The sequence below is a fragment of the Indicator indicator genome, chromosome 17, assembly GCF_027791375.1.
Source record: "Indicator indicator isolate 239-I01 chromosome 17, UM_Iind_1.1, whole genome shotgun sequence".
Classification (NCBI taxonomy): Eukaryota; Metazoa; Chordata; class Aves; order Piciformes; family Indicatoridae; genus Indicator; species Indicator indicator.
Window position 1 is genome coordinate 16,776,154 of NC_072026.1, and position 134,246 is coordinate 16,910,399.

The 134,246-nt window shown below is 55.9% G+C and overlaps 6 protein-coding genes and 1 long non-coding RNA gene across 12 annotated transcripts; 1 reads left to right on the forward strand and 6 right to left on the reverse strand.

The window, feature by feature from the left end:
* Window positions 1-5,976: 5,976 nt before the first annotated feature.
* On the reverse strand, window positions 5,977-8,484 carry LOC128972708 (uncharacterized). The gene is made up of 3 exons (XR_008489273.1): window positions 8,354-8,484; window positions 7,752-7,811; window positions 5,977-6,012 (listed from the first exon to the last, which is right to left on the reverse strand). It is a non-coding gene; the product is annotated as an uncharacterized LOC128972708 (long non-coding RNA).
* Window positions 8,485-19,847: 11,363 nt separating this feature from the next.
* On the forward strand, window positions 19,848-26,382 carry LOC128972618 (tumor necrosis factor ligand superfamily member 10-like). The gene is made up of 5 exons (XM_054388692.1): window positions 19,848-20,078; window positions 24,014-24,160; window positions 24,593-24,629; window positions 25,036-25,143; window positions 25,725-26,382. The coding sequence occupies exons 1-5, from the start codon at window positions 19,848-19,850 to the stop codon at window positions 26,174-26,176; spliced, it is 975 nt and encodes a 324-aa protein (XP_054244667.1). The 3' UTR covers window positions 26,177-26,382.
* A 9,153-nt stretch (window positions 26,383-35,535) lies between these two features.
* Window positions 35,536-63,811, reverse strand: LOC128972662 (H(+)/Cl(-) exchange transporter 5). Of its 5 annotated transcripts, none has more exons than XM_054388746.1 (14): window positions 63,775-63,811; window positions 63,262-63,313; window positions 56,043-56,192; window positions 48,906-49,057; window positions 46,587-46,686; window positions 44,229-44,413; window positions 43,012-43,134; window positions 42,355-42,561; window positions 41,394-41,474; window positions 39,815-40,357; window positions 38,580-38,766; window positions 37,656-38,054; window positions 36,957-37,173; window positions 35,536-35,906 (listed from the first exon to the last, which is right to left on the reverse strand). In XM_054388746.1, exons 3-14 carry the CDS (start codon window positions 56,173-56,175, stop codon window positions 35,816-35,818), a joined length of 2,418 nt encoding a protein of 805 aa, XP_054244721.1. In that variant the 5' UTR covers window positions 56,176-56,192; window positions 63,262-63,313; window positions 63,775-63,811; the 3' UTR covers window positions 35,536-35,815. The 5 variants fall into 5 exon arrangements, with proteins under 5 accessions (XP_054244721.1, XP_054244719.1, XP_054244720.1 ...); XM_054388744.1 differs by having other exon boundaries at window positions 63,238-63,313; XM_054388745.1 differs by having other exon boundaries at window positions 63,238-63,316; window positions 63,775-63,809.
* A 7,310-nt stretch (window positions 63,812-71,121) lies between these two features.
* Window positions 71,122-74,988, reverse strand: LOC128972606 (regulator of cell cycle RGCC-like). Its single transcript, XM_054388679.1, has 5 exons — window positions 74,825-74,988; window positions 73,987-74,142; window positions 73,388-73,468; window positions 72,904-72,966; window positions 71,122-71,686 (listed from the first exon to the last, which is right to left on the reverse strand). Exons 2-5 carry the CDS (start codon window positions 74,138-74,140, stop codon window positions 71,679-71,681), a joined length of 306 nt encoding a protein of 101 aa, XP_054244654.1. The 5' UTR covers window positions 74,141-74,142; window positions 74,825-74,988; the 3' UTR covers window positions 71,122-71,678.
* Window positions 74,989-77,041: 2,053 nt separating this feature from the next.
* Window positions 77,042-87,207, reverse strand: ARHGAP36 (Rho GTPase activating protein 36). Its single transcript, XM_054388561.1, has 10 exons — window positions 87,093-87,207; window positions 85,053-85,115; window positions 83,379-83,635; window positions 82,186-82,378; window positions 81,550-81,605; window positions 80,956-81,106; window positions 79,863-80,011; window positions 78,161-78,331; window positions 77,607-77,704; window positions 77,042-77,180 (listed from the first exon to the last, which is right to left on the reverse strand). The coding sequence occupies exons 1-10, from the start codon at window positions 87,205-87,207 to the stop codon at window positions 77,042-77,044; spliced, it is 1,392 nt and encodes a 463-aa protein (XP_054244536.1).
* Window positions 87,208-93,320: 6,113 nt separating this feature from the next.
* Window positions 93,321-119,156, reverse strand: ENOX2 (ecto-NOX disulfide-thiol exchanger 2). Of its 2 annotated transcripts, XM_054388796.1 has the most exons (14): window positions 119,123-119,156; window positions 118,529-118,660; window positions 117,979-118,134; window positions 114,607-114,813; window positions 112,996-113,229; window positions 108,537-108,749; window positions 105,489-105,595; window positions 102,546-102,660; window positions 101,549-101,730; window positions 101,000-101,107; window positions 100,184-100,240; window positions 97,531-97,639; window positions 95,651-95,736; window positions 93,321-93,696 (listed from the first exon to the last, which is right to left on the reverse strand). In XM_054388796.1, exons 2-14 carry the CDS (start codon window positions 118,623-118,625, stop codon window positions 93,565-93,567), a joined length of 1,803 nt encoding a protein of 600 aa, XP_054244771.1. In that variant the 5' UTR covers window positions 118,626-118,660; window positions 119,123-119,156; the 3' UTR covers window positions 93,321-93,564. The 2 variants fall into 2 exon arrangements, with proteins under 2 accessions (XP_054244771.1, XP_054244770.1); XM_054388795.1 differs by lacking the exons at window positions 100,184-100,240; window positions 119,123-119,156 and having other exon boundaries at window positions 118,529-118,663.
* A 13,324-nt stretch (window positions 119,157-132,480) lies between these two features.
* Window positions 132,481-133,464, reverse strand: GPR119 (G protein-coupled receptor 119). Its single transcript, XM_054388562.1, has one exon. The coding sequence runs from the start codon at window positions 133,462-133,464 to the stop codon at window positions 132,481-132,483; it is 984 nt and encodes a 327-aa protein (XP_054244537.1).
* Window positions 133,465-134,246: the final 782 nt, after the last annotated feature.

The window sequence follows — 134,246 nt, forward strand, 5'->3', positions numbered from 1 at the left end:
AGAGCTACTCCCCATGGTCTAGGCCAGCTACCTGGCCTGCATCCAAAGAGAATCCATCTCCATCCAGATAATCCATCACCATCCAACCTGGCTCTGTACACAGTTCTGCACATAGTCCTTTCCCTAAGCCCTCTGTAAATTTCCCTTCCCTTAAATACTTTCTGGTTTTTGTTAGTGGCATTGAGTGCCCCCTCAGCAAGTTTGCTGCTGACACCAAGCTGTGTGGTGCAGCAGACACGCTGGAGGGAAGGGATGCCATCCAGAGGGACCTTGACAGGCTGCAGAGGTGGGCACAAGCCAACCTCAGGAGGTTCAACAAGACCAAGGGCAAGGTCCTGCAGCTGGGTTGACGCAATCCCAAGCCCAACTACAGGCTGGGCAGTGACTGGCTGGAAAGCAGCCCTGAGGAGAGGGACGTGGGGGTGCTGGTGGAGGAGAAGCTCAACAGGAGCTGTCAATGTGCACTTGCAGCCCAGAAAGCCAAGCAGATCCTGGGCTGCAGCAAGAGAAGTGTGGCCAGCAGGTCAAGGGAGGTGATTCTCTCCCTCTGCTCTGCTCTGGTGAGACCCCACCTGGAGTACTGCGTCCAGTTCTGGAGCCCCTATTACAAGAGGGATCTGGACATGCTGGAAGGTGTGCAGAGAAGGGCCACCAGGATGAGCAGAGGGCTGGAGCACCTCTCCTGTGAGGACAGACTGAGAGAGTTGGGGCTGTTCAGTCTGGAGAAGAGAAGGCTCCGAGGTGACCTTCTTGTGGCCTTCTTCCACTATCTGAAGGGGGTAAAAGAAAGCTGGGGAGGGACTTTTTAGGAAGTCAGGTAGTGACAGGACTAGGGGGAATGGAATGAAGCTGGAAGTGGGGAGATTCAGACTGGATGTGAGGAAGAAGTTCTTCCCCATGAGAGTGGTGAGAGCCTGGAATGGGTTGTCCAGGGAGGTGGTTGAGGCCCCATCCCTGGAGGTGTTTGCAGCCAGGCTGGATGAGGCTCTGGCCAGCCTGATCTAGTCCCTGCCCATGGCAGGGGGGTTGGAACTGGCTGAGCCTTGTGGTCCCTTCCAACCCTGACTGATTGTTTCTATGAAAATGACTTTTTTTTTATCCTTTCCAAGCCAGTGCCTGGTTTCCTTTTGTTGCCTACCCCTTGTTGCTTCTCCTGCTGTCATGGTTTAAGGAGGGGGCAGATTGCTCTGTTGCTGCAGAATAAAGCAGATTGGATTGGATTGGATTGGGATGGAAAGTCTAAAGGGAAAGGCTATCACAACCCTACAAAGCTCCAGGTACACAGTGGTGAGCAGAACACTATCGAATCCACACAGCCTGTGCTTCACACACAAGCAAAGCTTTTGTGGGGGTTTGAAATGTCAGAGGCTGGACTTGGATGATCTCAGAGTTCTTTTCCAACCTCAATAATTCTGGGATTCTGTGAAATTATGTCTCACTTCCCCCTCCCCAACTAATTTGGAGAAAGAAATCCCAAAATAAAAGTGCCAGACTAGCTCAGAAGGGGCTGGAAGCAAAGGAAGCTCTGTTTACAAGCAACCCACACTCACTGTCCTCCTCTCTCTGTTCCTCAACCATTTTTCAGCCCAAGTGTCCTCCCCTCAGCTTTGCAAGGCACATGGCCCCATGTCCCACCACCTTCCTCAGGACACCCAGGACCCAAGTCCTTGTCCATCTGTCCTCCACCCACTCCCCCCCTTCTTTGCTTGCTGCTGGCTCCTCTAGGCTCCTTTGACCCCATCCTTGGGAATGCTGACCTGGAAGGGCATCTCCATCAGTACCTGGATGTACCTCTGGGGTGGGATATTTTTGGATGCCTTCTAAAGCATCCCTGGACGAGGTTGCCCTGAGCTCATGTCCCTTCCACCAAGACCCTTCCCCAGCCTCACTTCCATCCCATGGCCTCCAGCAGTTTCCTTTGCAGGTGGTCACAGGGTAGGTGATGCTGGAGTAAGTTCTGCCAAGGGAGCAGCTTGGAGACATCTTCATCCATGAGGAACACCAGAGAAACCCCAACCTGATGTTGTTCTTCCAACCAGGCAAATAAAGATATTTCCCCATGGGTACCTCCATCTGCAGCCCCACCTTGCCTCCTCAAGGAGCAGATGACTCCATCCTCTTCCCAGCTGCACTCCTGGGATCTTTCCTGCTCCAGCAGGTGCTGGACAGGTTTTGCTGCCATGAGGGAAGTTCTCAGCTCCTCAGGTGGATGCTGTGTTCCAGCCATGAGCAGGGATTGCTGAGACAGCACTTGAGGGCTCCTCTGGAGCAACCAGGAGGGTGCTGGGGACTGCACTTTGGCTGAAGGGGACAACTTCCTCCCATCACCACCTCCCTTGAGCTCCATTCTTCAAGTCCTGCTGGAAGCCTGAGCTCCAGTCCTGGTGAATCCCCATCAGGAAGTGCTGGGATGCTGGGGGTGGGACTGGGATGCTGGGGGTGGGACTGGGATGCTGGGGGTGGGACTGGGATGCTGTAGGAGGGGCTAGGATGGTGTGAGTGGGGCTGGGAGGGACTGGGATGCTGTAGGAGGGGCTAGGATGGTGTGAGTGGGGCTGGGAGGGACTGGGATGCTGTAGGAGGGGCTAGGATGGTGTGAGTGGGGCTGGGAGGGACTGGGATGCTGTAGGAGGGGCTGGGATGCTGTGGGAGGGGCTGGGATGCTGTGGGAGGGGCTGGGATACCGGGTGTAGCAGAGGGATCTCTTCTCCCATTCCTTATCTTGTTGGCGGCCCTGGGAAATCCCTCATCCCACACCAGGCTGGGTTCAGGGTGTCTCTGGGGAGTATCCACAAGCCTAAGGACCAGGAGCATCCGTGAGGAAACACAACTGGGACCTGAGCCTCTGAAAGGGCCCCAGATAGCCTCACTAACCACAGGAATGAGAACTGGAAGCAACAAACTTCCCATCTGGAAAGGGGCAAATGAGTCCAAAAAGGTGGGAAACGGCCTGGGAAAGCAGGAATGGGCAAAAGGGCTCAGCTGCCTCAGCTGGAGGAGGAGGGAAACAGTCCAGGAATGGGCAAACTGGGGTGAGGAAAGGAGAATCCAGCAGCACCCATGGGCTGCTGAGGGGGAACAGCCCCAGCTGCTGCCAGCAGCAGAGTCCCACACCCCCTCTTGTCACTGTGGCACAAAATCAGCTCATCTTCTACCACAAGGGAGCCTCTCCCTGCAAGACTTTTCCTCTACAGGAGACAGGATGCCAGTCTGGGGATGCTGCCTGCCTCTGGATCCATCCTTGTGGACCATCCCTGCAGGGCAACTCTGCCCATCACTGACCAGCCTTGCCCCTGGGAGAGGTCTGAGGGGCACTAAAGGTTCCCAGCTCCATGGGCCTGGCCAGATCAGCTGAGGACCCAACTCCCTGGTCCATCCTTTCAGGAAAACCACAGCAGGCACTGGGCCCTGCCTTTGGTCCTCACCAGCACCTCCACTTTGCCAACAGATGCTCAAGGAAAGCACAAGAAGGAACTTCTAATATAAGGGTGGCAGAGCCCTGGGGCTGTTGGTTGCCAGGAGCTGAAGATGAGCCATGGTGTGCCCAGGTGGCCAAGAAGGCCACCAGCATCCTGCCCTGGATCAGCAAGAGTGTGGCCAGCAGCAGCAGGGCAGGGATTGTGCCCCTGGGCACTGCTGAGGCTGCACCTTGGCTGCTGGGTCCAGCTGTGAGCTCCTCACTCCAAGAAGGACATCGAGGGCTGGAGCAGGTCCTGAGAAGGGCAACACAGGTGGGGAAGGGTCTGGAGCACACTCCTGCACCACCCTGCAGCCAAAGGCCACCAGCTAGACCTGGAAGCTGAAACCTCTTGTGAAAAGCATCCCCAGGATGGAACCCCAGCAGCAGCCCTGACCTTGTCTCACTTGGGTGGCACCTCCTCACCAGTGCAGGCACCCCTGGGACTAGGGTCTGTGCCAAGGTGGCTGCCTGCCAGGTCCTGCTGACTCAGGGAACTGACAGAGGTTAAAAATACCTTCACCCAGCTCCTGGGCAGGGTTGGTGGGCTGGCTTTCAACCCCAGCTCAGTCCCTCAAGCTGTGAGTACCACAGGAGAAGCCAGGTGAGGGACAGGATGGGGATGCAGGAGCTCCACAGTGGTAGCTAATGACCTTTCCCCAGAACTGAAGGACATCAGGGGCAAAGCCACCATCTCCAACCCACCACCAAAGCCCAAAGCTGGGGCAGATTCCAGCAGCAGGGAGCACAGCCCTCTGCTATTGCAGGCTTTAGATTCGACCAAAGAGTGATTCCCACTCCTGAAGATCATCAGAACATCAACTGGGGCACCCAGGAGCTTTATTGGCAGCAACAGACAGTAAAACAAAAAGCCACAAATGACCTAAGACAACTCTCCAAACCACTTAGAGAGGTGGCTTTTGCCCCCACGTGGCTGCATTCCTCACACACCTTCACAGCCTGCACTGCAGCTCCAGCCTGAGGCTGAAATCCAGTTTATTCCACCCAAACTGCCAAACCAAGCAGAACATCCATGACCTCAGCCCCTGGGCCAGCCTGGCAAGTCCCAAGCACGCCACACTGAGGGGCTCCAAAGCTTGAGGAGGCAGGACCTAGCACCATGGCACTCCCCAGGACCATGTGTCTGGCTGGTGGGGATGGAGACTCTTCCCAGAGCCATCTCCAAGCACTTACCCCACACAGCCTCTGGAGGAAGCCCCAGGAGAGGTGAGGAGGTCTGGAGCACAGCAGCAGTTGGGTCACCAGGCAGGACCATGCCCACCTGTGCCCCAGGGATGCACAAGAGGTCCTGGGGAAAGGCAGCACAACACAGAAGTCATCCAAGGTGGTGGCTGACAGACAGGGTTGTGGGGTTCAGCAGCTTGAGCAATTCAGAGGTGAGCCCAGAAGAGGTTGGGACAGCAGCAGACACTCAGCACTCCCCAGGCAGCATCTTCCACCACCACCAGCACCACTGGAGAAGGCAGCTCAAGCTCTCTGCCTGCAAGGAGAAGAAAGGTCTCCATCTAAACCATCTCCTTGATACAGCTCCTCCACCTGCCACTCACCCAGAGACCTGCTGAGACCTCAGACAGCTGCAGGAGTGCTGAGAAGGTCTGGACTTGCCCTCTAGTCCAAATTTCAGGAGCTACCTGGGACAATTTATCCCTAGGAGGAGTATTCTGGGAGGTGGCTGCACAAGACAACCAAGAGGTCTCATTTTCAATGGCTGCAACATGGGATGGGTTTTTCCATCCCTAGGACATCACAGCCTTGTCCTCAGCCTCCAAGAAGCTTCAGAAAGTGGCCCAGATCTTTTGTGGTCACAGAGAGTGAGCAAGCTCCAAGGAGGTTTCAAGAATCACTCACTTCCCAGAAACCTCTGGAGCCCTTTGGAGAATTCAAACCCAACTCATCCATTAAGGTTTCAGAGAGAGGTCTGCACATCAAGCTGCCTCTGCTCAGCCCCAGAGGCTGCTGCAGCCTGGATTGTGCCAGTCTGGAAGAATTACTGGAAACCAGACTCTGGCCTCATCTGAGCCACAGATGTGCTCTGGAGAAGCTGAGTGTCTGGGGTGGTTCAGTCTGGAGAAGAGAAGGCTCCAGGGAGACCTTCTGGTGGCCTGGAAGGAATTCAAGGGGACCTACAGGCAAGCTGGGGACAGACTTTTGAGCAGGGCAAGTTGTGACCAGAGAAGGGCTGATGGCTTGAACAAAAAGAGGGAGATTCAGACTGGAGAGAAGGAAGAAATGTTTGACACTGAGGATGGGGAGAGCCTGGCCCAGACTGCCCAGAGAGGTGGGAGATGCCCCATCCCTGGTCAGGTTGGTTGTGGCTCTGAGCAACCTGCTCTTGTTGCAGCTGTCCCTGCTGACTGCAGGGGATTGGACTGGATGAGCTTCAAAGGTCCCTTCCCACCCAAAGCAGTCTGGGATTCAGTGAGATACTGGTTTGTAGCCATGGCAGGAGGAGCAGAACCACCCCCAGAAGAAGAGCTGAAGGCATCTCACCTACAGGCGCTGGCGACCTCTCCTCCTGCACCACACGAAGACTCCTGGGAACAAAGCAACATCTCCACTGAACACCCTGGAGATGGTGCCCAGGCACAGCATGGCAAGGCTTGGCTGGGACACCTCCAGCTGGGTGCACCCCTCAGTGCTCCCTGATTCAGGGGGGGTGCTGGGGGGCTGGAGGAAACTCCCATCCTGCCCAGCCCCATTGTGTCCTACAGGTACTGGTGGTCCCACCCCAGCTGATGGTCAGCTCTGGCCAGCTGTGAGCAATGCAAGGGGAGTGCCAAGGGGGGGTGAGGAGGGCAGGATCACACCCAGCAGCTTCTCCAGCACCTCCCTAGTGCCTGGAGGCTCTTCACTGGAAAAACCTGAACCCTTTTGTGCAATACCAAAACACCACCAGGAGAGCCTCCCACTGCTGTTCTCAACCACCACCTCCTCTTCTCAGGTCCAGAGTTGGGCTTTGCTGGTTTGGGGTTTTTTTTAACACCCTCCCAGTTTGCAGCTGGCAAACTGAGACTTAAAGTCCTCACTCTGCCAGGGGATGAGCTGGAGAAGATGCTGTGCAGCTCCACAAAAAGGAGAAGAATCATACAATCATTAAGGTTGGAAAAGACCTCTAAGATCATGGAGTCCAACCTTCAACCCAACATCCCCATGGCCACTGAGCCACGTCCCCAAGTGCCATGGCCACACATTTCTTGAACACCTCCAGGGATGGTGACTCCACCACCTCCCTGGACAACACAATCCAATGCCTGACCACTCTTGCAGGAAACTATGGAGGGAGGAAGCTCCTTTAACCTTCTGTGGGCCAGAAGACTGCAGCAGATTGGGGTAGGGGTGGTCAGAACTCTTCCTCTAGAAGGGTTGTGGGACATCCTCCAATGCCCATGGGATTTGGGGGTGGGGTTGACCCAGGTGGAAAGGATGGGGAAGAAGAGGAAAAAGGGGGGGAGGAAAGGGGGGGAGGAAAGGGGGGGAGGAAAGGGGGGGAGGAAAGGGGGGGAGGAAAGGGGGGGAGGAAAGGGGGGGAGGAAAGGGGGGGAAGACGGGAAATGAGGGAAGGGGGGGAAGAGGGGAAATGAGGGAAGGGGGGAAGAGGGGGGAAAAGGGGGAAAAAAAGGGGGGGAAAGGGGGAAAAAAGGGGGGAAAGGGGGGAAAAAAGGGGGGGAAAGGGGGAAAAAGGGGGGGAAAGGGGGGGAAAGGGGGGGAAAGGGGGGGAAAGGGGGGGAAAGGGGGGGAAAGAGGGGGGAAAGAGGGGGAAAGGGGAGAAGGGGGAAGAGGGGGAAGGGGAAAAAAGGGGGGGAAGGGGAAAAAAGGGGGGGAAGGGGAAAAAAAAGGGGGGGAAGGGGAAAAAAGGGGGGGAAAGGGGAAAAAAGGGGGGGGAAGGGGAAAAAAGGGGGGGGAAGGGGAAAAAAGGGGGGGGAAGGGGAAAAAAGGGGGGGGAAGGGGGAGAAAAGGGGGCAGTGAAGGGGAGAAAAAGGGGGAGAAAAGGAGGGGTGAAGGGGAGAAAAAGGGGGGGAAAAAGGGGGGGAAAAGGGGAAGGAGGGGGGAAATAAAGATACCAAGACACCATCACAACATCACTTTCTGGGCCTGCTTGTGCTGCCAGCAGTGACAAAGCCCCAAGCCCGGCCCATTGGGATGAGGGTTTGGAAATGCAGGTCCCATCAGTGCCACAGCAGCCCAGCCCAGGTCCTCTCAGCCCACCCTTGCTCACACCCAGTACCCAGCACAGCACCCAAGGATGGGCACTCAGCACTCACCCAGCACTCACCTGCCAGCGAGCCGACGACCACGCAGGCCAGGATTACAGGCAGCACCACGTTTGGGGAATCTGCAGAGGAGAAGACCCTGCAGCCAGCCCAAACTCAACCCCCTCCCCACAACCTCCCAGCAAAAACCTGCTGCCAGCAGGGACAGGGAGGCAGGAGGAGGAGGGGTTCGGGGACAACGGGCAAGGGGATGTTGGGGCTGGGGGCACCAGGCAAGAGGATGAGGGGGTTGGGGACACCAGGTAAGAGGATGAGGGGTTTGGGGGCACCAGGCAAGGGGATGTGGGAGTTGGGGGCACCAGGCAAGAGGATGTGGGAGTTGGGGGCACCAGGCAAGGGGATGTGGGAGTTAGGAGCACCAGGCAAGAGGAGAAGGGGGTTGGGGATACCAAGCAACAGGAGGAGGGGGTTGGGGACACCAGGCAACAGGAGGAGGGGGTTGGGGATACCAGGCAAGAGGATGAGGGGTTAGGGGACACCAGGCAAGAGGAGAAGGGGTTAGGGGACACCAGGCAAGAGGAGGAGGGGGTTGGGGGCACCAGGCAAGAGGATGAGGAGCTTTGTGGGCTGTTTCTGCTGGACATCAGGAAGCATCTGCACTTACTCTGGACATGGAGCAGGAAGGAGGCCTCGTTCTGGCTGACCTCGTTGCGGACCACACAGGTGTAGTAGCCACTGTCGTTCATGGAGGCTTTGAGGATGCACAAGGTGCCACCATCCACAAACTGGATGTGGTCACTGCCCAGCAGCAGCTCCCCATTTTTCTTCCACCAGTAGGAGTCCACCTTCCCATCCAGCACGTTGCAAACCAGTTTGGTGTTGCCTCCAGCCTTCACGGAGACGTTGCCCACAATCTCCGGCTCGGGCAGCGGCTCTGGGAGAGACGGAGCCAGCATCAGACCCACGGCTCTCCCACTGCCCAGACCTGGGTTTGTCACCTCACCACTCACCCAACACACGGAGCTGGAACCAGTCTGTGGCCTCCAAGCTGGACCTGAACCTGTAGAGCCCATCGTCACCCTTCTGCAGCACCATCTGCAGCGAGGAGTCCGTCTCGTTGAAGCTGGTGCGGTTCTCGTAGGGGCGAGAGGTGTTGGTGGGTCCATCCGGAGTGTAGCTGAGGATGACTCCTTCCCATGGGCCAGATTGGTATTCCCAGAAGACAACTTGGCTGCTGTTCAGTGGTGGCACTGTCAGGAGCACCGTGCAGCCCACGGCTGAGACCAGACTCTCCGACGCTGGCCTGAGGTCGGCAGAGTAGCAAGGGGAGAGTGTGCGAGCTGGAGAAGAAAGGAGCTGGTTCCACAGGGATGCTGAGCTTCAGCCTCATCTGCCTGGGAGGTGGCTGCAGAACCCTCTTTGAGCACATGGTAACCCTCCCTGTGCAATTGAAATCCTCCCTGGGCACAGAAAACTAGCCCTGGGCACAGGGAATGCTCCCTGGGTGCAGAAAACTAGCCCTGGGCACAAGGAATGCTCCCTGGGTGCAGAAAACTAGCCCTGGGCACAAGGAATGCTCCCTGGGTGCAGAAAACTAGCCCTGGGCACAAGGAATGCTCCCTGGGTGCAGAAAACTAGCCCTGGGCACGAGGAATGCTCCCTGGGTGCAGAAAACTAGCCCTGGGTAGAAGGAATGCTCCCTGGGTGCAGAAAACTAGCCCTGGGCACAAGGAATGCTCCCTGGGTGCAGAAAACCCACCCTGGCCTGTAGAAAACCCTCCGTGGCTGCAGGAAACCCTCCCTGGGCTGCAGAAAACACCTCCCTGGGTGTCATGAAAACTCTTCTTGGGCACATGAAGCCCTCCCTGGGAGCAGGAACTCCCCAGGAAACCCTGCTTGGGAGCAGGAATTCTCTCTGAAACCCTTTGGGTGTCATAAACCCCTATTTGGGCACATGAAGCAGGGAGCTCCCTGAGAGCAGGAACCTTCCATAAAACCCTCTCTGGCAGCAGGAACCCTCCATGAAACTCTCCCTGGGCACAAGAACCCTCTTAGAGACCCCCTTCCCTCCCTCCCACCCTACCAGGGAACAAACTGGGGGGTGATGGAGCCAGAGGAGCTCTTTCCCATGGGATCGCTGCCCGGAAACTGCTCTAAGAGTCGGGGAAACCCTCACCCCCGCCCCTTTCCTGATCCTCCCGGAAAAGGTTTTATCCTAGGAAAAGAAGGTGCCCAACTTTGGGAATCGCTTTTGCTCCTAACCCGAAGGAACCAGGACAAAAAGTGCCCCGAATCCCAGGTAAAGGCTCTGGCTGCGACCCCCAAAATCACCGAATCCCCCCCAACCCCCCACCCCCGCAGAAATGGACCCGTGCGGAGCGGGACCACCCGGGACACCCAGACACGAGGGGTCCCGAGTCTTCCCCCACGTCCGTCCGTCCGCCCCCGCCAGGTTCAGACTTGCCTGTGACCCCCAGGCCGGCTGCCGAGCTGCTGGGGCTGCCGAAGAAGAGGAGGAGGAGGAGGAAGAGCAACATCTGCAGGGCTCCGCCGCCAAGCACCGGGATGGGGCGGGATGGGGCGGGAGTGAGGAACGGGAGCCGCCCCCCGTACCCGAGGCTCTTGTCGCTGTCGCTCAAGGGGTGACCTTGATGTCCCCGGGCTGGGAACGGAACCGGGACACGGGCTGAGAACGGCCCCGAGTCGGACCGGGGAGGAACGGGAAGGAGTGGGCTTGGCGGGTTGGGCTGCTGAGCCCCAGGGCGGCACCGCTTCCTCCTGCTCCTCCTCACCTCTCCTCTCTTATCTTCTCCTCTCACTCTCTCTCCTTCTTTTCCTCCTCCTCTCCTCTACCTCCTCCTTTCCTCTTCCTCCTTCTCCTCCTCCTTTCCTCTTCCTCCTCCTCCTCCTCCTTTCCTCTTCCTCCTCCTCCTCCTTTCCTCTTCCTCCTCCTCCTCCTTTCCTCTTCCTCCTCTTCTTTCCCTCCTCCTCTTCCTTTCCTCTTCCTCCTCTCCTTTCCCTCCTCATCTTCCTTCTCCTCTTCCTCCCCTCCTTTTCCTCTTCCTCCCCTCCTTCTCCTCTTCCTCTTCCCCTCCTTCTCCTCTTCCTCTTCCCCTCCTTCTCCTCTTCCTCTTCCCCTTCTTCTTCCTCCTCTTCCTCCTCCTAGCCCTTTCCTCTTCCTCCTTCTCCTTCTTCTAGTCCTCTCCTCTCCTGTCATGGTTTAACCCCAGTTGGCAGCTCAGCCCCATGCAGCCACCCACTCACTCCCCTTCTCCCTGGTGGGATGGGGAGAACTGGGGGGGAAATAGTAAAACTCATGGGTTGCAATAAGAAGAGATCAATAGCTAAACAAAACAGATAACAAAACAGACAAAATAGTGACAACAATAAATAATTACTGTCAATAATAATGAAGCAAAGGATTTTACCAAAGAGAGAGAACTGTAGCCCAAGGGAGAAGCCCCAGGTGATCCCCAGTGCAGCTGCTCACCCCCCCTCTGACCAGTGCCCCACCAGTGATCAGCCTCTCTCAGCCACCTCTTCCCAGTTTACATACTGGGAAGGATATCCTATGGGATGGAACATCCCTTTGACCAGTTCAGGTCAGCTCTGCTGGCCATGCTCCCATCCAGCTCCTTATGCAGAAGTTGGGAATTCCTCAGTTCCTGAGCAACAGCCATCACTGCACGGTCACTGTTTGGCCCACCCTGGATCCAAACCACAGCATCAGACCAGCTGCATCCCAGCCAAAACCACCACATCTCCTCCTCTTCTTCTTCTCTCCACCCTAGGGTAGCCAAACTCCAGGAAGACCTCAAAGGCAAAGCCACCAGCTGCCCCTCAGGCACTTGTTCCACTTGTCATGGTGCAACCCCACCCCCCACCTCCCCCCAATTCCAGGTCAAAAAGGACCCCTGGGGTGGGGTGGTACCAGCATATTGCTGTCCCTCTGGGTCCCTTGTAGGACCATGTGTGCAGGGGAAGGAGCCCATGACAGCAGCAAAGAAGGGATGGGTATGAGGAAACCAACCCTGGAGATAGATGGATTCATAGAGAACTTAATCCATGTCAAACTGGTTTGAGAACCCCCAACTGCAGGAGAACTTCCTGCCAAAGGCAGGTTCAGACACCACCTCAACAACTAATCCCAGCCCCAAGCACCTTCAGGAACACAATGAGCTCCACACCCAAGCATGGCTGGGTCCCCTTGGTCCCCTCCCAGTGCCTTTGGGAGTGTGTGTGTGGAGGTGCTGGTGTTTGAGGGACCTTCCAAGGTGACCCCAGGTGCTACTGGGACTGGGTGTGTTGCTCCAAGTGCACACACAGCAGTTTGTGTGTCACTCACCACTGCAGGAACTGGGGACGTGCTGGTGGAGAATCAGCAGCCTGGGGGACACCTCAGTGGTGTAGATGACCAGAAAGGAAGATCTCCAGGAAGATGACAAGACAAGAGGAGAAACACCAGGAGGAACGTGGCCACTGGTGTGTGCACAGGCCACGGAATGGCTCCACTAGAGGGAGTGAGAAGATCGGATGTCAGAGATGACGAGGAAGGAAGACAAGCCCAGCTCAGAGAAGGAGCTGCAGGCAGAACCTGGCCCTGCACCCCACACTGCACCAAAGCAAAGGCTGCAGAGGAAAGCAGCTCTACCACTTCCCCACCCCTCACCCAGGTGCCACCAGCCCTGTCTTGCTGAGCCTCAGCTCTGCAGGAGGCTCCCAGGTGATGGAAGAGCTGTGGGGAACCATCAGGACAGAGGACTCGGAGGGTCAGAGGAGAAGCTGTCTGGGCAAGGCAGCATCAAGCTGGCTTGAAGGCTGAGATGGTAGCTGGAATTTCCTGGAGGGTCAAGCAGCTTCACCCAGGTGGTCCCAGCTCTAACTGGTCACCTGTCAGGGAGTCAGCTCACCTCATGAATGCAGGAGAAGAGAGGGAAGGAAGGTGTCCACCGCCGTGGGGATGTCCCTGTCATGGCATCAGGTATCTCCAGCCTGCCCACAGCTCCAGAAGGGGCAGAGAGGTCAAAGCTCCTCAGTCCACAACTTCTGGGAGGTCCACTTGTGAAGGTCTGGAAGCTTGGAAGATAAAATCGAGCCAGTCCCTGAGAAAAAGGCTTGGTGTAGGCTAGCCCAGCCCAGAGCACCAAGGCAACAAAAGAAGCAGCCAGGATCTCCATCTCCTTTTCCCACTCCATGGAATCCAGGCTGAACACCACAGGAACAGAAGAAAAGGGACTGAGGGTGGTTTGGTCACCACCCTTGGTGGCACACAGCTTGCTACCATCTGTGGCTAACACCATGGACACAGAGCCTCCACACTGGCACCTTTTTACCCTAACCTGTCATAGAATCATGGATTCATTTTGGTTGGAAAAGACTTCTAAGGTCATGGAATCCAACCCTTAACCCAGCACTGCCAGGTCACCACTGAACCAGGTCCCTCAGCACCATGAGAGACCATCCTGCCACGCAGAGACGTGCACAGATGTAACCCTGAGCCTTGGGCAGCACCAGAAGGAGGAGCTGCCCAACTGCCTTCTGCTGGGCTGTCCCCAGGGCTCTGTTCCTGCTGGGAAGAGCACAGACAGCTGGCCTGAAGGACAACCAGGAAAGTGGGGCTGGGACAGGAGAACCAGGAGGTCAGGGCCAGGAGGAAGCTGGCCCATGCAGGCAGCTGATGGACACACACTCCAGCTGGGCTCCAAGTGTCCTTTTTCCTCCTAATTTTCTCCTTGTTTTGGTGCTGTGCTTTGCCAGGAGGTTGCAAAACCCAAGTGATGAGTCAGAACGAGCTGGAGCTCCCTTCCACCCTCTGCAGCCCAGGAGAGCCAGGAGCTGTGTCCCAGTTTAACAGCTCAGAGGTAGCTGGAGCAGTCCTAGGACAGGGACATTGTCCTCCAGGGGGCAAGGATGGACCCTGGGGCTGAGCCATGCTGTGTGAGAGGAGAAGACTGAGCCAAACCAGCCCAGATTCTCCTGGGGACCACACACATCAGCTTCTGGGAGTGGGAGCTTCTGGGATTGAGAGCTTTTGGGAATAGGAACTTCTGGTCAGGGAGGACCACCTTGTGCCCATCCCAACCAACCTATCCTGTCCCATTTGAGGTGACTACCAACCCCTCCAGACTTAACCCTACACCTGGCAATGTGTGGGGCTGGACAAGCCCTGGAGATGGCCTGATGGAGCCAGGCAGGGAAGGTCTCTGTCCCCCCCCAGGATAAGAGGGACAAGCAAACCCTGTCCCCAGCCCCAGGCAGGGAGAGACCTGATAGGCAAACAAGGGAGAGTGTGGTGAGGAAGTGGTTAAGTCCTTATGGCTGATATCCAAAGGAAGCCTGAAACCTGGTGCCCCTCAGCAGCCAGAGCTTGGTGTACCCAAGGTGAGGAAGAGTCACCCAGAAGGAACATTTCCACCAAGCTGGAAGAAAGTGGTGAGCACAGCCTGGCACCATCAGCTGCCTCAGCCAGGGGAAGGAGCCTCCCATAGCTGTGAGGGGTGTGGATGGGCCTCAGCATCTTCACAAGGGGCTGGAGAGTCTTGGGGAGGAGGAGGTGGGAGGAAGGCACAAAAAAAGCCCTGAGACAGCAGGAAACCTGCGGTGGGAAGCTGTGAGTCAGCTCCAGCCACGGCGTTCCTGATGCTGGTCCAACCCCCCACAGCCCCCACAGGGCTTGCAGGGATCTCCATATTCCCAGGAACAAAGCAGAGGGCCTCTGGAGCCCATGGAGATGTCCATGGACAACAGTGTGTCTGTGTGGGGGGGAGGGCAGCATCTTAGGACCTCTTGGAGGTCAGGTCGAAGGTCTCTTCACAGGTCTGGCCAAGGGACTGGATCCAGCTGGGCAGTCTGAGTTCAGCTGATTCAAGTGGGTTTAGAGGAAAGAACAAATCTGAGAAGCAAGGAGAGCTGTGGGGTGAGAACCTCCAGAGCTGCAGGGTGCTCACATCTGCAGACCCTTCAGGGCCACCCCAAGCCAGCATCCATCACCCTGCTCACCCCATTACTGGGTCTCCCTTCCCAAAGGGATCTTTTGGATACAGGTGAGAAGGAAGAATTTCTCTGAGTGTCCCTCAAAGACACAGATCCCTCCTATCATGCAAACTTTTGGGGTTCTTGGAGGGGAACCCAGGGACAAACTGGGTGCCCAGTTATGGAGACAACAGTTAGTGCAGCATCAGCACTTGGGTGCTGCCAGACAGCACTTCTGGGGTGCTGAGTCATGCTGTCTGGGTGCTGAGTCATGTCTGCTTGGGTTGTCTAACATCCTGGTCCTGCTCCAGCAGTGCAGGAGCCCTCACCCTGCCCATGGATTGCATGCCCTCAGCCTGCCCATCACGAGGCAACAGCTACAACTCCAGAGGGCAAACCCAAACATCTCCTCCTCCTTCCCCTGTCCCTGCCTAGACCCAGCAGACCCTTCTGCCATCCTACCATCCTCCACAGCAGCTCAGCTTCTTGCTGGCTCTTTGAAGGACCAAGCTCCCAGCAGACCACCCCACAGCAGAGGGTTCTGTCCACATTTCACCACAGGTTGAACCTGCTGTGAAGTCACAAGAACTCTGGGTCAAGGAGAACATCAAAGACCTGGATTTAATCATCTCTTTTTGCTCCAGGCAGCAGCAGAGCTTCCAGGGCCACCTCCAGAGGGTTTCTGCCCATGCCTGGTGGTGACCTTCTGCTCAGAAATCTGTGGCAAAAGGTAGGTCTGACTCATGAAAAGCTTCAAACTGGCTGCAGGTGGGAGCAGTGTCCCAGCATGGAGCATTTTGCTGTGGACATCCCTCCCTTGCATTCCCAGACTGATCCCAGTGCCACTCTGTGGTTTCCACAGGTGGCACTGGTGACCTGGCATGGCCAGAGGTGGAGAACCCGCCCAGTAAGACCTGCCCCAAGCACTGCCAGAAGAGAATTCCACGTTGGAAGGGACATCAAGGACTCAGCCATGCTGCACCAAGCCACTCCAGCACCACATGTCCCCAGGGCAGCCCCTCTGGAGTAGCCTTGTAGAGGTGTCCCACCCAACAAGAAGCTTCTTACCCTGCTCCATCCCTTGTCTCCATCCTGGTCCTCACAGACCCAACTCCAGTTTTTCAGAGCCTCTTCTCCTCCCCAGGATGTTGGGCATCTCCTCAGGAGGTCTGGCTGATACTGGTGGGTGAGGAGAGGTCCCAGCACACATCCACTGGAAGGCTTGAGCCACTTCACAGCCAAACACACCCCACAGCCCTGAATCAGAGGCCAGATCCACCATGCACAGGCACCAGCTCCCTGACCTCCACCCGTGGGGCAGAGCATCACCCAGGGAACATGGAATCACCCTGAGAGGGATGAGCTGGCCCTCACCTCTCCCACCCTTCCACAGCTATCTCCTGCTGTTCAAGGGTCTTCTCACAGCATCTCCCACCTGCTCCCAAAGCAGCCTTTCCTCCTTCCAAACAACCAGTGTCCCAGGTTTCTCTCACAGCTCTCTCACTCTCTCCAACAGAGAAAGCTGTGCTGCCCCATGGATGGGATGAACCACCCTGACCACAGAGGAGGAGGAGGCCAAGGGAGGATGGTTGGTCTCAGCCACCCCAGGAGAGGTTGGTGGCTGTGGTGAGGGCAGAAGTGAGCCCAACACAGAGGTTGTGGTGGGTTCTCCACACGGAGGGGACAGACCTGGTCAAGAAGGTGAGGTGACCCAGCACCTTGGCTGGAAGCACTGACCTTCCCAGGGAGCCTTGGAAGGACACAGTGATGGGGAAGGAGGTTCCACACACACACACCCCCCCCCCAAAAAAAAAAAAAATCCAAACCAAACACCTCAGCAAAGTTCAAATTGAAAGACAAACATCTGAGGGAGCATTCCAGGGAGGTTAGAGAAGGCCTCCTGATGATGTCACCTCCCAGGTGGCTGCTGCTTCCTGCCCCAGCAGCATGCAGCCAACACATGTTAGGAATCATCCATGGCCCCAGCAGAGGACCAGGCTGGGGCTTGTCTTAAAGGAGCAGCCTCACAATGCTGAGACCTTGGGCTGGAGCTCAGCTCCAGGTGGTATGAACCAGGGAGGGACACCCCCCCTGACACCAGCCCAGCTCAGGAAGGGTCCAGCCCATGCTGACCCTGATGATCCCATACATTGAGCATGGAAAACAACCTCAGCTGCACCCTCACCCATGCTGAAGGGAATCCATGGGGTAGCCTGGAAGATCCCCAGCACACAGCTCACACCCACATCAAGCTCCTCTCTCTGCCTGGTTTCCCCCATCCTGGTGCTTTGTGGACAAATCCTGGTGAGACCCCAGCAGAACACCTTCCCCTGCTCTCCTGCACTTGCTCTGCACCATGGAGCACTGAGGAAGCAGCTTCCCAGGCTGGGCTGACCCAGTGCCCCAACCAGGAAACATTCAAAGTGAAAAACAAGTCCTCAGCCAGCAGCAACCTTGGCTCTCACCCAACCTGCTCTGCACAGCTCCACTTCTGGTCCTGCCCTCCCTCCCAGACTTGGCTGCTCTGCAAACCTCCTCCTCCTTCGTGGAGTCCAGCCTCAAGCTATGAAATTCTCCTAACTTCATGCTTCCCTCTGCTCCTCATGTGCCCACCAGTGCCCCTGCCCCATCTGCTGGCACATATGAAGTTACCCTAGCTTCAGGCTTCCCTCTGCTCCTCATGTGCCCACCAGTGCCCCTACCCCATCTGATGGGGCATGTGGAGGAGCAGGACCCAGGTTGCTTCTCCACCTACATCCACATCCTAAACTGCAAATGCATTTGGCTCTTCAAACTCAGCCTCACCAAAAGCAGGATCTTGGCCACCTCTGTCCCCTTTCCACCCCAGCTTCTCTGACTCTGCCCCTTGCACAGGGGGTCCCTCCATCAGCAGGAGCAGGTGGAACTGCTGCCTCAGAGCTGGGCAAGGTCTGGCAGCTCTTCTTTCCATCCGCCTGTCTCTGAAGCCCCAGAGTCAAACCTGAGAGCAGTAACCAGGAAGGCTCAGGGTCCATTGGGTTCTTTAGAACAGATTGGCAGATGCTCTGGCTAGAAGAGCACAGAGTTCTCTCACAGGTTGAGCTGGAAGAGACCTTAAAGATCATCTAGATGGCCTCCTCTCCCCCTTCCATTGGCAGGGACATCAGGTATGCAAAAAATGAGTAGATGTCATACTTTGGGATGTGGGCCATGGTGGTGTTGGGTAGAAGGTTGGACTTGATCTTGGAGGTCTTGTCCAATGATTCCATGATTCTATGATCTTTCTCTAGATTAGGCTGCTCATCCAACCTGAGCACCCCCATGGAGGGGGATCCCCAAGAGCATCCTGACCCAGCATGGAGGTAGAAGGGGCAGCACTTTCCCCTCACCAGCTCACCAGGAGCTCAGCAGCTCCTTCCACAGAGCAACTGGAGGACAGGTAAGAGCAGGCACTGAGGCCAGTGAGCAGCCCCAGCTGAAGGGCTTTGGCTGGGCCCACTGGGAATAAACCATTCCTCTGCCCTTCAGCATCCTCCTCCACATCTCTTGTCCACATTAAGTCCCCACCACCTCACCCTGCTGCTCCTCCAGCTTTGCTCTGAGCAGGCTGCAGTCAACAGGAGATGGAGAGCAGGAGCTGCAGCCCCACACTCCATCAGCACTGCCTTTCTGCCAGCAGGGCAGGAGGAGAAGCCTCTTTGCCACCCAGAAGATGTTAAGGAAACCACCACCCTCATCCCCACCCTCTCCATCTTGTGCTGTGATGAGATCAGTGAGCCAAAGACATTTGCATTATTCAGGGCTGGCAGAGGTCCTTCCCAAGAGCCATAAAAGCAGATAAGGTGACCACTTACCCCTTTCCCATGTTTGGGAGGTCACAGGAGCTGGTCAGGAGGCTGTGCTGCCTCCCGAGGAGCCCAGCGTGCTCAGCTGGTTCTGCAGGGACTAGGACACCTTTGTGCAGGGCTTTGGATCCCACCTCCCACCAAGGGACAGCAGCACCAGCTGAGGACCCCCACAGCATGCAGGGAGGTCAGACCAGTCAGCTCCAAACAGCTCTGGCTTTGTGATCATGGTTTGTCCCCAGCCTAGGGACAGCTGCAGGGACTGAAGTCCTGGGGTCAAGGTGGCCCCAGGGCAGCTCCTTCCATAGTGGTCTCACCTTGGTGCAGGTTTTCCTGCTCACAATCAGGTCCCAGTTTCACCATCAACCCAAAGCTGGTCCCAGCAGAAGGCCAAGGGTTCCCAGAGCTCTTCAGGTGTTTGGGCTGGAACCAGGCCACATTTTCCATGACCCATCCTTGGGGAGGAGGGAGCTGTTCTGGGAAGTCCAAGGTGCTCAGGTTCTTCACCAAGATCTCACTGTCAGCTCAGAGCTGAGACATCAAGAGCTGTGGACTCACCTGAGCTGGAGCAGCTCTCACCATGGCTGGGGAGCAGCCCTTTCTCCAGCCTTTGCTTGCTCTTCAAACAACACTTCTGCTCCAGGGCCACCAGGAACTTGGCCCACCTGCAGGACATGGCATTGGAGCTCAGTGGCTGAGGAACAGTGTCTGCAGTGCCTCCATCTCCATTCCCAGTAACACCATCTCCATTCCCATTGCCACAATCCTTATCCCCAGTATCATCACTCCCATTCCTGATGCCACCATCTCCATCCCCAGTGCCTCCATCTCATTCCCACCACCTCCATCCCCAGTGCCTCCATCCCATTCTCACCACCTCCATCCCCAGTGCCTCCATCTCATTCCCACCACCTCCATTCCCAGTGCCTCCATCCCATTCCCACCACCTCCATCCCCAGTGCCTCCATCTCATCCTCACCACCTCCATTCCCAGTGCCTTCATCCCATTCCCACCACCTCCATCCCCAGTGCCTCCATCCCATTCCCACCACCTCCATCCCCAGTGCCTCCATCCCATTCCCACCACCTCCATCCCCAGTGCCTCCATCTCATCCTCACCACCTCCATCCCCAGTGCCTCCATCCCATTCCCACCACCTCCATCCCCAGTGCCACCTCCCCCAACCCCAGTGCCACTCCCCGGTGCCCGGTCCCTCTCCCCGCGGTGGGCGGTGGCAAAGCGGAGCCCCCGCCCCTCGCCGTTGTCCCCTCCCCATTGTCCCCGCCCCGGGTCGGTCCCCGCCGCCGCCGCGATCGGGCTCCGGTGGTGGGGGGGCAGCGGCAGCCGGGCCGGGCTGGGGCCATGGCCCCGCAGGAGCCCAACGCGGTCGGGCAGCTCCTGCGTTCCGACAGCGGCGGCTCCGAGGCTCCGATGCTACCGGAGGGTCCCGGGGAGCCCGGGCCCGGCGGCGGGGGGCGACGGCGGCGGCGGCACGGGCGGTGCTGGGGCAGCGTGGCCCTGCTGGGGGTCCTGGCGCTGCAGGTGGCCTCCACCACCGGACTCTTCGTCTACTTCTCCATGGCCATCTCCAAGGTGAGACCCTGAGATCCCCATCCCTCCACCGGGGCACCGGCCCCGGCCCCGGGGTGGAGGCACTGCCGGGAGCCCCAGGGAGGACCCTGCCCGCTCCCACCCTGCTCGGTGGGTTTCAGACGTGGAGGTGTGGGAAAGGGGGGTTGGAAACCGTCCCCAGTTCCCCTGGGAGCCCAGATCCAGATGTGGAAGTGGGGGTCACTGCTGTGTGCGTTGCCCGGAGCCACCGATCCAGATATGGAAGCGGGGAGGGAGGTGGACCCTGTGCCCGGTTCCCCTGGGAGTTCGGATCCAGATGTGGACGCGATGGGGAAGGGGACACGCACAGACTGTCCCCAGGTACCCTGGGAGCCGAGATGCAGATGGGGGGTGGGGGGTGGACAGTGCCCCGAGCTCCCTCTGGAAACTGTGGATCCAGATGTGGGGGTGGAGGGTCAGGGGTGTGAACGCTGCTCCCAGTCCCCTCCAGGAAGCCACCAATCCAGATGTGGGATGGGGGTGGACACTGCTCCCAGCGCCGCCTATCCAGATGTGGAGAGAAGGATCCTTTGTCCTGGGCTCCGCGGGAGGGGGGGGCCCTGCTCAGGGGTCCCGGCAGAGTCCAAAGCTTTGGAATGGGCTCCAAGCTCCTTGTTCCTGCTTCATCTCTCCCCCATCCCACCATTCCCATTCTCATCCCATCCTCACTCCATGACCCCCCCCCCCCAAATCCTTCTCACCTCCTTTGTGAGGTCCTGGTTGCCCCCCCACAAACCAATTCCAGCAGCTCCTGAGCGCTTGCTCCCAGTTTATCACCCCAAATAACCACACTGGGTTCCAGCCATTCCCACAGTTTCAAACCAGACCCAAACTGGGATGAGCCTGATCCTGCTTACAGCTTCCCCACCCACACTCTCCTTTCCTGCCCCAGAAGCTGATTCAGGCCTCCGAAGAAAGGGCAGAACACCAAACTGGAGGGATCTTGGCCAAGGGAAGAGGGAATCTCAGGTTCTCCAGGCAGCTCCATGGTGTGCCACCAAGAAGAACGTCCTGTGGTGCTGAGCATCCCACAAACCCAACACAGAACGGGGGGAAGCTGGGGGAGAAAGTCCTGCCCTGGGATGTGAGACCATGGGGAGCATCCTCCAGCCCTCCCTGGCCTTTGTTTCTATCCCTGATCCCATGTGGATGGGATTGAGGAGGGGGCTGGGGGTTGGGAGAGCCACAGGAAGAAGCAGACCACTGAGAGTGATCCCTCAGGCCTGGCTTCAGAAGGTGGTCACTGGTTTTGGTTAGAAAAAACCTCTAAGATCATGGAGTCCAACCACGCACCCAGCACCACCAGGTCAATACCTCAGCACCACATCTTCACAGCTTTGAAGTCCCTCCAGGGATGGGGATTCCACCACTCCCCTGGACAGCCTGGGAAGCACCTTGACAACCCTCAAGGGCAAGAAATTGTTCTTCATGTCCAAACTAAACCTCCCTTGGGGCAACTTGAGGCCATTTCCTCTTGTCCTGTCACTTGTTGCTTGGGAGAAGAAACTGACCCCCACTTGGCTCCAGCCTCCTTTCGGGGAGCTGTAGAGAGCCTGAAGGATCTCCCCTCAGCCTCCTTTTCTCCAGGGTAAACAACCCCAGTTCCCTCAGCTGCTCCTCACCAGCCCTGTTCTCCAGACCCTTCACCAGCTTCCTTGCCCTTCTCTGGACCTGCTGCAGTCCCTCAATGTCCTTCTCAGAGTGAGGGACCCAAAACTGACCCCAGGATTTGAGATGTGTCCTGGGGCGATGATCCCTGTCCTGGTCCTGCTGGCCACGCTATTGCTGATGCAAGCCAGGATGGTGCCACAGGGAAGGTGCCAGGCAGAGGAGGGCTGACCCTGGTGACACTGGCACACACCATCATTTGTGCCCCCAGCAGCCTGGAGGAGCTGCCCAGGCTGGCACTTGCCCTGCCCCAGCACACACTGGTGTGATGGAGCTTCACACCGACAGCCCCAGTGCCAGGGGATTTACTGGCCCCAGGCATCCACCTACTCAGGCAAGCAGGTCCTAGCAAGGAGAACCCAGCCCAGAACAACACTGCTGGTCTGTGATCAACCATCTCCAGCCAGGAGGGCCACCACTCAAGCCCACTGTCCATCTGCCAGCCCATCTGCTAGTCACCATCCACCTGGCAGGTCCAGCTGGCCAGTGCTAGACCAAAGAGCACAAAGAAGCCACCAAACCCTCTTGGTCTGACCTCCTGGAGCCTTGCTGCTGATACTGACCCCAGCTGTGGGGACAGGCTGGTGCTGGGCACAGTGGGTGCCCAAAACTGGGAGCATGGCTGGTGGGTGAGTCTGGTGGGGGCTTGAAGCAAGCAGGGACAAGGGGGAAGTGCAGGGAGCTGGAGGTGGCCAAGCCCAGGGTGAAGATGTGGTTGAGCCCTTGGTGACAACAGTATGACCAAGCCCCAAGTGATGATGGGCCCAAGGCAAAGGACCCCTGCGACCTGTCCTGGGATCTGGGATCATCCCACGTGGTACAGGTGGGATGGTCAAGGTGGCCAACTTCACTCCCAGCTCCTGGCACACCAACGTCAGGGCAGCTGTCCCTTCTGTGCCTCAGTTTCCCCCAAGGAGTGGTGAGACCCTGTAGCCAGCCATGCCTGTCCCTCACAGTGACACCAGAGCTACAGCAGAGCTGGGTCACCCCAAAACAGCTCAGGAAGGGGCAGCTCCACATGGAGTGAGGCTTCCCAGCCCAACCCACCAGCCAGCAGAGGCTGGAAAGTGTCTGAGATGCCCCAGGCAGACACAGCACTGCTTGGGGACTCATCTGGCCAGCATAGCTCAGCAGCTGGAGGGGCAGAACTTGAGGAGAACTTGTGGTGCAACCTCAGGTTAGCTCAGCAGCACTAGGGAAGCACAAAGAGCATGGACCAGGCTGCCTGGCCACGTCTAGCCTGCAGCTGCAGCTCTGAACCAGGCCTGGGAGGGCTACCACTGCCCCAGGAGCCTCAGAGAATCACTTTGGGTGGAAGAGAGCTGTCAGAGCATCAAGTCCAACCCTGAACCTAGCACTGTCACTACCGAACCATGTCCCTCAACATCACACCTTCATGTCTTTGAAACCCCTCCAGGAATGGTGGCTCCACCACTGCAGCCTGGGCCAGGCATTGACAGCCCTCAAGGGCAAGAGGTTGTTCCTCATGTCCAACCTAAACCTCCCCTGGGCCAACTTGAGGCTCTTCCCTCTTGTCCTAACAACTTGCTGAAAGCCAAGGCTGGAGTTTGCTCCTTGAAGAACCTCATTTTCCCAGGGAATGAGGTGAAGGAGATGGAGAGTGTGAAACCTGAGCTCTTACCTGGTGCTCTGCAGCTTTTTGAGGGTCTCCTGCCTCCTCTTCCTGCTTGGCACTAGAACTCCATGAAGGGAGCTGTCATGCTTCCAGAGGAGCTGGGATGAGCCAGACTGGCTTCTGCCAGGGATGACAGGAAGACAGGACAAGATTTAACCTCTTCAATACCTAACACCAGATTCATGACAAACCTTGACATCCACCCAGTCTCCTGCCACCTGACTCCAGCCACCAGCTCAGGAGACACAGTCAGGGTTTGCATCCCAGCAGTACTACCTGGCCAGTCCTAGCATGGTGGGGGTAGGAAGGGACCTCTGGAGATCATCCAGAGGTCCATGAAGCAGGACCACCAACAGCAGCTTGCCCAGGATCACAATGGCCAGCTGGGTTTGGAAGCTGTCCAGACAAGGAGACTCCACAACCTCTCTGGGCAGCCTGCTACAGGGCTCCAGCACCCTCACACCAAAGAAGATTCTCCTTATTTTGTCCCACCACCAGCTCTGGGATCAGGGCAGCTCAGGGTTATTTATCCACCCCATGATGTGATCATCTCCCTCCAGTCCCCACTGCCTGCCCAGTTTGATGTGGAGACATCCAGATGTTTGTGTTCCAGCTCAAGGCTCAGGCTCCGGGGAGCGTGGAGGAGCTGCGGTGCCTGCAGGTCATCAACCAGCAGCAGGAGGGCTCCAGCCTGGAGGAGCTCATCACCAACCAGTCCTGCCTCAAGCTGGCCAACACCATCAAAGCCTATGTGGCCACGGTGAGCTTTGAGGGAGGTCGGAACAGCTGAGGGGAGAGCTGGGTGGGGAGACACTGGAACAGGTTGCCCAGGGAGGTCATGGATGCCCCCTCCCTGGAGGTGTTCAAGGCCAGCTTGGATGAGGCCTCGAGCAACCTGGGCTAGTGGGAGGAGTCCCTGCCCATGGCAGGGTGTTGGAACTACATGGTGGCTTCCAACCCAAATCATTCTATGAACCTGTTGACCTCCCTGGGGAGGTGTCAGAGGACAGCTGCAAGGATGGGTTAAGAGGGGGTGGAGGAGTGGGGCTGGACACCAGGCAGTGGGAAACTGACGGACCTCACAGCCCTGAGGATGAAGGTCATGGAGGCTGGGGAGAGCTCAGAGGAGCTGGGCTGTGGGGATCTCCCATTTGCCCTGTAACCATGGGCCTGTCTCTCTCTGGTGGCCCAGGTGACGGAGAACGCTGTCCGCAGGAGCGCGCTGAAGGGTGAGTCCCTCCTGGCCCAGGGGCCACGTGCCGCCGGCGCGGCGTGGGGCCGGCCATGCCAGCGCGCTGGGGAGGGGCTGCTCGCTCCCGGGGCAAACTCCACTGGCATGGGGCTGGGAGCTGGGGCAGGAGGACGGGGACTGTCCCACCAGGAGGGTGAAGGGCACACGCCCCATGGGAAGGGGTTGGAGGGACAGCCCTGTCCGTCTGTCTGGAGTGCACAGAGCCAGGGCCGTGGGGTTCAGCTCAGAGAGCTGGGTAATGATTGACCAGACACTTCCACCCCCCTGACGGGTCACTGGGACATGCCCTGCCCTGCTTGCCCAGTCAGGACCTGCTCTGCCAGCTTGGGCCAGGTGTCCCCATGCTCTCTGTCCTCTACAGCCCCATGTCTCTTTCCTTGCAGAAGCCCAGAGGAGCTACCTGAACATCTCAGAGGGGCAGGTTCCTCCTAAAGCAGCTGGCAAGCCCTCGGCACATCTCACCCTCCGCCCACAGAGCCTGGCTCTGGACGGTGAGTGGGCACTGGTGGGTTTCTGAGGCGGGAACATGGAAAGATCTCACCCAAAGGGCAGGGGACCGGGTCAGGACCACAGAATCACACACAGGGTCAGAAGACATCTAGTCCAACCCTTCTGCCATGGGCAGGCACACCTTCTACAAGACCAGGTTGCTCAACATACCCTTGAAGGTGGAGAGATGTTTCTCCTATCTATCCCAAGGCCACCTTCTTCACTCCTCCAAGCCAGGGAGATGTTTCTCCTACCTATCCCAAGACCAATTCCTTCACCCCTCCAAGCCAGGGAGGTGTTTCTCCTACCTATCCCAAGACCAATTCCTTCACCCCTCCAAGCCAGGGAGATGTTTCTCCTACCTATCCCAAGACCAATTCCTTCACTCCTCCAAGCCAGGGAGATGTTTCTCCTAGCCAGCACAAGGCCACTTCCTTCACCCCTCCAAGCTGGGGAGATGTTTCTCCTAGCCAGCACAAGGCTGAGTGGCTGGGGGAGCGAGGGGGGAGCCACCTGCTGCCCTTCTGCTGCCCTTCTGCTGCCCTTCCGCTGCCCTGCCCTGCCGAGCTTTGGTTGTGCGCAGGAGGCTCCGGGCGCTTCGGGAACCTGTCGCGGTCGTGCCGGCACGCCATCGCCCGCTGGGAGGACAGCTCCATCCACTGCCACCTGCAGAACCTCACCTACCGGGACGGGCGGCTGCGGGTCAACCAGCCGGGCAAGTACTACGTCTACTCCCAGATCTACTTCCGCTACCCCGGCGAGGGCGCCGCCGGCGCCGCCGCGCACCTCTCCGCCCCGCAGCTGGTCCAGTGCATCAACTGGAAGACGTCCTACAGCCAACCCATCCTCCTGCTCAAAGGGGTCGGCACCAAGTGCTGGGCTCCCGAGGCCAACTACGGCCTCCACGCTCTCTACCAAGGAGGACTCTTCGAGCTGAAGGCCGGCGATGAGCTCTTCGTCTCCGTCTCCTCCTTGTCCATCGACTACAACGATGCGGCCGCCAGCTACTTCGGGGCCTTCAGGCTCGACCTGTGAGGGCCACCTCCCACCTGCCTGCTGCTCCTGCCCCTCTGCCATGCTCCTGGGGAAGCAGCTTCTTGAACAGGACAATGGTGGGATGGTCGTGGAGGCCATGGAGGATGCTCATGGAGGAACCCGGCACAGGGCTGTTCCCTGTGAGCGCTGTCCCTCGAGGTGAGGGGCAAGCTGGAGGAGAGCACGAAGGGTGGTTGCCTGCAGATGCCACACAGGGTCCCACCAGCCAGCCAGGAGGAAGCTCATGAACCGGGAAGGGTCTCCAAGAACCTATGGAAGATATGGACAGGGGGCTACGTCACTCCCTTGGCTCACTTCTGGGCACCAAACAGCTCCCTGCCACAGGAGAAGCTCCAAGATCCCATCTGCAGCCACAACACCAAGTGTCACCACGGCAGGGTGACCTTCTGCAGGTCTGACCTGATGTCTGGCAGGCCTGGCCAGGCTATGGGTGCTGGAGATCTCCAAGCTGGAGGCGCTGGGTCAACAGCAGGGATGGCACAGCACTGGCATCCTTGGGGCAAAGTGCCAGGGGACGAGGCAAGTCCAGTTCTGGGAAGGAACGAAGAAGTTTTGGTTCAGCGGGAACCTGGAGGGATGCCAGCACCCAGGAGGTCAAAGAGCAGCACCATGATGGTGGAGCAGTCACCAACCTGAGCAGCCACACCCAGGCACGTGCCCAAGAGAAGCCTTCAGCCCCAGCTGAGCTGCACAGGACCAGCCAGCCAACAGCTGGCCCAGAAGGAGCTCACCAGCACCACCTCCCCTTTTCTTCTGACCAAGCACCTCCTCCCTTGGGGGTTTTCGGTCCTCCCAGCCCCACTGAACCACCCACTGACTCCCATCTCCAGCCCCACCAGTGGTCACCCTGCAGGGTTTCAGCCCAGAGCTAGGAGCAGGACAGGACCCAGAAAGAGAAAGCCCAACCCAGGGACGCTGAAGGCTACACTGGACACAGAAGGTGGGTTCAAGGTGGGCAGGCTGGCTTGGTGCATGGACACTGCCCCTTTGTAGTTACCTGTGCCCTTTCTGGATGTCCAGAGGCTGCTGGTGGGTTCAGACAGACAGCAGGACAGGCTCCCATGGAGGACGTGGGCACAGCTGGCACAGCTGCTGGGGGGGTCTCAGCCCTGGTTTCAATAAAGCCTCTACTCCAGCATGGGTCCTGCACATCTGCATCAGCATCTGAGGCTTGGAGAAGCCTTGGTGCTCTGCAAACTGGACATGTGGAGGTCCAGGCTGGTTCCCACAGAGGGGCCTGGGCACCCCTACTCTGTCCCTTTTTACCCTGCAAGGGGGGCAGAGTGAGGGGCAGCTTCCCTCCAGCTGTTTCCAGTGTCCCCACTGCTCCTGCCACCCCAGTGGTGCTGGGGTGCTGCTGGTGGCACTGGAGCAGCCTGGGTGTGATGCCAGAGCTCCTGGGTACAATGCCAGAGCTTCTGATTGTGATTCTAGATCTCCCTGGTGTGATGCCAGAGCTCCTGGGTACAATGCCAGAGCTTCTGATTGTGATTCTAGATCTCCCTGGTGTGATGCCAGAGCTCCTGGTGCCAAGGCAGCCTCCAGGAAGGAGCTGCTGTTGTTCCCAGGAGCTCTCCTGACCCTGAGAGCTGCAGATGGAGCCCAGTGAAGGCCACAGGCAGTAACTGGGTCCTGCCTCATCTTGCATCCCTCAGGTCCCACAGGGTTCCACCACCACCTCCCCTCACAGACACCCAGGGTATTTCCAGGAAAACATGCTCCTGACTCCTAGCCTGGTGCCTGGAGAGGAATCTCCCCTGGGACCAGGGGCAGCTCCATCACAAGCTCCACCACCAGGACCTGAGCTTGGCCCCACTCCTCCTCCCCTCTGCTCCTGGGGCTACATCCTGCCCAGCTGCCCCCAGAGGTCCCAGCACTGCTCCTGCTGGTTGCCAAGCCCAACTCAAGGCATGGCCAAATCCCAGGGTGCCAAGCTGGGCTTGTTCCTCACCCCACCATGGCCAGGCTGGGGTTGCTCCTTGGTCCCACCATCCATCCCACAACTCCCCAGGCCTGAGCCTGCTCTCTCTGCACCCTTGGCTAGGAGCTGGTGCTCCACATCTCCAGCCATTGGCCAATGCCCCTTCAGCAGCCTCCCCTCCTGCAGCCTCCAGCTCCAGAAGCCCTCTCAAAGCACAAGGTGTGGGCTCGTCACCTTGAACCAGCCCCAAACACATGGGGCAGCTTTCCCAGCTCATCCCAAGCCTCCCAGCTGGAGAGCACTGGGATCACCATCCTGCTGGGGTAACATGGCTGCTCCCCACTTCAGGCAGGGCTGCAGGGTCCTGCTCCCCTCCAGGCCACTCCAACCTTGGCTGAGGTTCCACAGCCCCATGGAGGGGGCCAAGAACACCACCAACACAACCTGAGAAGATGGACCCCCCCCCCATGATACCACTCAGCACAGCCCCCAACATGCTGGGCCCCACAAAGCCTTCCCTTCCCAGACCACCCTTTTTAATTCCACCTCTGGTTCCTCCTCCTCCTTTCTCCACCCCACCTGGCAACCAGCAACAAGAACCAGGCTCCCAAAATCCCAGCTCATCCCAGCTCTTTGGCAGCAGCTGTGGGAGCTCAGGGTGGAATTGGACAACCTGGAGCAGAGATGGTTTGAAGCTTGCCTTTGAAGCAGAGTTCACAGCAGCCCCGGGGCGGTGGAGCAAGGTGGAGGCTGCCGCTGGCCATGCAGAAGCAGGAGGAGGTGGGGTGCAGGTAGAGCAGCTCCTGGCGTGAGCTGGAGGAGCCAGGCTCAGTGCCAGCCAGGTTCTGCTTTCCTGGAAGGGAGAAGACTTGTGGGGGGATGTTTTTGGAGAAGACAAACCCCACCAGCTCCAGGCCCACAGCCAAGTCTGGTGAGAGCCAAGCGGCACCAGGCGATGAGAGACAGGATGGGGAGGGGGGAAGGGTTGGCAGGGGTGGTGTGGGCTGGCAGGGGGCTCTCAAGGTCCCAACTGCAACTTCTCCAGGTTGAAGTTGAAAAAGCAGCAAGCGTGGCTGGAGCCAAACCCACAGGTTGCCCATGGAGACAGGCCCAGGAGAAGCTCCTGCTCCAACACATCCCAGCCCAGCCCTGCAGGGACTTCCTCTGGTTTTGTTCCCACAGGCACATGGATGGATCCAGGGATGGATCCTCCACCACATCTCTGGGTATTGTAGGAACCTGCAGCAGCAAAGCCTACAGAAAAAGCTTTTGCCCACCAGGGTGGATTTCTGGTGGCACAGCCACCGCCAGGCAAAGAGCCTGAGCCACTCATTGCCACATCTTCTCTTGGAGACATGCCAGACCTCCCCTGGCCATTGTGATCCTGGGCAAGCTGCTGTGGGTGACCCTGCTTTAGCAGGGGGGTTGGACTGGATGATCTCCAGAGGTCCCTTCCAACCTGCCCATGCTGGGATGGTTACACCTCAGAGCCCTGGTGCCTCTGAACATGGCACCTTTGGCACGGGCAGCTCCCACACCCTCCCCATGGCCTCACTCATCGGCTGCCTGCGGAGGTTGCTTTGCTCTGCTGAGATTTCTTCTTGCAGCTGCTGGGTTCCTGCCCTGCCTGGAGGAACCTGTGGCTTCAGGGAAGAGGATCAGAGCTCAACCTGGCTGCCAGCAACCAAAGTGCTCAGCAAATGTTTGCTTTTCCCATGCCAAGGCAGCGTGGAGCAGCCTGAAGGCTTCAGGGCTGCCTGGTGGCTGCCAGCCCCACCTCCTTCAAACACAGACTCACCTGGTTGGAAGAGACCTTCAGATCACAGAGCTATGGAATTGTTTGGGTTGGAAAAGACCTCTAAGATCATGGAGTCCAACCATCAACCCAACACCACCATGGCCACTAAGCCATGTCCCCAGGTGCCACAGCCACACATTTCTTGAACACCCACAGGGATGGTGACTCCACCACCTCCCTGGGCAGCCTGTTCCAATCAGTAAGTCCAACCTAACATCTTCCTGTACACAACTCATAGGCCATGTCCCTAAGCTCCTCATCCAGACATCTTTTAAACATCTCTAGGGATGGGGACCCCACCACTGCCCTGGGCTGCCAGGGCCAGTGCCTGATGACCCTTTCAATCAAGAAATTGTTCCTCGTCCAACCTGAATCTCCCCTGGTGCAACTTGAGGCAGTTTCCTCTTGTCCTATCACTTGTTCCTTGGGAGAAGAGTCCAACCCCCACCCAGCTCCAACCTCCCTTCAGGGAGTTCACAGTCTCACAGTATATCAGAGGTTGGAAGGGACCTCAAAGGATCATCAGGTCCAACCCCCCTGCCAGAGCAGGATCACTTAGGGTAGTCTGCACAGGAATGCATCCAGGTGGGTTTGGAAAGTCTCCAGAGAAGGAGACTCCACAACCCCCCTGGGCAGCCTGTTCCAGTGCTCTGTCACTCTCACTGTAAAGAAGTTTCTCCTCATGTTGAGGTGAAATCCTCTATGTCTAGTTTGAACCAATTGTTCCTTGTCCTATTACTGTGAACCACTCAAAAGAGCCTGGCCCCCTCCTCCTGACACCCACCCCTCAGATATTGATAGACATTGATCAGATCCCCTCTCAGTCTCATCTTCTCCAGACTAAACAGCCCCAGGGCTCTCAGTCTCTCTTCACAGGGGAGATGCTCAAGTCCCCTAAGCATCCTTGTGGCTCTCCCTTGGATTCTCTCCAGCAGGTCTCTGCCTCTCTTGAACTGGGGAGCCCAAAATTGGACACAGTATTGCAGGTGTGGTCTCACCAGGGCAGAGCAGAGAGGTAGAAGGGCAGAGCAGAGAGGTAGAAGGGCAGAGCAGAGAGGTAGAAGGGCAGAGCAGAGAGGTAGAAGGGCAGAGCAGAGAGGTAGAAGAAGTTGTAGAAAGCCAGGAGGTCTCCCCCAAGCCTCCTTTTCTCCAGGCTGAACAATCCCAGTTCCCTCAGAACACATCAAAACAACTCCAAAGCACTCAAAACCGAAAGCTCCAGCTCCTGAGAGCCCCATCCCTGCCAGGTGCCACCTCCTGGCCTTTCCTCCTGCTGTGAAAGCAGCAGTGGTGGAGTGGAGAAGTGGGGGTGGGACACGACTGCCACTCTAATAAACATTTCCAGGTTGACCTCATCTCACTGGCTGGGTCAGGCACAGCTTCCTTGTGGTGGCTGCCAAGGGACCTTCTTATCTCCACTCTCTGCTCCCAGCCAGCCAAGGGCGTTCACAACTGGGCTGCCCTTTGTCTCCAAGAACATTCCAGGGATGAAGTCTCCTCTTTTTGTCCTCCTCCCACCACTCCTCCTGTTGTTAACCAGCTCATCACTGCCTCCCAGCTCTTTGTTCCTCCAAACAAGACTTTGTTTTACTTTCAAGTCCCAGGCTCAGGAGAAGTTCAGGGTGGGAAGGAGGAAATCCACCCTCAGAAGCAAGTCACCACCCCAGGAAACCTTTGCTTGGGATGTTGTAAATAAAGGCAGCGAGCTGGGGGCTGGGACCTCGCTGGGGCATGGAGACAGCCAGCACCACTCTGTCCTGGGGACACCTCCCTGGCCACCCCAGCTCTCCACCACACCTTGAAGGCCTTTGCTGCCAAGCAAAGCAGCACAGCTAAGGAGAGCAACCTGTGAGGGCGGTGAGACGCTGGAATGGGTTGCCCAGAGAGGTTGTAGACACCTCACCCCTGGAAGTGCTGAAGACCAGGTTGAAGACTAAGCAATCTGGGCTAGTGGGAGGTGTCCCTGCACATGGCAGTGGGGTTGGAACTGGATGACCTTAAAGGTCCTTTCCAACCCACACCATTCCATATGCCATGACGCTGGCAGGGTGGAAAGGGATGGTGTTGGACATATGGATAGGCAGAGCAGATGAGGTGAGCAGCACAGTGGAGGTGAGAGTCCACTGGCCCCACACCTCATGGAATCCCAGACTGGTCTTGGGGGGAAGGGACCTTCAAAGCTCATCCAGTCCAACCCCCTGCAGTCAGCAGGGACATCTGCAACTAGAGCAGGTTGCTCAGAGCTACAACCAACCTGACCTGCAATGGTGCCAGGGATGGAGCACCTCCCACCTCTCCAGGCCAGACTCACCACCCTCAGTATCAAACATTTCTCCCTTCTCTCCAGTCTGAATCTCCCTCTTTGAGTCAAACCATCACCTCTTGTCCTGCCACAAGAGGCCCTGTTAAAAGTCTGTCCCCAGCTTTCTGCTCAGCCCCCTGAGGTCCTGCAAGGCCACCAGAAGGTGTCCCTGGAGCCTTCTCTTCTCCAGGCTGAACAGCCTCAGCCTCACCCCGGGGTGTCGGAAGCACCAAGTCAAAACCCAACTCCCACCTGCCCTTCAGGAGACCTAGCAGGGTCCCCAGTGACACATCTCAGCCAGATGGGACTTTACCACCCCCCAGCAGCTCTCTGCCCTTTTCTGAGTGGGGCAGAGAGGAAGGTACCCCACAGCCACCTCCTCACTCAGAGCATCACCCCTGGAGCCTGGAGGTCTCCGGAATGGATGGAAAAGGCCTTGGCAGGAGCATCACCCCCAGGCTTATCTCTGGCTGCTCAACCCCCAGCCAAGGAGATGACAGCCTGGGTGGCCCTCCATCAACCCTCCAGCCAGGCTCCAGCTGGGACTTGTTCAACCAGCTGCTGGCTGGAAGGAAACCCCCGGGCTCCTCCTGGAGTCACTCTGAAGGTAAAGCACCAGAAAGAGCAAGAGCTGGACAAGGACAAAACCCCCACACAGCAGCTTGAGCTGACCCAGGCAGGGGACACAACCCCTTCCCAGCCCATGGAGACATCCCTCCAGGCAAACTGGAGCGTGGTCTGTGCCCTGCACCCAGTTTCTGAAGGGAGTTTGGGTTTGTAGGAACTCAACAGCAGCAAAGAGCAAACAGCTCTCTGCTCCAAGGAGCCAGCTCCTGGACCTCCTGCTCCAAGGACACAACATTCCCCCCCCTGGAAAGCAGGAGCCTCCAGAGCCCACAGCTCTCTGGGCAAGGCACCAGTCCCAGTCAGGAGTTATCAATCCATGCCCACATCACCCCTCACACCCTGGGCACAGCAGATCACTGACACAACAGCAACCAACAGGTGGTTCTGCTCCACAGAAGGAGCAGGATAAGGGTCTGGAGAATTTGTGAGGAGCAGCTGAGGGACCTAGGGGGTTTCAGCCTGGACTAAAGGAGTCTGAGGGGAGACATTCTGGCTCTCCACAGAGCTGGGAGCTTGCTGGCTGAGAAGCCTTCTATCCCAAGCTCCCCATTGCCAGAGCTCCTGGACAGCAGACTGACTGTAGGCCCCTCCCTTGGCATGTCCCCATGGGCATCTGGGGAAAGCCACCAACCTGCTGCCACACTCCAGCCCGCTCATGGGCTTCCCCTGGCCACCTCCTGCCCTTCCCTTGGCTGCTGCAGCCCCACAAGCAGGACAGCAATAGGCTCTTGAGTGCTGTGGAGCCAACAGAGACTTCCAGCCCTCCTGGGCAGCGTGAGGCAAGCAGAAAATGAGAAAAGCCAAGCTTCTGGTGTCCCAAGGGATGAGCCTGAAGGACACCCCTGGAGGAAGCTCCAAGGGCAGGTGGCTTCTTCCCTGGACTCAAAATCACAGAGCATCCACTGGAGAAGGGACAACCTCATCCAGAAAAAACAGTGGCAAAGCTGCCACCAGGCTTTCACCATCAGCCAAGGCAGAACATGAAGCATTCCAAGATGAGAGACACTGAGGAGAGCTAGAGAGGGACTTCTGACAAAGGCATGGAGTGACAGGACAAGGGGTGATGGCTCCAGACTGGAAGAAGCTAGATTGAGATGAGACATGAAGAAATTCTTCCTTGTGAAGCACTGGAACAGGTTGCAGAGAGATGCTGTGGAGGCTCCAAGCCTGAAAGTGTCTAAAGCCAGGTTGGATGGAGCCTAGAGCAACCTGGTGTAGTGGAAGGTGTCCTTGCCCATGGCAGGGAGTTTGGAACTAGATGACCTTTAAGGTCCCTTCCAACCCAGTCTGTGGTCTAACACCTTGGTTTGACTCAGCTCTGAGCTCTACAGCAACTGAAGACACCAGCACCTCCCTGCTGGGCTGAAGTGGTGGCAGCAGGCAGGGGCTGTTGGGTGGCTTGGGACAATCAATGAGCTGCCTTCTGGCTCCAAGATGAATTTGTTTCTAGCTGAGAGAGTTTAAGGTTCACCCAACTTCCAGCCAGCTCCAGCCCAGAGTTCCCACTGCCCCCTAGACTGGGTTTATCACAAGCAGCAGCCACCTCCTGCAGCTCTGAAGCTGTGTGAGCTGCAGTACCTGCTCCACAGCCAGAAGTTTGGCCATCAGGAAGCAGCAGCACCAGAACCTCCACTCCTCAAGCCCTGGCCATGACTCACCAGCCTGGCTGCCTTCTATAGCCTCACTGGTGAGCTAGAGGTGAGACAAAGCCCTGCTACCACCAAGGAGCCTCAGCCATGGACTGTAGGACATCTGCCTGGGAGTGACACCACAACAAACATCACCAACCTCCAAAAGCATTGTTCTGCCTCCTCAACTCTAGTAAACAGTCACAGCTTTATTGACAGGAAAATAATTGGCTAAGATCTGGGGCAGGGACTCGAGGAGCACAGAGGTGGAGCAGGTCCCCATGGTCTGGAAGTTTATTGCATAGTTGTTGGCCAGAGGAGCCAGAGCCTTGCCTGTCCCTCCAATGGGATCCAGGCCCGAGGAGAGGAGCAGGGACCAGCACAGGCCTCCCTGTAAACATCCTGGGCATGGGGCTCTCCAGTGGGACATCCTGGGTCACACCTAAGACACTGCTGGAGGAGGAAGAGGTCACTTGTGCAACATCCAACATGAAGGGAGGGGCCTGGGGAGGGTGGGCAAGGCAGGGCAATAACTTAGGGCTGGGCTGTTGGTGGCATCTCAATCACATGCTGGAGGGAACTCAAGGAGAAGACATCCCCAGCAGTCACCTGCAGAAGGGATGATGGTGAGAACATCAGGGTTGGTCCCTCTGCCCCTCCTTGGGGCACTCCTGGCAAGGCAGTGGCAGGAGTTAGATACATTCACAGGTGAACCAAAAGGAGCTTCTTCCCAACCAGAAACTAGGCCCAGTTTAAAGAGAAGTGATCCTGGCAGGGGGGAGTGTTTGGTTTTGGGGGGATTTAGGGCTTTTGGGGCTAAACACCCTCAGGTAGCCAATGGTTTTATTTCTCCTCCCCCAGTTTGACTTGAGGAGGTTCTAATTATTACCCAGTGGCTCACTGGGAATGCACCACCTCTGAGTGAGGCTCACGTCCTCCTGCCACCACCCCAACACCATGTGCAAAATCATCCTTCTCCTGCAGCACTCCTGAAGAGCAGACCTTGGCCACCAGAGGTCAAACAAAACAAGGAGAGGAGATAACAATTCAAGAGCATTTTTGCTTTTACTCCTCCATGGAATCTCTCCAACTCAACTTCATCAAAGCAAAGTAAATCAAGGTCCTTTTGCTCTTCTTTAACTTTAGAAGTTCCACAGAGGATGTAGTGCAATTGGTTATCTGGTAGAAAAAAAACAAACAAACAAACAATTGTCTTCTTCAGCTCCGTGGGAGGAAACACTGAAAACAGTTCCATGGTCTCCATAAAAATAGGGAAGAAGATCCAGGGTCTTCTAGAAAAGTCTTTTTTGTGGTGAGCACAACAGCAGCTCCTGGGCTGCCTTCAGTTGAAGAGGATGGAGTCTGGGTCCTGGTTGGCCAGTTGTGCAATGTGCTTCAGAACATCCTTTTTGGTGATGATCCCCAGCAGCTTCCTGGAGAATGAAGACACCTTTTAGTGGATCACCTCCCCCAGAAGGGACCTTTGACCCTGCATGGCTTCAGCTTTAACTGAAGTGGCATTGTGGATCACGACATGATGAGATATGGGGAGGCACTGGAGCAGGTTGCCCAGGGAGGTCGTGGATGCCTCCTCTCTGGAGGTGTTCAAGGCCAGGTTGGATGAGGCCTTGAGCAACCTGCTCTAGTGGGAGGTGTCCCTGGCCCATGGCAGGGGGGTTGGAACTGCATGATCTTGAAGGTCCCTTCCAAACCAAACCATTCAGTGAGTCTACGAGTCACTGACATTCCACACAAGGTATGGTGCTCAACAGACTCCATCAGCACTTGACAGTAAAATACGTAAGGAACCCCCAAATCCCAGCATGGTGGGGGTGGGAAAAGACCTCTGGAGATCATCCACTCCAACCCCTTGCTCAAGCAGGGGCACCCACAGCAGCTTGCCCAGGATCACAATGGCCAGCTGGGGTTGGAAGCTCTCCACACAAGAAGACTGCACAACCTCTCTGGGCAGCCTGCTCCAGGCTTCCAGCACCCTCACACCAAAGAATTTTCTCCTCCAGTTCAGATGGAATCTCCTGGGTTCCAGTTTGTGCTCATTGCCCCTTGTCCTGTCCCTGGGCACCAGATAACAAAGGTTCCAGTTGATGCTGATGACAGGACAAGGGCTGATGGTTTGGAGTCAAAGAGGGAGATTCAGACTGGAGAGAAGGGAGAAATGTTTGACACTGAGGGTGGGGAGAGCCTGGCCCAGGTGTCCCAGAGAGGTGGGAGATGCCCCATATCCCTGACACCATTGCAGATCAGGTTGGTTGTGGCTCTGAGCAGCCTGCTCTGGTTGCAGCTGTCCCTGCTGTCTGCAGGGGGTTGCACTGGACGACCTTTAAAGGTCCCTTCCCAGCCAAACCACCCCAGGACTCTGTTCTATGCTCAGCGCTCTGCAGGTCGGAGACCTTTGCTCACCGGAAGGTGAGGAGGCTGTGCCTCAGGCCCAGCACCACCTTTGAGGCCCAGCAGGTCCTTACCCGTTGTGGGTGACCAGGCACTGGCGCAGCCCCAGCTTGCGGAAGATGTCCACCACGATCTCCATGGGCGTTTGGTCCGTCACCGTGAAGGGGCTGAGGTCCAGGATGCTCCTCAGCTTCAGCATGGAGGGGGAGCTCGGAGGCAGCGGAGGAGAGTGGTCGGTGAAATAAATAATGGAGGTGCTGACGATCCCGTCCTGCTTCTTCCGGGCATTTTCTGGAGCAAGGAGGAGTTGATGGAGCATCACCACCACCCCTCCTCCCAGCCCCAAGCCCAACAGCACTGCCTTCTCCCTCTGCCCACACTGGGGGGGCTCAAAGCTCCACTCCTGCCCTCCACCTGCTCTGCTCCTCAAGGTAACCAATGACCCAAGGGTGAAGTGTTTCCATCCTGTCTTCCCATCTCTACTGTGTGCCCTCTCCAAGGCCTCCAACATATAAGCCTTGGGCCCCCAAGGTGTAAGCCAGGCTAGGGGCCCCCCCATGCTCTAAGCCAGGCTAGGGGCCCCCCCATGCCCTTAGGGTCAGGGTCACCAAGGTTTAAGGCTAGGGATTTCCAAGGTCTCACTCATCTGCTCCTCCCAAGCTTCACTCTAGACCCTTCACCAGCTTTGTTTCCATTCTCTGGACCTGCTCCATCCCTCAGAGTCCTCCTGGGAGCGAGTGGCACTGCTGCCCACACATCCCCTCGACTCTTACCAATTGAAATGATGAGGTCCCTCCTGAGGACAAAGCCAACCAGCCTCTGGGACTCCCGGGACACCACCACGGGATAGCCACTGTAGGTGGTCTCATTGATGATGGTCTCCACGTCTTCCACGGTCATGCTGTCCTGAGTGATGACAGTCAGGGGAGGGTCACTCCTCCGTGGCCTCATGACGTCCATGGCAAGTGTCTTGTGGGAGAACTCCTCCTTGGCCTCCAGGAAGGGGTAGCCGTTGAGGCGGATGTGGGCATCGTAGATCCCTTCCCTCCCAATGGCATCGGCCACCCACTTGCTGGTCATGGCTGCTGCCATCAGAGGCACAATGTACTCCAGGCCACCAGTCAGCTCAAACATGATGACCACCAGTGACACCGTCATTCGGGTCACCCCCCCTGCAGGCACAGCACGAGAAGACAGTTGAGGGGAAGGAGGAAGTTTTGGGGGGGGTTCCAGGAGAGCTCTTCCAAGGTGTTCTATGGCTGCCCTCTGCCAGCACAGCTAGAGGAGGTCTTCAGCCACCGAGTGGTTGCACTGCTGGATGCCTACACCACACTCAGCGCTGTGGTGGAAGTCAAAGAGGAGCAGAACACAACACTGAGGCCACCTGTCCCTTCCAGAACACCACGCCATGGGCTACCCTACTGGGCTTTCTGATGGATTTTCCAGCTGCTCATTCAGGAGGCTGCCCCTGAAACCCATGGTGTCCCACAACAGGCTGGTGCTGGCAGAAGAACGCAGCACAAAGAACCCATCACACATCCTACTACAAAGCTCCCCTGAGCCTCCTTTCAAGAACTTCTTGAGATGACACCAGCCCCTATGGACTGTGAGAGCCACAGTGGTGGTTCACTGCATCTCTTCACGCGGCCAGCCAAGACCCAAACCACAGACTGGACCTCCAAAGTCACCTTGCTTACCTAGACAGGCTGCAGCCCCCACCATAGCATAGAGGCCAGGGGTGATGCAGTCTGCTCCTTGGCTGCACCAGCCACTGAAGATGGCCCAGTCATGGTGGTAGAATGCCAGCTGCTCCATGGCTACGCCCAGCAGCCGGCCAGCGATGGCACCCACGGCCATGCTGGGGATGAAGAGACCCGAGGGCACCTGTGAAAGCACACCAGTGACCACCCTGTCCTCAGACATGGCACAGAATCCCCCAATCCCAGCATGGTGGGAAGGGACCTCTGGAGATCATCCAGCGCAAACCCCTTGTTAAAACAGGGGCACCCACAGCGGCCTGCCCAGGATCACGATGGTCAGATGGATCTGGAAGCTCTCCAGAAGGAGATTCCACAACCTCTCTGGGCAGCCTGCTCCAGGGCTCCAGCACCCTTAAATTACAGAAGTTCCTCCTCATGCTTAGATTTAGCTTCTTATGTAGAGCTTCTTTCATCACTAATCCTTGAAACCACAGCTGGAGTCCTGAGTACAGTTCTGGGCTCCCCAGTTCAAAAGAGACAGGGAAGTGATAAAGAGAGTCCAGTGGAGGCTACAAAGATGCTGAGGGGCCTGGAGCACCTCTGTCAGGAGCAAAGGCTGAGAGCCCTGGGGCTGTTGAGCCTGGAGAAGAGCAGCCCCAGAGGGGATCTGATCAATGCTCAGCAAGAGCTGAAGCACCCTTCAGGGGGGCAAGAAGATGGGGCCAGACTCTTCTCTTCTTTCACAGAGAGAGTGGTTGGCCATTGGAATAGGCTGCCCAGGGAGGTGGTGGAGTCACCATCCCTGGAGGTGTTCAAGAGGGGATTGGACGTGGCAATTGGTGCCATGGTTTAGGTAGTCATGAGGTTTAGGGTGACAGGTTGGACTCGATGATCCTTGAGGTCTCTTCCAGCCTTCTTGATTCTATGATTCTATGATTCTCAGTGGTATCCAGTGACAGGACAAAGGGCAATGGGCACAAACTGGAACCCAGGAGGTTCCACCTGAACAGGAGAAGAAACTTCTTTACTGTGTGGGTGCTGGACCCTTGGAGCAGGCTGCCCAGAGAGGTTGTGGAGTCTCCTTCCATGGAGAGCTTCCAACCCCAGCTGGCCATTGTGATCCTGGGCAAGCTGCTGTGGGTGCCCCTGCTTGAGCAGGGGGCTTGGAGTGGATGATCTCCACAGGTCCCTTCCAACTCCTACCATGCTGGGATCTATGAACATGAACTCACCTTCATGCCGAAAGTGAAGATGGTGATGAAGACCTTCATGACCAGGGCCAAAGCCAGCTGCCACATGGCAGTGTACACCCCGGGGCCAGCAGCTCTGTCGGGCAGGTCATCCCCCTTGGTGCTGTTGAAGTCGTTGACGTACTCGCAGAGCTGGGAGGAGTCCAAGACGCCGCAGTCGTTGAAGAGCTCCGAAATGAGCTCGCTGGTGCTCATCCTGGTGTACTCGTTGGGGAAGGCCAGGACGGCCGTGATGGCTGTCACCACCAGCACCTCCAGCACCGGGTACCTGCCCAGCTTGGTGGTCTTGCGCCGCCTGCACCAGGCGATGTTGCTGCGAATGAAGAAGGCTCCCCAGAGCCCACCGAATATCCCCAAGAGGATGAAGGGCACCAGCTCCAGCAGGTGCCATGGCATGTGGAACTCCACGTAGAAGAGGACCAGGCGGCTGTTCCCAAAGGGGTTGATGGAGCGAAGGGTGAAGGCAGCCACCAGAGCGGCAAAGAAGGATCTCCAGAGCGTCTTGAGGGGGAAGTAGTAACTGACCTAAAGGGGAACACAAAGATTGGGTCACCTTGGCACTTGTCACCCTCCTTCCTCTCCCGCCCAGCACCCCAGGCTTTGCTCCAGAAGGGGACAATGACCAGGGCAGGTCCTGGCCTGCCTATCTCCAGTGCAAGTGCCCTCTATGGTCCCTGAAGTGGAGGTGACTTCCGGGGACAACAGAAGATGTCACAAACCAGCTATGAGCTCAGGCCAGAGACTTGATAGCCAAGAGTGCTCTGCAAAGTCCAGGAGTGTCCAACAACAGCATGTGCCACAACTGCCACCACAGCCACTGCTCAGCTCAGCAGAACCAGCCCAGCCCTCCGCTGAGCTAAGCCCTGAAGCCAGCAGTGTGATCCACCATGTCTGGATCCAGAAGACAAGGATTAGAAGCTCTTTGTGAAGAAAAGGGGTTTGATAAACAAGGCTTGGAAGCTCCCCGAGAACAAAAGGCATTTGATAGAAGCTCCTTGAGAAGGGGTTAGATAAAGGTCAGAAGCTCTTTGAGAAGGGGTGTGATAAAGAGGGATTGGAAGCTCCTCAAGAAGAAAAGGGGGTTGATAAAGAGGGATTGGAAGCTCTTTGTGAAGGAAAGGGATTTAACAGGGATTGGAAGCTCCTCAAGGAGAAGAGGGATTTGCTAAACAGGGTTTGAAAGCTCCTTGTGAAGAAAAGGGGCACGGTGAGCCAGTTTGTCCCAGGCAGCCTGTCACAGAGCTGTCAGGAGGGAGTGGACACCTGGAGGCATGGCAGAAGCTGTGGCTGTGAGCAGTCAGCTTGGCTGAGCATGGACTAACCAAGAGGTTCGTCACAAAGCTGTGGCAGAAGATCATCCAAAAGACATTCTCCAGTGTGGATGAGAATCACTTGGAGCCCCGGTCAGCTCTTGGGTTGCCTGGCCTTGCAAGCACCACCAACCAACCAAGAGGGTCTCTGCTCTCCACACCTAAGGCGTTGGGAGGGGGCTGCATTTCTAAAGCAGCAGGGTCAGCAAGGAAGCATCTGGCCCAGAGCCAAGAGAAAGTGCTGCTGTTACCTCTTCCAGGCTGAAGAGCACTCCTCCGATCGGCGCCCCGAAGGCCACAGACACACCAGCAGCTGCTGCTGCTGACAGAACCTAGGGGACAAACCAGACATTTCCAGCTCCCCTGCCAAACCTTTGCCCTTCTGCTGTTCATCTTTACCTCAATCTGGACAATTTTTATCTCCAGAGAGTGCAGAATCAATAAGGAGTTGACCTGGGATAGGCAGCAGGGCAAAAGGAGTTCCCTCAGGAGAAGGGCTGCAAGCAGCCACCAAGCATTGGGGGTTGATAGAATGGTTTGGGTTGGAAGGGACCTTTAAAAGATCATCCAGTTCCAACCCTGTGCTGAGGGAAGGGACACTCCCACTAGACCAGATTGCTCAAAGCCTCATCCAGCCTGGTCTTAAACACTTCCAGGGATGAGGCATCCACAACTTCTCTGGGCAATTTGTTCCAGTGTCTCACCACCCTCAGAGTAAAGAACTTCTGCCTAAGGTCCAACCTAAATCAACCCTGCTCTAGTTTCAAACCATTGCCCCTCACCCTATCACCACAAGCCAAGATGAGAAAACAGCCTCAAGATGCCCCAGGGGAGGTTTAGGCTGGACATGAGGAGCAATTTCTTGTCCTTGAGGGTAGTCAAGGCCTGGCCCAGGGCAGTGGTGGAGTCCCCATCCTTGGAGGGATTTCAAAGCCATGATGGAGATGTGGTGCTGAGGGCCATGGTCTGGTGGTGACCTGGCAGTGCTGGGGGACACCAGACCTCCTCCAACCCAAAGGATTCTATGAGTCTTACTGATTGTCCTGCAGCACTTGGAGATCACGGATTCTCTACAAGCACACGCTAAACCACGTCCTGAAGCACACCAAGAGCGTGCCAAAACAGAACAATTTACAGTCAGAGCACAGCCCCAGCCCCACCACTGTCCCCACCCCACCTCAGCAGCTTGCCCGCACCGGGGTCCCTCCGTACCTCCCTGCGCTTGGCTTCGTTCTTGCGGTATTTGGTGAAGAGGTGACACAAGATGTTCCCACAGCAGCAGGCCACGTGCACCAGGGGCCCCTCCTTGCCCAGGCTCAGCCCAGAGGACACTGCCAGCACTAAGGTGATGGTTTTGATGATCAGGGTCCACTTGCCCAGGTAGCCTCTAATGATGAAACCACTTAAGATAGTTTTGATCTGGAAGTCAAGCACACAAAGCTCTGCAGGCTTTCAGTCAAGCCCTCAGCAGAGCTCCTGCCTGGTCAGGCTGCCCTCAGCTCTCCCCCACAGCTTTCAGAGCCCTCTCCAGCTATCAGAAGTAGAGTTGGTCAAGAGATCTTTCTGTGCAAAGATAAAAAGAGCTGTTTTGAGTCCTTCCTTCAGCCACTGTCCCTGCTGAAGAACAACCTGAGGCTGGTTTTGGAGGCTCTTACACAAATGGTGCTTTTGAAACTGCCTCCTGCAGGAAACACTTCTGCTTGGAAAAGTACTACATAGAGCAGCAGGCATGCTTCAGGAAGAGTTTGGGGGGAGGAGGGAAATACATTAAGGCACCTTAAGCCCAAAAAATGATTAGCTCACAGCAGGAATGGATGGTGGGTGCCCATCCCACCTCCCAAAGCCGAGCCCACTCCCACTCTCACTCACCTCTGGGATCCCTGAGCCGCAGGCGTAAGGAGCAAAGCCCTTGACGAGCAGCACAGCAAGGAGGGAGAAGAGCAAGGCCCAGACAACGTACATTAAGTAGTTGAGAATGTAGGCAAAGGCCCCCTGGAAGACAGAGAAAGAGACCCCAATTGGATGATGTCAGCTGAGATCCCATCAAAGCTGCATGCTGAAGCAAGCAGACAGAGGATGTGAGGGCTCCAAGCCCTGAAGTGGTCAATGGTGGGACTTGATGATCTTCTCAAGGTCTTTTCCAACCAAAACAATTCTATGAGTCTATAAGCCAGGTTGGATGGGGCCTAGAGCAACCTGGTCTAGTGGAAGACATCCCTGGCCTGTGGCAGGGGGTTGGAACTAGATGATCTTTAAGATCCCTTCCAACCCACCCAAAACAGTCTGTGGATCTGTGAAAGAGCAGATAATAAATGAAGAGAGCTACCAAGAGCAGCCAAAAATGAAGAGCACAAAGCCTGAGGTTCCCAGGCTGAGTGACATGTGGTGGGTAATGAGATGAGAACCAATCCTACCTCCAAAGGTCACTACATTAAACAGCAAATGAGCTACACCAGTAGGTTGGTACTGGGATGAGGGCTGTCCCAGTCATGTGGGCAGCTCCACTGGCCAGAGCCACCAGAAACACACCACTGGAGCTCACCTAGCACTCCACTGAAATGGCTCCATGGGCAAAATGTCCTCCAAGCAGCAACCCCAGACACACGACTAAGACACCTTTTGGTTTCTCCCAGCCCCTCCAAAGACAGGGATGCTGGAGCCAGGTATGGGTCAGGCTCTTCTCCCAAGGAAGGGACAGGACAAGAGGCAACGGCCTCAAATTGCTCCAGGAGAGGTTTAGGTTGGACATGAGGAACAACTTGAGGGTTGTCAGGCTGGCCCAGGCTGCCCAGGGCAGTGGTGGAATCCCCATCCCTGAAGGGCTTTCAAAGCCATGGAGATGTGGTGCTGAAGGACATGGCTTGGTGGTGACCTGGCAGTGCCAGTTAAGGGTTGGACTCCACGACCTGAAAAGTCTCTTCCAATCCAAGTGATTCCACGATTCTATAAATAATTTGTTTGTTTCTTTACACCCCTGGAAGACCTCAGTGGTGACCGTGAAACCACCTAGAGCTTGTCCTTCTGGCACACACATCCCACAGGGGACAATACAGGCTGGAGGAATGGGACATGGAGGCTCACATCACCTCTCCATGGCCGAGGATCAGCTGGGACCAGCTCATCCACTCGGGACACTTGTCCCTGTCAGTGAAGGTTGTGTTGGACTTCCAGCAGCAGTGCTCGTGGTTGAACCAGAAGCCTGCCAAGCAGACTCCCTCCTTCAGATCAGTCATCCAGTGGGCAGAGATGTCTATCAGACCTGCCAAGGACCCTGGGGGAAAGGGGAAGAAGAAGAATATTCAATAATCTCCTCATGGAGATGCAAACACCTGAAAGTTACACCTCTTATTCTGTAGAAAGCTGAAAAAAGATCCCCTCTGGTTTATCTCTTGAAGAGCAGGTCAGGAACCAAATCATCTTTCACCACAAGTTGCATTCAAAGCCACCCTGCACCACTGGAAAGGAATTCTTCTCCACCAGGCTGAAAAGGAGCTCATTAAATACAGCCCAGAGGTGGTCTGAGAGGCAGGGAGGGTCCTGCTGGAGGAGCAGACAAGATGTGCCACCAGGCTCCAGCACAAGAGCTGGAATCCAGGAGCTCCAAATAACTTGGAATTTGAAGAAGACCTTCCCAACTCCCAATTTAAAAGGAAAAAGGGAAGGGGAAGTTACAGCTGTGCCAACAAAACCTTCCTGACTCCAAAAGAGGAACCTTTGAGCAATTTCTTATTTTGCTGTCAAGAACAACCCAAACCCCCCCAGATCAAGGTTGCCATCAGCTCTGTTCTACACTGCAGCATGAAGCCCAGGAGCAGAGACCTCAGGGCTGAGCAAGGTGGAGTGCAGGCTCCAGAGCAACCCTCAACCCTCAGCAAATCTCCCAGTTAATGGCAAACTAGCAGCAGCTCTGCTCTGTAAACATTAACAGAAGATCTGATTTGGTCCCTCATGAGGTCTGCTCCACTGATTTCTGCTGGGAAGTGCTGAACCCAACCCAGCCACTACTCTGCTGGGTCCAAAGTTTGCTCCTGAAGGCACTCAGAAGGTCTCAGCCAGCCAAGCTCTGAATGAAGCTTGACTGCCCAACACCAGCTCTCATTTAAAGACCTGGATTTGTTGGGTGGATCACTCAGCAGGTAAGGAATGGGGCTTGATGATGGCATTCCAAGAGCGACGGTCAATGGCTCAATGTGTAAGTAGAGACCACTGATGAGTGGTGTTGCTCAGGTGTCCCACTGCTGGTCCCCACAGGCTTGAGAGGTGGGCCAAAGCCAACCTCATGAAGTTCCAACAAAGCCAGACACAAGGTCCTGCACCTGGGTCGAGGTGATGCCAAGCACAAATCCAGGCTGAGTGAAGAATGGATGGAGAGCAGTGCTGAGGAGGAGGACTTGGGGCTGTTGGACATGAGCCAGCACAGTGCACTCGCAGCCCACAAGCCAAACATGTCCTGGGCTGATCCCCAGCAGTGTGGGCAGTAGGGGGAGGAAGGGAATTTTTGCCCCTCTGCTCTGCTGAGCCCCCACCTGCAGTGCTGGGGCCAGCTCTGGAGTCCTCAGCACAGCACAGACATGGAGCTGTTGGAGCAGGGCCAGAGGAGGCCACAGCAGTGATGGGAGGGCTGGAAGCCCTCTGCTGTGAGGCCAGGTTGAAAGAGTTGGTGGTGTTCACCCTGGAGAAGAGGAGGCTCCAGGGAGACCTTAGAACAGCCAGGGTTTGAAGGGGGCTACAGGAGAGCTACAGAGGGACTTTTGACAAAGGCACAGAGTGGCAGGACAAGGGGTGGTGGCTTCAAACTGGAAGCTGGACTGAGATTAGACATGAGGAAGAAATCCTTCCTTGTGAGGGTGGTGAGGCACTGGAACAGGTTGTACAGGGAAGCTGTGAGAGCTCCAAGCATGGCTGTGCTCAAACCCAGGCTGGATGAGGCCTTGAGCAACCTGGTCTGGTGGAAGGAGTCTATGGCCTTGGCAGGGAGGTTGATGGAACTAGATGGTCTTTAAGGGCACCCCCCTCTCCAAAACTAGTCATCTAACTATATTAAGGAAAGAAAGAAAAAGGGGGAAAAAGAAAAAAAGAGAAAGAAAGAAGGAAATCTTTCTAGCAGTGCTTGGCACTCACCTCTGCAGGGTCAGCCAAGCATGGTCAGCAAAGATGATGGACACCATGAGACTCCTCTGCCCCAGTGTTCTACCAGCTCTGCCTCTGCCTGGATGGCTTTAGCTCACAGCTTGCCAGCAGCAGCAGATTCAGAGTAGCATCAGGGGCAGCTTTCATGCTCAGCTTCGCAGCCTCAAAGCATTTCAAAAATCACTCTCCACGGCTCGTGAAGCAGCAGCAGCAGAGCCACAAATACCAGCCCACCCCCTCCACCCAGCTCCAGAGGCTGAAGCTCCTTCTCCAGCAGAACCAGGCCATGGTTTTGAGCTGAGGTGTGCTCTTACCTGCCAAGAGGCCAATGAGGAGCATCAGCAGCCAGCCAGAGAAGGCATCGCTGACGCTGTGGATCAGCGCCCAGGTGGACTCTTTGCTCCTGCTGGTGATCTGGAGAAGGTTGTTCAAGAAGACACAACAATCTGAGTCACTGATGGACTTGAGTGTCAGGGCTCTAAGAACTACATAGTGATGCAGTGAACAGGCTGCCCAGGGAGCTGGTGGATGTCCCCTCCCTGGAGGTGCTCAAGGGCAGGTTGGATGAGGCCTTGAGCAACCTTGGTTTAGTGGGAGGTGTCCCTGCCCATGGCAGGGGGGTTGGAACTAGATGGTCTCTTCCAACCCAAACCATTCCATGAATCTAGGTGATTAAAGGGGGACAGACCCTAACGTGCAAACCAACAGATCTCAGGACATGTTCTCCTTGGAGGAGTGAGAGAAGAGTTGCCAGGCAGTGGCTGCTCTTACAGCTGGTGCAGTCAAACACAACTCTGGGGAGGAGATGGGCAAGAACTGACCAAGGATAATTCCATCTACCCCAGAAAAATATTCAAGTGATGTTTCTTTCTGGGTGTCTTCTCCATAAACCCAAAACAAAAATCACCCCTTAATCTGCTGGTGGCCCTCAAGTACTGGAGAGAGTCCAGCAGAGGCTACAAAGATGCTGAGGGGCCTGGAGCATCTCTGTGAGAAGCAAAGGCTGAGAGCCCTGGGGCTGTTGAGCCTGGAGAAAAGAATAATAATTGAAGAACATTTTGGCAAGCAACTGTTGAGTTGGATCTGTTGAGTTCAGCCACTGCCATACAAGAGTCCTGCCAGCAAGGGTTTGTGTGAGTCAGGAGCATGCTGGGGATATTGATTTGTTATTTAAAGCATCCCCTGCTTTCTAAGCAGATTCCAGAGAACAGAGAAGTCCTGGGAATTGCAGAATCCCCAAATCTCAGCCTGGTAGGGGTTGGAAGGGACCTCTGGAGATCATCCAGTCCAAACCTCCTGCCAAAGCAGGGTCACCTACAGCACCTTGCCCAGGATCATGATGTCCAGCTGGGTTTGGAAGCTCTCCAGACAAGGAGACTCCACAACCTCTCTGGGCAGCCTGCTCCAGGGCTCCAGCACCCTCATACCAAAGAATTTTCTCCTCCTGTTCAGATGGAACCTCTAGGATTCCAGTTTGTGCCCATTGCCCCTTGTCCTGTCCCTGGGCACCACTGAGAAGAGTCTGGCCCTATCCTCTTGCCCCCCACCCTTTAGCTCTTGCTGAGCACTAAGCAGATTCCCTCAGGCAGCTCTTCTGCAGTCTCAACAGCCCCAAGTCCCTCAAGGCTGCTTCCTCAACCATGCAGAGACCTTCATCCACCCCATGGTGTGAGCAGAAAAACCACCTGCTTCTTATCAATGAAGTGGATCAGGGGGGCTTAGATTCTTCCAGTATAACCTGGCCCAGGCTGCCCAGAGAGGTGGTAGCTGCCCCATCCCTGGCACCACTGCAGGGCAGGTTGTTTGGGGCTCTGAGCAACCTGCTCTGGTTGCAGCTGTCCCTGCTGACTGCAGGGGAGTTGGACTGGATGAGCTTTAAAGGTCCCTTCCTTCCCACTCAACCCATTCCATGATTCTAGGAGTGCAACCCTTCCACACAATGTTCCACCCCACCAGGAGCAGGATCAGCTTCTGCTGTGCTGGTGCCTCCAGCAGGTTTAACACACCCATGAAAATGTCATGGAGCCCTTCAAGATGTGCAGCAAAAAACTCTCTGAAGCTTTGTTAACAAACAAAAGCCTCCAGAGGAGAAGCAGCAATTGAGAAACCACAACTTAATGCTCCTCTTCCTCCAGCTAAAGATCTTCTGGAGAGGTTCTCAGCCCCATCCCCTGAAGTGATTGGAACTGAGTCACAACTTCTTCTAGCTCCTAGATTGCCAGTTCTGAATTGGATGTTCAAAGGCAAAGGTTCTTCACCACATCATGCAACAGATGCTACCTGGTCTAAGTGGATGGCTCTGATAACACAGAGAGCTCGAATGGGAAATCTCGAAAGGCCTGGTTTGGTGGAGGTGATCACAAACTGGCCAGAAGGCACAAGCTGTGCTGAACCTCCAGAGGAGAGAGTAACTCGTGCTGAGGAAGCTCCAGCAACCAGGACTCCACTTAGAGGAGGTGTTCAAAGCCAGGTTGGATGGAGCCTGGAGCAACCTGGTCTAGTGGGAGGTGTCCCTGCCCATGGCAGAGGGGTTGGAACCGGATGATCTCGAAGGCCCCTTCCAAGCCAAGCCCTCGTGCGGTTCTGGTGAGCTGCAGCACGTTTCTGGCCGTGGCTTTGGTGGGAGCTGTTACCTCTCTGTGCCTGTCCCGGTCCCTGCTCTTCTCTCGCACCCAGTCTATGGTGTTGAAGTCCTCGTAGGTGCCCACACCGGGAAGAGGCTCCTCCAGGAAGTCCATCACCGTGCTGCTGCCCGTCAGCCCTCCGCCATTGTACGAGGAGAAGCCTGGGAAGGAAGGGAAGTGGGCAAATGGAGCAGCTGGGTGGCCTTCCCCTTCCTGGGGAAGATACAAACAAGCAAACACATCATCACAGCACCAGCTGAGGGGGAGAAGCCACCAGCTCCAGGGGAAGCCAAGAGCTGATGAGCTGTTCGCTCAGTTACAGGCCCCAAACAAGGCTCAGGGATGAGCTGGGCAGCTCCAGCAGCTCCCACAGAGATGGGCTCACTCCTGGGGACAAGTGCTCAGGAACCAAAGGGAATCAACCCCAGCTTCTAGATGTTTGCCTTTCCCTACACCCAGGGCTTGCCATGGTCAGGGTTTGCCATTTGAGGGAAGCAGATGGGAGATGGAGAGGGGAAGGTGAACACTTGAGACCCTCAGTAGCACTGAAGGAAGTTCTAAGTGGGTGTGGTGAAGATGAAGGCAGGAGGGCCACAGATGGGAGCAGGGAGGGCAGGAAGGGTGATGGATGGGAGCAGGGACATAGGAGAAGGTAAACATCAGAGCCACTCATCAGTGAGGAGAGGTCCAGGAGGGTCTAAAAAGCAGAAAAAGACATCAAATGGGAGGCCTGGGGAAGGCACCAGACTCAAATGGGAGGCCTGGGGAAGGCACCAGACTCAAATGGGAGGCCTGGGGAAGGCACCAGACTCAAATGGGAGGCCTGGGAAAGGCACCAGACTCAAATGGGAGGCCTGGGGAAGGCACCAGACTCAAATGGGAGGGCCTGCAGCTTCCCTTCAGGTGAGACAAAGTTGGCCAACCACTCAACCTTCTGCCTAACCTGCTCCAGCCCATGGATAGCGATGCTGAGGGTGGATGGGCATTCCCAAGGCAGGAGTTCAAAGAACTGCTCTCTACCCCATCTTGTAAAAGCAGGAGAAGGAAAAGGAGCCCTGTGATGTCTTCCAAGCCCATTTCCCAGCCTGGCAGTTCCACAGCTGCCTCCTAGAAAAGAGCGAGCTGCAGGCAAACAAGATGAGTCACGTAGGCACCACTGACAGCTACCACAAAACAACCCACTTCAGAGAGGCTCCTTCCTTCAGCTGGGACAGAAAAAGGTTAACTGAAGTTCTCCAGAGATCTTCCCCAAGTGGTGAGAGCACAGACTGGGAGCCCCCACCTGCACGACTCCAGCGGGAAGGAAAATGGGGCAGCGTTTCCTGGAAGCCTCAAGGAAGTGCTGTGGTTTCAACAACATCTTGGCAAGTCTCAGGGCAACAGCTTGGAAATGCACAAACTGGAGCCAACACTTCCAGAGGCTTCCCCGTCCCACTGGAAAGCCCAAGTGCTGCTTCAAAAACCAACAGCTCAAAACCTCCTTGAATAAATCACCCTAAGAACAACAGCACCTGAGATACCTGCAAGTCCTCCTGCTCACCTCTGCATCAAACACAGCATGGTTTGGGTTGGAAGAGACCTTAGAGATCCTGGAGTCCAACCCTCAACCCAGCACTGCCAGGGCACCACCAAACCACAGCCCTCAGCACCACAGCTCCAGGGCTTTGAAACCCCCTCCAGGGATGGGGACTCCACCACTGCCCTGGGCAGCCTGAGCCAGGGCAAGAAATTGTTCCTCATGTCCAACCTAAACCTCCCCTGGGGCAACTTGAGGCCACCACTTGTCCTGTCACTTGTTCCTTGGCAGAAGAGACCAACTCCCACCTGGCTCCAGCCTCCTTTCAGGGAGCTATAGAGACCCAGAAGGTCTCCCCTCAGCTTCCTTCTCTCCAGGCTGAACCATCCCAGCTCCCTCAGCTGCTCCTCACCAGCCCTGTTCCCCAGACCCTTCCCCAGCTTTGCTGCCCTTCTCTGGACACACTCCAGCCCCTCAGTGTTCTTCTTGGAGTGAGCACCCACATCCTCTGAAGGCCACAAAGCCCTTCTGAAGCAGTTATTAGACAGAGGACAAGATGATGTCTCACCCCACTCAACCACAGCTCAAACAAGTGCCACCTACAGCTCAGAGCTGCAGATCTTCACAGCAAAGGCCACAGATGTGGAGACTTCACACATCTAAGGAGGTAGCTCTTCTGGGGGGGGGTGGTCTTTGAGGTTCTTCTCAGTGTCTGCCTTAAGATGCCCAACCCTCCCCTGCACACCCTCCTCTCCAAGCCAAGCAGCCCAGCCAGAGGAGCTGGCTTGTTTCAATAGGAATGAGCAACTCTTCCAGAAGGACACCACCAACTCCAGTCCCCACACTGCAGATCTGCCCTGTTGGATTTCATTTTGGCACACCTACCACCACCTTGCCTACAGAGAAACAAAACTCTGCTAGTCCTAAAGAGAAGCACTAAAAAAAAAAAAAAAAATAAAAAAAAAGCAGAGTGACACCAGCCAGGAGACTCCTTGGAGGAGCATTTTCTGCTGGAAGATGAGATCAGGGTCACCCCTTGCCTGCTCTTCTGGAATAACTGCCCAGACCAGCTACTTCCAGCTGTCCTGGGAAGATTCTCCCAGCTCAGAGCAACCCCAACAAGCCCCTGAGGGCACAAAGCCAGCACACAGCTCTGCAGGTCACCACATCCTCAGCACCCAGAGCCCCACACAGCTACCAGTCCACACCACCCCATCCACACCACAGCCAGCAGAAGGGATGAGCTGACCCAACCTGCAGGCCCAGCACAGGTTTGGGGGCTGACCATGCTCTCCAGACACTGCCCCCCATCCAGCCATGCCCCTCCACTCTACAGCAGCAGGGGTTTTATATCACCAAATCATCCCAAGATCCAATTTAAACCCCAAATTCTCCAACCCCACAGCCCCCTAAGTGGCCAAACTGTCCATCCCGAGAGAGGATCAGGAGAAAAGGTCCTTACATTTCTTTCCAGGAGTTAAAAGCAACTAGAAAATGGCTGACAGCCACAAATATTTTTTTCAAGATCATCTTTCCTGCCCTGGCTCGTTGCAAATGAAGGAGAAATCAAGAAGATGAACTCAGTGCTACCTTGCCAGAGCCAAGATGATCACACAGGTCTCCCTCCCCAGCTCCTAGGGCAGGGATCTGTGGAGCAGATCTCTCCAGCTCCTGATGAAAATCTCCCAAATCACTATTTGGAGCCTGGAGGCAGGGAGTTGAGCACAACCCTGCCAGAGGAGCACAGCTTTTCAACAGACTTGCCAGGCTTCTGACCACCTCTCCTCCCAGAAATGGGTTAATGCTCCACTTCAGAGCCTGCCTGGCTCAGCAAAGCCCCAGAAGGCAGTGCTGTTAAAGTTACAGGGTCCCTCCTGTGCAGCACAGCAAAGCCACAGGGCTCCTTTTCTGACCCCTCCTGCCAGCTCGGGCACCTGGAGGCATCAGGAGGCATCTAGGGCCTCCACACATGTGCTGGAAGCCTCGAGGAACCACTCCTGCTTACAACATTTCTGCAGGTCTGAGGCCAACAGCTCGCAAAGGCACAAATTCCAGCCAGCAATCCACAGGCTTCCCTTTTTAAATATTCCCACTGGAACCCCCAAATGCTGCTCCAAAAACCCAACAGATCTGGGGCTTTTCCAGAGTGCCCTGCTCTGGAAAACAGGGTGGGGAGGAAGGGGGTTGCAGACAAAAAAAGAGCAACAACCAGAAAGGCAGCAGCCCAGCATCATTACACAGCAGAAATTCCACAAACCCCCCCCAGCACCCTGCTGCTCACCCTTCCCCACCACCCCTGCCTTCAGCCCAGCTCCAGAGCCACCAGCAGCAGCCTTCACCCCACAGCTGGACACCTTCCTCCCTGGCTCACCTCCCCTCTTCCTCCCCGTTAGGTTCTCCTCACCCTGGCTCAGGCACTCCTGCTCCCGCGGCAGCAGCTTGGGCAGCCTGTCCGCGGTGCCATGGCTGGGCGGTGTGGGCACAGTGGGTGCTCTTTGGCCTCACAGCAGCACTTGCTGCATCCTCTTCCTCAGGACTTGGCCAAAGAGGAGCCCGCAGCAGCAGCCAGGCCCTCCCCCTGTCGTCAGCAGCACCGTCACATGAGCCAGCCCTGGGAGGGCAGGATCCCGAGCGGCCTGGGGAGAGCTCCAGGGACACAGCAACCTGCCCCTGCCCACGGCTCCTGGGGAGCCCCCGGCACAGGCTGCACCCCCAGCTGCCAGGGGGTCTGCTCAGATCAGGCAGAAAGCACCCCCCCAGGACTGACACCCCCCCCCCCCCCCCGCTGCTGAGCTGCACAGCCTGGCACTGCAGAGCTGGAGCTGCCTGTGCCAGGGCTCCGAGATGGAGCCAGCTCGGTGCCAGCGCTGCTTGCTCCACATCCCTGCTCCATGGCCCTCCTCCACAGCCCCTTCCTTCCCCTCCACAGCCCAGCCCCAGGGATCCAGTAAACCCAGCACTTAACCACCTCACCCAGTCTGCCTGTGGAGATATGCCCCAGTATGAGCACCCAGTTAGCCACCAGGGACATCCAGCTAGCCATGGGCACCCAAATAACCACCGTGGGCACCCAGCTAACCATGGGCACCCAAATAACCACCGTGGGCACCCAGCTAACCATGGGCACCCAAATAACCACCTCAACAAGCACCCAATTAGCCACCAGGGACACCCAGCTAGCCATGGGCACCCAGCTAGCCATGGGCACCCAAATAACTACTGTGGGCACCCAAATAACCAAGGACACCCAGCTAACCACCTCAACAAGCACCCAAGTTAGCCACCAGGAACACCCAGCTAGCCACGGGCACCCAAATAACCACCATGGGCACCCAACTAACCACCTCAGCAAGCACCCAAGTTAGCCACCACAGGCACCAGACTAACCCATGAGCACCCAGTTAAACACCAGGAGTACCCAGCTAGCCATGACAGGCACCCAGCTAGCCCCCCACAGGCACCCAGCAGCCTGGACAGCCCCCCCATGCTCAAAGGCCTGGCTGAAGCCCAGCTCCAGGCTCAGAAGCACCCACCCAGAGGGATGGAGGTGCCAGGTCCCTTCCAACCCACCAATTCCATGACTCCTGCCACTGGTGGGTCACTCACAGATACACCAAAACCTCCTTTTTTTTTTTTTTTCCCCTCACCCAGCTGCAACATTTCAGGCTAAGTAACCAGCAGCAGCTCTCCTTGCCCAGGGTCCTCCCAGGAGCTCAGTACTCGACTCCTGGCCTCCCTGCACAGACAGAGTCCTCTCCCCCAGCCCCAGCAGCAGCCTTTATCTCCCCAGCCAGTGCCCAGGAGAGCTCAGAGGGGCTGCTGATTAAGTCCTCCTGGCTCTCACTCGATAGCTTGTCCCTCACCCATTGTCAGGCAGGGCTGAAGTGCTCCACCCTGCCCAGGCTGCCTCTGCTCCCACCAGATAGGCTGGCTGGAGGCTCTGTCTGAAGGTCAAGGAGGAAGCTGGGTGAAGAAAAAAGCCAGGGGAGATACCTCCCAGCCTTGGGTCAGTCAAACCAAACTGCCAGAGGTGCAGCAGGTGAGGGGAATCCCCTGGCCAGCAAAGCAGGGAAAGGTCTCCAACCTTTCTCTGAGCATCCCCAGCACTGATCCCATCACTAGAAGCACTGAATCCCAGTGGAAGGACCAAGTACCATCTGCTTCAAGCTTTCTTGGCAAAAGCAGGGTCTAGACGAGCTGGCCCAGGACCCTATCCAGCTGAGCCTTGAAAGTGTCCAACACTGGGGCCTCCACCACTTCCATTCTCTAACAAATCACTCAACAGAGGCAACCCCTCAACTAGGAGATACTTCTTGGTAGGACAACTGTCCCAACAGGTTTTGCTAAAGGAATGAACAAATCTTGTAGGTCAACCAAAAACCCCAAAGAGCCACAAATACCATCCAAAAAAACCCACAGATGCCATCTAAATGACCACAGGTACCCATCTAAGGTGGATAGTGGGTACCCATGAAGCTCTGGACAGAATTTTCTTTGGAAGGTCTTAAGGTCCTGGGGAGTACCAGAAGGTTTTGAAGAGAAAAGCAACTGGCTGAAGGCAGAAGACATCAGAGACACGTTCCTGTGTCTTTGGAACTGGAAGAAGGCAGCAGTGGTCTGGCACTCAGTGTGCTGGGCAACCAGCATCTCTTCAGCTGGCTCTGAAGGGCTCCAGCTGGGCTACAAGAGAGAAGAAACTCAACACCAAGGTGCAGAGGAATGGCAGACACACCTGGAAACCACGTCATGCTCCAAGGCAATGCTCACACAGCTCACCTAAAACCTCAGTTGCCTGCAGATAACATCTGCAACTCATTGCTCAACACTTGAGAGCAGTCAACAACCAAAAGCTCATCTTGAAACCCCTCAAACCACAGGGCAGAGGAGATTTACTGCTGGGCAAATGCACTTTGACCTCTCACGTGCAGCTCTGGTCACCTTTAGCGTGGTGGCAGAAGGAGGAGATGATGCCAGGAAAGGAAACAAGCTCTGAAGAGCACAAGTGGCTGCTTAAAAAGATGATCTCAGCCCAACAAGCCCTTGACCAAGATGGAAATTGATGTTCTGACAACCATTTTGAGGAGCACTGCTAAGGCTGACTCCTTGACCTTGGGCCAGGACTCAAGGAAAAAAAAAAAAAAAATCAATTATCAGCAAAGCATCAGGAGGGTTTATTAAAAAGCCAAATTTGAGGAGGCCCCCAAGAGCAGCTGAGGAGCACGGAAAAACACCTAAGCAAGTCTTATCTCTCTCCTTTTATTGACAAAATGCTCAAGTCCAAACCAGAGGAGATAAGAGTGGAGAATGTGCTCCCCACAGGGGGGTTTCACACCACAAAGAGCACAGCAGCAGACCTGAAAAGCCACCACAGACCATTTCAAATCAGTTTGGAATGAAATGAGCCTGAAGCTCCCAGAACATCTCCATTTTGGCTCAGGTTGTTGGCCAGCTCCAGCCTTCAGGAAGCAGATGTGCTCTTGCAGATCCCAGTCACAGTCAGGCTAGGTCCTACATGAAGACATTTTTCAGCACAAGCATCTTGCGTTCCAGGCAGGAGAAGCCAGTGGGAGCCACGCAGCAAACATTCCCCTGGAACCCTCCCAGAAGCCATTCTGAAAGCCAGGAATTACCTCCCATCTCCCTGTCAAGTGGTGGGTCATCATCTGCCATGGTGAAGTCCAGAGATGCTCCTGCTATTTCCAGCATATCCTCATCACTGGTGCTGCTCTGGAAGCTCCCCCGCCGGTAACTCTTCTGCTCCATGGCCACAGCTTCCAAACCTGGCAGAAAAGGGACAGCTTGTGGAGCACAAACATCAACTGGCCATGAGGAGAAGCTTCTTTACTCTGTGGGTGCTGGAGCCCTGCAGCAGGCTGCCCAGAGAGGTTGTGGAGTCTCCTTCTCTGGAGAGCTTCCAACCCCAGCTGGCCATTGTGATTCTGGGCAAGCTGCTGTGGGTGCCCCTGCTTGAGCAGGGGGTTGGAGTGGATGATCTCCAGAGGTCCCTTCCCACCCCTGGGATTCTCTAATAACTACCTGACCCTTTGTCCTGAAGGCCAGGAGGCCATGTTGCTCTTCCCATGTGGAGGAGAAATGCAGTGAGGGCTGGAGGTTCACAACTCCAAGCAGAGCCCTTGCTCTAGATTCTAGATCATAGAATGCTTTGGGTTGGAAGGGACCTTAAAGATCATCTAGTTCCAAGCCCCCTGGCACTGGCAGGGACATCTTCTACTAGACCTGGTTGCTCAAGGCCACTTCCAACCTGGCACAGGCCAGAAATAAGCACCAAGTGCCAGCATGGCACCTGAACTCAACTGGAAAGCCAAACACAGAGGTGACAGAGCGCCCAGGTTCTTCAGAAAGGACAAGGCTAGGACACTGCATGGCCAAGCTCAGCCCCAGAGGACAATCCTTCCAAGACAAGGGATCCTACACACACAGCCTCTGCTGCTCAGCCTGATGTGGGAATCTTTTCATCTCAGGTCTTGCACTTGGCTCACAACAACCCCATGAAGGCTCCAGGCTTAGGGCAGAGTGGATGGAAACTACCCAGTGGGAAAGGACCTAGTGGGGTTGGTAAACAGCCAGCTGAAGATGAGCCAGAGTGTCCCCAGGGTCCTAAGAAGGCCACCAGCATCCTGGCTTGGATCAGCAACAGTGTGGCCAGCAGGAGTAATGAAGAGAGTGTGTGCCTGGACTGGGCACTGGTGAGGACACAGCTTGAGTCCTGGGGTCAGGTTTGGGCCACTCACTCCAAGAAGGACATTGAGAGGCTGGAGCAGGTCCAGGGAAGGGCAACAAAGCTGGGAAGGGTCTGGAGAACAGGTCTGGTGAGGAGCAGCTGAGGGACCTGGGGTTGTTCAGGCTGGAGAAAAGAAGGCTGAGGGGAGACCTTCTGGCTCTCTGCAGCTCCCTGAAAGGAAGCTGGAGCCAGGTGGGAGTTGGTCTCTCCTCCCAAGGAACAAGTGACAGGACAAGAGGAAACAGCCTCCAGTTGCCCCAGGGGAGGTTTAGTTTGGACATGAGGAACAATTTCTTGCCCTTGAGGATTGTGAAGGCCTGGTCCAGGCTGTCCAGGGTAATGGAGGAGTCCCCATCCCTGGGGGGGTTTCAAAGCCCTGGAGATGTGGTGCTGAGGGCCACAGTTTAGTGGTGAGCTGGCAGTGCTGGGTCCACAGCTGGACTTGATCTGCAAGGTCCCTTCCAACCCAAACCATGCTGTGGCTCCATGATTCTGTCTCCAGGAGACAACAGCCCATGGTTGCTTTTCTCTTGCACACACCCAGAGTTTTCAGTGAGAACAAGAGAGGAACCAAATGTGCAAGTCAGCCCCGCTGCAGGAAGGGCAGGAGCCAACCAGCACTTGCCAGCAGGAGGAATGTCCCACTCTGCAGAAAGCACTTCCCTTTGCACCCAAAAAAAAAAGCCACCAGCCACACAAAACAAGCCCTGGCATAGCCCAAAGGGACACATCCATCCCCCAGCCTCAAAATGCCAAGTGAAGCCCACATGCCCCCCTGCCCCTGGCAGCAGAGCCTAGGGGCAGCACACACAGGACAGAGAAGGTGGGAACTCAGCTTCTCTCCAGGTCCTGCAGCAGCCCCAGGGGACACAGCTCGGAGTCCTTTTCCTTACAGGAATGCTCCCTCTGCAGGCTGGTGTCACCTCCCCAGCCTGCCCCTTGGGACCAAAATCCCAAGAGGTTCTTCTCCCAGGTAGCTACACATTAACCTCCCCCCACGCTCCATGGTGCTTCCCTCCTGCCAGCTCAGGAGCACCCTCAGGAGGTCCCTACAGCACCTACGTACCCGACGGCTTCCAGTGCCACCAGCGCCAGCCCGAGGGAGAAGCCATCCTGCTCCTGGTCACCTCCTCCCAGTCACCTCCCTCAGCCCCTGCTGCTTTCCCCCATCACAGCCAGGCAAAGGGAAGCAACGAAGCCAAACCCAGCAGGGGCAGGCTGGTGACGCCTGGAAGTGACTCAGATGACAGCCCCTGGTCACCAGGGCAGCCGAGCACGCCGCTGCCACCCCGCGCTGCCAACCCAGCCGTGCCGCCAGCGCCGGGCTCTGCCCCCCGTGCCGGGCTGCAGCACCACCAGGGCACCCCCCAGGCTCACTGCAGCACCCAGCCCAGTGCCACCGTGGCACCAGCCCCTCTGCAGCCCGAGGAGCAGGGCTGGAGGGACACAGTAGTGAGGCCTAAGCTGGAGCGTTGGGAGCTCCAAGCCCTGGGAAGTGCTGAGCCCCAGTCCTGGTTGAGGGATCCCCTCCAGGGATGGGCACTCCACCACTGCCCTGGGCAGCCTGGGCTAGGCCTTGACAACCCTCAAGGGCAAGAAGTTGTTCCTCATGTCCAACCTAAACCTCTCCTGGGGCAACTGGAGGCAGTTTCCTCTTGTCCCATCACTGCTTCCTTAGGAGAAGAAACCAATCTTCCCCTGGCTCCAGCCTCCTTTCCGGGAGCTGCAGAGAGCCAGAAGGTCTCCCCTCAGCCTCCTTTGCTGGGCTGAACACCCCCAGGTCCCTCAGCTGCTCCCCACCAGCCCTGTTCTCCAGACCCTTCACCAGCTTTGTTGCCCTTCCCTGGACCTGCTCCAGCTCCTTGATGTCCTTCTTGGAGTGAGGGGCCCAGGACTCAAGGTGCAGCCTCACCAGTGCCCAGTCCAGGCACACAATCACTTCCCTGCTCCTGCTGGCCACACTGTGGCTGATCCAAGCCAGGATGCTGGTGGCCTTTTTGGCCACCTGGGCACACTCTGGCTCATCTTCAGCTGGCTGTTTACCAACCTCCTCGAGGTCCTATGCCATGGGGCAGTTTCCAGCCCCTCTGCCCCAAGCCTGGAGCATTACCTCCTTCAGACCTGATGCAGAAAACTTCTGCCCATAACCAGGTGAGACAAAGAAAACCCAACCAAGCACCAGGACAAGAGCACCTCCCACCCACCAAACACCACTTTCTTCTTTTTTAGGGACCCTCATGCCTACCACTCCAAGATTTCAATAGTTTTATTTCAGAGTCCAGTTTCATTTCAAGCTTGCAGCAAGGTCCAGCTGGACACTCGTCACCTCATGTTTTCAAGTGCCAGGTACTCTGAGTCTCCTCCAGCACAGCACCTTCACTTCTTTGTTTGTCTTTGAAACACTTCAGAGCACTCCCTGCAAATCAAACAGCTCGACCTGGTATCACACTTTGGCTTACTTTGGAGACACAGCAGCTCTGCTTCTTGCTTGACAAGGTAGAAGGCACCCAAATCACCAAAATCCAGGCTCCAGAGGACTTAAGGGGGATTTCCTGAGGCACAAGGAGAACACAAAACACCCAAACTGCACAAAATCCAGGCTGAGAAAAGCCTCCAAAAATCCTCACCATGGAAAAAGGTCATGAGAGGAGAACAGAGCCCTGCTAGGAAGGGTCACTGATCATCCCCAGTTATTGGGGTTGTTCAGCCTGGAGAAGAGAAGGCCCCAGGGGCACCTTCTGGTGGCCTTTCAGTGCTTAAAGAGGCTGATCAGAAAGCTGGGGACAGACTTTTGAGCAGGGTAAGTTGTGACAGGACAAGGGGTGATGGTTTGAACTCAGAGGGAGATTCAGACTGGAGAGAAGGGAGAAATGTTCAATACTGAGGGTGGTGAGAGCCTGGCCCAGGCTGCCCAGAGAGGTGGGAGATGTCCCATCCCTGGCACCATTGCAGGTCAGGTTGTTTGGGGCTCTGAGCAACCTGCTCTAGTTGCAGCTGTCCCTGCTGACTGCAGGGGGAGTGGCCTAGATGACCTTTAAAAGTCCCTTCCAGCCCAAACCATTCTGTGATTCATTCTAAAAAGCACATTTTGGAAGCCCACCAGGTCCACAACCCCTCACAATGAGCCAGGAGCAGCTGGCAGACAACTAATGGGGGCTGAGTCACAGGAGCAGCTCTGGGGACTCATTGAATTTCTACAGAGGGTTCTGCCTCCTGCAAAACCAGGACACACATTCAATAGCTCATCCTCCACTCAGGAGCTGCAATGTTTTGGTGTCCAAATGTCCTGTAGTTACCCACAAGGCCAGTGTCCTCAAAGGACAAAGACATTTCCTCATCCTCTCTGGGAAAAGTGACATTTGGCTGGGGACTAAAGCAGCTACAGCCCCTGACAAACAGCCTGACCCACTCCTGAGCTTCCAGATAGAGTCTAAGGAGGCACCTTTGGGAGTGGAACCTTAGCAGGACCATGGTGGCCTTGATCACAGTGAGCAGCAAAATCACCACACAAGCTTCAGACCTTCTCTTAGTGCTATGAAGTGCCCTGGGAAAAAGCAAGTGCAGATTTCAGCAGCAGCTGCTCAGTCTAGGTTGGATGTGAGGAACAACTTCTTGCCCTTGGAGGTTGTCCAGGCCTGGCCCAGGCTGCCCAGGGGGTGGAGTCCCCATCCCTGGAGGGGTTTCCAAGCTGTGGGGATGTGGTGCTGAGGGGCATGGTTTGGTGGTGACCTGGCAGAGTGTGCTTGCAGAACATCCATGAGCTCCAAACACTGCAAGGACAATAAATTAAGACTCGGAGAATGGTTTTGGTTGGAAGAGGCCTTTAAGCACATGAAGTCCAACTATGAGCCCAGCACTGCCAGGGCACCACCAAACTGTGTCCCTCAGCACCACATCTCCAGGGCTTTGAAACCCCTACAGGGATGGGGACTCCACCACTGCCCTGGGCAGCCTGGGCCAAGCCTGGACAACCTTCAAGGACAAGAAATTGTTCCTCATGTCCAACCTGAACCCTCCCTGGGGCAACTGTAGGTCATTTCCTCTTGTCCTGTCACTTGTTCCTTGGGAGAAGAGACCAAATCCATCTGGCTCCAACCTCCTTTCAGGGAGTAGTTGAGAGCCAGAAGGTCTCCCCTCAGTCTCCTTTTCTCCAGGCTGAACAATCCCAGGTCCTTCAGCTGCTCCTCACCAGACCTGTTCTCCAGACCCTTCACCAGCTTTGTAACCCTTCTCTGGACCCTCTCCAGCCTCTCCATGTCCTCCTTGGAATTAGAGGCCCAAGACTGACCCTAGGATTTGAGAGGTGGCCTCACCAGCACCAGGTGAGCCTGGAGAGCCCATCAGGCTGCAGCCAGCAGCTGGATCCAAAGGAAGGATCCCACCACTCACAGACACATCCTGAAAAATGATACTCCCAGGACAAGAGAGCAAACCTGTGCCCACCAGCCTGCACTTGCCACCCTCACACCACGCTCTGGCCCAGCAGCACAACCTTGTTAGCTACGGGAGATGCTTCCAGGTGTCTCAGCAGCACCAAGGGGCTGCCCCGGGTCTGAGACCCCTCTGCTGAGCCCTGCAGCCACTGCTGCCAAGGCAGGAGCTCACCCCCTGGCTCCTCTTGTCAAACCAGTTGATCATGAAGCGCAGCTCTTCATCCAGCAAGCATCTCCAGCTGCTAATTGCACGCTGAGACGTGACAATTGCCCAAGCAGCCTTCAGCCTGGCCAAGGCAAGGAGAGCCAGGAGAACAACATCTCATTAACAGCCACTTCCTGGAGCCCTGCTGTCACAGACACCTTTCTTACTCCATTTCCAGCTCCGTGCCTCGTCCTTTGGGAAAGCAAACCAGATTAAACACCAGTGGGACACAGCAATGCTGGAGAATGACCAAGGGAAGCCCTGAGATGAAAAGAAAATCTTTCTTCATGGTGTCACCCAGCCCCGAGAGGCCATGGGGCTGCCAGGAGTAAGTGGCAGCAGAAAGCAGCAGCTCTGCTGCATGTGAGGGACTCAAGAGGAATGAAAAGTGTGGCACAATGTGGCACAACCCCTCCCAGGAGCCTCCCACAAAACACAGAGGAGAAAAGCAAAACCAGCTTTGGTATTTCAGTGCCCGTGGGGATTTTCTAGCTCTCTGGTAGCCAAAAATCTCAACCTATGAGTCCATAAGAAAAGCAAAGGGAATGTCTGTCGTGTTTTCCCTCTGTGTGCAACATGTAGAGGGGTGAGAAGGTGCAGGGGACAGCACAACCCCATCAAAAAAACCCACCTTTGTTTGAGTGCTGCTCCCAAACCATCCAACTCCTGGAGTTACTGGAGAATAACCCTTAGTGAGAACACCACAAAATCCTGGGCAAACCAAACCAAAACCTCAAGCAATATTTTGGGGTAAGCACATTAAGGTCACACAGCACAGAGCTTCACCTGTCACCACGCAGAGGGTGGAGGCCACTCCAGGAAGGAGCAGCTCAGCAAGGCTCCAGCTCAGGCCAGCATCAAGCTGATTTGGTTGTTGCCTCCCAAAGAACGACAAACAATTCTCTGTTTCAGACAACAGTGATTTGAAAACAAAACCAGCCCTGTTCCCATGTTCTCCTGGGAACAAAGGCAGTCAGAGGCACAGCAGAGCCTGCCAGCCACACATCCCTGCTGCCTCTCAGGTGCTGGTACTCACAGGAGCCCAGAACAGAAGCCCCAGCACCGGGACAAGGATGAAGTTTGCCTTCCACCAACACCTGCCCTGCACAGGTATCAAGACCTAAATCATTCCTTGTGTTCTGGCTGCACAATAATCAAGGTCCAACCTTCAGGATTAACCACAGCTTTGAAACTTGGATGGACAACAGCTCCCAGCCCCCAGAAGCTGGTGTTACATACATGGTATTAAAGGATTCCCAGACTCCAGTGGCCTATTTCTCCCCTCACCCATTCCTGGAAACACCTGCGGATGGGAATTTTCCTTCAGCAGCCAAACAAACCAAGCAGGACACCAGCTCTTGCCTACAGGTGGTCCAGGCCCACCAGTTCTCAGCCCTCAGCACCCCCCCAGGGAGGTCAATCAGGATTAGGAGAGGATCATTTACCCATCCAACAAGCGGCATCGGTACCTTCTCCCAAGGCTCAGCTGCTCCTCCCGCTTCCCTCTGATGTTTCTGTGAGCTGCTGGAAGAGAAAGACTTATTCAGGAGGGACAACACGGCCAGGACACCCAGCCCTACCCAGCGCTGAACTCGGGGGGTGAATATCAGCCCCAAAAAGCACAGCAAGGCCACAGAGAACATCTCAGCCCAACCCAGGGAGCCGGGAACTTGATTCTCTACAACCTCCAGCTGGGACGTCACACAACCTAACCCACCCCAAGCCACAGGCACAGCACGGCGGGGAGAAGAGGCGGCCACAAGCTCACCCCACAAAGTCCTCCACTCCCAACCAAACGCCTCAGCCCCGCGACTCTCCAGGCCTGCCTTGGGTCGCCCTCCCAGGCCTGTGCCGGCTCTCCCCCCCTCAGCCCTGTCCCGGCTCTCCCCCCGCAACTCCAGGCCTGTCCTGGATCTCTTCCTGTCCCGAGTCTCCCCTTCCCTCGGGCTTGTCCCGGACCCCTCCCGGCTCCGCTGTCTCACCCTGGTCCCGCCGCTGAGGCTGAGGCCGAGCCCGGCCCGGGCCCCCCCTGCCGCGGCACCTGCGCGAGCGGTGGCTCCACCCCTAAGGGGGCGGGGAAGGGGCGGGGTCTGCGCTGCTAGCAGGACACAATTTTACGCATGCGCACTGAGGACGAATGAAGTACGGACACGCCACTCCAGCGCCATCTTGAGTGTGGGCGCCGGGCTCTTAAAGTGGTACTCACCTCATTCTGCAACGGGGAGTGGGAGGGAGTAAAGGGCAAGGAGGGTGGGTGCGGAGAGGCCCTGAGGGAGGACAGAATCAATTACACCACCTTGGCCTGGATCTGCCTCCCCCACATGGCAGAGTTGCCACCGCAAACCTTCCCACCACTGATGATCCCCAGCAGAGACTCCCTGTGGCTGATTTCCCCCATCACTCACTGCCCGCCATCACTGACTCCCTCCCATTCGACCCCTCCGTAATGAATCCCCACCTCGCAGAACTCCCATTGTTGACCTCTTCATCAGATCCCCCCCAGTAGTGACCCCCACACACACCCCTAACTCCCCCACCACAGGCACCCCCTCATCACTTAACCCCATCTCTGATCCTCTCAATCACTGGCACCTCCATCACAGACTCCCCCCAGTCCCTGCTGACCTTTCCAGCAGAGACCCCTCCCTATCACTGACAGGTCCCCACCCCCGTCACTGACCTCTTATCGCTGACACCCCAATACTGACTTCCCTCCATCCCTGACCCTTATACCCCATCACTGACCCCCCCATCACTGATCCCACCATCACAGACACCCCCCCATCGCTCACCCCCATCTCTGACCTCCTCAGTCACTGACGCCCCGTCGCTGCTCCCCATCACTCACCCCCATCTCTGACCTCAATCGCTGACCCCTTGTCGCTGCTCCCCAGTTGCTGTTCCCCATCGCTCAGCCCCACCTCTGACCTCAATCGCTGACCCCCTGTCGCTGCTCCCCAGTGGCTGTTCCCCATCACTCACCCCCATCTCTGACCACCTCAATCGCGACCCCACCGTCAGCAGGAGCTAGTGACAGTAGAGGGCAGCAATGGTGCGGACAGGAGGCTGCCAGCAGCACCGTGCTGGAGCTCCTCGGTTATACTTCGGTAACGTCTGCTCCTGCCACGGAGACTGCTCTGAGCCTGGCTGATTTCTCCCCTGGGCCTGGAAATGCTGTCGGTTGCTTCTGGGAGACAATCCAGAAGAGGACCTGGTGGGGCGATGCTGGAAGCAGAGCAAGAACCTGTCACAGTCCCATCAAGCAGCCAGCCGAATACAGCAAGAAGACCAGGACAGGATCCAAGGCTCCAGCTCTTCCCTCACTGGGCTGTGGACTCTCCAGCCTCCCAGCTCCTGCTCGGGTGGAGAAGCTGCCCAGATGTGGTTGCTCCCCCAAGGACTGTCTTTCAGATGGTTCCTGGGAAGATATCTGCCTTTCATGAAAAGGCAGCCTGGTACCCTCAGATCTCCTGTGGCCCGCCAGGAGAGGTAGCAGAGAGGATGAATGTCATGGTGGGGCTGCCAATGCTCTGTTTTCAGGACATGGGAGAAGAAACACCTTAGTAGCACCCTAACAGCAACCTGAGAGGGTGGCACCAGCACCATGCCGTGTGAGCAAAGGTCCTTTAGCAGAGGAAGACTCTGCCACAAGTCTTGATGAGGTGAACCTTGGCTTTACCAGATCATCTTCATGTTCTGAGGTCACCACCACCTTCCTAGGAGCAGGGGCTATCTGATTTGTCCTTCCACCTTCCCCTTCCAGCATCCTCATGGTGTTGGGGCTGATAGAGAAGAGCAGGTGGACAGCTGGTCCCTCCCCATGGATGACAGGAACATATCCTCTGCCCAGAGTCCCAGCACACACAGGAGTGAGTGGATTTCTCCTGCCCCTCCTGGTCCCCTTCTGCCCCCAAGTTACCATCCCCAGGTTTTAGGGGGGACAGTAGCAGCCTGCAGAGGAGCTCCTTGCCTTCAGCACTCCGTGGCCAGCTCCCATGGGACTGCCAGCCCCACCATTTCCCCATCAGAAGAACTTCCCATTTCTGATAAATTCAGCTTTGATTTATTTCCTTATTTGCATGGCAAGAGGCCTGGAAGAACCCGAAACACCCAGGACAAGGAGGTGCAAGGTGGAAACCTCATCAGAAGGCTTTCTGTGAAGCAGTGGTTGATGATCTAAAAGGTCTTTCCCAACCTAAATGATTCTGTGATTCCATGGTTCTGTGATGTGGGAAGGAGGAGAGGGCTGTGGGGCTGGGGAAAAAGAAAGAAGGAAAAGGCTCTGCTCCACTCCACTGCTGTCCTGCTCTGAGCTGCTCCATGGAGGACCTTCAGGAAGAGCAACCCAGACCTGGAGGTACTTTGCAGACACTCCAAGGACAGAGCTCTGGGAGCGGGAAGCAGACCCCATCCCTGATTTCCTGCCCATTGTTTTCTGCTCCACTTACCCAGGAGCTTCACCAGCAGAAGGAAAAATCCTCTCCCTGCTGAATGGGAAAGTCAGGCCCAGGGACGTGGGGACATCCCTGCTGCTCCCCAGTGCTGGAAGCCGCTGGGCTCAGGGAAACAGGAAGCCCTGAAATAGCAGAGGCTGGAAACACGTGGCCAGGGGGGAGAAATCAATCAGGGAATCTTTTTGGTTGGAAGAGGCTTTCAAGATCATCATGTCCAGCCATTAACCCAGCACTGCCAGGGCACCACCAAACCATGGCCCTCAGCACCACATCTCCAGGGCTTTGAAACCCCTCCAGGGATGGGGACTCCACCACTGTCCTGTGCTCTCCAGGTGAGATGCCAGATCCAGGGTGGTCCAAAACATGACAGGGATGGATCCTGGAGCACCCAGTGCTTTGGACTGGGGTCTGCTGTAGAGAGTGAGAGGCAAGCAAGGGGCTGCAGATCCATCACCAAGGGGGCAACTAAGGGTTGCAGACAAGGTGGGGGGATGCTGGGTGGTCCCGCTCCTGCCATGATAGGACAAGAGGAGAAGACCTCAAATTGCCCTAGGGGAGATTTAGGTAGGTCATGAGGAAGAATTTCTGCTCCTTGAGGGCTGTCAAGGCCTGGCCCAGGCTGCCCAGGGCAGTGGTGGAGTCCCTATCCCTGGAGAGGTTTCAAAGCCCTGGAGATGTGGTGCTGAGGGACATGGTTTGGTGGGGACCTGGCAGTGCTGGGTTAAGGGTTGGACTTGATAATCTGAAGGTTATTCCAACCTAAGCAATTCTGTGATTCCATGAATCCATGACTCCATGATGGCCCACAGAGAGCTGGGAGCAAGGAACACAACCCCAAAACCTAAAGATCAGAGGAAAATGGAGAAAGGGCTGAACTTTCAACCCCATGGTGGCAGGACACCAGAAGTCCTGGGACACAGGAAACAGGGAGTGTGCAGCTGAGCACTGTGGTAACCAAACCAGGAAGAATTTTAAGGGAAAAAAGAAAAGCCACTTCAGGTCCAAAGTTCTCTGCATGACCCAAGTGTGAGCCACCCAGTGCCAAGAATCAGGGGGATTAGGTCCAGGAGGCTTCTCTGCTGGCTTAGTCCCTGCTGGAATGTGGGTAGGAGGGGGGATGCAGGGCTGGACCCTCCTGGTATCAGATTAATTAGGTTAATTAGGAGGTTAATGCCAGCTAAGCTGGCAGAGAGCCCCAGCCTGGGTCTGCCATGTACCTCTGGTGCCATCCAGGTCGCCTCAGTCTGAGCATATCTCAGTAACATCAGCCAAAGGGCCTGGAGATGGGAATAGGATGGGGTGGAAATGGGGTAGGAATGGGGTGGGGATGGGATGGAAATGGAAACGGGATAGGAATGGGATAGAAAAGGAAATGGGATAGGAATGGGGTGGAAATGGAAATAGAATGGAAATGAGATGGAAATGGATACAAGTGGGATGGAAATGAAGTAGAAATGGGACAGAAATGGAAATAGGATGAAAATAGGACAGAAATACAATGGAAATGGGGCTCCTGCCTCACAGCCCAGGGCTGCCCGAGGTGTCTTCTGGTGGGACAGACAGGGAGCTCCTAAGGAAGCAAGGGGAGAGGTGGGCGGGAGAGAGCCCGTGGAGAACAGCCCAAAAGGACAATCTTCTTCTGCAGTGTCCCCAGCGGTGCTCTGAAGGAGATGCCAGCAGGCAGAGCACGTGAGGCTCGCCGCTCCCGGGGCCGGCAGCCAGCTCCTCTCCAAGGGGAGCAGAACAATCCCGGGAAGTGACCCCGAGGGACGAGGGGACAGGATGGCTGCTGGCCGCCGCCGCCGCATTGTCTCTTTGGATACCTGGGGGATGAAGTCAGAGGAGGAGCACGGGGTGGGGGTTGAGCAGGGCGCAGCGGCCAAGAGAAAGAGACACAAAGTCCCTCTGAAGAGGCAACCAACTCGGGCTCCACCTGGGAGAAACCTCAGCGAGGACCTGGAGGAGCTTAGAATCAGAGAACTGTTGTGGCTGGAGAAGACCTTTGGAGGAGAAACGTGACGCACAGCAAAAGCTGTGCCTGGCCCCACGCAGCTCTCCTCCCATGTCAGAAGGTCCTGCTTCTCCTTTCCCATAAATGTGGAAAGGTTCCCCCCAACACATGTGAGAGGGCTTGGCAGGAGAGAAAGGCAGCAGCAGGAGGCATCACCAGGGTTAGGTCATCTCCAAAAATAGTCCCAGGCTCTTGCATCACCGTAGCCAGACTGTCTGGGCAGCTGGGGACTTCCCCCTTCAGGGGGACATGGTTCCAAGCACACACAGCCCTGGGCAGCACTGCACAAGTGTCCTCCTGGGCTGCTGGAGGGGAGCTGGGCTGGAGAAGACCAGGAAGTCACAGGTGCATGGGGACGAAGGGGAACGTTCAGTGGGACTGCTGAGGTCCTGATCCAAAGCTGCAGTCAGATATTGAGTCCTTCCTGTGAGGCTCTGAGCTCTGCAAGAGCAGCAGCTCTCTGCAGCGGTGGGTGGTGGAGAAATATCTCACTCCACGTGCCTTTCCCAGAGCTGATCCTGGTGGTGGGGTATGAGGAAGGAAATTCAGCCTCTCATTTCTTTAGAGGAACTCTGGTGACTCTTTCCAACTTCAGTAAAGCTGAGGAGATCCCTCCAGATAGAAGCAGCCTCACCAAGGAACATGAAGCTGAGGGAGCACATCCAGCTCCATCAGCATCCGTGCTGACATCTGCATCCCTGCCCTGCCTCCTCATGAGCCTCAAAGGATGTCTCCATCCAGCCAAAGCACCTCTTTGGTGCTCCACCTGTGGAGGAAGAGCACAGGGAGGCCCAGGCAATGCCTGCCCAGAGATGGTCCCTAGGGTGGTGGCCATCAGGGAGTCTCCTGACTGCAGTGAAGGAGAGGGGTGGCTGCCAGCCAGCCCCTTTTGTGGCTATGAGCCCCTTCTGCTCCATCTCCCACCTCCACGGCCCCAGCCTGGCTGTTCAGGTCCCCAGATGCTCCTCTGGCATCACAGCTGCCTCTGGAGGAGGGGGCTTGCTGCAGACTCTGTAAAAGGGCAGATGGGACCTGTGGTGGCAGCTCAGCTGAGAAATCGCCATGGTGAGCTCCAGAAAGGCTGTTTTGCAGCTGGGCTGGAAGGAAAAGGTGCAGGCAGGAGGCCCCAGCAGATGCCTCCACTCTGGTTAACCACTTCCCTCAGTGGGTCTTGCTTCTAAGAAGAGCAGCGAGCAGCTTGCAGGCTCCTGCTGCCTCCCACCATGGCAGGTCCAAAGGGCCCTTTGCAGAGCTCCACACAAAGTCCAGCCTGACCCTGCTGCTCTCTGGGCTCCTTGATCCTGGTCCAGGCTCCTCCAAGCTGTGGGGGGAGAAGGTCCCAGGGGAGGAAGTGACATGTTGCAGATCGTGTCCTTCACAGTGATTGTTTTTGCAGCACCTCCTCTGCACGTGCACAAAAGGACCATCCAGCCTTCCCCACCAACTGCCTGGGGCACCCTCAGCACCCCCTGATCTTGGCTTTCCAGCTACCCCAGAAGCATGACTGCTCCCCTCAGTTGCAGAAGAGCCCTTGGACAACTGTCACCCCATAGAATCATGGAATCATTCTGGTTGGAAAAGACATTTAAGGTGGAGTCTAACCATTCCCCCAGCACTGCCAGGTCACGCTGGCACTCAGCACCACATCTCCACAGCTTTGAAACCCCTCCAGAGATGGGGACTGCACCACTGCCCTGGGCAGCCTGGGACAGGCCCTGAAAACCCTTAAGAGGAAGAAATTGTTCCTCATGTCCAACCAAAACTTGCCCTGGAGCAATTGAGGCCATCTCCCCTTGTCCTGTCACTTGTTCCTTGGGAGAAGAGACCAACCCCCACCTGGCTCCAGCCTCCTTTCAGGGAGTTGCAGAGAGCCAGAAGGTCTCCCCTCAGCCTCCTTCTCTCCAGGCTGAACAACCCCAGGTCCCTCAGCTGCTCCTCACCAGCCCTGTTCTCCAGATCCCTGACCAGCTTCATTGCCCTTCTCTGGACCTGCTCCATCCCCTCAATGTCTTTCTTGGAATGAGAAGCCCAAGCAGTACCCACACAGAAGAAACATTCGGTGAAACCCAAGTCCTCCCTGGGCAACCCCACAACAAACAACCCTGAGTTCCCCCAGTCTGGTTTTCTGCTGCAGGGTGGATCAGTGGCAGCAGATCTTGGGGCTGCAGATGTTTGTATGTGCAGCTGCTTAGCAACACCTGCAGACACCACGCTGGAGCGAGTTGGTGGCACTCAGGGAAGGTGACAACATGGCATTCCCCAACCCATCACTGAGTTTCACCATGACCCAGCTGGTGATGGTGCTGCTGGGGGTGGTTGGTTCAAAACTCCCTTCCCACACTGGCTGGGTCCTGCTTGTGATGCCCACAGTCAGAACAGGACTGTGGGTGGCATCAACCCCCAGGCTGAGAGCAAGTGAGTCAGAGGGGAAGCTGTCCCAGGTGACGTCGGGGTGGCTGCTGTCACCAGGGACAGTCCCCACAGCTGCTGCTGCTTCCCTGGTCCCCTTGGGGTGGGCTGAGAACCCCCACAGAGCAGAGCAGGGTGACCTAGCCCTCGTGGCACAGTCACATCATGGGCACATCTCTGGGCATCATGAGCTCACCCCCAGCAGACCTTACTCCCTCCCCTTATCTGTCCATCCATCCATCCCTCCCTCCCTCCCTCCATCCATCCGTCCCTCCCTCCATCCATCCACCATCCATCCCTGCCTCCCTCCTCCCTTCCTGCTATCCTCCCTCCCTCCCTCCCTCTATCCATCCATCTATCCAGGACAGACACATGGACAACCACAGAGGCTTCAAACCCTTTCATTGAAGCCCCCCACCCCCTCCCCCGCATAGCCCCCCCCCCCACCCTTTTTACAGCAGATTTAGGGGTGCTGGGGGTGCCAAATCTGAGGCTTCCCATGCCAAGCAGGGGCAGCAGCAGTTGGCACCCCCTGCAGGGAGGGAAGAGGTTTTACCGACCCAGGAGAGGACACCAAGGTCTTGCTGATCTTCCCTCAAACCACCCAGAGCTGGGGCTTCACCAGTGGCACAGACCCCTGCCCCCCAAAACCCACTCAGTGAGTGCAGTGAGCCTGGTGCCCTCCACAAGAAATGGTTTGGCTTGGGATTGAGCCAGTTTTCCCTCTTGGGAGCTGGCACAGTGCTGGGCATTGTCCCATCTCATGCTGGCAGAGTCCTGGAGCAGAGCGAGGTCTGGCCACCATCACAGTCCTGTTGGCCACCCCACTGCTGGCCCCATCCCTGCTGTGGAGCAGGGTGGCACAGGAGGGCTGTCACCCACGCAGGGTGGCACAGGCAGAGCTGTCACCCACGCAGGGTGGCAGGGATGCAGAAGCAGAAGGTGCAGCGGGTTGGCACGGGGCTGGTCTGCTGTGGGTCCTCCTCTGCAAGCTCCCCACCAGGAACACCTCTCACATCTCTGCAGGACAAGCAAGAGGGACGAGGACATTGGTGAGGTGACTGGAGGGGGAGGAAGTGGCTGTGCTGGACACCCCCCAGGCACCACCCACAGCAGGGCTGGGGCAGAAACCTGCTGAGGCAGGGTCTGGTTCCTCTCTTGCTGCTTTGCTGCCTCCCAGTGTGGCCCAAGGCCAGCAGAAGCAGCACTTCCCACCAGCCACCTCGTTCTGGCCACCCCAAAGGGACAGAAACAGATACCAAGAACTGGGACTCACTGGGGGAATATTTTGGGGCTTTTTAACTCGAATTTTCTGCCTCAAGCCCAACCCCCTGCTCTGAGAGGAAGTGTGGCCTCTGCCTCATTTTCCCCAGTAAGGAAGCTACTGGGCACAAGAAAACCTCACAGGACCACAGAGCTGCCCAATACAGCTGCCAGTGATGCCCAGCATGGCACCACCACCTTCCCCAAGGGTCCCCACAGCCACACCAGGAGACAAACATCTGCTCCACAGATGGAGAAGTCCCATCCCAAGACCTGCCCACAGCTTCACTCAGAGCCAACACCACGTCTTGGGTGGACCTTCTCAAGCCCAAATCCTTGCTCTGCTCCTTCCAGGTGGGATATTTCCACAGGGCTGTAGACCACAAGGAAGAACTTTCTCCAGCTCACCTTCTTCCCTCCAGCCAAGAAAAGCCTTTGGGCTGGAGAGATGCTGCAGGCAGAGAGCCACAAGCATCTGAACACCTCTGAGCAACCTTCTCTAGCTGCAGATGTCCCTGCTTGCTGCAAGGGGGTTGGAGTAGATGACCTTTAAAGGTCCCTTCCTACCCCAATCATTCTATGAGTCCCTGACCTCCTAGAAGACATCAATAGCTCTGCAGGTTGCTCTGTCTGGCTGCCTTTTGGAAGGCCTTGATGGCCTGACCAGTCTGGGCTTCACCCCACCAGTCCCCTCCAGCTCCACTTCCCCAGCCAGGGGAAACTGAGGCACCAGGAGAGGAAGGGACACAAGCAGTGGGATGAAAGAGCTTGAAGGAGGATGTGGGGACATGACAGGCAGGTGAACCACCAACAAAAGACAGAAGCATTCCAAACCCCAAGTCTAAGTCCCCTACAACAGGCAGTCCAACCAGGAGGGTGCTGGGCCAGTCTCCACCAAGCCAAAGGCAGTGGAGAAGCTCCAGCCCCACCTGGGTGCAGCTGAAGGAGCACAGGGATCAGAAGGGACTACCTACCCTCCAGGACTTTATCCAGGTCTGCAATGAACTCCTCCAGCTCCTGCGTGTCTCCAAGCTTGGCTAGCAGGGAGAAATACACAATCAGGTCCCTCCCACTGCCCCTCCAGCTCGAATCTGGGGGAAGAACAATCTCAACCCCTCATGTCTAATCACACCTGGATTGGTCTGGCCTTGAGTGGGAACATGCACCTCAGCTTCATCCTCTTCAACTGGGGACATGCAACCCAGCTTCATACCTCTTTGACTAGGAACATGCCAACCCAGCTTCATCCTCTTCAGCTGGGAACATGCCAACCCAGCTTCATACCTCTTTGACTAGGAACATGCCAACCCAGCTTCATCCTCTCTCAGGACCCAGCTGGCACCCCAGAGGTCATTCCCACCCCCAAATCCCACCAGGTCCCACTGCTCAGAGCAGCCCATCGCTACTGAGCCGAGCCAAGCACCCAAAAGGAAGCCCTTCAAGATCTTCCAGCCTCACCTTTGGTGGGGTAGGCATTGGCAGGGGTGTTGAGGTCCTCTTCACTGGAGTTGAGACTGCTGCCTGGGGATGTGCTGGTACCTACAGATGCAAAGCATCAGTCACCATCCCTGTCCACAGGCACCTTCTAAAGAAGCTGCAGGGCCAGGGATGCCATCATGTGCATGGCACAGTGTCCCTGATCCACCCTTCATCTTGGACTCTGCTGACTGGGAAAGGGGAACTCAGCTCCTCTGCTAGGCCAGACAGCACCAGGGGTTGCCTGAACACGGCCACCAGGACACTTTGGGGTTATCATGGTGAAGCAGTTCCCCCCTGAGCTCCAAGGCAGTTACCTCAAGCCTCACACAGCCCTGCAGAAGCCAGCACAGCAGAAGATGCCCCAGGAGATTGCTGAAGGCCATGAGCCAGAATCTAGTGGTCACCATCTCATGCTGCTCACCCAGCCCACAAGAGATGAGTCAGGCAGGCAGCTCAGACACGGGATGAGCAAGAAGCTCCATGGTTTATCACAGAGGAACCCCAGAGCTCCCAAAGCCACCCCACCCCAATGGACATCACCCTCCCCAGGTCTCCTCCTATCCCAGCCCTGGACTCACTCTCCAGCTCGTCGATGCCACTGTCGTAGACACTGTGACCTGCTTTCTTCTTCAGCTCCTCCAGGTGCTGCTCATACTGACACGCAGGGCCCCTCTCAAAGTCCTCCATCACCTCCTCAAACTCTCGCAGCAGGTCACCGAGCTCATCGGCCATGGCTGGGGGAAAGAAGCCACCATAGGGAGGGCTCTGGGGCACGTCCCATGTGGACACCCCCGAGAAAAGCCTTGCAGGAGCAGCTCCAGGCTGGGATGGGGCAGACCCAGGCTCTGGCCACTTCTCTGGGGCAGGCTGCCAGGTCTTCTCATGCAGCAGGTCCAGGGCTGATGCTGCTCCTCACCTTTCTGCCCCACGGAGCATCAGCTCTGTGCTCAGCCACCCTCCCGGCTCATCCCACGGCCCAGCTGGTCCTAAGCAACTGAAGGTCTTGATGCTGGACTCAGCTCCTTCCTCCACCTTCAGGAGGGTCCCAGCCGGGCAGAACAGGGGCTCCTGGATCCAGCTGAGCCCGGGGGACCCCAGCAGCTCCCCCAGCCCCTGTCGTCCTGCTCCCGGGGACCGACCAGCCCCGTGGCAGCTCGGCAAGGCTGGGAGGAGGGGGACAGGAGCAGAGCCACGCAGGAGCCGTACCCAGAGTTATGGGGAAGCACAGACCGGATCGGCACAGCTGGCACCGACCGGTGAGCTCGGCTCGGCTGATAACGACCAACGGGCACGGCTTGGCACGACTGGCACCGACCGGCAGACTCGGTACGGCACAGCTCGGCTGACACGGACCAGCGGGCTCAGCACGACCGGCACTCGGCTGCTCAGCACGGCTCGGCTCGGCACGGTACTCACCGACAGGCACGGCTCGGCTTGGCTTGGCACGGCTCGGCGCTGCACGGACCGGCTCGGTTCGGCTGAGCTCGGAGCGGGTAGGGTAGAGTAGAGTAGGGTAGGGTAGGATAGGGTAAGATCGGGTCGGGTGGGCACGGCACGGCTCAGCTTGGCTCAACGGGCTCCGGTCCGGGCGGTGGCAGAGGCGGTTTTAGGCTCGGGGACCGCCCGGAGCTGTGGGGGTGGCCGTGGGGGTGGCTCTGCAGGGCCCGCCCCTGCCACGCCCTCACCCCCAGGCTGGGGCAGGGAGGAGTTTGGGTCAAGCTCCACCAAATGGTGACCCCCCCCCCCGGGCACTCAGCACGGCCCCGGGACGGGGAAAAGGGACCCCCCTGGGGACTGTCACCTCCAACCCCTGGTGAGCCCTGCCGAAAGTTCCTCTGCCCTCAGGAACTCAAATCGAGCCAGGGGTCGACCCAACTGCAGGAACTCACCACAGGACATCAATGTTCTTCCAGTTTACCATCAAGAACTGGAGCTGGTGAGGTGTTACCTTCAGCCTGGAGAAGAGGAGGCTCCAGGAGACCTTCTCCTGGCCTTTCAGTGCTTAAGGGGTCATCAAATCATAGAATCACAGACTGGGTTGGGTTGGAAGGGACCTTAAAGATCATCCAGTTCCAACACCTTCAGGGAGGGGGCATCCACAACCTCCCTGGGCAACCTCTTCCAGTGTCTCACCATCCTTCTAGGGAAGAGTTTCTCCACCATGAAAGCTGGGGGCAGACTTCTGAGTAGTTGCAGATGTCACTGTTGACTGCAGTGGTTTGAACTGGATGACCTCTAAAGGTCCCTTCCCACCCAAACCATTCCATGACCCTCTGCTTCTATCTCTGGCAGAAAGAAATTTAACAGAAGCTCATTTCTAAGGTTTTCTTCTCAGTTCCTCTGGCCCTGGACCAAACTGAGCTGGGGCAGAGCAAGAGCTCAGGAGAAGCCACCATCAAAGCAGGCAGGGCCCAGCCATGGTCCCCTGTGTCAGGACTTGGCTTCTTTGCTCCTCAGAACCTCCTCCCTGGGCCAGTCTGGGGTGAGCTGGGCTGATTTGCTGAGCACCACAGCAAGGGGTGGGAGACACTCAGTTGGTGAGGACATGTCCTCCAGCAGTGTTCTGTGTGTCAGCAGGGAGACCATGGCTCAGCTTGTGTCATGGCTTTGGCTACACCTTGGAGCACCAAGAGGGTTATGAACGAGCCCAGGAGTCCTTCCACCACAGGGTGTCCCACCAACAGCCTCAGCTGCTCCTGCCCCCCAGATGGAACCTGTCTGATGGTGCTGCACCTTCTCAGGTCTGAGCTCTTATTTTGTAAAGGTCCCTTCCCTGTGGATGAGATGGGTGGAGGAGAAGTTCCTGGAGCACAGCAGGCTGAGGAGGGATGTGTGTGCTGAGAGATAGCTGGGGAAAGCCTCCTGAGAACTGATAAGCTCCAGAGAAGAGCAGTGCGGTTGAGTCTGGAAGGGAGGATAAACCCAGGACACCAGGGGGCTGCTGAAGGTTTCCAGGGTCACCAGAACACTGGAGCATCCACTGGGTGACCAGCACCATAGCCAAGGGCAGGACTATACCTGCTCCAGTACCTTCCAAATGCCTTTCAAGAAGCCCTTGGAATGTCAGTGTGACTGCTCCTCTGCCAACAGCCAGGAAGGACAACCCCAGCTCTCTCAGCCTGCCCTCACAGCAGAGGGGACAAAACCAGAGAAGTCATCCTCAGCCAGAGATCATGAGAGGACACCACAAGCTCTAAAATCCTCTAGAACTTCTACTCACAGAAAATGAACTCAGAGAAAATTGGGGTTGAGACCCCTCAGAGTCCAACCCCATCCTCTTGCCCCCCACCCTTTAGCTCTTGCTGAGCACTGATCAGATCCCCTCTGGGGCTGCTCTTCTCCAGGCTCAACAGCCCCAGGGCTCTCAGCCTTTCTCCTCACAGAGATGCTCCAGGCACCTTCAGAGCCCTTCAAACTCACAGCTGAAGCCCTTTCTGCTGCCACCTGCAGACGCTTCTGCTGTGGATCTGCCACCACCAGAACAATCTGATGGGTCTGCTCAGCCACAGATATTCATCACACTCCTTTCACTTCTCCACTCCTCCAAGCTGGGAGAGAGGACTTGTTTTTTGCTGGGGAAGGGCTGCCCAGTTGTGCCCACAGCAGCAGTGCTGGGGGCATGCCCCAGACTTGCTAGATCTCAATGTCCAGGTTTAGGAAGGAGACCCTGTTGTACAAGTCTGATGAGACTGAACTTCTCTCCAGGGTGTGGGTCAGAGCAGGTGGTGGGGCTGGAGCATGGTCTTCTGCTGAGTCCTCACTCAGTGTGCTCCTAAGAGTGAAAAAAAGAGAGATGCTCTTTGCAAAGTGCTTCTGCTGCCAACCCTACCACCAAAGGGCCTCAGGCAGTGACCCTGAGGATTGGCCATCTGTTTGGACAGTCCCAAAAGGAATGTGGAGATTGGCATGGAACAGTAGCACAGGTCATGGAATCATGGAATTGTTGGTTGGAAGAGACCTTTCAGATTATGGTGTCCAACCATTAACCCAGCAGTGGTAGGTCACCACTAAACCATGTCCCCTGCAGGGATGAGGGCTCCACCACCGCCCTGGGCAGCCTGAGCCAGGCCTTGGCAACCTTCAGGACAAGAAATTGTTCCTCATGTCCAACCTAAACCTCCCCTGGGGCAACTTGAGGCTGGTTCCTCTTGTGCTGTCACTTGTGCCATGGAAGAAGAGCTTCACCATGGGGACTTACAGCATGGTGCTGAACTTCCTGCGCAGGAGGTAGTCAATGACATCAGGGTCTGTCTGAAAGAGCCTCCTTAGGATGTCCAGCTGCATTTCTGGAGAGACCTGGGAGGGATACACAGGGTCAGTATGTGCTCACAGACCCACCATGGTGGTGTCACATCCCACACACCTCCTGGGGCTCTGAGCAGGGCCTCAGCCCCTGCTTTCCACACACTGACCATGGTCCTTTAGCTCCCTGCAGACCTGACAGCTGCTATGTCCACCTTCATCCCACCCCTTGGGGTCTGCTTCAACCCCCTGAGCAACCTGCTCTGTCTGCAGATGTCCCTGCTGTGGGGTTGTCCCTACCAGTGGGGCAAGGGGGGTAGGAACTAGATGATCTTTAAGGTCCTAACCCAAACCATTCTAAGACCTCGAAGGGTTCCTTCGACCCAAGCCATTCCATGATTCACAAGCTGACTCGAGTCATCTGCTGCTGTCTGGGGCTGTGGACCTTCCTTCTGCTGCCAGTGTAGGTGCAGAGGTGTAGAGAAGCTGCCCTGAGGAAGCCTCACCTACCATGAACAAGGTCTCGTGGTGCTCAATCAACCTCTGGAGCACCAATATGATGGCAGCACTGTCTTCAAAGTCCATGGCAACAGCATCTTTCTCCCCAGGCTTCTCCTTCTGCAGGATGTTAGGACCAAAGACTGTGGCCAAGTTTGAAGCTGTCATTTTGTTCCCAGGGATCTGGCAGCAAGCACAAGAGGAAACTGCAGATTATGGAGGTCCGAGATCAGCCTCACCCACCCCAGCATGGAACCATGAGCTGCTGAGTGAGGCTAGGGTGTTGGTCTGAGCCCAGTTTGGTCCTCTCCAAGCTGGTGGTAGGGCCAGGGGATGTGGTTTTGGAGCATGTGTTCACCCCTTCTTGCATCAGACCCTCCATTCCCATCTACCTCACTTTGACCACCCCCACCAGAAGGTGACAACCAATATTTCTGTACCATCTTATGCCATAGGACAAAACCAGCCTCCTTGAGTCATGAAGACCCAGAGCTTGGTTTGTCCAGACACCCCAAAATCGATATCAGTGCATGATGGGAAGTGCTTCATGAAAGCTGGAGGTGGGAAATCAGTCCACAAAAAATGCCCCTGGGGACTGGGTCTGTCTGGGGTGTTTGCCACCCAGAAAAACCCTTAGTTTGACCTAGAGCCACCCAGAGCTGCCATGGGTGAGCTTGGCTCTACCACAGGCTTCACCCAGAGCTGCCAAGGACAAGGGCATTGACCAACAGCTTGGCTCTACCACAGGATCCACTCAGAGCTATCAAGGACAAGGGCATTGACCAACAGCTTGGCTCTACCACAGGATCCACTCAGAGCTGCCAAGGACAAGGGCATTGACCAACAGCTTGGCTCTACCACAGGATCCACTCAGAGCTGCCAAGGACAAGGGCATTGACCAACAGCTTGGCTCTACCACAGGCTTCACCCAGAGCTGCCAAGGACAAGGGCATTGACCAACAGCTTGGCTCTACCACAGGATCCACTCAGAGCTGCCAAGGACAAGGGCATTGACCAACAGCTTGGCTCTACCACAGGATCCACCCAGAGCTGCCAAGGACAAGGGCATTGACCAACAGCTTGGCTCTACCACAGGATCCACTCAGAGCTGCCAAGGACAAGGGCATTGACCAACAGCTTGGCTCTACCACAGGATCCACTCAGAGCTGCCAAGGACAAGGGCATTGACCAACAGCTTGGCTCTACCACAGGATCCACCCAGAGCTGCCAAGGACAAGGGCATTGACCAACAGCTTGGCTCTACCACAGGATCCACTCAGAGCTGCCAAGGACAAGGGCATTGACCAACAGCTTGGCTCTACCACAGGATCCACTCAGAGCTGCCAAGGACAAGGGCATTGACCAACAGCTTGGCTCTACCACAGGATCCACTCAGAGCTGCCAAGGACAAGGGCATTGACCAACAGCTTGGCTCTACCACAGGATCCACTCAGAGCTGCCAAGGACAAGGGCATTGACCAACAGCTTGGCTCTACCACAGGATCCACTCAGAGCTGCCAAGGACAAGGGCATTGACCAACAGCTTGGCTCTACCACAGGATCCACTCAGAGCTGCCAAGGACAAGGGCATTGACCAACAGCTTGGCTCTACCACAGGATTCACCCAAGCTTGCAAGCAGCTCTGCTTGGCTTTAAGCAACGACCTTTGGGCCACCCCTTCTTCATGGTGTCAAGGTGCTTGGGCCAGCCTTACCTCCTGGCCATCAGGGCCCCGGGAGCTCTGGGCATGCTGGGCCACCTGGCTGAGGAAGCTCAAGAGGCGGTGCAGGGTGTCGCTGTGGCAGGGGGGCAGCAGGAACAGCAGCAGCTGGAGGGTGCCCAACTGTGCTGGGCCCTCCATGGCTAAGGCAGAGAGCAGCTCGTTAATTAGTGCCCAGCCCTCATTTATGTCCATGCTAATGAGCTCTGGAGGAGCTGGCTTGGCCTAGACCAGAGGGATCATCCAATCATCAAGAACCCCACAGCTGGCAGCAGCAGGAGGACATCCCCAATCCCACCACTGCCTCGTGGCTTTGGCACAGAAGAGCTTTAAGGAAGGTTCTGGGATTCCTTCTCCAGGCTCTTTACCAGCAGTGAGACCATCATGATGACCATCTTCTGAGGTCAGTGGTCTCACCCCACAGAATAGGGTTGGAAGGGACCTCTGGAGATCATCCAGTCCCGATTCCCTCCTGAAGGAGGGGCACCCACAGCAGCTTGCCCAGGATCACAAGGGCCAGCTGGGTTTGGAAGCTCTCCAGAGATGGAGACTGCACAACCTCTCTGGGCAGCCTGCTCCAGAGCTCTATGCCCAGATCCTGTAGGTTCATCACCCTTCTGGATGCTTGTGGAGAGTGGCACCCAAGCAAACCTGCCCCTGCATCCTCCAAAAGCATCTCCACCTCCTATGAGGAATCAACGACTGGAGCTGGAAGGGACCTTAAAGATCATCCAGTTCCAGCCCCAGAGAGCTCCAACTCACTGACCCTTTCCAGGCAGACTGAGTTCACCCTTGTGCTCCAGGATCATCTCCTTCATCTGGAGGTGTTCAAGGCCAGGTTGGATGAGGCCTTGAGCAACCTGGGCTAGTGGGAGGTGTCCCTGTCCATGGCAGGGGGTTGGAACTGGATGATCTTTAAGGTCCCTTCCAACCTCAACCCATTCTATGAATCTCTGAGTCACAGATTTTCCTCTAAGTCCTCCTGGTCTCCCCAAGGAGGCCATGTGCTGAGACAAACTCCAGGCTCAGGATCTGCCTATCCTGAAGAACCTCAGTGCTCCACCATCAGCCCCATGGCTCCACTCACAGGCTGTGCTGAGGAAGGGGCTGTAGAGCTCTCTGGGAATCAGGGGGTCTGGCATGTCCCTCAGAAACTCCTTCAGCAGAGCAGCCACATCGTGGACACTTTGCTGTTCATCCAAGAAAACATCCAGCCCTTGGTCAAACTCTTCCCTCAGCTGCAAGATGGAAGGAAGGAGAAGAATACAACCAACAGTCAGTGCTCCCTCTTCATACGAGTCATGGTCAGGATCTGGCCCTGCACAGAGCTACTGCCATGGCCAGACAGGAGGGTTGGCTGCTCCCAAGGTCCTCCTGATGCAGGTCACCCCCAAAGAAGGCAGCCCCACAGCCTGCTGCTGCCCAGAGGATGAGCCACAGGACCAGAAGGAGATGCTGGCTGGTGAAGGGAGCCCAGAAGAGGCTCTGAAGTGCCAACCAAGGGATTGGAGGCTCATCTGCTAAGGCAGCTTGGAGACATGGAGCCATCTCTCCATGGCTGGGAGAAGGACCCAGCAGCAGGTCACAGGCTGGTGCCTGTGATGTTCTGGATCTCTCCATGTCAGCATCTGCTTTATGCAACCCCCATCTGTCCTTTGGATGCAGCCAACACCTCACTCACCTGCTGAACTCTTCTCTTGGAGCTGCCAACCCGGAAGATGCCCACTGTTTGGAGACCTGGGGGGACACACAGCTCAGAGCTCCACATTCCTACAGCCCCCTGCCACCCCTGGAGCACCTCAGCACGATGGAGGTGGTCCTCCTGCACTGCACAGGAGGCAGTGAGTCCTTCCCAGCTGCTAGCAGAGTGTGTTTGGAGCCACCAGATCCCCTGGGGTTGTCTGTGGGTCAGGGAGCAGGTCTCACCTGTAGGGTGCCTCTGAGCCAGATGCTGGGATTGTAGGGGGAGTTATGGCCAGAAGGCACCAGGAGATGTCCCACAGTGACAGCCACTTCTCAACCAAGACACTTCACCCAGCCCAAAGGAACTCCTCAGCCAGGACACTTCACCCAGCCCAAAGGAACTCCTCAGCCAAGACACTTCACCCAGCCCAAAGGAACTCCTCAGCCAGGACACTTCACCCAGCCCAAAGAACCCTCTGCAGGTGGCTTGCCAGGGCTGTGCCCTGCCCCAGGACTCAGCTACCTCCTCCCATCTCAGGCCAGAATGTCCCAGCCCACCACACTGGGTGGGCTCTACCAAGGCCCTGTGGTGGGACCCCTCCTCCCAGCTGGCCGCAGGGCACCGCCTGCCTACCGTGGGTCTCGATGTGCTTGCAGCATCTGTCCACGATCCGTGGGACCTGCCAGCTGATGGGGTTGAGGCTCAACATCTTCTTGCCCAGGCTCCTCCGTGGGTCCAGCTCGTGGGGGTGGGACAACTGGAGTGCCTCCAGCAGCTTGGAAGCGTTGTCACTCAGGTCAGTGATGGAGTCCACAGACATTGCGCCCTGGGGTGGAGCAGAGGTGGTCTGCAGCTGCAGGGCGGCAGGAGCTACTCACCAAGATCCCAGAAGTGTGACCTCAGGAGTTTGTGGGAATGGGAGGCACCACCTCCAAACACATACAGAGGTCTACAGAGCCTGGAGGACCACAGGGAGACCTCTCATCTCCCAGGCATTCATTTCTCCTGGTGGGAGGTGTCTCTAAACACAGACTTCCTATTGGGGTATGGCCCTCAGCACCACCTCTCCATGGCTCTGAAACCCCTCCGGGGATGGGGATTCCATCACTGCCCTGGGCAGCCTGGGCCACGCCTTGGCAACCTGTAAGGAACCTCATGTCAAACCTGAAGCTCCCACAGACCATCTTGGGTAGTCAGTACTGAAAGCAGAGCAGCTGATGTCCTCACAGCAGCAAGGGGCCTCTTGTAGCCAAGAAGCCAACAAGACCCAACGTGGATGGCCACAACTTCCAGTGGGAATTTCACAAGTGTGAAGCCATATCTCCAAGATGTGAGGCAATGGAGGAGTGGAAAAATCACATCACTGATGGACAACCTCCTCCCACCCCTATCTGCCTCTGTCTGCCTGGACATGTCCTTCTGGTAACCTCAGCTCCATGGGAGATGAGTGAATAAAGCACATCCCACCCATCATGGTCCATCTCTAGAGGGTCTTTCAGGACCCTTCCAACACAACCCATTCTATGAAGCTGTGAATCTCCTGGGGGAGAGAGGACAAGAAAAGCCTGGATGAGGCACGTAGTGCCATGGTTTAGTTGATTACTTAGGGGGGGGTGATCAGATGGACTTGGTAATCTTAGAGCTCTCTGCCAACCTGGTTGATTCTGTGATTCTGTGACCATTTCCCTGAGGGCAGACCAGGACCAACCCGAGGTGCAGCAGGAAGAGCTCACATTCCTTGAAGGAAGACCCCTGGGGCACCACCTGCTGAAGCTGGAGCCTCCCCAACCCTGCAGCACCACCATGGCTGCAGCCTCTCTCCCTACCCTTCGCTGGCTCCGGGAGCTGCTGTCAGGGAAGACTGGGGGCAGTGGCTCCTCTGGGAAGACCCCACAAGGTACCAGGCCACAGCTCCTGCCCACTGGAGACGACTTCTGCCTCTGAGCCCGAAACCTGGTCACTGTGGCTTCCACCTCCAGGCAGAGCCTGCGGCTCTTCCTCACCGCCTCCTGCAGCTGCCGGTAGGCGCGGTCGTTGGCGATGACTTGGTGCAGAGGGATCCCAAAGGTCTGAGGAGAGGAGTCTGGGGAGAAACCAGGGAGAAACAGGACAGCCTGGCTAGGAGGGAGCTCCAGGAGCGTGGCCCAGCTGCAGGGACATGCCTGGGTGACATCAGCAGCCAGCAGATTTAGAGGAGATTCAGACCAGATCTAAGGAAGATATTTTTGATGCTGCGGGTGGTGAGAGCCTGGCCCAGGCTGCCCAGAGAGGTGGGAGAGGTCCCACCCCTGGAACCATTGCAGGTCAGGTTGTTTGGGGCTCTGAGCAACCTGCTCCAGTTGCAGATGTCCCTGCTGACTGCAGGGGGTTGGACTGGATGAGCTTTGAATGTCCCAAAGCAGCCTGGGATTCCATGAGCAGGGACTACCATGGTTCCACAATGGCAACCACCAGCAGGAGAGTGAAGAGGACAACCTGGGAAACCAGTTCAGTGTGTGACAAGGAGATCTGCAGCTTGACTTCAGCATGGCCACCCTGTAACCTGCAGTACCCTCACATGCCCTGTCCCCTCCTGCTCCCTGCTTCTCCTCCAGCTCTCCAGGAGCCTGCGTGCTCTGGGGTGGGTGGGAAGAGCAACTCCAATGATTTAAAGGGGAGCTGCTGCCCCTGGAAAGCCCCAGGGCACCACATGGTGGGGTTGGGGAGCAGAGGAGGAGGAGTTGGCTTGGGAGGTGGTTTGCTGGAGGAAGAAGAAGGCTTTACAGGGATGCTGGGAAGACACCAGGAAAGCTGGTCTCCATCAACACCACTGTTGCAGTCTGGCCACTTTCTCCTGACCTTTCCTTCCTTTTGTTGGCCTCATGCAGATGCCATCACGTCTGTGAGACTTGATAAAGCATCAGAAATGTGTGACACATGAGATCCTCCCCAAATTCGAACCTCCAGTTGTCTACAGGGTTTGTGGCAGCCACCTCTGTCCAAGAACAGCCTTTGCCTTCATGTTTTTTCCCCCAGATAACCTTTCTCTTGCAGATGGAAGAAGGAACTTCACCTTCTCACTTCAACCTACACACCACCATGGGCCATGGATCCACTTTGTAAAACAGCAGTGAGAAACCCAAGAATTTCCTGGAGGGGGCTTTGCACTGGTGAGAAGAAAAGTCCCAAGTGCTCCTTCCCCCTCAGCTCTGCTCCACACCTCTGATCTCCTCGGGTTTGTGGCTGATGCCCTTCAAGGGACAATAAAACAGAGCTCAAGAGGGGCAGAATACTTGAGCAGATAGAACCATTCATGTCCACATCCACACACAGCCCCATCCCTTCCAGACTCCATTACCCACTCCCCTGGAGCACATCAACACACCATGGACAAAGCACCACAGGACAAAGCACCACAGGACAAAGCTGTGTTTGGGCACCTCCCAGCTCAACCCCACCAAAAATCACCAATTCCCTTCAAGAGCAGAACCAAGGGGTGTGTGAAAGGGCTCTCTGCTCACCTTTCTTCTCCTTTGAGAAGCTCTCCAGCTTCTGGCGGATGGATTTAGTGCCTTTAGGTCTGACTGGCAGGAGAAAAAGAAGCAAAGGTTCTGCATCATTTCACGGGCAGAGCACAGCCACAACAACCTTCTGAGGACAGAGGGGTGCTGTGGGCCAGATGTGACATGGAAAGGGCATGGTGAGCATCAGCTCCCTGGGGCAAACAGCCCTGAGCTGGGCAACCAGGGAATCATAGAATGGCTTGAAATGGAAGGGACCTTCAAGATCATCCACTTCCAACCCCCTTGCCATGGGCAGGGACACCTCCCAGTAGAGCAGCTGCTCAAGGAAGGCTTCATCCAAGCTGGCTTTGAACACCTCCTCCCTCATCCTCCTACGGTGGAGGAAATGATCCCTCCACACTCAGGCACCTGATCTCCACAGCACTACACCACAGTGGCTGTTTAAAGAGGCCCTAGCTGTGGGATGGGACCCACCCCCCCTGGCTCAGAGCACAGCCCACCAGAGCTCTGCCTGCCCAGATGTGTGACCCAGGAGTCCACAGACATGAACCATGGAGAGAACAGAGTCCAAATGCACTACAGCTGATTGCTCCTGTGGCTTCCTACCTTGCCATGCCCCAGTGGAGGATGGGCCTTTGAGCAACATGGTCTAGCTGAAGGTGTCCCTGCTCATGACAGATGATATTTAAGGTCCTCTCCTACCCAAATCATTTGATGAGGTTATGAGAACCTCACCAGAAGTCCCACACTGGTCCTAGAGTGGCCAGTGCTGCTGCCAAGAACTGCCCAGAGGGAAGCCAGGGACCAGAGCCAGCAGCAGCAAGATGAGGGCTCATCCACTGCCCACCATCAAACCTTCCAGGAGACATCACCCTGGCCTGGCTGGGCTCCTTGCCCCTGAGTGATTCTCTTCCCAGGAACAGCTAGGGGGGTTGTTTGGGTTCTTCTGAGAGAGTTGGAAGGAGCTGAGAAGGTTGGAATGAGGAACATGCACACAGAGCTGCCTGGAGAGATTCTTCTGCAGCACCATGGGTGCTGCTTCACTCAGCTGAGCAGACAGCAGGAAGATGAGGTACAGCCTGGAGACAAAACACACCCAGCCAAGGGACAAAAGGCCACCACAGGGTGAGGAGGGAGGACACAACGTGCTGAGGCTGAGCATCAGCACAACTCTCCACTCCTGAAGCTCAGCAGGTGTTCCTGAAGGAAACAAACCATCAGGCAGCAGATAAGAGAGAGTCCATCAGGACCTGAAAGAGTCCATCCCCCTGAGCTGGTGCCTCCATGACAGAGTAGCATGTATGATCCATGACAAACCTTGGAGATGGGGACAACTGCTTTTCCCTGAGGTGCATCACAGCCAGCTGGATGCTGTGCAGCCCTCACAGGGCTCAGCTTTCCTGGTCACCTCCTGCTCAAACCATAGGACTACAGAACTGTTTTGGTTGGAAGAGGCTTTTAACATCATCAAGTCCAACCCTCAACCCAGCACTGCCAGGGCACCACCAAACCGTGGCCCTCAGCATCACATCTCCAGGGCTTTGAAACCCCTCCAGGGATGGGGACTCCACCACTGCCCTGGGCAGCCTGGGCCAGGCCTTGACAACCCTCTTGGGGCAGAAATTGTTCCTCATGTCCAACCTAAACCTCCCCTAGGGCAACCGGAGGTCGTTTCCTCTTTGTGCTGGACATTAATCCAGAAAGCAAAGCTTGTCCCATCCCAACAGCACTGAGACAGCCCCAGTGGAAGACCCTGCCACGTCATCTCACATCTGGTTTGGATCAGGGGGATCAGAGGCAGACCACAGGCAAGGTCATGTTCTCACACTGCTGTGGACACGCAAACCCTCCTCAAGAGGCTGCTGAGGCCCTGGGGCTCAGAGCAGAGCAAGGAACAAAGAGCAGAATGGACCAAAAGTGTCACAAATGTCCACAGACTGCAGCCCCTGTCGTGATGTGTGGGTGTGGGGATGAGAGGCAAGCAGCACTCAGACCTCAACCCTCCCTCAGCAGGAGCTGTGCTCTCCCATCCTCTACCTTTGGCCAGGCTGAGATCTCCAACCAGCAGCTTCTCCTGCAGCTTGTAGAGAGCAATCTCCTGCAGACTGGCTCTTTCCAGCTCTGAAAGGCTGTGCAGGGCCATGGGCTGCATCCTGGGGCTTTGTCCTGGCAGAAGGTCCTCTGAAACACACAGATATATAAAAATAAGGCAGGAGCACATCATGGAGACATCCACCACCCCTGCAGGTCATGGCCAAATGCCTCATTCCCTCTTCCATGCTTTGGGGAGTTCCCCCTCTTGTCTGCAGCCTCCTGGAGAGGTCAGGCAGGGACCCACAACTTCACAAGACCCATGAGGAGCAGCTGAGGGACCTGGGGTTGTTCAACCTGGAGAAAAGGAGGCTCAGGAGAGACCTTCTGGCTCTACAGCTCCCTGAAGGAAGGCTGGAGCCAGGTGGGAGTTGGTCTCTTCTCCCAAGGAACAAGTGACAGGACAAGAGGAAACAGCTTCCAGCTGCCCCAGGGGAGGTTCTGGTTGGACATGAGGAACAATTTCTTGCCCTTGAGGGTTCTCAAAGTCTGGCCCAGGCTGCCCAGGGCAGTGGTGGAGTCCCAGGCTCTGGAGATGTGGTGCTGAGGGTCATGTTTTGGTGGTGACCTGGCAGTGCTGGGTTAATGGTTGGACTTGATGAGCTCAAAGGTCTCTTCCAGCCAAAACCACTCTCTGATTCTTTGTGCCATGCTGGCTCTGAGCTCCTCACCCTGCCCTGGCCTGGGTGCTACACCCTTCATCACCTCAGCAGCACCCAGCAAGCCCAGCCATGGTCCAAAGAGCAAAGAGCAGCAGTAAATGGAGGAGAGGCCCAAGGTCACCAGCACGTGCATGGAAAAGATGGAGTCAGAGGACAGGCTGCAGAGGAGCCTTCTCTAGGAGGACAATGATGACAAATAAACACCTAGAGATCTCCTGGAGCCAGTGACAAGGGTGAGACAACCCAGGGGTGGGACAAGGACCAACCTCAACCTGTCAGCAGCTGCCCACCACCCCCTGTGCTCTGGGCAGAGCTGCTCTTGGCCAGGACTTCAGGCACCAGTTCCTACATTTCTACCTCACCAGAAGCAAGAGACAAGCCAAGAGGTGGTGGAGCAGGAGCCTCCTGGCAGGACAGGACCAGCTGTGCCACCAGCAAATCCTGCAGATGGACAGACAGAGCTGGAGGTGGACACACAGAAGGAAATCACCTTTCTGCAGAAGTTCCCAGTTCTGGACAGAGTCCACGTCCACAGCTCCTGCCTGGGCCACAGGGAAGGTCCCAGAGAAGTCACAAGGATGAGGCTGCCTTAGGACAAGGAGGAGGAAATGATGAGGAGAGGGAGCAGGAAGGAGCTGGGGCAGGCAGCTCTTATCTGGTCCTACCAGGGAACACCAGAGCAGCTCCACAACCCCGGCAGTGCCAGAGCAGCTCCTGGAGCTGCTGCCTCACAGGGCCCTGGGACTGCTCTGCTTGGAAGGAACCTTTCAGATCATGGAATCCGACCCAGCACTGCCAGCTCAGCACCAAACCATGGCCCTCAGCACCACATCTTCACAGCTTTGAAACCCCTCCAGTGACAGGGACTCCACCACTGCCCTGGGCAGGCTGGCACAGACCTGGACAACTCTCAAGGGCAAGAAATTGTTCCTCATGTCCAACATAAACCTCTACTGGGGCAACTTGAGGCTGTTCCCTCTTGTCCTGTCACTTGGCCCTTGGGAGAAGAGACCAAACCCTACCTGGCTGCAGCCTTCTTTCAGGGAGCTGCAGAGAGCCAGAAGGTCTCTCCTCAGCCTCCTTTTCTCCTGGCTGAACACCCCAGTTCCTTCAGCTGCTCCCCACCAGAGCTGTTCTCCAGACCAGTGACAGCTCTGTGGCAGCAAAGAGCTGGGTGGGTGTCCCTGCCTGAGCTGGTGACACCCTATAGAGCCCCCTGTGGCACCAGGTGGGCAGAAGAAGCTTGCTCCAGCCTGTGGTGCTCCTCACAAGGAGAACACCACCGATAGGCAGCAGGGGAACAGCCGGGGGGCTGCAGATCCTCCCCGGGTGGTGGAAGCCATGGAAGGAATGTTCCTGACTCCAAACCAGAGCTGAGATGCCTTAGGCTGGGAGCATAGACTTGGAGCTTCCTCCCCTCCCCACTGTGGCTTTCCTGGATTATTTTTAGGATGAGGACTTACATAAGGAAAACTGATGGGAAGAGCTCAGCTCGTCCCCCCTCTTCTCCTCCCCAGGAGTTGTGGTTGTTCCCCATTCCCCCAGCCCAGCTGGAGCCACGGGCTGACATTTACCTGCCTGCTCTCCTCCTCCCAGCAGCAGTCTGGGCTCCCTTCTCCTCCTCTGGATGATGGTTTCCAAAGCAGAGTCTCCAGTGATGGAGACCAGGCAGCAGAAGGTTCCCTGTGCCCGCTGGCCAGAGGAGAAGCGATGGGGAGGAGACTCTGCAGCCAGAGGCGGCCGAGGGGAGGAGAGGGGGACTGAGAATGTGGATCCTCTGCCAAGAGAAATGAGAACCAGAAACATCCTTGTGTGGAGAGAGAGAGAGGGCAGGGTCAGATGGGAAGGAATGGCTCTTCCCACGCCTGCTGGTGTTGGTGCCTTGGCCAGGGATGGATCATTCCTCAGCCCGTCTCATGGAACCACACAGTCATGGAATCGTTTGGAGTGGGAAAGACCTCTGAGCTCATGGAGTCCAACCCTCACCCCAGCACTGCCAGCTACCATGGCCCTCAGCACCACAGCTTTGAAAACCCTCCAGGGATGGGGACTCCAGCACTGCCATGGGAAAATCTCCCCTTTGCTTTCCTCACTTCCCCACCAGTAACCAGGACAGCCAGCAGAGCAGGAGCTGCCCCAGCAGATGACACCTGGAAGGGGCATTCTCTGCCTGGCTGCTGGTCAGTGAGGGCCAGGGGATGGTTTTCCCCATGTAGACCTCTCAACTGTTCCATCAGAATATCTTCACAACAACCAAGCCTGGGGTGCACTCAAGCCTGGCCAGGCTGCCCTCCCCATCCTCCATGGGTCTGAGGGACCACAGAGGCTCCCTGCACAGCACTGAAGAGCTCATGGACCTGGTGGGACACATGCACAGCTGGTGTCCTGTTGACATACTCTGTGACATCTTGTGTGGAGATGTCCCTGCTCACTAGATGACCTTTAAAGGTCCCTTCCAACCCAAACCACTCTGTGAGGCACCCATCCCACCCCAGGCCCAGCTTTTGTACCTCCAGAGCATCGGAGCTATCCACAAGCTCCATCTAAACCAGACACCTCCTGTCCAGCTGGGCCACTGCCAGCTGCCTGACAGACCTGTGCACCTCCTGAGCCAGCAGCCCTCCCTTGTCATCAACTGACTTGACCCTTCCCCACAGCAGCTGCATGTTGGAAGGCTCCAGCCAAGCCTGCAGCCTCCTCCAAAGCATGAAGTCACCACAGCAGAAGCCCCTTTGCAGGTGGAGACACTCTTGGGGAGGCTGCTGAGGTCCTTATCTCCACACATTACCTCACAGCCCAGCTTTTGTCACCCAGTACAAACTGGTGGTGCTGTGCTGCACCAGAGGTCCACCCCAGACCCTGCCAGAAGCAGCAAAGCCATCTGCTGTGAAAGAGGAGGAGGTCATGGAGCACAGTTTCACTGCCTCTTGAGTCAAACACCAGGAGCTGGAGAGGAAGCAGGGGACTGTTGTAGCCCAGGGGCACTGCTCACTTGCTGTCCTTGTCACCTGAATCCTCTGGATGCTCCTTACAAGCAGAGCAAAGCCCCAGGTGGGCAGAGGACCTGGGATGGAGCATCTCCTTCCCTGGGGTGGGCAACAGAAGGTAGGTGAGGACAAGAAAGCAGCAGAACCAAGATTTGCTCTTAAAAAACTGTTTATTCCTTACAAACCTCATGTTCTTCTGCACTGCCACAGCTCCTCAGGCCCTTTTTCCTGTCACCCACTCCCAGTGTGGCAACCTTCAGTGACAGGAGTGAGGACAGCAGGGGGCTCTGTGCACCTGCAGGGGCATCTCCCCAGCCTCCTCCCTGTCCCTCTGCAGAATGGATTTCTCCTGGTGGCAAAGAGCAGATGAGGGTTCAGGGAAACATCAGCAGAGAAATCCTGCAGAAGGTAAGCAGCAGGGCCCAGGACTCCTCTGTCCCTTCCTGGATCTTCCAGCACAGAGCCCTCGCTCCTCCTGCTGCCCCTCAGAACCTCCCTGCTCCTTCATGGAGCTGCCCAAGAGTCTCAGCCACAGCTCCGAGGCACAAGCCCAGCCACACCATATCCCACAGGATGGGGCCCTTGCTGGCCAAATCACAGCTCCCACCCTGCTGCTGACACTGGAGGAGCCCAACAAGTCCTGCTGCATCAGCTTCCATGTGTGAGGCTCCTCCAGCTGCTCTCTGGATGCAGAGTGCAGGAGCTGCCTGTCCTGACCCCTGTGAGCTCTCACCACAGCTGCTCTCTGGGGCTAAACCAGCCCAGCTGGCTCAAGCTTCCCTCCTGCTCTCCAAAGGAAAGGTCCCTGAAAGACACCAACCCTGTCCTCTCTCTACCCAGGAGAGCTTAGTGACTGAAGGGACAATGGTGACAAGGCCCTGCCCATCTCCTCCATGGCCATCCCACCCTCCCAGGTGCCCTTATGTTAGAGGTACCAGGCTCTGCCCATGGAACTGAACAAGGAGGGTGATGGCTCATCAAGAAGGCTCCAGTACTGCTTTTCCAGGCAGACAGCAATGGAATTGCAGTAAGAAGGCTGAGTGTAAGCACTAGAGACCTTCAGGGCCTTGGGTCAACTACTGAAGGGATCAGGAGCACAAGCAGAGGGCTCCTCTATCCCTCCATGACGAGGGAGAAGCAGGAAGGGCCACCAGATCAATACCCAACTCTGAGCCTGGTGTCCCCAGCAGAATTTGGGGGCTTTGATCATGACACCAGACACAGAGGGGGCACACCTGCCTCAAAGGGGAGAAAAGGATCTGCAGAGGAGCTGGCCAGGCTCATGGAAAGAGCTTCAAACTAGATCTGAAAGGGGAAGGGGAGACAAAGTTTGAGGGACAGTATGCTACTGAGGTCCTTCCATCTGCTCCACCATGCACAGCTGCAACGTCCCAGCCCACATCAGCCACCTCAGTGGGGGGATGGGATGGAGAGCCAGATGGCAGCAAAGACAGAAGGCTTGTTGATGGGCTAGAGACCATGGAAGTGCTGGAGAAGACAGGAGTTCTCATGGAGGAGTTAGGGCTTCTCCCCAGACAAAGGTGCTGGGATCAACAACCCAGCTGAAGGGCATCAACAGCAAGGCAAGGAGAGCTGCTGTGCACCATCAGGGAGGGCTGGGGGCCTGGCATCTGGAGAGCTGCAAGGGATGGCTCCAAACTCTTCAGAAGGAACAGGATTGGGGGGGGGAACCCTGCTCATCAGGGAGCTGTGACTGCCTAGAGCTTGAGGATCCAGCTGGTCACAAGTGGTGCTCTCCAGGACTCAGTACTGCAGTCAGGCTCTGCTCAGCATCTTCATCCATGAGATCTGGATGAGGGGCAGGGCTGGTGGGAGTGCTGAGCTGCTGGAGGGTAGAGAGGTTCTACAGGGGGATCTGACCAGGCTGCACCAATGGGTTGAGGTATTTCACTTTCCATCTCACTAACCTTCTGCAGAAGGTGCAAGAGGAGCCTGGCATGTACTGAGAACATGAGGAACAACATCTGGGGAGGTTCAGGAAAAGAAGAGTGTCTGCTGCTTGCAGCTTGGCCTCCAAAGCAAAGTGGGAAGAGAAAGGTGGTAGGAAGCCACTGCTAAAAGAGGTCTGATCTAGGAGCTCTGCCCCACCCAGATCAACAGAACATGAAATCCCTTTCCCATGTCAGAAACGAGGTGCAGAGGTCCTACATGGACAGCCCACCAGCTGGAAGCACACTCAGCTCTCAGAGATGTTGCCTTCATCTCAGCTTAGCTGTGAGACCACTTTAGAGAAAACAGCATGAATAAGAGCCAACTGTTTGATCCAAAGAACCCTGAGCCATTCACAGCTTCTGGGTTTAATAGTAGAAATATCTAAAAAAAAAAGCCTTTTCCCCACCCCACCTCTTTTTGGTGGTTCCAGAAACCAGAAATTGTCCCTTTGCTGTGGTTTCAGGATAGTCCATGGCTGGTCCCACCAGGAAGAAGAAGGCAGAGGGCACGAGACTTGGGCACACAAACCACATACAACATTAGCAAGACAGAGTCACCACCTGGTGCTTCAAAACATCAGACATGGACTTTTCTGACAAAAATCTATTGAGCAGCACCTGTCCCTTCACATGGAAGCCATCAGAGAAGCTGCAGAACTTGAGGTTTCTTCCAGTGCTGCTCTGGACTTGGTTTCACTTCCACATTATCCCACCCGAGGCCGTGATGCGTGCAAGAGAGTCACCATGAGCAGAGGGAAGAGGTGGCCCAGGGCTTCCTGGTGTACACATCATGTTGTTTCCAGAGTTAAGTCAAAGCTCAAGTCATTTTCAACCCATCAAAGCCACAGAACTTCCATCTTTTCTCCAGGCTGGCCCCAACCCCACTCAGCTCCTGCCTGAAGGTGTTCTGGAGTCGAGTCATGAGAACCTCCACCTCTGCGGTGCAGATCTGTGGCAAGAGAAGGAAAAGGACACTCCAAGTGAATCACAGAACCACACACTGGGCTGGGTTGAAGGACACAGACTGCCAGCACCTTCACACACCAGTACCCAAAGTCAGCCACAGAGGTGGGCAGACCTCATGGTGGGTCTTAGAAGGGACCTCTGGAGATCATCCACTCCAGCCCCCTGCTCAAGCAGGGCACCCACAGCAGCTTGCCCAGGATCACAATGGCCAGCTGGGTTTGGAAGCTCTCCAGAGGAGACTCCACAACCTCTCTGGGCAGCCTGCTCCAGGGCTCCAGCACCCTCACACCAAAGAAGTTTCTCCTCCTGGTCAGGTGCCCATTGCCCCTTGTCCTGTTTCTGGGTACCACTGGGAAGAGCCCAGCTCCATCCTCTTGCCCCCCACCCCTTACCTTAGCTCTTGCTGAGCATTGCTCAGATCCCCTCTGGGGCTGCTCCTCTCCAGGCTCTCAGCCCCAGGGCTCTCAGCATTTGCTTCTCACAGAGATGCTGCAGGCCCCTCAGCACCTTTACACCCTCCACTGGACTCTCTCCAGCAGTTCCCTGTCTCTCTTGAACTGGGGAGGCCACAGCTGGACCCAGGACTCCAGCTGTGGCCTCACTATGGCAGAGTAGAGGAGGAGAAGAACCTCCCTCCACCTGCTGGCCACGCTCTTCATGCACCCCAGGAGACCATTGCCTCTTGGCCATGAGGGCACATTGCTGGCTCATGGGGAATTTTTTGTCCACCAGCACTCCCAGGTCCTTCCCAGCAGGTCACCCCTCACCTGTGCTGCTGCAGGGGGTTATTCCTTCCCTGGTGAAGGACCCTACACTTGCCCTTGTTGACTTGACCCCTGCACTTCATGCAGACCTTGTCAGCAGGTTCTGTGGCTCACCACTTGTGCTCTGCCAGCAGAAAGCCCTTGCACAGCAGCCTCCTAAAAGTGGCCTCATTGGCAGCATCCAAACAGAGACAGAAGAGGCTCAGAGAAGGGCTCTAAGATCAGGAAAAGAGCCAAGTTCTGCTCAGAACCACCAAAACAAGGCCTGCTGAGTTTAGTTTAGAGAGAGCACAAACAAACAGTGGCATGGCAGATGTTCTACCACAACAGACAGCATCCAAGAGGCAGTTGTTTGCCTTTTGAGGTCATAAGGCTAAGAGAAACCACAGGAGCAAATTTCTCCAGAATGAACAAAACCATGTGTTGGATGGAGCTGCTGGAGATGGAGGCCAAAGGGCTTTCCTGGATTATGAGCAGGGTTACACAAGAACATCTGCAGGAAGGACATCACCTTTGGCTCTCTGCTTCTGGTAACATGAAGTTGTGCAAGGGCTGAGCCTGAAGCTGGGTGTTTTTGAGCAACCTGATCTGCTGAGAGAGGTCCCTGCCATGGACTGGATTAACTTTCAAAGGTCCCTTCCAACCCAAACCATTCCGTGATTCTAAGAAAGTTCACCCCTTCCATGGTCCTCTACCAGCAAATTATTCCAGTTCAGAATCCCAGCATGGTAGGGCTTGGAAGGGACCTGTGGAGATCATCCAGTCCAATCCCCCTGCTCAAGCAGGGGCACCCACAGCAGCTTGCCCAGGATCACAATGGCCAGCTGGGGTTGGAAGCTCTCCAGAGAAGGAGACTCCACAACCTCTCTGTGGGCAGCCTGCTCCAGGCCTCCAGCACCCTCAACACCATAGGAATTTTCTCCTCATCTTCAGATGGAACCTCCTGGGTTCCAGCTTGTGCCCACTGCCCCTTGTCCTGTCCCTGGGCACCACTGAGAAGAGTCTGGCCCCAGCCTCTTGCCCCCCCAGTGTCGAGCATCGAGAAGTTAACACACCCCAGTTCGTACTGCCCAGCCCCCAGTGCTCCCAGTGAGGCAGGGGAAGCTCTCTCCCAGCCACCCAGGCCAAAGCCACCCAGCTGGCCCAGGGAAGTGGAGGTGCTGGGACACCTACTTTGCTGTCCAGGCGCTGCAGGTAGGAGCAGATGTACTCTATGCTGGCTCCAAAGGGGTGCACGTGAAGGAACGTTGAGATGATTCCTGGGGAGAGGAACACCACAAGTGTCATTCTCCTGAGACAAGAGCCACCTGGGGACACCACAGAATCAACCAGGTTGGAAGAGACCTCCAAGCTCATCCAGTCCAACCTATCACCCAGCCCTATCCAATCAACTTGACCATGGCACTAAGTGCCTCACCCAGTCTTTCCTTGAACATCTGCAGGGGCAGCGACTCCACCACCTCCCTGGGCAGTCCCTTCCAATGGCAAATCAATCTCTCTCTGAAGAACTTCCTCCTATAATCCAGCCCAGACCTCCCCTGGCACAACTTGAGACTGTGGTCCCTCGTTCTGCTGCTGGTTGCCTGGGAGAAGAGACTGACCCCCACCTGGCTACAGCCTCCCTTCAGGTAGTTGTGGACAGCAATAAGGTCTCTCCTGAGCCTCCTCTTCTCCAGGCTAAACAACCCCAGCTCCCTCAGCCTCTCCTCACAGGGCTTGTGTTCAGCTCTGCACCATTGTGGGCACAGCCCAGAGGGATCTCCATGTGCTTTTTGGGTCTAATCACAGCAAGGTTTGGCTCATAGGCTGTGAGGAAAGAGGTAACTAACTCAGCACTCTCCCCACTGGACACATACCCAGAGATGAAGCCATTGAGATTATGACCCAGGTGGGGATGCCAAGGAGAGGGAAAGCAAAGCCCTCCCCTTCTGCCATCAGAGGCTGAGGAGCAGGGAAAGACAGAAGGCAAAGGAGGAGAGCAGCAGTGGCATCATGTCCCACCCCAACAGTTCTTCAGCATCAAATGGAGCAACCCAAGTGTGCAGCCTGTCACCAAGAGGCTCCAGCTGGAGGCCAGGACTGTCCATCACCTGCAGGAAAAAGCCCTGCCTTTGGTCACCCCCCCCAGGGTCCCTTCCCAGGACCCAGCCTGTGCTCTGGCACAAACAGATCCAGGTAGATGATCAGAAATGATTTAGTGCTCCTCCAAGCAGATACAGGAGGTGGCCAAGGAGGACTTGGCTGAGTGACAAAGCACTGAAGAAAAGGCCTTGTCCCTGCAAGACAAGGACTTCTGCTCCTCCTTTCAACGCTCCAGAAAATCCCCAATTTGGGGCTGAAAAGCCACATTTGGCTGTTTTCCAGTATTCCCAGGAACAGGAGAGGGGAGAGGAAAGAAAAGAGGAGCAGATGTACCCATGCTGTGAATTAGAGGTCACCAGAACCTTCATAAGCACCACATGAAGATGCTGGCAGCATTTCTTCTCCCACTTGGCCTTCTCTCCCTGCCACCTTTCCCCATCCTCCCTTCCTCTGTGCCTACAGCTTCTAAAGCTTTAGATAAGCTTCTGAAGTTTCTCTCCTCAGGGTCCTGGCACACCATGCCTGACACAAAGGTCTGAGGGGCCTCAGATGTCATCCACACCACGAGGTGCTGCAGTGCTCAAGCTAAGCCTTAGATGCTGTTTGGGATCCTGTGAGGCTGGTTAGGTGCCACCTGGCTCCAGACTAACCCTCCTCTGTACCTCTGTAACCCACCACACCTTCAGTGATGCCTCCCAGCAGAGCATCCTGCACTCCAGCATGTGCTGACCCGAAGCCACCCCACTCCAGCCCCCCTCACACCTGGGTGGCTTTGCACAGCACAAAGGTGTCCACGTGTACAAGGTGAGAAGCCCAACCCCACCAAAGCTCAAGGCCTTCCTGGCTTCTGGGGCTCCCACCTCCACCAGCATCACCAAAGGAACAGGAGGTGGCCAGTAGGAGCTGTGAGGCCACCCCAAAGCAAGTCCCACTCCAGCATTGCCACCCAGCCCACCACCACCAGAACTCACCAACTAAGAGGACTTCTCGTTCAGACTTCACAAGGCCACTGCTCAAGGTCTTCTCAGCTGGACACTCCTTCTCCTGGCTGCAGGCACAGACTCTGGAGGTGCTGCTCTCCTAGAAGAAACCCACAGACCCTGTTCCAGATGCTAGCAGCAGAGCAGGCATCAAGCAGCAGCTCAGGGCCTCTCCTTGTTCTCCTTTCTCAGTCTCCAATGCTCATGCTGCCAACTGCCCCCAGCACAGCTGGGCTGAGGCTGCTGTGGCCCAGTTATTGAGGCAGATAGAAGCCCATGGAGATCAGCAGGAGCATGGAATTGTTTGGCTTGGAAAGGACCTCTAAGATCAAGTCCAGCCATCAACCCAACACCACTGTGGCCATTAAAAACATGTCCCCAGGTGCCATGGCCACAGGTTTCTTGAGCACCTCCAGGAATGGTGACTCTACCACCTCCCTGGGCAGCCTGTTCCAGTGCCTGACCACTCTTGCAGGAAAGAAATTTTCCTAATCTCCAAATAAACCTCTCCTGGCACAATTTCAGGCCATGTCCTCTCCTCCTATCATCTGATACTAGGGAGAAGAGACCAACCCCCACATCACTGCAACCTCCTTTCAGGGAGCTATAGAGAGCAACGAGGTCTCCCCTCAGCCTCCTCATCTCCAACCCCAGTTCCCTCAGCTTCTCCTCACCAGATTTGTTCTCCAGACCCTTCACCAGCTCCTCTGGACCTGCTCCAGCCCCTCCATGTCCTTCCTGGAGTGAGGGGCCCAAAACTGAACCCAGTACCCAAAGCAGAGCCTCACAAATGCACAGTCCAGGGGGACAACCACTTCCCTACTCCTCCTGGCCACACTATTGCTGATCCAAGCCAGGATGCCTGTGGCCTTCTTGTCCACCTGAGCCAGCAGTGTGCCTATCTCCAGCTGCTGTCGAGCAGCTGCCCTAGGTCCTTTTCCACTGGGCAGTTTCCAGCCACACTGCTGCAAGCCTGGAGCCTTCATGGGGGTGTTGTGACCCAAGTGTAGGACCCAGCACTTGGCCTTGTTGAACCTCAACCCATCGATCCAGCCTGGCCAGATCCCTCTGCAGAGCCTTCCTACCCTTGAGCAGATCAACACTGCAGACTTACTGAGGTGCACTCAAGGATGCCCCAGCACTGCCTTCATCACCCTGCTCACTGGGACCTCTGCTCTGAAGGGCCTTGTTTTGAGTGCTAAAAAACAAGGAGTCCAAAGCAAACCCTGCAGAGCCCCAGTTCAGCTGCTGGGGTTTGTGTTCCAGCTGCCAGCACAGAGGTGACAATTAACCACTGCCCTGTGGCTGCAGAGGGCTTAGGACCAGGCTGTCCTCAACTTCAGCTTGTGGTGCTCAAGTAAAGCAGCATTTTGCATAATTGCCTATTCCCCAAATCAACACAGGGCTGCCAGGGATGCAAAGAGGAGTTGATGGGTGGACTAGAAGCTCAGCTTCCTTTTCTTCCTGTGGAATTCCAGTGGTCCCAGAGCTACAGCCAGCTATAATTGGAAACAGCATCCAGTGACAGGAACTGGAGCTGGGCCAGTGACAAAGATAGGATTCAATGGTCCCCAGGGTCTGCTCAGCTTCTGCACCAGTGCAGTGCTCAGCTATGCAGGGGGCTGAGCTGGGGCAGTGCTGGCTGAAGCACACTGCAAGCTGCTTCTGCAGGAGAATCACAGCATGGTGGGGGTTGGAAGGCACCTCTGGAGATCATCCAGTCCAACCTCACTGATAGAGCAGGGGCACCCACAGCAGCTTGCCCAGGATCACAAAGGCCAGCTGGGGCTGGAAGCTCTCCAGAGAAGGAAACTCCACAACCTCTCTGGGCAGCCTGCTGCAGGGCTCCAGCATCCTTAAATTACAGAAGTTTCTCCTCTTCTTATGTTCCAGTTTGTGCCCTTTATCCCTTGTCCTGTCACTGGGCACCACTAACAAAAGCCTGGACCCATCCTCCTGACACCCACCCCTGAAGCACCGATGAGGTTCCCCCCTCAGTCTGCTCTTTCCCAGTCTAAAAGCAATCCTCTCAGCCTTTCCTCCTCACAGACATGTTCCAGGACCCTCAGCATCTTCCCAGCCTCCACTGGACTCTCTCCAGCAGTTCCCTGTCTCTCTTGAACTGGGGAGCCCAGAATTGGACCCAGTGCTCCAGATGAGGCCTCCCCAGGGCAGAATAGGAGGGGAGAAGAACCTCCCTCGACCTGCTGGCCACACTCTTCTTGATGGATGCCCTTTGCTTTCTAGGCCATGAGGGCACACTGCTGGCTCATGTCCACCCTGCTGTCCACCAGGGCCCCCAGAGCTGCTTCCTGGGGAAGCAAAGCAAAGCTCTGGGCTGTGGAAACGGAGCTGGGATTGTGGCAGTGGGAACACACTGCCTGCCTTCTCCTGGAGATCCAGCAGGTGTTTCTGGAGACTTGTTCAAACAGCAGTGCAGTGCCTTGGACACCACAAAGTGGTGCAAAGATCTCCTGTTCTGCTTCTGCCAGCCAGAGCTGCTGGGGATGATTTTAATTTGTACAGGGACAGTCTGTCCCACCCTAGGCACCTCACAACCACCCTCACTGCACAGGGATTTGCCACCACTTCCCTCCTCAGTGACACCTTCTGACTAAAGCAACAGAAGAAATTCTTCACTTACATTCCCTTGGCCATCAGCTGCATCTCTCTCCTTGTCCTCTTCATCTGCCATGCTTTGCTGTATGGAGGTGAAGAAAAGGGAAGTTACTGATGACACTCTGGTTTTTCTGTTCTTCCACACCAGGCACCAAAGCTCCTGCAGAAGATCACTGGCCTACAAAGTCATTTTTCATCACCACTAAGAGACTGATGGCATGAAAAGATAGGGCAAGACAAGACCCAGGATTTGGCTCTGTGGCCCTCAGCAAGAAGCTCTGCCTCAATGACACAGAATCATCAAGGTTGGAAGAGACCTTTAAGGTCATCAAGTTCAACCCTAACAAAGGTCAACTGTCTGCCCAGTGTAATGGTGGCTGTGCTACAGGACCAGACCAGTTCAGATTCATGCATGGATCCACCATGAAAGGACAGAGTGGACTGGTGAGAACATTGTAACAAACCCTTTCCATTGGAGGCTTTTATGGAGGTCAGACCAAAAGATGTCCCTAAAGCCCAAACCCACAGATCAAGGTTTGATAACTGAGACTCTTCTTTCTTATCTTTGAAAGCTCAGGTTGCAGGAAGCCACAACCCAGCTGCAGTGTCACTGTGCTGATCTGTTCTTTCTACAGGAGCTCAGGCAAGTTGTCTCACTGGGCCACGATGCCACCAGCCACTCCATCACTGATACCCTCCAAAGTGACAGGCAACCCCTTCTAGCTTCCCCAAGAACTGCTCCTCAGCCAGGGTCAGGCATCTCTTCCACTCTGTCCCCCATTCCTGAGGGAGCACAGAACCCCAGGGCTGCATTTGCTGCTGAGAACAAGGTGGCACACACCTGCTCCTTCAGGTTCTCCAGTAATGATTCCATTTTCAGTTTGTCTTCTTTCACTTTTTCCAGCTCAGCTTCTCTCTTTTTGTACTCCTCTTGTACTTTAAGAAGATGCTGGAAGAGAAAAAATAAACCCAGTTCTTAACCTGCCTTTCACCTCCTGCTAAAGACCAGAGAAGGAATAAAGGCTTTCCCATCAAGACAGTCAGATCATATCCACAGACACCATGGTAGGGCTTGGAAGGGACCTCTGGAGGTCAGAGTCCACCCCCACTGCCAGGTTAGGTTCACCTGAGAAGGTCACACAAGAAGGCATCCAGGTGGATTTGGAATGTCTCCAGAGAAGGAGACTCTACCACCTCTCAGGGCAGCCTGCTCCAAAGCTTCAACACCCTTAAACTGAAGAAGTTCCTGCTCAGAACAACTCAAACTCAACAAGAAGGACTCTGTTAGAAACACCTTTGCCGACGAGCTGGCAAAACCAGCCTGACTGTGCAGCCATGGGGCTGGAATTCCATCAGCCAGGTGGCAGCTATAAGCAAAGTCTAGACCCACCTTCTGCATGCCCTGCAGAGCCTGCTGGAGAAACTTCATCCTCTGCTCCTTGCTTGTGTCCTCATCCCTGCTGGCTTTGCCCTGCTCCTGCTTGAGCAGCTCCACCTCGTTGCGGTAGGCGTCCAGCTGCCAGCGCAGGCTGTCGTTCTCCTCCTTCAGGGCTTCCACTTGTGACACCAGTGCTGGAGGACAAGGCAGGAAGGGATCAGAACTCAAAGAACTGGGTGCAAAGAAATCCCTGGGGGCTCTGCCCCAGTGCCCCCATAGCTCCCAGTGCCCAGTTAAAGGCAGAGTAGCAACATGAGCTCGTCCCAAGCATTGACTGTGACACCTCTAAAAAAGCTCCTCTGGAAAATGAGCACCTCTGAACAGGGTGGAAGAAAGAATCCCAGCATGGCAGGGTTGGAAGGGACCTCTGGAGATTATCCAGTCCAAACCCCCTGCTCAAGCAGGGGCACCCACAGCAGCTTGCCCAGGATCACAATGGCCAGATAGGTTTGGACGCTCTCCAGAGAAGGAGACTCCACAACCTCTCTGGGCAGCCTGCTCCAGGGCTCCAGCACCCTCACACCAAAGAAGTTTCTCCTCCTGTTCAGGGGGAACCTCTTGGGTTCCAGTTTGTGCCCATTGCCCCTTGTGCTGTCACTGGGCACCACTGAGAAGAGCCCAGCCCCATCCTCTTGTCCCCTACCCTTTAGCTCTTGCTGAGCATTGATCAGCTCTCCTCTGGGACTGCTCTTCTCCAGGCTCTCAGCCTTTGCTCCTCACAGAGATTCTCCAGGCCCCTCAGCATCTCTGCAGCCTCCACTGGACTCTCTCCAGTAGTTCCCTGACTCTACTGAACTGAGAAGGCTACAACTGGACCCAAGACTCCAGCTGTGGCCACACTATATCAGAGTAGAGGGGGAGAAGAACCTCCCCCTTGACTTGCTGCTTCTTGAATAAAAGAAGGAAACAAAACAAGTCCTGCTTCTGAGCTGTCAGAAATGATTTTTACCTGATTCTTCTGTTTCTTTCATCTCTGGGGGATCCTCTATTTCCTCATCAGACATTTCCATCTCCTCCTCCCTCCGAATGCCCATCAGCTCATCGTTATGGATGTTTCGGATCTCCTAAGGTTCAGAAAGCAGAGGGGAATGGGGGTCAAGCCCAGGCCCTGAGGAGCAAGTGGTGGGGTCAAAATGCTCCAGTCTACATCTGCCAAACACAGCTCCATGATGCAAGGAAGGAGAATGACAAAAATGCTTGGCACAGACTGTTAGATCAAGGACAACATCCAGCATGAGTCAGCCTCTCACTGGTACTGGTACCACTGCCTCAGCTTGACTTGGGTTTGACCAGGAGTCCATCACTTCACCCCACAGCTACCTGCAGCCCCCCTGAGCTCTCTGCATGGCAGTGGGCTGCATGGTGGTGCAAGGACACCTCAGAGGTGCCCCTCAAGGCTGAGATGCCCTTTACCTGGCATCTGAGAGCTGTAATGAGGTCAGTGACACCGCGTTGGTACCAATTAATTATTGCTTAATCACCACTTGATTGCCATTTACATATCACTCAATCATCCATTATCCTGGAATGGCTTGGGTTGGAAGAGACCTTAAAGACCATCTAGGTCCAACCCCCTGCCATGGGCAGAGACACCTTCCAGCACACCAGGCTGCTCAAGGCCCCATCCAGCCTGGCTTTGAACTCTTCCAAGCTTGCAGCCTCCCCATCTTCTCTGGGCAACCTGTTCCAGCATCTCACCACCCTCACAGGGAAGAGTTTCCTCCTTATGTCTCATCTAAACCTTCCTTAAAATCCTTTTCCTCAACCCCCCAACCACGACTTCTAACAGCTGCCCTGTGGCAGTCTGGCTGCCAGCTGACATCCCCCTGGCATCATCTCCTCCTGCCATCCAACTCTGCTCCCCAGCACCCCAAGCACTGAGCACCAAGAGCAGCCAATGGGGAAAATGACCACGTTTACAGTGTGGATGAATGGACACCCTGGGGACAGCAGTGGGGAAGTGCAAGAACATGGCAGATCTGTCATGGGCACCTCCAAAGCAACTGCCCCAGAGACCACTCCTGGCAGGGCAGTTGAGGAACATCTTCCCAGTCTTTAACTGGCTCTGCTCAATAGCTGATAGCCCAAAATGGCCTCAAAGGTGGAGAAGGTTGAGCAGAGCACAGCACCAAGCAGGGCCATGGGTCACCAGAGCCCTGACTGCACCCAAAAGGGGAGGAACAAACATCAGAGAAGCCAAACATTCAAGCATGGTCCCTCCTCAGAGCAAGGGCATGTGCTGCCTGGTAGCTACCACAGCATGGTGGTTCAGCAGGTGAAGCTTCTGTGGCTGCTTAATGAACTGCCTGCAGCCTGGGAGAAGCTTCCCTTGATACAACCAAACCCTGTCCTAGCCTAATGACTGCCCAGCACACCCCCATTGCCCAAGCTGCTCAGTGGCCCTTGCTGATCCACAGGACTACATCCTGCTAGAAGCTGTACCAAGGTGCATCTTGGGGGCCCACCTTCCTTTAAGAGAAGGCTCTAAGCTGGAGAAGAGCAGCAGGCTGAGCCCAGCTGCAAGCACTCCTAGAAGAGGCCACAGCAGTGGTCTCACAACCTCTTCCCACTGGGAGAACTTACCTTGGCACCAAGGAGAGCTCCAAATGGAGGGCGTGCTCCCACCCCAGTCATCATAAGCCCCCTCAGTAAGCAGGAACAGGAGCTCTAAGGCTGAAGCAGAGGCACATTCTGAACCAGAGTGTCCTGGTTTCTTGTGTAAGAGATGAAACCTTAGCTACAATGCTGGTGGGTCCCACTGCTTGGACAAGTCTTCAGTGTCAGTGGCAAAAACGGATTCAAGCTCCAGTTTACTTTAGAAGCTTGAGCAGGGAAAAGTCAATTTCTTGCTCTTTCCTTCAAAACTGTTCACAGCCCAGGGGGACACCACCTGTGTTGTCCACCTTGAGCACTGACCCTTCTAGGGAAGGGCCACAGGGGAGATGAGCTCTGGATAACAGACCCACCATGAGGCTCTCCCATTGCTCTTGGTAGTCCCTCCACACTCTCCCTTCTTCCTCAGGCTAGACAAACATCAGGATGGGCTCCACTGCCAGATGCAGCTGAGCAATGTGACATCCCTACCATGGAGGTGACTTGTTTGCCCTGCAGGCAGGGATGCAGCATCTCCCCACACCACCACATCCCCAAGAGACAGTCCTGCTTTACCTCAGCTTTACTTTTTCTTTTTTTGATGTTGTAGGATGATTCATAGAATGATTTGGGTTGGAAGGGACCTTCAAGATGATCTAGTTCCAACTCCCCTGCCACACACTGGGACATCTTCCACTAGACCAGGTTGCTCAAGGCCTCATCCAACCTGGCTCTGAACACATCCAGGCTTGAAGCCTCCACACCTTCTCTGGTTCCAGTGCCTCACCGCCCTCATGGGGAAGAGTTTCCTCCTCATGTCTCATCTGAATCAGTTGCTCCAGGCCCCATCCAACCTGGCCTTGAACACCTTTCTCTCAGGGCTTGCTTTGGAGGTTTAACCTCTCTAGAGATCCTTCCTGCTTTAAGATGAAAGCCAGCAGGAAACAGATCAAGGCTGCACGTTACTGGGCACAACTTCCACCAGCAGTCAGATCTCAACATACTGCTGGCAGCAACACATCTACCAGCTTGGATGAGGCCTTGAGGAACCTGATCTAGTGGAAGGTGTCCCTGCCCATGGCAGGGAGACTGGAACTAGATGCTCTTGAAGGCACCTTCCAACCCAACCCGTTCTAGGACTCCATGAACTGCTGCGTTACCTGTAAGAGGAGAGCTGATGGAGCAACCCCCAGCTGATGCTGTGAAGGAAGGAGTTATCCACCAGGCAAGCTTAACATCAACATCCTGACAAGAAAGAGACCATGCTGGAGGGGTCTAACACAAGAAAAGAGTTACCAACCTCTGCTTGTTTGCACCACACGCTGATGTTCTTACGCTGAGCTTTCGTGAAATGGTCCCAAGCCTTTTGTTTGGAGGCAGAATGGTACACGGCCACTATCTGCTCGACTGTAGGATCAACCCAGCAGGCAAACCAGGCCAGAAAAGCATCCAGAGAGGGAGAACAAGAGGAGTAAAGGAGTAAAAAAGTGGAATCAGGCAGGTGGTTTGGCTGAGCTTTTCTCCTAACACTGTTCTGTGCTGAAGCTACGCTCAGGAAAGGGGCTGGGATGCCTGGAAAGGAAAGAGCAGAGCTTCACCAGGCCAGCAGAGAGCAACCAGGACAGTGGGCTCTGCTCCCAGCTGGAAGAAAGGAAGGTAGGTGTTGAGCTCCAACAATGGGCTGGAAGGGATCCTCAAAGGTTATCTTGTCTGACCCCCCTGCAGTGAGCAGAGACATCTGCAACTAGGGCTGGAGCACCTCTGCTAGGCTTGAGGGAGCTGGGGCTCTTCAGTCTGGAGAAGAGAAGACTCCAGGGGGGCCTTACAGCTGCCTTCCAGTACCTGAAGGGAACCTACAGGAAGGCTGGAGAGGGACAAGAGGGAATGGTTTTAAGCTGAGGGAGAGTAAGGTTAGCCTGGATCTTAGGAAGAAGTTCTTCAGTATGAGGGTGGTGAGACTCTGAAATGGGTTGCCCAGGAAAGCTGTGGATGTCTCCTCCCTGGAGGTGTTCAAGGCTAAGTTGAATGAGGCCTTCAGCAATCTGGTCCAGTGGAAGCTGTGTCTGCCCATATCAGGAAGGTTGGAGTAGATGATCTCTAAGGTCCCACCCAACCTGAGCCATTCTGTGATTCTAGATCAGGTTGCTCAGGGCCCCATCTGGTTTGACCTTGAACGTCTCCAGGGATGAGGTCTTCACCACCTCTCTGGACAACCACTTCCAGTATTTTATTGGACACTTCTCAAATTCACCAACCTGCTCCTTATGAAGACTGCAAGCACCTAATTTCATTCTCAGCTGAAGAGGTAAAAACTTCTCCAGAATGAGTTACAAGGGATGGAGAAAGCAAACCCAAATTCATGAGGGCAACTCAACATCCCTGTGCTGATTTTCCAGGTAGGAGATGCCTGGACCATGTCTTTCACTGTCTGAGATCTGCACAAGGCTGGGAGAGGTGCAGCAGGCACAGCCAGGCAGCACTGAAATGGGGAGAGTCAGGACAGTAAAACAGTAAAAGTAAAGCTGGCACTTTGGATGTTCTCCTGGCCCAGAGAGCTGCCACAGCTTTAGTACCACCTCAGCCCACACAGGGGGGGTGACAGCAAAAGGATCCTGGCATCACCCACCAGCTTTTAGTGCTCCTGAGGTTTATTCCTTCTGTTTATCTAGAGAATTTCAGGGGGGGTTGGGAACCCAAAGTGTCTCTGCTCATCCAGCAGCAGAAGGCACAAACACAGGCTTGGATTTTATGCTTCTGATACCATAGCAGGAGAACTTCTTATCCAAACCCAGCATTTGACATAATGGTTTGGGTTGGAAGGGACCTTAAAAATCATCTAGATCCAACCCCCTTGCCATAGGCAGGGATACCTCCCACTACACCAGGTTGCTCAAGGTTCCATCCAAGTTGGCCTTGCACACCTCCAGGAAGGGGCATCCACAACCTCCCTGAGCAGCCTGTTCCAGTGTCTCCCCACCCTAAACTTGGATTTTCTTCTGCTTGGATTAAACTAAAGAGTAGCTGAGACAGTAGTGGCTGCTCCAGAGTGGAGCTGTGTGCTGCTGGCTGTCACTGCTTAGAATCACAAAATGGTTTGGGTGGGAAGGGATCTTGAAAGCTCATCCAGTCCAACGCCCTGCAGTCAGCAGGGACATCTGCAACTAGAGCAGGTTGCTCAGAGCCACAAACTACCTGACCTGCAATACTTCCAGACATGGGTCACCTCTCACCTCTCTAGGTAACCTGGGCCAGGCTCTCACCACCATCAATGTCAAACCTTTCTCCCTTCTCTCCAGTCTGAATCTCCCTCTTTGAGTTCAAACCATCAGCCCTCATCCTGTCACAGCAGGCTCTGCCGAGAAGTCTGTCCCCAGATGTCTGATTGGCCCCTCAAAGCCCTGAAAGTCTACCTGGTGGCCTCCCTGGAGCCTTCTCTTCTCCAGGCTGAACAAGCCCAACTCTCTCAGTCTGGACATCCAGCTCTCTCATCATTGCTGTGTCCTCCTTTGGTCCTGCTCTATGTCTCTGCTGTGCTGAGGACTCCAGAGCTGACCCCAGCACAGCAGGTGGGGTCTCAGCATAGCAGAGGGGCCAAAACAATTGACTATAAACCCAAAGTTAGGGGTGTTCACAACCCAGGCAAGGGCCTCCAGGAGACCTTTAGTGCAGTTGGGGCTCCAGGAGACCTTTCTGCAAGTGGGGAGAAGGTCCTGTTGAAAGGAGTCAAAAAAAACATGTAAAGAGAAACATTCAGGCTTAAAGCAAGGATGGGCAAGAGGCAATGAGTGGTGTGAGGAACTGTTAGGAATCTCACCCTGGACCTAACACCTCTTCCTCCATTTCATGGGTCAACAAAGACCTGGGAATAGACAAACCCAGGTTCCAAAGGCTCTTCTACACCAGGTTTGTGGTCCTGCCTGAGGACAGGGTGCTGGGAACACTCTGCTGCATCCTACCTTTGGCGAACAAATCCTCTACACTTGGCTGAGGCACCAGATCACCCAGGACTTACCTTGTCAGTGCACAGAGGTGGAGGTGAAAAGATGACAACTACCAACAGACCAGAATTAGAAAAGAAGAAAAATAAAAAATAATAATAATAAAAAAAAAAAAGGATTCATTCTCTCCTCCCCCCAAAATGTGGGCTCTCACTGCAGGAAAAATACCCCAAGGAACATCTGCCAGGTTAACCATTTAACTGTGGCTGCAGAGAAGCTGCTGCTTCCCCTGGAGCCCTTCTAGTGTGGCTTCTCCAGGCTCTAGAAATGAAGCCTCCTCCTCCAGGCTCTAGAAATGAAGCCTCCTCCCTCCAACGGACACCACCACCCAGCGTGGAAGCACTACTCACACTGCACCAGAATCCCTGAGAGAGCAAGTTTGAACTTCTCCTTTGCCTCCTCCATCTCCTTCTCATGAGCTGCCTTCTCGTTCACCAGCCTGCGGATGTGGCTGTTGGCAGACTGGATCATGGAGTAGAAGTTGTTGGCAGTCCTCCTGTTCACCTCTCCACGCTCTATCCAGGTCAGCAAGGTCTGGATGGCTTCCAGGAACTTGGTGTCATCTGCAGCAAGGAAGGACACCTTTACACCACCGAGGCAGAGGCTCACAGGCCCTTTTCTAGCACTGGTGATCTCTTTTCCAAGGTCACCTCAACTCCAGGCACCAGCCACAGGTCCTGAAAGCGTGGTGTTAGCAGAACACAAAGCTCTGCAAAGGCAGGAAGGTCCAACATCAAGCTGGTGAAGCAAACCATCTGTTGAGATGCAACAAGAGGACCACCAAACCTCCTGGGAAACTTCATATGCCCACTCAGATGTGTCCCTTCCATGGAAGGACACAATCCAGCTCCAAAATAACCAGGCCATATATGGAACTTGGCCTTCAAGGAACATCTTAGGACTTAACTTAAGTCCTCTTCACACGAAGAAAAGTGGTTTGGAAGAAAGTGTTGTGCTCAAGAACAGGCTTGGTTTTACTAAAAGGCCAACAACTCTGAAAGAGATGGTTTGGAGAGCTGCTGGCTGCAGGCTGAGGGCTTGGTCTGAACAGGCTCTGCAAGGCCTAGGAAGACACCAACAGCCCAGGGGAGCAAGCTGACCACCAGAGCCCCCCAGGGGAGCAAGCTGACCTCTGGAGACACCACGACCCCAGCAGAGCCAAGCTGACCTCTGGGGACACCAAGAGCCCAGCAGAGCCAAGCTGACCTCTGAGGACACCAAGAGCCCAGCAGAGCCAAGCTGACCTCTGGAGACACCAAGAGCCCAGCAGAGCCAAGCTGACCTCTGGGGACACCAAGACCCCAGCAGAGCCAAGCTGACCTCTGGAGACACCAAGACCCCAGCAGAGCCAAGCTGACCTCTGGGGACACCAAGAGCCCAGCAGAGCCAAGCTGACCTCTGGGGACACCAAGAGCCCAGCAGAGCCAAGCTGACCTCTGGGGACACCAAGAGCCCAGCAGAGCCAAGCTGACCTCTGGGGACACCAAGAGCCCAGCAGAGCCAAGCTGACCTCTGAGGACACCAAGACCCCAGCAGAGCCAAGCTGACCTCTGGGGACTCCACAATCCCAGCAGAGCCAAGCTGACCTCTGAGGACACCAAGAGCCCAGCAGAGCCAAGCTGACCTCTGGGGCCACCAAGAGCCCAGCAGAGCCAAGCTGACCTCTGAGGACACCAAGAGCCCAGCAGAGCCAAGCTGACCTCTGAGGACACCAAGAGCCCAGCAGAGCCAAGCTGACCTCTGAGGACACCAAGAGCCCAGCAGAGCCAAGCTGACCTCTGAGGACACCAAGAGCCCAGCAGAGCCAAGCTGACCTCTGGGGACACCAAGAGCCCAGCAGAGCCAAGCTGACCTCTGGGACACCAAGAGCCCAGCAGAGCCAAGCTGACCTCTGGAGACACCAAGAGCCCAGCAGAGCCAAGCTGACCTCTGGAGACACCAAGAGCCCAGCAGAGCCAAGCTGACCTCTGGAGACACCAAGAGCCCAGCAGAGCCAAGCTGACCTCTGGGGACACCAAGAGCCCAGCAGAGCCAAGCTGACCTCTGGAGATACCAAGAGCCCAGCAGAGCCAAGCTGACCTCTGGGGCCACCAAGAGCCCAGCAGAGCCAAGCTGACCTCTGGGGCCACCAAGAGCCCAGCAGAGCCAAGCTGACCTCTGGGGACACCAAGAGCCCAGCAGAGCCAAGCTGACCTCTGGGGACACCAAGACCCCAGCAGAGCCAAGCTGACCTCTGGGACACCAAGAGCCCAGCAGAGCCAAGCTGACCTCTGGGGACACCAAGAGCCCAGCAGAGCCAAGCTGACCTCTGGGGACACCAAGAGCCCAGCAGAGCCAAGCTGACCTCTGGGGACACCAAGAGCCCAGCAGAGCCAAGCTGACCTCTGGGGACACCAAGAGCCCAGCAGAGCCAAGCTGACCTCTGGGGACACCAAGAGCCCAGCAGAGCCAAGCTGACCTCTGGAGACACCAAGAGCCCAGCAGAGCCAAGCTGACCTCTGGGGACACCAAGAGCCCAGCAGAGCCAAGCTGACCTCTGGGGACACCAAGAGCCCAGCAGAGCCAAGCTGACCTCTGAGGACACCAAGAGCCCAGCAGAGCCAAGCTGACCTCTGAGGACACCAAGAGCCCAGCAGAGCCAAGCTGACCTCTGGGGACACCAAGACCCCAGCAGAGCCAAGCTGACCTCTGAGGACACCAAGAGCCCAGCAGAGCCAAGCTGACCTCTGAGGACACCAAGAGCCCAGCAGAGCCAAGCTGACCTCTGAGGACACCAAGAGCCCAGCAGAGCCAAGCTGACCTCTGAGGACACCAAGAGCCCAGCAGAGCCAAGCTGACCTCTGGGGACACCAAGAGCCCAGCAGAGCCAAGCTGACCTCTGAGGACACCAAGAGCCCAGCAGAGCCAAGCTGACCTCTGAGGACACCAAGAGCCCAGCAGAGCCAAGCTGACCTCTGAGGACACCAAGAGCCCAGCAGAGCCAAGCTGACCTCTGGAGACACCAAGACCCCAGCAGAGCCAAGCTGACCTCTGGAGACACCAAGACCCCAGCAGAGCCAAGCTGACCTCTGGGGACACCAAGAGCCCAGCAGAGCCAAGCTGACCTCTGGAGACACCAAGAGCCCAGCAGAGCCAAGCTGACCTCTGAGGACACCAAGAGCCCAGCAGAGCCAAGCTGACCTCTGAGGACACCAAGAGCCCAGCAGAGCCAAGCTGACCTCTGAGGACACCAAGAGCCCAGCAGAGCCAAGCTGACCTCTGAGGACACCAAGAGCCCAGCAGAGCCAAGCTGACCTCTGGAGACACCAAGACCCAGCAGAGCCAAGCTGACCTCTGGAGACACCAAGACCCCAGCAGAGCCAAGCTGACCTCTGGGGACACCAAGAGCCCAGCAGAGCCAAGCTGACCTCTGGAGACACCAAGAGCCCAGCAGAGCCAAGCTGACCTCTGGAGACACCAAGAGCCCAGCAGAGCCAAACTGACCTCTGGGGCCACCAAGAGCCCAGCAGAGCCAAGCTGACCTCTGGGGCCACCAAGAGCCCAGCAGAGCCAAGCTGACCTCTGGGGCCACCAAGAGCCCAGCAGAGCCAAGCTGACCTCTGGGGACACCAAGACCCCAGCAGAGCCAAGCTGACCTCTGGAGACACCAAGACCCCAGCAGAGCCAAGCTGACCTCTGGAGACACCAAGACCCCAGCAGAGCCAAGCTGACCTCTGGAGACACCAAGAGCCCAGCAGAGCCAAGCTGACCTCTGGAGACACCAAGACCCCAGCAGAGCCAAGCTGACCTCTGAGGACACCAAGAGCCCAGCAGAGCCAAGCTGACCTCTGGAGGACACCAAGAGCCCAGCAGAGCCAAGCTGACCTCTGGAGACACCAAGAGCCCAGCAGAGCCAAGCTGACCTCTGGGGACACCAAGAGCCCAGCAGAGCCAAGCTGACCTCTGGGGACACCAAGAGCCCAGCAGAGCCAAGCTGACCTCTGAGGACACCAAGAGCCCAGCAGAGCCAAGCTGACCTCTGGGGACACCAAGACCCCAGCAGAGCCAAGCTGACCTCTGGGGACACCAAGACCCCAGCAGAGCCAAGCTGACCTCTGGGGACACCAAGACCCCAGCAGAGCCAAGCTGACCTCTGGGGACACCAAGACCCCAGCAGAGCCAAGCTGACCTCTGGAGACACCAAGACCCCAGCAGAGCCAAGCTGACCTCTGGAGACACCAAGAGCCCAGCAGAGCCAAGCTGACCTCTGGAGACACCAAGACCCCAGCAGAGCCAAGCTGACCTCTGAGGACACCAAGAGCCCAGCAGAGCCAAGCTGACCTCTGGAGACACCAAGACCCCAGCAGAGCCAAGCTGACCTCTGGAGACACCAAGAGCCCAGCAGAGCCAAGCTGACCTCTGGGGACACCAAGAGCCCAGCAGAGCCAAGCTGACCTCTGGGGACACCAAGAGCCCAGCAGAGCCAAGCTGACCTCTGAGGACACCAAGAGCCCAGCAGAGCCAAGCTGACCTCTGGGGACACCAAGACCCCAGCAGAGCCAAGCTGACCTCTGGGGACACCAAGACCCCAGCAGAGCCAAGCTGACCTCTGGGGACACCAAGACCCCAGCAGAGCCAAGCTGACCTCTGGAGACACCAAGACCCCAGCAGAGCCAAGCTGACCTCTGAGGACACCAAGACCCCAGCAGAGCCAAGCTGACCTCTGAGGACACCAACACTGCAGTCGAGCAGGAGGATGAGCAGAGGCAGCAAGGCCCCGGTCCAGCCAGACGACCACTGGAGCCACAAGGCCCTGCGCGTGGCCCTCACCTTTCAGCTTCTCAGCGACAATGCTGCACTCGTGGTCGGAGTAGTGGACGACAGGGGGGGGGGAGGGCGGCCGGAAGCGCTCCTCCTGCAGGCGCCGGCGGTGCCGCTCCTCGCGGGCCAGCATCCGCTGCTTGCACTCCCACTCGTAGAGGTCGTCGCGCGCCTGGGCGAAGTCCACGTGCAGCCGCCCGGTGTCCTTCTTGTCCGTGCTGGAGCCCAGCCGGATGCGGTAACCTGCAACAGGCACCGGCGGGGTATGGCATCGTGAAACGGCCTGGCTTGGAAGCCACCTTCCACGTTATCCCGGCCCAGCCCCCCTGCCATTGGGTAGGGACACCTCCCGCTGGGACCAGGGTGCTCAAGGTCTCATCCATCCTGGCCTTGAACAGCTCCAGGGAGGAGCATCCACAGCCTCCCTGGGCAACCTGTTCCAGTGTCTCACCATCCTCACTCTAAAGGACTCTTCCTCACCTCCCCTCTTCCAGCTCACAGCCGTTGTTCCTTGTCCTGTTACTACAAGCCCTTGTAGGAAGTCACTCCTCAGCTCTCCTGTAGCTCCTTTCAGGTACTGGAAGGCTGCTCTAAGGTCTCCCTGGAGCCTTCTCTTCTCTAGGCTGAAAAGCCCCAGCTCTCTGACTGTCCCCACAGGAGAGGTTCTTCAACCCTCTGATCATTTCATGACCTCCTCTGGACCTGCTCCAGCAGCTCCACGTCCCTCATATGCTGGGGGCCCCAGGACTGGATGCAGTGCTCCAGGTGGGATCTCACCAGAGCGGAGGGGCAGAATCACCTCACTCATCCTGCTGGTCACACTTCTGATGCAGCCTAGGACACGGCTGCCTTCTGAGCTGCAAGCTGAGGCTCTAACCAGCTGCCAGTGCCCACCCCTCAGCCCTACAGAGCCAGAAAGAGCCCAGACAGAGGTCTTCAAAGAGTTCAATGCACAGAGACTGATGCTGAAAAAGGAAACTCCTCTTGGGGGTCTGCTAGGTGAGAACTTCCATGGGCTGTTCCTCCCCTAAACATCTCTAAATCCAGGTGCTGGATCACAGAATCACGTTTGGGTTGGAAAAGACCTCTAAGATAAGAGTCCAACCATCAACACAACACCACTGTGGCCATTAAACCATGTCCCAAAGTGCCACGTGCACAGGTTTCTTGAACACCTCCAGGTGCTGGTGACACCACCACCTCCCGGGGCAGCCTGTTGCAAGCAGCAACTGTTAATGCCATGTAACCTCTCCAGGCTGTAGGACCAAGTGGTTCACATAGAGAAGACTTGGATCCAAGAACTGTCCTGGATTCTTCCACACTTTTACAAACTCCAGAAGGTGTGGAAGGTTCAAAAAACTTGTGGACATGGCACTTTGGGACATGGTTTAACGGCCATGGTGGTGTTGGGCTGATGGTCTTTGAAGGTGTCTTCCAACCAAAACAATTCTGTGATTCTATCAGGAGCTGTTCTCATGTATTTAAACAGCAGAAAAAGAGGTGAACTGACATCAGAGAAACCTCCCAGCTGCCACAAAGCCCATGGTGCCACCTCTGGAGGAGTCACGACATCTCTGCTCCTGAGTTCTAAGCTGCCATCTGAGACAGAACTAGACCCACCAGAGAGGTAGAGAGCCTTGTCCACCATGAACTCCTCGGCGAAGCGGATGTGGCAGAAGTTCTTCTTGCTCTTGCGAATGGCGATGACCTCCCCGCACTGCTCAAACACCTCCATGATGATCTGCTCCGTCCCGTTCTCTGGCAGGCCCCCCACAAACACTGTCTTGCACCCCGGGGGCCTCTCTCTTGTGGCTGGAGGGGGCAGATCTGAAGAGGGCAAGAGGAAGAAAGCAGACCAGGTGAGTTTTTTGGGGTTGTCGACACACGCTCCCTTCATCTCCCCGAGGTGGACCTGCCCACACCAGACCTCCCTGGCTTCCTTCAAACGTACACCTGGCTATGCTGCATCCAACTTCACCCAGCAGCAGATCTACAGCACAGCTCACAGGATGTTAGGGGTTGGAAGGGACCTCCAGAGATCATTGACTCCAACCCCCCTGCCAGAGCAGGACCATGGAATCCAGCACAGGTCACACAGGAATGCATCCAGATGGCTCTTGAAAGTCTCCAGAGAAGGAGACTCCACAACCTCTCTGGGCAGCCTGTTCCAGTGCTCTGGGACCCTCACATGAAGAAGTTCCTCCTCATGCTGAGGTGGAACCTCCTGTGCTGTAGTTTATATCCACTGCCCCTTGTCCTATCCCAGGCTGCAACTGAGCAGAGCCTGTCCCCTGCCTCTTGACCCCAGCCCTCAGATATTTATAGACATTTACTAAATCCCCTCTCAGTCTTCTCTCCAGACTAACCAGCCCCAGGTCTCTCAGCCTCTCCTCATAGGGCAGTGCTCCAGTCCCTTCATCATGCTGGTAGCTCTCTCTTGGACTCTCTCCATCAGATCCCTGTCCCTCCTGAACTGGGGAGCCCAAAACTGGATGCAATATTCCAGGTGAGGTCTCACCAGGGCAGAGTAGAGAGGGAGAAGAACCTCTCTCAATCTGCTGGACACACTCCTCTGAATGCCCCCCAGGATCCCATTGGCCTTCTTGGCCACAAGGGCACATTGCTGACCCATGGATAACTTCTTGTCTACCAGGACTCCCAGGTCCCTCTCCACAGGGCTGCTCTCCCGCAGATCACCTCCTAACCTGTACTGGTGCAGTTTATTATTCCTTCCCAGATGAAGGACTCTGCACTCATCCTTGTTGAACCTCACAGCTGAGATGCTAAATAGGAACAAACATTTCCCAGCTGTTTCTAACCAGATCATCTCTGGAGCACAAAGTCCTCCAAACACTCTCCCTAGCTGTACAACATGAGCAGCACCAGGCCCTCGAAACCATGTAGTGGGAGGTGTTACACAAGCACAGCTCAACTGCCCTAACATAAAGGGCACCTAGAAAAGGTTCACAGAAGGTCCTAAAGGGCAAAAAGCTCCAGAGGGTAGCAAATGTTATAAGGGGAGGTCATGAACCAAATTTGGACTAAGAAGATGTGATGGAAGGAAGAGGTGAAGGTGCACTAAGAGACAGAATCATAGAATCAGTCAGGGTTGGAAGGGACCACAAGGATCATCTAGATCAGGCTTGCCAGAGCCTCATCCAGCCTGGCTGCAAACACCTCCAGGGATGGAGCCTCAACCACCTCCCTGGACAACCCATTCCAGGCTCTCACCACTCTCATGGGGAAGAGCTTCTTCCTCACATCCAGCCTGAATCTTCCCACTTCCAGCTTCATTCCATTCCCCCCAGTCCTGTCACTACCTGACTTCCTAAAAAGTCCCTCCCCAGCTTTCTTTTACCCCCTTCAGATACTGGAAGGCCACAAGAAGGTCACCTTGGAGCTCTTCTCCAGACTGAACAGCCCCAACTCTCTCAGTCTGTCCTCACAGGAGAGGTGCTCCAGCCCTGTGATCATTCTCATGGCCTTTCTCTAGACACCTTCCAGCATGTCCAGATCCCTCTTGTAATAGGGGCTCTAGAACTGGGTGATAATAAATCATTAGCACGGGCACTGCAGGAGTTGTATTCGAAATGGTGGGCATGGACTCTGGAGCCCACCAGGCTGGGGATCTGCTGGGAGCCCACCAGGCTCGGGTGCCACCTGCTGGCACCTTCCTATGAATGCTACCAAACCAGTCCCTGCAGCTGGAGGACACCAGTTTGCAGGCAGGAGCTTTTCTAACTGCACCTGTGGGCTCCTGCAAGCCTGCAGGTTACTAAAGGGGAGAAGATTTGGCCCAAAAAAAGAGTACTCAAGACAATCAAGAGCTCTGAATGGACATCAATACAAGTACAAGAGGTTCCTCAGCCAGAAAAATTCCCAAACTGACTCAAAGACCCGGAGCAGACTGGGTGCTAAGGAGGGAACTGGTAAATGTTCTAAAAGCAATGGTTAAAGGTCTCTTCCAAAGCTAAGAAGAGGTCTCCTCCTTACCTCTATCAGACCTCCAGTTTTTGGCCATTTCACTCCCTTCCTCTTCCCCTGCACAAGCCCAGCCAGCTGACAGGCACCCATGGGTTCCCCTCTCTGGTTTTCACTATGAACTGAGGAGAAAGAGTCCACCAGTGGTTTGAAGGGGGGATCCTTGCTTCTTGCTGTAGCCTTGTGGCCCCTGCTTGTCTGTTTGTTAGTTTTCTGTCTCGTTTCCAGCTGCCTCTGCTCTTCTTCTACCCATTCTGTGAGGGCCATGGCCCATGCTGCCTGCCCCAGCCCCTCCAGGAGCCTTGGACAACACAGCCAAGAATCACACCATGAAGATCAGAGCTCCACGTCCATGGACTGGAATGATTTCTTCCCCAGTTCTTATAATCTATCAAGGTGAAAAGGTTGCTGATGGTGAGGCACTGGAAACAGGTTGCCCAGGGAGGCTGTGTGGATGTCCCCTCCCTGGAGGTGTTCATCCAGGTTGGGTGGGCCCTTGAGCAACCTGCTCTAGTGGAAGGTGTCCCTGCACACAGAACCATAGAACGGTAGGGGTTGGATGGGACCTCTGGAGATCAATTCCAACCCCTCTGCCAAAGCAGGATCACCTAGGGCAGGCCACAAGGAATGCATCCAGGTGGGTTTTGAAGCTCTTCAGAGGACAAGACTCCACTACCTCTCTGGCCAGCCTGCTCCAGCACCCTCACAGCAAAGAAGTTTCTCCTCAAGGTTGCAACCAGATGATCTTGAAGGTCCCTTCCAACCCAAACCATTCTAGAATTCTATGGAATGACAAACCCTCAGTGGCAAGAAGCAGATTTTCTATCACTGTCACCTGCTGGTCAGCATTTGGTCCATGGTTGAGTCCCTCCAGAGCTGCTAGGTCCAGGCAACGTAACAGACCTTGCCCTATGTAATGTTTTCAAACACATATATAAAGCCCTCAGACACACACAGACAGACAGACATAGTCCTGACTGGACAGAGAGAAGACAGAAGGTGGCCACTTACGTGGGTTGGGTGGGAAGAGGGTGCAGCTCTTGCAGTGAATGATCTCCTTCACAGCAGGCATGTCTGGAGGGATGGGAGGTGGGACTATCCCCAAGCCTGGCATCATGGGGTTGATGGGAGGGATTCCAGTCATCATCCCAAGAGCAGGATCAAAGTCTAAACAAAAGAGAGAAGAAAGAGGGCAGGCAGTGGTCTGGAACTGTTTGTTTATGCAGACAGCAGAGGGAGGTGAGGGTGGTGAGACACTGGAAGAGGTTGCCCAGGGAGGCTGTGGATGTCCCCTGCTGCAGGGGGTTGCTCTACTTGCAGATGTCCCTGCTGACTGCAGAGAATTGGAACTAGATGAGCTTTAGAGGTTCCTTCAATCCAAACCTCTCTGTGATTCCATGAAACTGTCCTATAGCCATTTGGGAAATAGGGATGCAGGGATACATGGTGGATGGGACCTTAGGAGAAACACTGGATTATCTGGGGTGGCCTGGGCCATGACACCTGGCTAGGAAAGCTGCAGAACTGGGTAGCTGGTGTGATCTGGGCTGAGCTGGCCTACCAGGCAGGAGGGGCTGTCCTGTCATGCCCATGGGAGCCATCCCCAGGTTGTTCATGGCAGTGGCCCAGGCGGTTGGGTCGGACATTGGCAAGCCCATCGGAATGGAGTCCAGGTTTAGATTTCTGGCACCATCTGCTGGGAGGAAAGCAAAAAGGAGATGAAGAGCTTGGTGCACACCTGAAGTCTTCTGCAGGGCATTAGCTGTCATAACCACACTGAATTTATCAGAGAAGGCCAGGCTGTCCTGGCAGACAGTGCTTCCACTGCCAGTTGAAGGTGTTTCTCTTCCATGCTCCACCCTCTCAATGTCCTTCTTGGAGGACATCAGACATGATGTGGCCCTGGGCAGCCTGATCTAGTTGGGGATGTCCCTCCTCACTGCAGGGAAATTAGACAAGACCTTTCAGGATCCTTTCCAACCCAATGCAATTTGTGAATCTGCGAGTGAGGGGCCCAAAACCGACCCCAGCACTCAAAGCGTGGCCTCCCCAGTGCCCAGGCCAGGGGCACAATCCCTGCCCTGGTCCTGCTGGCTGCACTCTTGCTGATACATGGATGTTTCTCCACTGCCAGCCCCCAGCTCTGCCAGCTCACCTGCAGGAACCTTTGCTCTCTTCCTCTTCTTGCCTGGGTCACTTCCATCCTCGACTGGGCTCTCCGATGCCCGCGGGCCCACGGCACTGCCCAGCTGCAGGGGTTTGCTGTTGCTGGCAGGATCAAAGGGCAGAGGGTTTAAACCTAAGAGAGAAAAAACACACCCTTTAAACTGGTTTGTGGTGTTTGAGGATCATGGTGATACCAAAAATGGCCTTCAGGTCCCTGGAGGAAGCCCAGAGGGGGCTGGAATTAGATCTTCAAGGCCCTTTCCAACTCAAATCATTCTAGGATTCTGTGACAATTGAGCACTAAATTCATTATTCCACCTTCTGTCACACCCAGCCCTTGGATGCAAGAACAAGGACATGAAAACACTCAGCCTGGGTAGCTTTGGCTCAGCAAACTCACTCTTGAGCACTGGAACCCTTTTAGTGGCAGCTAAGAACCTATATAATGGCTCCATTTCTGCCAAGCCATGTCTGTGGAGATCAGCAGAGCTAGAGGAGCACCAAAACTGACCATGGGACCCTCTCAGAGCACCAAGGGGCCCAGGCTTTTGTCCCAAACCCTTCTCCAGACACACTGCTGCCACTTCTTTTCCAGAGGGTTCCAGTTCCAAGAAGCTGTTGATAAACACAGATGATGAGTAGGGCTGTAAATAGACAGGAGGTGGCCAGGGGCAGCCTGGAGGGGCTCAGCCATGAGCTGCTGAAAGGTGAGAACACCAGGAGCAGCCAAAAAAGCAGCTACCACCCGTCTGGCAACAACAATAGTCACGCCTGGCCCTGCAAGATGTCCACAATGCTGCTGCTGAAATACCCCAAAGTCCAAATATGACCAAGGTCAGCCCAGGAAAACAACTCTGGGTGCAGCAAGACAAAAATAGAGAGAGGTTGTGAGCAGAAGGAGGCAGGGAGGGCAGGAAAGGGGCAATTGTGAGGTTTCCTTCTGCTAGCTGAGTTGAAAAGGCCAAGGGTAAACTTTGAAGTGTGTTTTTCCATGCCTTGGGTGGAGGGAAGGAGGAGGATAAGCAGGGATCCAGCTGGATGCTGGTGTCACCAGGCTGGAGGCTCTGCTCTGGTTGACATTCAGTGCTGACCAACACCTCAGTGTTAATCACAGAGGTAGGGGTTGGAAGGGACCTCTGGAGGTCGAGTCCAACCCCCCTGCCAAGACAGAGTCACCTAGACAAGGTCGCACAGGAACACATCCAGGTGGGTTTGGAATCTCTCCAGAGAAGGAGACTCCACCACCTCTCTGGGCAGCCTGCTCCAGTGCTCCACCATCTTTAAATTAAAGAAGTTCCTCCTCATGCTCAGGTGGAGCTTCTTATCCTCAAGCTTGTGGCTGCTGCCCATTGTCCTGTCACTGGGCACCACTGACAAAACACTGGTCCCATCCTCCTGACACCCACCCTTGAAGTACTGATCAGATCCCCCCCCCTCAGACTGCTCTTTTCCAACCTAAAAAGCACCAATTCCCTCAGCCTTTCCTCCTCACAGAGATGGTGCAGTCCCCTCAGCATCTTTGGAGCCCTTTGCTGCACCCTCTCCAGCACAGAATGGTTCAGGCTGGAAGGGACCTTAAAGATCTAGGCATGGGCAGGGACAGCTTCCACTAGACCAGGCTGCTGAAGGCCTCATCCAGCCTGGCCACACAGCACCCAGATGATCACTTTCTGACCCACTGAAGGGCACAGAGAGCCAATTAATCCAATTATTTCCATCATGGGTCTGAGCAAGGATGTTTGATCAAGCTCTGTGGCACAGAAGGAGCCCTCAGCCTGCATCTGCTCCTCCAGCTGTGCTCAGGAGGGAGGCAGCAGGGCTGAGCTAACAAGGAGTGACAAAGTCCTTGTGTTCTTCACAAAAAAAAAAAAAAGGTTTTCTTCATCACTTTTGGGGAAAACCCAAAAGCTTTCATAGCTGCAGGGCGAACACTGGAGTCTAGAGGAAGCCAAGGAAGCTCTCCCAGCTGCACAGCCAGCAGCCTGCCAGTTAGGGCATGAGTCAAGCCGTGAGAATGTGCCTGAGCCAAGCCAGCAGCTCCTGCCAGCCCCACTCCCAGCTGCCCAACACACCCCCTGCACCCCTGCCAGCCCCCTGCACCCCTGCCAGCCCCACAGGCCTCCTGTGATCCAATTCAGCTCACGCCCCAGGCAAAAATTAATGCAGCTCCTGGCAAGTGGATGAAGTTCTGCTAGGATCAGCACGTCCAAGTTACTCACAGGAGCTCCAACTCTAACCTGACACGCACAGGAAGGAACAGAAACAGACCTCCATTAAATCCTGGAGTCACAGCATGGTTTGGGTTGGAAGAGACCTTTCAGATAATTACCCCAGCACTGCCAGGGCACCACCAAACCATGGCCCTCAGCACCACATCTCCAGGGCTTTGAAACCCTTCCAGGGATGGGGACTCCACCATTGCCCTGGGCAGCCTGGGCCAGGTCCTGACAACCCTCAAGGGCAAGAAATTGTTCCTCATGTCCAATCTGTTCCCCTAGGGCAACTTGAAGCAGTTTCCTCTTGTCCCATCACTTGCTCCTTGGCAGAAGAGGCTAACCCCCACCTGGCTTCAGCCTCCCTTCAGGGACTTGAGGAGTGCCAGAAGGTCTCTCCTCAGACTCCTTTTCTCCAGGCTGGACAACCCCAGATGCCTGCTCAGGTCTGTGCTGTCACTCCATAAGGCTGCAGCCTCCACACCACACATTCAGAGCCAGGACAGTTCTCTATGCTCCAGGCATAAAACAGGAGAATTCTCCACCCTAACTGGGTCCTATGCCAGACCCTGGGAAGGACTTCACTTTCCAACCAACCCATTTGCCTTCATAACCAGTGAAAGGAGATGAGAAATAGTCAGCAAGGCGAACCAAAAAGCTGCTTTAGATGACCCCTGTCACCCACAGCTGAACACTTCCACCCCAGACACAGCTCTGTGGACTCACTAAGTGAGGCTCCCACGGCTGTGCAGCAAAACAGCACCCAAAGTGCTGCCAGCTCCAGACCTGTACCCAAACCCCTCAAACCTGGGCTCACCAGTGCTCAACCAGAGGACAGCAGGAGCTCTGCCCACCAGCCCAGCACTGCTTCAGAGGCAGGAACCAGCTCACTCAGAGCCAACCATGTTCCCACAGCAGCCTTGCTGCCCCTCAGACCCTCTCAGGTGGATTTCCTGATGTCCACTTAGTGAAAGGACAGCAGACAGACCAAGCCTTCCAGCCCACACCATTCCATTAATCTAGAGGGTGGTGAGACATGGAACAGGTTGTCCAAGGAGGTCATGGGATGCCTCCTCCCTGGAGCTGTTCAAGGCCAGGTTGAGTGAGGCCTTGAGCAACCTGCTCTAGTGGAAGGTGTCCCTGCCCATGGGCAGGGGGGTTGGAACTGCATGATCTTGAAGGTCCCTTCCAACCTAACCCATTCTGTGATACCTCTGCCCCTAACTTAGCCAACACCCCCCCACCCAGTGCTCCCAGAACCTCCACACTCCCAGAAGCAGTTTCAGACACTTCAGAAGCCCTTGCAGATTGTGCCCACTGACCACAGCTGTGTTCCAGGCAGCACCAGAAGGGAGCTCAGCAATGGGCTGACACAGCTCTGCTATAAATACAAATTTACCTTGGCCAGCACCAGCACGGAGCAAGCCCTGCTCAGCCCGGGGAGGGGTCCCTGCTCAGGAACACCCTGCAGCCCAGCACCCAGCCTGCCCCCTGATCACACACTGCTTGCTTCAAGCTCTGAAGAAACAGCACTTCAGAAGAAAGCAAAGCACACAGCAGTGGATGGAAAGCACAGAAACCAGCAGAGAAGGGAAAGGAGAGAAGATGTGCAAGCTTTGGAGCTACGTTTTGACACCAGCCTCTCGCTCTCCCAGACCAGATCCCAAGTTCCAAAGCTGCTGTTGGCTCCTGCACTCTTTTCCTACTGCACTCCCAGCTTACCTGTCATGGTTAGAACCACAGAATTAACCAGGTTGGAAAAAACCTTCCAGATCATCCAGTCCAACCTATCCCCCAACACCACCTAATCAACTAAAACATGGCACTAAGTGCTCCATCCAGTCTCTTTTTAAACACTCCCAGGGACAGTGACTCCACCACCTCCCCAGAGCTCTACAATCACCAGTTTGACCCAGAAGCTGGCCAGGCTCACCAGTGGGACCAGCAGATAAGTCACTGCTGCTCCTCCATACCCTCTGCCTGCCAGCACACCAGCTGAGAGCCGATGGGAGAAGAGCCTTTACCTGTGTACTGCACGAGGAACATGGCAAGGAGCTGATCATGAGCCAGGATCCCAGCCAGCTCTGCTGCTGCTCCTCAAAGGACAGAGCCCAGGGTCGAGCTCTGAAGCTCAGCACAGCTCCACACGAGCTTCCAAGCTCCAGCTCCAACCCCAAAAGTTGGGTCTTAATGACAGTAAAACTGGCAGCGTGCTGCCCTGTGGGCATCAGAGCACAGGTTGGGGCTGGAGCTGGCAGAGAGCAGCTCCATGTGTCACCATCAGTCTGCAGTGAGTGACACGGATAGGCAGCCTCTAGGGCACGGGGATGGAGGTAGAGGAGCAGGTGGGTGAGCAATCAGCAGTGAGTCCATCTCCATCTGGAAAGGATTCCATGCAGTAGCACTGCCAGGAGGTGGAACAACCCCTGTTTGCATGCCTGGGATTAGCTGCCTTTGCAGATTAGCTGTGGGTGATCCTTCACAGCAGGGGACACAGCACCTCCCCAGCCTGGCAGCTTCTGCTCAGGGGAAAAAAATAATAATAATAAAAAAAAAAAAATCACTCCAGACAAGCTGGTTATGCCAGCAGGGCTCTGTGAGAAGAGAAGGAGAGACACAAAGAGTCCTTTTCTTCTCTGACCCTGCCAGAATGAAAGCTCAGGGACACCAGAGGGCTCCAGACAAGCTGGTTATGCCAGCAGGGCTGTGTGAGAAGAGAAGGAGAGACACAAAGAGTCCTTTTCTTCTCTGACCCTGCCAGAATGAAAGCATCAGGGACTCCAGAGGGCTCTCTGCAGAATGGCTGCTGTCTGGAACACATCCACAGCAGCACAGAGACTGCAGCCACAGCAGCAGTGTGGCCAGCAGGACCAGGGAAGGGATTGTTTCCCTGGACTGGCCAGTGGTGAGGCCACATCTCCAATCCTGGGGCCAGTTTTGGACATTGAAGGGTTGGAGTGGGTCCAGAGAAAAGCAACAAAGCTGGTGAAGGGTCTGGAGAACAGGTGTGGGGAGGAGCAGCTGAGGGACCTGGGGTTGTTCAGCCTGGAGGAAAGGAGACTGAGGGGAGACCTTCTGGCTCTCTACAACTGCCTGAAAGGAGGTTGGAGTCAGGTGGGGGTTGGTCTCTTCTGCCAAGGAACAAGGGACAGGGCAAGAGGATACGGCCTCAAGTTGTCCCTAGAGGGAGGTTTAGGTTGGACATGAGAAGAAATTTCTTCACTGAAAGGGTTCTCAAAGACTGGGACAGGCTCCCCAGTGAGGTGGTCAAATCCCCATCCCTGGAGGGGTTGAAAAACCACAGAGATGTGATGCTGAGGGACATGATTTTTCATCACCCTTGGCAGCACTAGAGAACAGTTGGACTGGATGACCCTAAAGGCCTTCTGGAACAGGAATGATTCTGTCAATCTCTGAAATGCTGAGCAGCCTGGGCTTTCTCCAGCAGACCTGGGTTTATTCCTTCCCACTCTCACTGGAAGCTAACTGCTTGGGGTTTCTGTTGGCCAGGGGTTGGTTTGAGGGATTTCATGGTGCCTCATTAAAAAGCCCCCTGGTTGAAGCTGTTGAAAGCAGTGCCCAAGCTCAGGTTTCTCAGCTGAAGGTCATGCTTTTGGTGTGGGTGACTCGAGCTGGTGGAAGGGCTGAGCTTCAATCCCTGAGCAATTTCAAAGATAAGGTGTTGCTAAAGAGGCATCCTGGGCACCTTCCAAAGATGGTGTGAGATTGCTCCCCTAATCCCCAACTTTTCTGCTGACATTCTCCCAGTGCCAGCATCTCCATCCCCACGTGGCACCTGCCCAGTGCACCCAGTGCCAGGATAAAGCTGGTCAGGTCCCTGTGCCAGTGCTGCCCCTCTGCTAGGCTCTCTCCCTTCTGTCCAGGGTTTGGTGCCAGGATTTGCTGGTGATCCTGAGTAGAGTTTGCTTTGGGACTTCCCTTTTTTTTTTTTTTTCCCCTCTCCCTTCTTTTTTTCCTTTTTTCTACCTTTTCCACCCCCAGCAGCTCTTTGCTGTTAGTCCCGCATCCCTTTGCCTCCAGGATGAGCTGCTCACCCCCTCAAAATCCCAGCACAAAATCATTCCCAAGCACGTTGTGGCTTGGCAGAGCCATGGAAGCATCCTCCAAACACCCCGTGGAGGATTTAGTGGTCTGGGAGGTGTTTGAGGCAGCTGGTGATGGCTGCCCAGAGGGAAGCTAACATCAACAAGCATCAGGGGAAGAATTGTTCCATGTTGGAGAAAAATTCTTTGCCTTGGGTTACCACAGGGAGCAGACAGCACAGCTCATGAGCCACTGAGAATCCAGAAGAGTTTGGGTGGAAGAGACCTCCAAGATGCTGGGGGGTTTGGGTTGGCTCAGTTCTGTGTTTTTAGAGATGTTCATCCCCATAGCATCACAGAATCTCTTGGTTTGGAGGACACCTTTAAGCTCATTGAGACCAACCATGAACCCAGGGACTCTGCCACTGCCTTGGGCAGCCTGGGCCAGGCCTTGACAATCCTCAAGGGCAAGAAATTGTTCCTCATGTCCAACCTAAAGCTCCCCTGGAGTAACTGGAGGCTGTTTCCTCTTGTCCTGTCATTTGTTCCTTGGCAGAAGAGACCAACCCCCACCTGACTCCAGCCTCCCTTCAGGGAGTTGGAGAGAGACAGAAGGTCTCCCCTCAGCCTCCTCTTCCCCAGACTAAACAACCCCAGGTCCCTCAGCTGCTCCTCACCAGCCCTGTTCTCCAGACCCTTCATCATCTTTGTTACCCTTCCCTGGATCTGCTCCAGCCCCTCACTCTTACTCCTGGAGTGAGGGGCCCAAAACTGAACCCAGGATTTGAGACAGGCCTCAGTAATGCCCAGTCCAGGAGGACAATCCCTGCCCTGGTCCTGCTGGCCACACTATTGCTGATCCAGCCCAGTATGTTGGTCACTTTCCTGGCCACCTGGACACACTCTGGCTCATCTCCAGATGCTGTCAACTAGCAACCCCAGGTCCTTTCCTGCTGGGCAGTTTCCAGCCACTCTGTCCCATACCTGGAGCCTTCATGGGGTCGTTGTGACCCAAAGGGGACTAAGGAGTCACCTCTCCAAGGACTGACACATCTGTGTGGGACTGAAGAACAACAGCAGGTCCACACAGCACGTCCCTTGCTGTTCACAGCTGAACCTCACACATGACCCAAATCATCAGACCAGCACAAAACACATCAAGAACTTCAAGTATGATGCATCAGAAACCAAACAAACATGCAGAGAGGTATCTGTGTGCAGAGGATCTGTGTGGAGTGGGGCTGTGGGTGAGCTCCAGCCCACTGCCAGCTGTGCTTACTGGTACAAGCATGACCAAACCCACCAGTGCCTCCCACACACAGTCTGGCTGCTACAGAACAGATCCAGCACACACTGAGCTACAGGGCTGAGCCCACCCAGGGTTCAGGAGAGAACCCACCCAACTGCTGCCACCCTTAGCAAGGAATCACAGAATTGTTCTGGTTGGAGAAGACCTTTAAGATCATAAATTCCAACCCTCAACCCAGCACAGCCAAAAAGCATTGACTAGGAGCAACAAAAGCAGAGCAGGCGTGTTGGAAACACAACCATAACCACACAATGTGCTGAGGCAAAGCAGCTGCATTAAAAACTGACTCCTAGAAATCCACCTGAGAGTTAGAACATACAATGAATGTTGGCACCAGCGCTCAGCTGGCTTTGCAGGCTTCACCAACTCCTCTCAGCACAAGCCAAGAAGAGTGGGAGCCTTCAAAGCTATTTTTGTTCCATCCTGATTAACTAGCAGCAGTTTTAGGTTGGACATGAGGAACAATTTCTTCCCCTGAGGGTTGTCAGGGCCTACCCCAGGCTGCCCAGGGCAGTGGTAGAGTCCCCATCCCTGGAGGAGTTCCAAAGCTGTGGAGATGTGGTGCTGAGGGATGTGGTTTGGCAGTGCCCTGGCAGTGTTGGCTTAAGGGTTGGACTTGATGATCTGAAAACTCTCCCAACCTAAACAACTCTATGATGTGAACCCCAGCTCTGTCTTTGCTGTGCAAACAGACCCAACCTGGGTGAGAATCCCAAGCAACACTTGCAGACCCCCCACTCGTGGAGCACTGCAACTGCTCTGTGTAACCACCAGCCAGTTCAAATCATCTCTTGCAGCTCAACTTATTTCTCCCTCCCACCTGTAACACTTTAATCATCACTGAACCCAAAGGGATGCACACAGGATAAAATATTCAGGGCAGCTTCCCCACTATCCACCGACCCCCAAAGCACTGGAGATGCCACTGGCAGGTCCTCTGATGCTCTGAACATTCCCATCAGGTTGTTGTTAGATACACTATGAAGTCACGTTGTTGGTGAAGACCAGCGAAGGCCATAGAGGACTGACTAGACCGACCAGGAGAGCTCGACATCCAGAGACGTCTCCCGGGAAGGGAAGAACAGGTTAGCCCAGCGAGAGACCGGAGAAACCCCAAAGCGGAGCAGGCTGGCGAGAAAGCGCCGCGGAAGCACCGGCCCAAAACGCTGCCACCGCCCCGCTCCCCGAGCGGGCAGCTCCAAGACGGGCCCCAACCACCGTTCAGCCGCTCCTGACAGCATTCTCCCGGGGCCGGGCCGGACCTTGCTGCTCGGACACAGCGAGGCTCAGCGCTCCGCGCGCTCTCCCGGTACAGCCCCACTCTCACCCACCGCCTAGGCCCAGCTCGGCCTGGCCGCACTCCCCTCAGCCCCGCACTCACCGTCTAGCCTGGGCCCACTGTCCTAACCCAGCCCGGCTTATCCCTTTTCTCCGGTCCCCCGACTCATCGCCCAACCCTAGACCGGTACGGCTCCGTTCCCCCGGCCCCACACTCATCGCCCGGCCCGGGCCCCGCACTCAGTGCCCGGCCCAGCACCCAGCCTGGGCTCAGCCCGGCCCCGCTCCCCAAGCCCTACCGCACGGCCTGGCCCCAGCCGCGTTGCTCGAGCTCGCACCGGCACCGCCGCCGCCGCCCTCCGCTGACATCCGCCCAGCAGCACCCCGGAGCTCCCTGCGCGGCTGTTGATTGGCTGCGGTCCCGCGGTAGGGCGGGGCGCTGCGCGCACGGCATGCTGGGACGGTGGCGGGCTCCGTGGCCGTTGATTGGCTGCGGTCCCGCGGTAGGGCGGGACGCTGCGCGCACGGCATGCTGGGACGGTGGAGGCCTCCGCGGCTGTTGATTGGCTGCGATGCCGCACGGGGCGTGCCGGGACCGCGGCAGCCTCCGCGGCGCTGAGGTTCTCGGGGACGCCTGGTGGCGTTCGTGTCCGGGCCTGCCTCCTGCGTCCCGGGAGAAAACCCGGGGCTAGCCCTGCAGCTGCTTCCCTGCCTCCCTCGGGGTCCCTGTCCCCGGCGTTATGTCCGTCCTCGGTCCTGCAGGCCCCGCACTCCCTGGCCAAACCTCGGCGTGTCCTGAGCAGCCACAGCCACTCGCCCTTGCCCTCACCCAGGGCACAGCTCTGCCGGTCTCGGCGGGCGACGTTGGACTGGCCCGCAGGGGAGTGGGCACGGCAGGGGGCCTGCGATGGCGCTGCAGCTCCCTGGATGCGATGTGAGGAGGATGGGCTTAACTTCTGGGCTGAATTAACGAACTGATCTGAAACCAGGATAATGAGGTTGGAATGTGCCTAAGACTAAAGGACTGAATGACCTTGGAGGTTAAGATAAGCAGAAACAAGACAATTCGGAGACATATCTAAAGACAGCAAAATTCAGCCAACTTTGTAGCTAGTGCTTCCTCTGGCCTCTTGATGTAAACCATAGGCAGATTTGGAAACAAACCAAACGTGTCCCAGAAACTGCGTGGGGGTTTTAATAGCCAGCTTCCCCCAGCTCACAGGGAATAAAGAACAAGCCATCAGCAAAGAGTTTTATTAGCTGAAGGACAGCAAGCAGAGGAAATGCTCTTCAGCCTTTCCCTCGTGGTTCCTCAGGGCAGGATTTATCTGTCCCTGCTTGCCTCAGGTGTGCCCACTGTCATCCAGCCACTCTCCTGTGGCCTTTCCAGTGCTCCCACCAGGGCACAGGGCTCAGAACCCAGAGAGTCACTGGGTGGTGAAGCAGGGGGACAGACACTCCCCAGGATAAGTGATGAAAGCACAGGGGCACATGAGGAATAACTGCTGGTCCTGGCTGTCCCACTAGGATCTGAAGGCATCTTCCAGGAATGGAGCTCCCAACTATTCCAGCCTGTGAGCACTCCAGATCATGGAATTGTTTTGGTTGGAAAAGACCTTTAAGCTCATCAAGTCCAGCCGTTCACCTAGCACTGCCAGGTCACCACCAAACCATGTTCCTGAGCACCACATCTCCATGGCTTTGAATCCCCTCTAGAGATGGGCACTCCACCACTACCTTGGGAAGCTTGGGCCAGGCCTTGACAACTCTGGGGGCAGAAATTGTTCCTCATGTCTAACCTCAACCACCCCTGGGGCAACTGCCCCTTGTTCCCAGGGAGAAGAGACCAAGTCCCACCTGGTTCCAACCTCCTTTCAGGGAGCTGTAGAGAGCCAGGTGGTCTTCCCTACCCAAGGCTTGAAGAGAGAGGTCAGCAAAGCAATGCTGGTGCTTAGCAAGGGATTCTGCATGGTGGGAACATCATCTGTGTCCTGCTGCACCATGTCCTCCACCCACACAAGAGCTTGGAGAAGTGTCTGGACTCCCCTCCAAGCCACCACCACCCTTGGTGGGCAGCAGAACCGTGGTGGAGGCAGCATGAGGCCCACGTGCCAGGTGTCTCTAGAGCTCAGTCTCAAGAGCAGGCAGCAAACAGCTTGCAGACAGATGGTTTGTGGATCCCCAACACCCAATCAGACTGGATCCTCCTCCTTGATCCACCCACCAGGCACCAGCCCACCCACAGAACCCTCTGTGAGGCTTCTCTTGGGCTCACTTCATGTTGTTCAGCCAGCAGCACACCTGCCCTGCAATAGCTGCTCTCAGGCCTTTCCTTGGCTGAGGTGAACCCCTCAGAGGCCCTCGTATGTGAAAGGCTCTTTGATTTTTGCCTCTTGCTGGATATGGCCTTGAGCCTTCGTGTCTGCTGGTAGGCCAACAAGAGAGGTGAAACCAAGGGCTGCTTCTGTGCATGACACCTTCATTTCAGATTAGAATCACAGAATAGTTTGTGTTGGAAAAGACCTCTAAGACCATCAAGTCCAACCATCAACCCAACACCACCATGGTCATTAAACCATGTCCCCAAGTGCCATGGCCACACTTTTCTTGAACACCTCCAGGGATGGGGACTTCACCACCAACCTGGGCAGCCTGTTCCAATGCCTGACCACTCCTGCAGGAAAGAAATTGTTCCTAATCTCCAACCTTGGTCTTCCTTGGCACAATTTCAGGCCATTTCCTGTCTTTCTATCACCCAATACTAGGAAGAAAGGTAAGAAACATTTCTTAAGAATCATAGAGAAACCTCTTGTCTGAGAAACCTCTTTTGAGGGAAACTTCTCTGCTAGAAACCTCATTTTTAAGGGAATTTTTCTTGCTCTCTGGATTAAATGGACCCAGGTTTATGGGAAGCAGTTAAACATCACCATAGCCACAGTGCTTTAGAGTGAGGGTGCTGAGACACTGGAACAGGTTGCCCAGGGAGGCTGTGGATGCCCCTTCCCTGGAGGTCTTCAAGGCCAGGTTGCATGAGGCCTTGAGCAACCTGCTCTAGTGGGAGATGTCCCTGCCCATGACAGGGGGGTTGGAACTGGATGATCTTTAAGGTCCCTTCCAATCCAAACCAGGGACCCTGGCAGGCCCAGATCTGATGAGTCCCAGCAGCCCTGCTGCCTGGGGCTCTCCAGGGCAGCCATGCCCCCTGCTGTTCTCTGCTCAACCTGTTACTCATTAACTGATTTTACAGCCCAGGCCAAACAGCAACAGCTCAGCCCATGCTGCCCTGCACCACGCTGCCAGGCCAGCTCCAAGGCAGAGCCAGCTGCTGCCAAGGAACAGCCACTGCCCCAGTGCCACAGCTGAGAGCCCAGAGCTGTACCTCGGGTGGGCACAGGGCTGACCCTGTCACCTCTCTGGATGTAAGTTTGGAGGTGGCCCAGGCCAGGGCTGCAGGATTGTGAGTCTGATTTAGGAAGCAGAATGGTCCAGGATGGATTTAGGACACACACACCTGCCCCCAGCCTCTGCCACCCGGGCCAAAGGCCACCACTGTGCCAGAACTGTCCCAGGTGCTCAGGACTTGTCCCCAGAGGGCTGTGCACAGAGGAAGGACTGCTAGATCCTAGATCTGGGCAGGAGAAGCTGGGTGGCAGATTTCAGACTGCAGAGCAAGGACTGAGGGCTTGGTCCCAGAGACACCAGGCTGCTTCTGCTGAGGCTCTCCAGGCGAATCTCCCCTGGGGCTGGTGAGACATGGGCTGTGCCCTGGGCAGGCTGGAACTGGGGCATGGTGATGACTGGGAATTAGCATCCATACTGGTCCCACCCTTTCTGTGACCTCCTCCACAGCTGGTGGGCCCCAAGATCACATCATGATCACAGAATCACAGCGTGATAGGGGTTGGAAGGGACCTCTGGAGATCAGAGTCCAACCCCACTGCCAAGTTAGGTTCACCTAGAGAAGGTAACACAAGAGTGCATCCAGGTGGAGTTGGAATGTCTCCTGAGGGGATGACTCCACCACCTCTCTGGGCAGCCCATTCCAGTGCTCCCTCACCCTTAAATTGAAGAAGTTCCTCCCTATGTTTAGACTTCCCTATGCTAGAACTTACATTCCAGTGTGTGTGTCCTGTCACTGGGCACCACTGACACAAGGCTGGTCCCATTCTCCTGTAACCCACCCTTTAAGTATTGATCAGCATTGATGAACATTGATGAAATCCCCCCTCAGTCTGCTCTTTTCCAGCTTAAAAAGCCCCAACTCTCTCAGTCTTTCCTTCTAAGAAAGGTGCTCCAGTCCCCTCAGCACCTCTGCAGCACTTTGCAGTACCCTCTCCAGCAAGTCCCTGTCCTTCTTGAAGCAGAGAGCCCAGACCTGGACCCATGACTCCAGATGTAGCCTCACTACTTTGAGCCTGTTACCCTTCGTCCTGTCACTGGGCACCACTGCAAAAAGCCTGCAGGAGATGAGCTGGAGAGCTGGTGCCATCTGCTCCTTACCGAGTCAGCCCTGGAGCTGCAGGCAGGACACGGTGGGCAGAGCTTTGGTGCTTCTGTCAGGGAAGTGGTGGCCCTTGCCCAGGCGAAGGAGGATTCTCTTCTTCACCTCAGCAACCCACTGGGAGAGCTGCAGCCTGACAGCCTTCTGCCTGTAGGAGTAGAGCAGGGGGTTGAGGAGGGAGCTGAAGAAGCCGGGCAGCCAGAGGTAGTTCTCCACGAGGCCGTATGTGTAGCAGCTGGAGCAGGCGGTCTGCAAGATGCTGATGATGAAGAAGGGCAGCCAGGAGAGGGTGAAGCAGGTGATGAGCAGGGTCACGGTGCGCATGGCCTTCACCTCGCTGGTGGACCGTGGTGGTGAGCAGCCCTCTGCCAGCCCGGCCTGCTGCACCTCCAGGATCCGCTGCACGTGCGCCGAGGCCACCGTCAGTATGTCACAGTAGAGGTAGATGAAGACGAAGAGCAGTGGGAGGAAGCCGACACAGAAGATGGTGAGCATGTAGGCAGGGTGGAAGACCCCAAAGAAGAAGCACTTCTCAGAGGCAGAGAGCTTCTGGAAGTCTGGGTTGAGGGCAGGGAGGAAGCCGACAAAGACGGCGACCAGCCAGACCCCCAGCAGGCACACGCCGACCCGCGTGCCCGTCACCAGCCGCAGGTAGTGGAAGGGCTTCCTGATGGACAGGTGCCTGTCACACACCACCAGAACCAGGGAGAGGATGGAGGCGGCCGAAGAGGAGGTCACAAAAGCCATTCTCAGCACACAGAAGATCTGGGGAAGATTCAAGCTGTGGTAGAACTCATCTATCACCAGGCCCATCCCCGTGAAGCCCACGGCAGCATCGGCGACGGCGAGGTTCAGGATGAAGTAGAGCCCCTTGGAGCCACTCTTCTGGATGAGGCGGAGGACAGTGACAGCCACCACCGTGTTGGCAGCAATGATGAGTGGGGCCACCACGGCCAGGATGACTCCCAGAGCTGATGTAGCAGTCATGGCTCTCCTACCCATTGACACCACGTCCCTAACCCAGTTCTAGGGCATCCCTCACCTGGGGCTTCTCGGCAGGCAGAGCTCAGCAGCCCCTCGGTGTCGGGGCGGCAGCCGTGGTGTCTCCAAGCTGTGGAGAAGAGCTGTGCCCAGCCTGCAGCTGCTGAAGTCACCAGAACTCTCTCAGCACCTGCTGTGCCCACGGAGGGCCCTCCCTCCAGCCACGTTTCCAGACAACCCTGGAGCAGGGGTTGAGCAGTACCTGGGCCGGAAACTGCCACCGTGGCACACAGCGGGTGGGGGACGTCCCCCAGCCAAGCACCAGGCACCTGAGCACAGCCAGTGCCCTGCTCTGACGTGGGGGCTGGGGCTGGGGAACAAGCCAAGACAGTCCCCATCTGGGCACTGTGATCCTGGGCAACCCTTTGTGGGTGACCCTGCTGGAGCAGAGGGGTTGGGTGAGACGTTTCCAAGTGCCTGTGGTAATAGGGACGAGGGGCAGTGGTGTGAAACTACAGCAGGGGAGATTGCAGGGTTGGACATTAGAGAAGTTCTTTACTATGAGGGTGGGGAGACACTGGCACAGGGTGCCCAGGGAGGTTGTGGATGCCCTCTCCCTGGAGCTGTTCAAGGCCAGGTTGGATGAGGCCTTGAGCAACCTGGGCTGGTGGGAGGTGTCCCTGTCTATGGTGGGGGGCTTGGAGCTAGGTGGTCTTTGAGGTGCCTTCCAATCTAAACCATTCTGGGATTCTGTGATCTTTGATATGTGACTGGGACTGCCCTGTCCC

Coding starts and splice junctions, on each gene's coding strand:
- GPR119 (XM_054388562.1), bottom strand. CDS start 133,464: ATGACTGCTACATCAGCTCTGGGAGTCATCCTGGCCGTGGTGGCCCCA.
- LOC128972618 (XM_054388692.1), top strand. CDS start 19,848: ATGGCCCCGCAGGAGCCCAACGCGGTCGGGCAGCTCCTGCGTTCCGAC. Junction 24,161..24,592: donor TCAAAGCCTATGTGGCCACG/GTGAGCTTTGAG, acceptor CTGGTGGCCCAG/GTGACGGAGAACGCTGTCCG. Junction 24,630..25,035: donor CCGCAGGAGCGCGCTGAAGG/GTGAGTCCCTCC, acceptor CTTTCCTTGCAG/AAGCCCAGAGGAGCTACCTG.
- ARHGAP36 (XM_054388561.1), bottom strand. CDS start 87,207: ATGCAGCCCATGGCCCTGCACAGCCTTTCAGAGCTGGAAAGAGCCAGT. Junction 83,636..85,052: donor CTTCTCAAAGGAGAAGAAAG/GTGAGCAGAGAG, acceptor GTTTCTCCCCAG/ACTCCTCTCCTCAGACCTTT. Junction 77,181..77,606: donor AGGAAGTTCAGCACCATGCT/GTAAGTCCCCAT, acceptor TTTCACTCTTAG/GAGCACACTGAGTGAGGACT.
- LOC128972662 (XM_054388744.1), bottom strand. Junction 46,687..48,905: donor ACCGGGACAGGCACAGAGAG/GTAACAGCTCCC, acceptor AACCTTCTCCAG/ATCACCAGCAGGAGCAAAGA. Junction 42,562..43,011: donor GCGGCTCAGGGATCCCAGAG/GTGAGTGAGAGT, acceptor CTTGACTTCCAG/ATCAAAACTATCTTAAGTGG.
- ENOX2 (XM_054388796.1), bottom strand. CDS start 118,625: ATGGGCTTGCCAATGTCCGACCCAACCGCCTGGGCCACTGCCATGAAC. Junction 108,750..112,995: donor TGTCGCTGAGAAGCTGAAAG/GTGAGGGCCACG, acceptor TCCTTGCTGCAG/ATGACACCAAGTTCCTGGAA. Junction 97,640..100,183: donor CAGCTGATGGCCAAGGGAAT/GTAAGTGAAGAA, acceptor GGTTTCTTCTAG/GAGAGCAGCACCTCCAGAGT.
- LOC128972606 (XM_054388679.1), bottom strand. CDS start 74,140: ATGGCCGATGAGCTCGGTGACCTGCTGCGAGAGTTTGAGGAGGTGATG. Junction 73,469..73,986: donor TGGCATCGACGAGCTGGAGA/GTGAGTCCAGGG, acceptor TTGCATCTGTAG/GTACCAGCACATCCCCAGGC. Junction 72,967..73,387: donor CAATGCCTACCCCACCAAAG/GTGAGGCTGGAA, acceptor TCTCCCTGCTAG/CCAAGCTTGGAGACACGCAG.